This window comes from Rhodamnia argentea, chromosome 11, assembly GCF_020921035.1.
Source record: "Rhodamnia argentea isolate NSW1041297 chromosome 11, ASM2092103v1, whole genome shotgun sequence".
NCBI lineage: Eukaryota > Viridiplantae > Streptophyta > Magnoliopsida > Myrtales > Myrtaceae > Rhodamnia > Rhodamnia argentea.
In genome coordinates this window covers 2867656-3000345 of record NC_063160.1, presented here as the reverse complement: position 1 = coordinate 3000345, position 132690 = coordinate 2867656, and the positions used below count along the sequence as shown (strand labels likewise).

Below are 132690 nucleotides of genomic sequence, written 5' to 3'. Positions count from 1 at the left end.
TTAAGATTCCGTCACATCATTTTTCAGTCTAAAGAACGTTGTTTTTACTTCACTTAAATCACGTGAGCATCATATTAATACAGTTTATTTTTTTATATTTATGTAAATTTGACGGAATTTTGACGAGGGATAAACGAATGGCATGGATACAAATTTGTAATTTTAAAATGAATGCGTTACACAGAGCATAATTCGCTTTCTTTTTCCTTTTTTTTTTGTGGCTTTCGCCTGATTTGATATAAATTTGGAGGCATCGTCTTGAAGAGGGTTTGATTGGGGAGGGGTCGGTAGGGGCAGTCAAGTCAAATCAATGGTCGAGAGTGACGTTGCGAAGAAGCGACACGTAGGTGGTCCCCCGACCGTTGGTTTTCGGGTCAAACATAATTCGGAAAAAACTATGGCTATAACCTCATGTGTTTGAGTTGCTTATTATTAAGTGTTGTTTTGCGGTCGAATGGTCGCCGGTTCGAATCCCATGAGCCCGAAAATGGAGCTCGGAGAGACTCGCGTTGAAAGACCGCACAGGCCGAGGTTGGAACATGCGCAAGCAAAACGTTCTACATTTGGTATAAATTCAGTTGTAAACTTTTCAATTGGACTAATTTGATACTAAACATTCTATATTTGTGTCAATTCGGTTCACTCCACTAATTTTGGTGGCAAATCGGCGACGTGGACAGCAGCCGTCTTACGTGGCACAACCGAAGCTGATGTGGATAAATTTTTTATTTTTTAATAACCTTTAATAAAGAGCAACGCTTGCCCGTCAATATTGTAATAAAAAAGAAAATCGAAAGAAAAAATAATGTATATCATAAAAAATTTAAAAAGCGTAAAAAAATTTGCTCGTCAACGTGATCGTACCATGTAGGATTGCCAAGGTTCATGTCAATGATTTTCGTCCAAAATTAACATAAATGCAAAATATTTTGGACTAAATTGATTCAACTGAAAGGTTTATGGCTAAATTATTAAAAATGCAATATGTTTAAGATTTTTTGGTATTTCTCTCGAAAGATTTGAAATCACTATTAAAAAAAATGAAAATTTCAAATAAGAGTCCAAAGTGCCCTCATTTTCTTAAATATAGGCCCGAAGTGGACTTTTTTTCACATAAGGGCCTGGAGTGTCTTCATTGTCTTAAATAAGAGCTTGAAGTGGATATTATTTCAAATAAGAACTTAAAGTAGCAATATTAGTCTCAAATAAGGGCAAGACCTAAGTAAATAATGGCCGGCCACTAGCGTTGGCCGGATAGGGCTGGGCAAGGGCCACCCTTACTGACCAAAGGCGAGGCCGGTGAGGGTCGCCTCGCCCAGGTCCTCGCCACCGGCTCAACCTGGCCGGGGCGGGCTAGGGGGTCAACAACGACCACAAGCAAAAGGGCAGCCCTCCTGCCTTTTTTTTTTTTTTTTACTTTTACTTTTTTCATTTTTAATTTAAATTAATTAAAAGTTATGTTAAAATTATATTTTGACGAAAATATCCTTGATTAGCCAGTTAGCGAGATGAGGCCATTATTTGAAACAATCATGGTCACATCAAGCTTTTATTTGAAGTTATTATGCCACTTAATGCCCTTCTTTCAAAGGAGATCCACTTCATGCTCTTATTTGAGAAAATAAAGGTGTGTATGACCTTTATTTGAAAATTTCCCTAAAAACATATAGGAAATGTGGGTACATCAATGGTAGTTTCTCGTGCGGCTTTTCTCTATCGGAAAAGAATGATATATGAATTAGATGGTACCTCGGGTATTGATTAGAGCTCGTATGTGGAAAAATAATTTCGTGCAATTGCTTTGATACAAGATTATCGCATTATTGACGACTAAGTCTATATAATGTTATGGATCTACGGAACTAGTAGTAATAGCTAGCTATCACACGAATAGCTATAAATCATAATTATTAAATTACATGTGCTTCTTTCCTCTCCTTCACTATATTCGTGTTATATAACATTAGTTGTAAATCATAATACTTTTACACGTAAATCATAATAGTTAAAATAATGATGTCAAACAGTTATTACTCATTTAATAGTTGGTATTCATATAACTATGTATGATGTGTTATGATCAACTCTCTAATTAATCGTGATTGTGACGTCTCGAAATTTCGACGTACGTGAGATAACTGGATTCAATGATTTTTAATTATGAATTCCAATCTGGCAAATAATATTAATTTTTTTGAGGATTTAATGGACAATAATTGGATTGATTCGAGACGTCAATCAAAGAAAGTCAAGCCCGGGTAGTCAAGCCATCACGTCGTAGCACTGATACCCTTCACGCCCGAGCCTAGCCCTAACCAATCTCTAGTTGTGAAATTATCAATGTGCTCTCAATTGTTTATGCCAAATGACTAACATGTGCTCATTTATCAAATTACCATTTTGCCCATAGATATTATCCATAAGAGACAAAAGTAATTAATTGTGACTTGACCTTGTGAGCCCCCCTCTAGTCACCCCTCTCTCTCTCTCTCTCTCTCTCTCTCTCTCTCTCTCTCTCTCTCTCTTCCCTGTTATCTCTCTCCTCCCTTCTCTCTCTCTTCTTCCCCCTACTCCCCCCTCCTCCAACGGCATCACTCATCGTGCGACCATCATTACCACCAACCACCACCTCCGTCCGCCCCGGCACCCGCCGGTCGCTCGAGCCTCCACCCATCGCCCGTGCTGCCGTCACCCGGTTGAGCCTCGCCCGCAATCCCCGTGGCCTCCACCCTCCCTCTCGGCCCATGTCGCATCACCCTCCTCCATCGTCCTCCGTTCGCTACACCGAGCCACCCTAGTAGTCGCCGACTCACCGCCCTCTGGCTCGTTGCTACTCGGCCCGACCCTCCGGCCCAAGAACTCCAACCAGTCGAGACCCACGAGCAACCCGAGCCACCCACAACCCACCACCACGTGTCGTCCCGCCGTTGAGCTTGCCCTCCGCCGCCACGAGCCGCCGCCACCCTCAGCGGACCCATGGCCCTCCGTCGCATGCCCTCACCCTCGAAGCCCGAGCCCTTGTCGAGCCAAACCTCGTGAGCCCGTGAGCACCCGAGGTTGAAGCCGCTACCGTGAGCTCGTATCGCTACCGAGACCCCGGAGCTGCCCGTAGTTGCGGTGAGCCACCGCGAGCCTCATTCACCACCGTGTCGCCGCCATCGCCGGACCGTTAGTTAGTGAGTTAATCCCTAATATCTTATTAGGACGTTAATTGCGTTTAGAAATAGATTAATTAGTTTTAATTGTGGATTAATTAGTTAACTGTGGTTAGATTAAATTAATTGACCATGGTTAGATTAAGTTAAACTTGATTGAATTAATTAACCATGGTTACTTTTAATTAATCATGGTTACTTTAATTAATCATGATTACTTTATTATTAACCGTAGTTACTTTATTATTAACCATAGTTACTTTATTTTAACTGTAGTTACTTTATTTAACATTGTTTACTTTAATTAATCGTGATCGGATTAATTAAATGAAGCTAAATTAACTAATTATTGTAGTACCAATTGACTGTGGTCGGGTAAATTAACTAAGATGAGTTGACTGATTAAGATCTGGTCAATTAATTGAGATGGATTTAATTAATGATAATTGTGTTAATTAATTACAGTTTTACTAATTAACCCGATCAAAATAATTAATTTTTTTTGGGTGATCGTTTGATGATTGTTTGTTAACTGCTATATATCTTGATTGTGTATATATGTATGGCTAAGAGATTAATCATCCTTATATAGATGCCAAGTTTGGTGGATAATGCGTATTCATGTGACCATATGTGAACCAAGTTTTGTGCATGAAAATGGCCTTGAGTTGAGTTTTGAGCACGACCGTGTGTGCATTGGACTAAACGCAAAAATATAAACTAGCTTGGTTGCCTAGTGTGCTTGTATGGTCACATAATGGTTACCGTCGCCCAAGGGTACTTGAGGACGAAGCCGATACCCGCGAGCACTTAGGGTCAAGTCCGATATGTTCGTGCCAAGGGTATTTGGAACCACACGACTTATCGGATGCCATTTGCAGCAAGTTACGAACCGACGCTTCCTATAAGAATGTCTAGTTGTTAGTCCATGCCTAGAGTACATTGAATCACATGGCTTATTAGTTGTCGTCGCTAAAGGAATGGGACGAAGCTCCGTTCTGCGAGAAGAGCACCAACTGTCTAGTATGCTAGGGGCAAGTGGCCGTTAGTAATCGGAACACGTGTGTTGCATTATGCATGAAAGTTGTGATGAGTGTTCTGGATGTGTGCCTTGGTTATGTGCTATTAATTGCCATGATACATATTGCATAATGTGTGGACCAATGTGGGGTAAGATTGCATGTGATTAATGATTGATTGTTAGGATGTGCACGATCCCGTGATAGATAAAGCGTGACGATAGTCACGCGCTATTGATTTGTTATCGACACTTATCCTGTGTGTTTAAGTCCCCTTGAGTAAATCAACGCCCTACTCAAACTTAGGCATTGACTCATGGAGATTTTATATCTCACCCGTTGTTATTGATTGTTTTCGGGATCGTAGCCATGAAGGTCCATCTGGTCAAGTTCGAGGTTCCACTGGACCGGTCTGTGAATGTCACACACCATCCGATCCTAGGGTCGGACGGAGTTTGGGAGCACCATGTGACGACCTTCCGGGTCAAGGAGGGCTTGGGGCACCTAGTGCCCCATTGCTTCAAGGCCTGGTTCGTTTGTCAAGGGGACCTCCTCTTCGGGCATATTCGGCGGTATGATGGACCCCCTACGGCGAACCCGAAGATCCAAGCTTGGGATCCCATGGATATTGACACTTCGAATAGGGAAGTGAAGACTTTAAGTCGGACCCGGACTATGACCCTAAGCCCTCGCCAGACTATTACCTCTGAGTAGCTATGGTCGAGAAGACCTTTTTTATGGAGACCTATTGATATGGTTGTTGAGGGTGATGTTAGCCCCTTGTTTGGAATATATATATGAAGTTAACTCTTCCCTAACCCGATATCTTTTTGATGGTTTTAGGTAACAACCCTAAAGAGTGGGCTTGTAGATACTGTAACTTCCTTAGAGTTAATGAATATCCGTAAATGAAAATAGTCTTTTGCTGATGTGTGATGTGACTGTCTACTTTTCTATCCCTGCTATTTATATTATTGTGCGGAGAGTGGCACGTTCCGCAAGCACTTAATAAAAAGATAAAAGAACAGGTCGATAACGTGCCTGGGACGTCATCCTTTAATGACTCGAGACGTTTGGTAGAGTTGTTGCATATCCGGGGATCGAGGCGTGACGGTGATAATAAATTAATTACTAATTAATGCAACATTGGAACTGTTATGTAATTGATTCAATTGGGGAATCATGAATAGTCATTTGTTCAGTAGTTACATTGATTTGATTAATCATGTGGTTATTTAAGATTTGGTAATTTTATATTTGATCACAAAGCAAAAACCCATGCATCCATGGGTGGAATGTCTTGATTGCCAACAAATGTGGAATAAGACCAAATATATCTCAAGTGAAATTCAAACTTTTAATATATTTGAATTTGACCTAAATTTTTCATTTTGATTTTCAATTGAGAAATGAATTCTCTACTGATATTTAATAGCAACAATTAAACAGTTTATTTTTTAGGGGGGCTATTATGAATATTTTTTTCTTATTTTGATTGATTAATGATTTTCATTTTGAGCCAAATTTTAATTGACATTTGCAAAATTATAATTTTATATTTTTGTTGTATGGAAAAACTTTCAGATTTCTCAATTTTACATTGAGGTATCTTTTTTGGGGTTTTCATTTTTAATTATTGGGATATGTTCTCTAAAAGTACTAAAACTTGTCACCAAAGTGCAATTAAGTCCTAAAATTTTCAGAAAGTGCGATCAAGGTTTTCCGTTAACTCCGTCCAATTTGGCTAACGGAAAATGCTAACGTAGCATTTTTTATTACTCTCTCTCCTATGTAGCACTGAAATGGCTTAAACAAGAAAGATAAATTCAAAACGACGTTGTTTTGATCAAAATTTGATTTATTAATATAAATATTTAGTTAAATTAAATTAATAAAGTAAGTAAGTAAAAAAGGAAAAAGCAACAAGGGCCCTTGCTGCTGTCCCCCACCATCGCCGGAAGGGCCGATGACCTTGCCTAACGATAGGTGAGGGTTGCTCTTGGTTTGGGAAGGACCGGCCAAGGTCGACCCTAGCCAACCCTTGCCCCCCCCAAAAAAATCGCCGGTGGGTTGCAACAGCAAGGGCCAATGGGGGCCCTCGCTAGTTTTGCTTCTTCCTTTTTTATTTAATTTAATGTAATTTAATTAATATGTATATGAAAAATCAAAGTTTGACCAAAACAATGTTGTTTTGGACTTTTTTTTTTTTGTTTCAGCAATGTTAGCATCACGTAGGTGAAATAAAGTAATAAAAAAATGCCACATTAGCATTTTTCATTAGCCGAATTGAACGAAGTTAACGAAAGAACTCGATTACACTAATTTGATAAGTTTTAGGACTTGATTGCACTTTTTGAAAGTTTTAAGACTCAATTGTACTTTGGTGATAAGTTTTAGGACTTTTAGAGAACATATCCCTTAATTATTTTCCCCCTTCCTCATTCATCTAATCGGTGGAATTCTAGATTTTCTTTTAGACTTACACTCCAAACAATTTGCTAAATGGCTAACTTCAATGCATCTCTCTTAAGCATCTCTTTTACTATATTAGTATAGATGCATAGAAACCATACTATATATAATATTATGTGGTATGTTATGTCATGTCATGAACATATGATGATATAATCAATTACGTAGCATAAAAATATACAGAGAAAATTATCAAAAAAGTCTTAAACCTATTGCAATTGTGCCAATTTAATTTTAGAATTTTTTTTAGCCAATTGAATCCTAAAACTTTTGCAATTGTATCAATTCGATCTGTCCCACTAGTGCTGTTGCGGATAATTTTTAGTAATATTTTAATATTTTTTCGAATTATGTTTTGTCCCTTTCTTTCTCTTTCTTTTTTTTCTCCTTCTTTCTCTAGCCCTTGCCTTTTGCCAGTAGCCCATCTGGGGACCGATTGGAGGAAGAAGAAGGAAAAAAAAATAATAAAAAAACTTGAAAAAAATGTTAAAAGATTATTAAAAAAATGCCAGTGGCCAACGGCGCCACATCGACTATTTTCAAATAATTATTTTTTCCAGTTTCGGTGAGTAAAGGTTAATTATTCGAATTTGAGCCCTTACTGTTTCGTTTTTTTTTAATCAAATGAGCCTCACTATACCGTGAGCTCTCCATGTCCCGACTGATGGGCCATTAGCCTGTTCTAACCAGATCAATAGAAGCTGCAGTCCTTGTGTGAAAATCAGGAAAATTGCAGTGTTTTGAAGCAAAGGAAGCAGTAGTCTGACAACCCTATCAATGGGACCTCAAGAACTTGATTTTCCCAATATTTGCATCATCTGATTTAGACACTACACATTTTCCAAACGAAACCATCATGACAGATCCGTCAAAACGCTCGATGATTTCAGTCTTGGAAACAGTCTCGAATCCTAAAATGCTTGCGAAAAGTAGTCACGGAAACACAGAATTTGCCAGGCCCCGGATCAGCTGAGGATATCATCGACGAGGACAGCAAGAAGCAACATTGTCATATGCCAGTCACTTACACGGCGTATCATCGAGATATACACGTAAATATGGTTTATTCTCTCCGTAGTCTGTCGGGAAAATGATCCTTCTGTCCATTATGTTCACCCAGAAAAGAAAAAAAAGAATACATCAAGTTACAAAGAATACACTGACTTGTCTTTCTTGACTATGTTACACAGAAACAATCACTAGGAAAACTCTCAAAAAGGTCCCCACTTCAGCAGCATATATACAATGACAGTATAATACTCCAGACAAAAAGTCTAATGTAAAAGAATCCCATTCTCGAACACGGGTCCTCTCCGATGTTGCGAGACAAAAACATCACTTGTTTGACCACTGGAACTCGATCTCCAAGTTCCTCGAGGGGCCGCTTTTGCTCTCCGGCAACAGAGGGTATTCCCCAGAAACAGCCCCCAGCATCACAACCCGATCAATCTGAATTGTCACTTTCCCAAAAGAACTCTGCATCAAGACAGAGAACAACGGCCAAGAGTAATTAGCAACTGAATAAGGATTTAGACCTTTTCACATTCCTGTTATTAGAGATAGTAGCCAAAAATAAATTACCTTCCCCATTTTGCTTTTGTTCTTGCAGGATATATTAAGCTTCTGGCCTTTGGGAGGACTTTCAAAGGACCATGAGAAGCTCTCTTCCCACTCCGGATTTGGACCAGTGGAAACAATCTGATTATAAAGAAGAGATTTGCAGGGATATCAAATTAGCACCAGTAAAAAACTGAGGTATCATTATCAGAAACCTGACTGATGAAGGAATTTTAGATGGAAGAATTGGAAGAGAGAACTTGATGTCCTGAAAGGAGGAAAAGGTATAAGATAATATTTAGGAACTTAAGAATTTCACAGTTCCCTGACCAGATGGAAAAGGATCTTACACAATTTTCCAAGTCATTTAGGCAGTAGTTAACCGATTAAATTGCAGGCATTATTTTGTTGTAGAAGACCAAAACTACTTTTCCCGTTCAGCAAGTTTGTACAACATCAAATCAACATCAGAACAACTGTCAAGTGTCAGCTCAATGACAGCATGACAAAAACCTAAGTCCAAACAGTCCGAAGTAGAAACATGGCAGATGTTCATCGAGACTTGTTTTGAAGTACTTTCATGTACTACAATTCCTTGATGCTAAGTGCAAGAGGGCTCATACTGTAAGATGGCTAGGAGTACCATCCTATGCAAAGTGAAGATGGGCTCTGGCTAAACAAATTCTATTTGGTCTTGCAACTTTCACCCAAACCGCTCACAAGGTAGTTGGTAGTTTATAACGAGTTTCAAAAATTTGTTGCTTATACCATGATCAAAGGAGCAACAGATATAGTATATCCAGCTAACCTTAGTTTGCCTGGGTGGTGTGTTGCCAAGTGTGAGCTTGCAGTAAACACTAGGGTTACCAACAGACTGCTTCATATTATTGCCACGCTTGATTATGACTACCAATGTCCCTGGCAAACACTGCAACAGAAATTCAGCCTTTTCCTGGAACCTAGGGGGGCCAGATTGAATCAAGTATTGCAGCAAGGGAATTGCATCTGCCGCAGCCACCGATTGAGCTCTTGAAACCTCAGCTGGGCATGCTGACCAGGCTTGCCGTAGTAGGAAAAGTGCATCTAGAGCAGCTTCTTGAGTTGCCTCAGAACCCGTCTTTAGGGAGGTAACGAGATGAGGAATGCTGAGTGTTGCAGGCTCGGTGGCTCGTAAACGCGGAAAATTGCCAAAAAGTGCATTCAGAGCTTTTAGATACTCCTCATTGACAGTTCCAGTTGCCCACAGATCCTTCTCAATGGCAGCTGCAAGGTGAAAGGACAATCATTAAAGAGGTGAAAAGATGTCAGAATAGAAGCAAGGCCATAAATAGCAGTACAGATGGACAAATAGTCAGGTAAGCAAATTACTAGCACAGTGCGACTGGTTTTCCAACTTGAAGCGCATGGACTTGGTCAGAACAACATGGCAATAGATCAATGTGGCAATAAAATAACTTGAAATGTCAACTATGCTATTCAAGGCATCACTAAGCTGCAATTAGTTGGACTTTTACCGTCAAATGAATGAGAGAGAACCTTCACTCTGAACATGCGATATCCACAAGTTCATGCCCTAGGATGATATTCTATCATTTCTTAAGTGCACAAGGAAACTCGTGATGATAGATTCTCTGCCATGGTTCTCGATCTGACCAAATAAAATAGTGATTTAGAACAATTTAAAGTTATTATGCCCTTGTCCTTCACAATTTTGTACCTACAGCAATATTATTTGCACCGTGGCACATGATCTTTGCTGTCAAAAATTGCCGCATGGATTGAATTACAAAACATGGAAACCATCATCCTAATCTCGCCAAAATATCACAATTATCAGAAAATGACAGGAAGTTGCAATATCTAAGATGCCGAACTGTTCATTCTCTTTATGATTGATGGTTTGATTTTTTTTTTTTTTTTGGGGGGAAGAGGGGTGGGGAGGGGAACAGCAATGAAAATAATAAAGTGCCTTATCACATGCATTGCTTGTGCTTCTCGAATTTCAAAAAACAAACCCTATGATCCTAAATCAGTTACAAAGAAATCTCACCAGTGATAGCTCTGACTGTTTCACTTGAGGCATACTCCTGAATGGTATGGTTGGAGAATAGAAGCTTAATAAACATTGCTGCCTGGACAGATGTCTCTGGATCACTTGAACCAATCAAATCTAATACAACTTGAACACCGCCAGCCTCTGCAACTGCCCTTTTGTTTGATCTACTGTACATTACAAGGTTCTGTAAAGCACATATAGCAACCACTTTCATCTCTTCAGTAGGTTGGTCTTCAAGCACATTCACTAAGGCACGACAAGCTGAAACAGCATCTGCACTTCTAGCAAGACCTTCATTCTGAAATATGTCACCGAGTGCAAGAGTAGCAAGTAGTCTGGCCTGCTGAGCTTGCGTTTGGGGATCAAGAAGGTACTGCGATAAAGGCAAGATTGCAGATTTGGTAGCTTTTGTTTCTCGAATCTTAACATTATTCAACAATACTTCCAGCAGTCTTGCTGCCGTCTCCTCACACTGATGAGATCTAATGAGTTCCAAAAGAGCCTCTACCGCACCACTTTCAGCCATTGCTACGGCACTAGTTGAATCGTCGCTCTCCAAAACCAGGAGAGCATTCAAAGCACCTACTACTGTACTTTCTGAGCCAGAATGGAGTAGCCTTACCAACACTGCAACAGGTACCTCCAGATAAAACTCGGAACTAAATTGGAGTATACTGGCCAAAACAGAAGACGCAGATTCCCATAAAGCATGGGGAAGCAAAGGGTCAGTTTGCAAAATCACTTTGGAAAGCTCTGCAACTCCACCTTCTTTTGCAATTTCATTCGGCCATGCAAGTGCAATTCTTTCTAGGGCCTTTACGGCCCTCTGCTGCAACATATGTATCCCAGAACCGAGTACGCGTACAAGGGGACCAATTACCTGCTGTGCTACTGAGTCCTTCTGGAGGTGTTCTTCTGAAAGCAGATGAGACAGAAGCTCAGCTGCCAATTGCTGGACAGCTGGAGCTGTAGAATCGAGTAAAGGGATGAGAGGCTCGATAGCCTGGTGGGAACTAAGGTTATACTCAGATCGGCATTGGGGATGCTCCAAAATATTGACAAGAACTTGTAATGCACTATGCTGGCCATCTGGCCCGAACTCCGGTCTTGTGAGCAGATGAAAAAGGGGTTCTACCACTTTAGCTGCAGCGGCTCCTTTGGCAATGCCGGCGTTGTTGGTCAAGATCCGAAGCAATTCGGCAAAAGCAGCACAAAGAAAATCTGGTGCTTCATGGAGGATATCAAGTACGCCTTCAATAACTCCCGCTTTCACCATTTCCATCTTACAAGCAGGTCTGTCTTTTCCCAACTTCACGAGAGCCCTTGAAATAGCTTCATGAAGCAAGTAATTCCTTCCATAGAGAAGGCCAACAAGCGGAACAACTGCACCATGTGCAGCAACTAATTCTGCCAGCTGCTCATCCTCAACAAGTTTTTCCAACGCGCGAACAACTGAATGCTGAGCAGGACTAAATTCAGTAACAAGGAGAGAGACCAAAGGCTCAACACAGCGAGCCGCAGCCATAGTCGATCTGATTCTTGTGTTTCCAAATAGAACACAGCACAACTCAGCTGCATCTCCCTTCAGCTCCATTGAACAACTTGAAGAAAGGATCCTGCAAAGGACATCCACCGCATTCATTTCAACATCAGCAACCGCTAGAGCTCTTGATGGGTTCTCGCTCAATAATCTAACCAATGCAGCAATAGCAGCATGCTGTTCCTTCTCTAAACCAGTGCTAAGAACCTCAACCAGAGGTTGAACAGCTTGCCTTGAAGTTTCAGCATTTCTAATATGGTCAGCAGAAAAAAGGCTTTCCAGAGCTTTAGAGGCACTATACCGTGCACCTCTTCCACCTAAACGCAAAACTGCTACTAATTGACTGACAGCACCAAATGCAGATTCATGCTTCCTTATTTCAGGAGTGCTGAACAAGATTCCCAGTAGGTCAGTAGCAGCTTCTTCAGTAGCATCCTGTGGGCCCAGTGAAAGATACTTGGTCAGGGCTTCCAGAGCACCAGCTTCAACCATTAACATCTTGTTCGACGGGCAGTCTTTTGCAAGCTGGGTCAGAAGCCCGAGCGCCAGGAAGGGTGCATCTGGACGATCAGGAATCGGCTTCAGCAAGTCCACAAGGGCAGGGATGGCTTTTCGAGAAGTTGCCCCCACCCTAATGTCCTCAACTCTGAATAACCTCTCAAGAGCAACTTGGTCGGGATAGCGCACTAGAGAAAACTCTTCTGACAATTCCAAGAGATCGAATATATCAACTTCAGCACAACCAAGTAATGAAATAAGCCCACCTGCTGCAACCGTATTTACTGCACCCGAATTTGACACAGAAAGCAGAGTTCCCCTGCTTCCATTGCAGACAAGGCTGCACATTGCTTGGGCAGCAAAATATCTGTTTGCTGGCTCTTCAGTCTTCAGTAAATTTGCAAGAGCTGGTATAGATTTCATAGTTGCATTTGCTCTAATGATATCTCTATCTTGGAACAAAATTGCCAGAAGCAAAGCACATATCCATATGCTACTGTCCTCCTTATCTTCAGTCTGCATGATTATCGCTCATATCAACAAACATATGATTACATTCAGCAAACGAATTTGGGGAAAAAACAAATCATACCTGGGAATAGAGGGAGTAGTAATGTGTGATTTTTTCCGTGAGGACCTCAACGGCTCCAGCCTCCATGATCACAGTCTTAATTTTTTCATCATGACTGGCAAGCACAGATAGTAGCCATATCGCCAAGTTCACACCATGAATCACTGTCACGCTGCCTGTATCGGATTCACCACTCCCTGTTTCTTCTTTATGATGTCTGAAGAGGATCAAGGCCTCCTTATCATCATGTGTCTGGCCCATCAGAGGAGAAGATTCAGCAGAACCGGCAAGGGTGACCAGAGATTGAATCAGATGAGTGCAAGAATTAGACTGGTTTAGATCCTCTATCACTCTCTGGTAATTGACCTTGGCAGCACAAATAAGTAATGCAGTTCCTCCAATTTTAACTCTCCTGCTTTTTGAGTTAATTATCCTTCTTGCTACTGACGATACACATCCACTGGCGCTGGCAACTGTATCACCCAGAACAAGAGACTGATCACGGCAAAGTCGTGCCAGTATCTCAATAGCTTTGTCCTGCAACAAAGGTTCAGCATTGGCAATTGATGCGACTATAGGGGTGATGCTGTTTGGAAATTCAGCTAGAACAGCCCATGTAGGTTTTATGTGCCCGCTGGATCCTGATCTCGATAGAAATGCAAGTGCATCCAGTGCCTCTGAAGTTGCAATTGGATCGTTGTTAGTAGATTCTAGAAAAGAAACCAATGCAAGAACTATGCCAGAGTGATTCACATAATCAGTTAAGGCGGAATCAACTTGACGAGTATGAAGCAGCCTTGCAATTGCAGCAGCAGCATGGGTCTTCCCAGCAAACGTGCCTTCACGCAGGACCCTGGTGGCAGGGGAAATAATTTCTTCAGCAATTGCTATCTCCGATATTTCACTATCTAATATAAGATTGGCCAAGGCACATGTTGCCTGCTCCACAACACCCAGCTCCGTGGAGTTCGCTAGCACAACCAAGGGCGTGAGAGCTTCCTTGGCAATAGCAGCTACATCCTTGTTCACCTTAATCGATAGAAGAATTGCAGCAAGGCAGCGGGAGGACTCCATTAGAATGTTCTGAGATTCAACATTTAGTAGCTTCAAAACAGACAAAAGGGCCTTCTCCGCAATACTGCTTTCACGCAAGTCCTTCCTTTGATAAAAGATTCCAGCTAAGGCTGATGCGGACTTGGCTTGAGTTTCTTCTTTGCTAGAGCTCAATAGTTTAATCATAGTCTCAATAGCATCATTTGCAGCACTACCCTCTCGCAGGGTGTCACCAAGCGGAGCAACGGAAAGCATGCTCCGTAGTGCATCCAAAACGTATATTTTAGATTCAGGCAGGTCGCTGGTGAGTAATGCCGTGAGCTGGCTAATGGTTGCCGTGTCAGATTTGTGGATTAAATGGTTTAAAGTCTTAGCTGCGATTTCCTTTCCATTTGTGCTTCCATTCTTTAATAGCCACAGTAAAGCAGGGACAGCATCTGCACTTTCTACACATTCACGGATATCTTCACTATGATTGCAAAGATTCCTCAGGATCAATGCTGAGTCTTCCTTTGCTTTGACAGATCCTATCTCCAATATTTGAACAAGTGGAGGTATGCCACCAGCTGCAGTGATCGCCCATTTACTTTCATCGTTCTCATTAGACAGAAGAGAAAGTAATGCAACTGCACATTCTTGCTGCTGCTCTGAAGAAAGCCCGAGAAGAGAAATCAACAACTGAACACCTTCACGTCCCTGAAGAGCACGCCACAAACTGCCTTCATTGTTGCAAAGTGTGAGAAGAGCTCGTGTAAGTTCATCCTGCACTTCATTGGCTGCCATAGTGATCAAACCAACAAGCAGACGCTTGGCATCAGAATTTGCCAGCTTAAGCGAGAGAATGGAATTGCCATACAGACTGGCAAGGGCCTCGATTGTGCGTTCCTGCACAAGAAATGGTAGGCGTGGTTTGAACTGCTTAATTAGCGTCTGCTCAATAACCACAGGATCTGATGCTCGTGTTGACTCTGCTTTACTGTCATATATCATGAGAGCTGAAGCTAAAGCTCCTAATGTATCAGCAACCTGGGCGTGGGAAGTGCATGATTCAAGGCTTTGACCAAGGCTCGAGATGACATATGACAAACCACCAGAAATATTAGCGAGAGCACACATTGCATTCTCCTGCAATGCTTGGGCGTACTCACCTTGCATGAACTCCTTAGACGGAGCAATTGTAGCATTTATCAGTGCAGGAATCCCATTAGTACTGGCAATTTTCTGTCTTGCTTCTTTGCATTGAGCAGAAAGAGACTTGAGAGCATTTGCAGCTTCTGCTCTTATTGAAGCTTCATTTCCTGGTCCCAATAACTTGAGAAGCTGTTTAGTGGTGCCTGCAGCCAAGACATTAGAACAAACAGATGCGTCTTCCATCATCATGCAGGCAAGAAGAAAGCACACATTTGCCTGAGTGCTTGAGTGTCCATCTATAAGCAACTTCACTAGGATATCTGCTCCTCCAGCTTGTATTGTAGCAGACCAGAATCCTTCTGCGCTGCTGGACAGGCTCCGTAAAGCTCCTGTCAATAAGCTATCCACTAAGTTTCCAGCTTTCAGTAGTTGCTTCCAAAGCACTGGAACGACCCCTTCAGTCGAGAAGATTTTCGATCCAACGTGATCCTTAGAGCCACCTTGAGAAACGGCATATATGGTCTTTGCAGCAGCAGTTTGACCTTCAGCAGAGCTGGACTTGAGGAGACCAAGCAATGGAGGAATACATCCTCCTAAGAGAACTTTTACCCTTAGGTCATTCTCTTTGCAAAGAGATCCCAGAACATTGGCAGCTTGTATCTTCACTTCCACGGATCCTGAACGGAGAAGCGAAACAAGCACTGGGACAGCCTGAGAATGAGATCCAACAGCACTGAAAGCGTTTTCACGGGTATCGATAAGTTCCAGCAACTGCCTCAAAGAATGTTCTTTCTCTTGAGCAGAAGAAGCACTTTGCCGCAACTGCTCAATGCACTGGGCAACACTTGCCAATGTTCCATCTGGATCCTCCATGCTACTAGTGCGCTCCCTGCAAGATAATACAGAACATGAGATACGTAGCGAGGAGCTACATAACGATCATTAAGTGCAGGCCAAATATATAATAAGCAAATCTAGCAAATTAGCCCTTCAAAGGAACTTACAAACAAGTAGCGACTTGTTTTCCAGGGAAGGAAAGGAAAAGGCAGAACCAAATCAGATAAAATTTACATCATGGGTATGAAATCGCATATTAGACCAAGAATGGGAGACAATACAGGAATATGAACCGCCACTTAGTGGGAATGAAGAAAACCCATGTATCCAACCACCATGAAGCATTAGACAGTAGGAAAGCATTGTGAGCATTTTGCTGAACTTCATCAGTAAAATCTTATATGAGCAGTTTATTTGTCTTAGCTTGCACAGGTTGGAAGAATAAAACCTGAGAGAAAATGCGAACACCTCATGGGAAAAAGGAAAATTCATGAGAGGCATACAAAATGGTACAGATAATTTTAGACATATTGTATTGTCCAATCTATTCATCTTTAAATTTTAAGAGCAACTCATTCAATAGACTCTCCATATCAGGATTGCCATTGGTATACATCATTTGTGTATTGAAGTTTTTATATGGTGAGTCAGTCAACAGCCTAGATGTCCTTCAGAATCCAAAATATTGCAGACAGACTAGGTACAGATGCAGATAAAAATTCTAACGCTTGCTTATCTCTCTTTCCTCAAGGGAACAGCTCTCTCATATGGATCTAAATCATCATCCCACGCTCCCAAGTCTTCAAAAGGCAAAAATTCTTAAGACGCAAAAAGGCATTTGAAGAAGCGCCACATCAGGCCATATTTTTCATGATTAATTCACATACATATTCTCAAAACAATGCTATCATCCAATGGGCTGCAAATGACCATATCAGTAGAAGTTGAATGTGAAATTTGAAGCTTATAACAATTCATCTCTGATCTAATGCATGCTTATATAGCGCTATTTACATGGTTCAAACACAATGTACCCATTATTAAGAGAAATGCTCCTTGATCCTTATAGACCAAATATTCACTTAATATAACCTATCTCACTCCACATTGTTCAGATTGTTTGCTAGTAACATTTAGCATGGAATTGATCTTTGGTGAGTTATCAAGTCTCGTGTTCATGGTCACATGCGAATCTCAGTTCAATAAAATCTTCGAGACCAGAACAACTAAACCAAACAGCAAAATCACCGAGGTATTCTTGGATGTTATGCATCCCTGTCATAAACAGATGCAACTTTCAAAGTTCATGCCAGAATGGCATGTCAAAACCGTGAAGTCTTTTTCTGGAAATTGCTCCCGAAAAAAACAAAAATACATAGTTGAAACAGAAAATACTCAGAGTAAAGATAAGAAATCCATGTTTTATAACACACAGCAATCAGCATCATAATATCGTGACCCAAACAACAAAGAGGCATCTGGGTAATTGTGGTTCCTGCAGGAAGCATCCAATGCAGGAGAGTAGATGAAATAAGTACATAGCTACACTTCGAAAGATTTACCAACCTTAAATTCATCTTCATAACTGAATGTGGAGTTGGGGGCTCTGAGTCTTGAAGTTTGCCATTCCCGTTTCTTTCCTGCATAGATGAAGATGCACATTAGAGGTACCAAAATTTTGGCTTGCATAAACTAACAGAAAAGAAGAGTGATCCAACATGGAGAATGTAAAAATGATTGTAAGCTGCAGAAAAGTGAAGAAGTTCAATATCCAGTTAGTAAAAATTAAGAAGTTCAATATCCAGTCAGTAAAAATTTCTGCCATTGTCTTTCTAGGGAGTAGGGATGCATATTGATCCAAATTGTACCAGGATCTCGAATTCTGCATTCCATAATTACTTCCTTTGGAAGCTAATTATTAAGACCATAGAGCCTCAGCTACTTCATAAACTCAATCAGTTCCTAGTGCTAAATTCATGTTGTTGATAAGCAGGAAAAGAACAAGTTTATTGTGGTTCATCAAAATTATAGTTTGGATACTCAAGAAGCTCAAAATTGCAAACAAAATTCACAATCACAGAGAAACGAAGCTCAGCTGCAAAAAGCACTGGACAGCTGCATTTACCAAAAGTACACAGCAAAAGAACCAGAGATCCAATCAAAACTAAGATAAACAATGAGGCAAGTAAAATAATGCAAATCTAATGCTGAGATACACCCGGACAAAATAAGGGAACTCTCTTTTTTTTTTTTTTTTTACCAGTTCAATGCCTCGCTGTCGGATTTGAGTAGCAGATGAAGTGAGCAAAGGCCCGAGAACTCAGAGTTTTCAGCAATTACCATATCATTAGCAGTGTGTCCGCTGCCATTGCTGGCAGGGAACCTCCAAGCCAGTGTTGCCGCCAGCTTCGCTTAGCTTCGCTTCAAGAACTTAGACTGAAACAAGGATCGACCCAGATCCCGCCCCCACTCCCCAGATCTACCCTCTCAGCCACAGTCAAAGCATCAAGATCTCCTGCAATTCAGCAAAGCGCAGACAAATTCAGCCTCACGCAGCAGCAAAACCAGCTACCTCAACTTCAGTTCAGCAAAAACAACGTCCATCAGAGCTAGAAACCCATAATAAATATATAAAAAAACCCACGATCCGGACTCGGTATCTGCCGAAACTAGACACTCGACTCGAAATGCTCGGAAATCAGTCAACTATCGTAGCTATAGTAAAACCAAGCAACACGACAGAGATCGCGTGAGCTCATCCCAAACACATTCACCACAATCCTCCCTACCCAACCTCAGTTCTCTACAATAACAACAAAACAGAGCTACGGAACCAATTTCCCAGATCGAATCTGAGTACCTCGCGAACCCATCCAGTCAAATGCGCAAACTTGGAAAATCAGCTCCGATTCAACACCCACACCCCCCCCCCCCCCCCCACCCCACACACACACTCTCTCAAGAATGCAAAACAGAGATAAGGAGAGAGAGAGAGACCCCAACAAGGACAAGATTAGCAGAAAACGAGGATGCCCATCAATGCAAATAACGCAACAAATGCAGATGCGAAGCGAGGGATGGAGAGAGGACCTTGTAGAGAGAGAGAGAGAGAGAGAGAGGGTGTTGTCGTAGAAGAGAAGGGAGCCTCAAAGTGAGAAGATAATAATGGGAGGAAGGGAGGAGAGGGACTGCGTGTTTGTCTCCATTTTCGCCAAATTTTATACCTTAAAAAGCTTCGTTTTTTAATCCCATTCTTTCGTTTTTCGTTTCTGCTCTGTGCGCGACTCTGCGTGCGCATATGCGAGTGAGTGAGGAAGAAGCTTGAGGGAGACAGCGATGGTTCAGTGCGCCACCGACAATTAACACCGCTTCACAGAAACTGAGCAGCTGGCTGGAGCTGACGGCTTGAGCTTGGCTCGGCTTGAGAGTTACCTCGCGCTTCCATTCCGCTTGGAGCAAATCATGCTGGCAGCTAGCTTGTTCCGGATGCATTTGGTTCGGTTTTTGAAAAATATTTGAGAAAAATGCAAAGGATTTCGGCTTAACGGGGTCATTCGAAATGAAACTGGCTTGTCGGCAAATTGTAATTTGAAAGTGTATTGGAAAGCAACTTTCATATAAAATGGTATTTAGAAAAATCATATTTTGTCCTGGGTCGCGTGAACTCGGGCGACGGTAGTCGCTCAACCTCGGGCGACATCGGCAATGCAAGATCTGGCTTTACTAGCAGCTCGAGCTCTTCGCCAGCCATGTCTTGGGAGTTGAGGATGTTTTTGAAATTATGAAAATTTAGAGATGACAAAGTTGAAAAGAAAATATATTAGTATTTTGAAAATGATCAAAACTCAAAGCACATCCGCACCTAACTTGAGTTAAAAAGGCTTTTAGAGATCTTTAGACCTCTTCAAAAAAAATTATCAAACGGTATTTACATTTGCCAAAGGGGCTTTTAGAAAAGTAATTCCCAAACGCACCTGAAGTTAGATGCTCCCTAGGAAGTAAAAAATAATTTTCAGAAAAAATGAGATAGGAAAATGATTTTACGATGGATAAAGATTTAATTTTTAGAAAGTGATTTGAGCATACCTAATATCCCAATACAATTTTTGAAATTCAAAAAAAAAAAAAAATCCACTACCGGCATTACCATTTTCATCGAATAAATTTGGGACCCGACAATCGGGTTAGGATCCTATAAGACAGAGTTGGATTCGAGATCTCAATAGTTATAGTTCAAACTCAATTTCGATATCGAAATCCGAACGGGAGATATCTTTAAGCGAAGGCGAAACGAATACACTAAAAGTTAATTTCAAACCTCTTTGCAAAAAAATAAAATAAAATGAAAATAGAAACAAATGAGATAAGAAAGTTGTGATCATTCTAAAAGTTAGCTTTTATATAACGGATAAGAGAAATCCTATCCGACCTTATCCTACCCCTTCCCCTCGGATTTTTTTATCCGGGTTATATCCCCTCTATATCCGACATTGTACTATCCGGGACACCTACCAAACACGGGATATGATAAAACATATCCTATCCCGAGTTTTATACGGACAATCAAAAGCAACCTAAAAGTTAAAATTTCGAAAGTACAAATCATTCAAGGTGGGTTTTAATAGATTCTTATTTCCTTTTTCTACTAAACCGAGGGTATCCAAATTACTGCTTCCTGCTCGTATAACGCAAAGACTCAGGTCAATGGTGAACCAACCACCACGGTCAACAATTTATATTAATCTATTTTATTATTATTTTTTTGTTCGAAATCTATTTTATTTGGAAAATTAGAAAAGAGTTGGGCAAAGCGGCTTCAGTGTCCATCGAAGCCAAGCCACTCGAAAAAAACAAAGAAAGGTTGGCTTAGCTCGCTTGGCTGGCTGGCTGGAAAATAATGCGCATGTGAATATTAGGATAACACCTAATATTTAGGAAATTTTAAAAGTTTTTAGCAATTTAAATTGTAATTATTGGAAAGCCGATTTTTCTTGTTGATCTGAAATAAGCAGCACGTCATATCATGACCTTTGATCCTAATTCAATCGGTGCTTGTAACTATAAGAGTTATAATACACACCGTTTTACCTGGCAAGACCGTTTGTTTAATAAAAAAAATAAGTATTTTCCCCGTGAATATCCTAAATTAGATTAGGGGAAAAAAAAACCAACTATCCCGTGCGCACGGATCCAATATAAATTCTAATTGGCAAGGTCCATCTATTTTTATGATAGAAACCGATTCCGTTGCAAAGCGTCGTCGTCGGCAGCATGCGGCGGAGTAGTGTCATTGTAGGTGGGAGAGACTTGCTAGGAAGCTGCTCTGCTTGCAGAGAACGATGGCGTTGTGCAAAATTTCTCAGACAGTGATGCGGGCAAAAGCCGGTAGCTATATTGGTCATGCAAAATTATTAAATTTTTTTTATGAACACCTATAATATATCCAATTTTTTTGCCAAATTAGATTGTTGGCATTCACATTAATGACATGATTTGATTTTGTGATAGTGTGTGTGCTTTTTTTTGTTTTGGGCTAAACAGAGAATGTCATCGTGTACTGGTGGTGGAACTGTGGGTATTAATGGTTAATTTGCCTGTGTTTTGACTTTGATTAATTTGGAAATCATTGTTAGGTCACTCTACACACTATCCAGCTATGATCATGACTGCTCTCTTCATATTGACAAAGTGAGCAGGTGCTGAGATTACATGTGAGGTATGTATGACTTAAGAGAGGACAAGCATAGCATGGACCCTAGACATTTGCAGATATTCACAGCTTCATGCCGATTCATCATTTTATGTACATCCAACTCATAGGTCGAGCCCACGTGCCGATGAGAAATCCTCATACGAGGGCTATTTACGTGTGTTAAATCGAATCCGAACCGCTCGGAATAGTAGATCTCGCGCGGTGTTCGTCGGATATGATCGTTCCAATTTAGGTTTTCACGTACACGTTAAATTCACCGCGTCATTTCTCGTGTGCTCGTGAGTCGAGATCGAGAAGGTGAAAATTAATTTTTTTTTCCCTCCATTTTTTTTTTATTTTTTTGTGTGTTCATGACTGTTTTTTAAAGTAGGGCTCCTGACAATGATTAATACTCTGCCCAACCATATGCCAAATATCGAGGTATGATTCATGCTCTCCTCCTTTTTTTAATATTCTCTGATCATAGAAAAAGAGTTTTCATGAGAAGTGATTGCCCAACGTTCATGATTAAGACCGTCGAAGAGATTTTTCTTCCTTTCCTTTCCTTAAATTCTGAAAATAATGGAAAGACAAGGCATCGTTTTCTCGCCAGCAACATAACAGGTGTATTGTTGGTTGGAACTTTGGAAGGGGCATAAATTATTTATCATGTGCACACATAGAATAATCGATGGATGGACTACGGAGAATCGATGATGCGAAGGGTTGTTGAAAGAGTTTTCGGTTTGTTCGAAGTGCAATTGAGATTTAAAACTCTTCTCTCATGCGACGAGTATAAAAACTCACAGAGAATGTTCAATCAAAGGCTCTCTGTTGATGGGGAAAAAAAAAATTGACGGTTTCCCGTGTGTTGCAGCTTGGTCGGGACCGACTTTTAGTGTCGATCTAAATTCTTATTCCGAGCATAAGGTCTTTTGGTTTCTCTATCGGGATATGGTGCTATCTTACCGTTCTCGGATCCCCGATACCAGACATGTGCTTGAAGAGAAGGAGGGAGAAGATTTAGCCAAAAGATAGGATCGAACATTTGTCGAAAAGTTTCAAGATATAATTACAGACGCAGAAATAAACAGTTTGAAGATTCGCTAGCACTTCGGCATAAGCTCCGACCTGTGGAGTGATGTTACAAAAGCACAAGTCGAACCAAACCGACAATATTGCATACGATTGAAGAATGTTGATGACATCGCTTTAGCATTATTTATTTTCGTGCTAATCGAAGATAACTTTCCGGCGGAGCGAATGTTACGGCCGAGTTTGCCGCACACCGCGGGCATCGTCGCATGTTTACTTTACTTAGCTAGCTCGTCGTCCGTCGATTGGATTATCTTCTTGTTGTAGTCTAATTGCGAGCAGTCAATGTCTGTTCGCTCTTTTTGCAAGTTTCGGTTTTCACTAATGAAGTCGCCGCCCCTTCCTCATCCATAACACTGATGATACTCACCTTAAACACAAACCATAAAAGATAATTGTACAGTCAGCCATAAATCTATCGTACATGATATCAATTTAGTCGTAAGCTTTTCAATTTTGTCAATTTAATCTTAAATACTTGCACGAAAATTCAATATAGTCTTTCCAATCAATTGTTATCGAAAATATCCAATCATCGCCGACCGACCTACATGGCACGCCGACATTTGTGAGTTGCCCAATTCAACAGCTTCCGATGGCAATTGACCAGAACGATTATATCGACGTTTGACGTAAAGATTTAGAACTATATTTATAAAATTGAAAAGCTTAGGCTTGAATTGACATTCATATAAAAGATTTATGATTGACCAGATAATTTTCCCCAGATCACTATTACCAAGTTTACAATCGTTACTTCCTCAGTTGACCTCAATATCAAAACCCATTTATCGAAATGTAGAAATAACAATTATTTAGAGATTTTTGGCTTTTCCTCTTTTGATTTCATTCCCACATGCATTTGAACTGCAAAGCATGTGCACAGACACAGAGGCGTAGGAATAATTAGGCATTCTGAGACATCGAAAACGATTTGCTACAACCGACAAGCAAGAGACCAACTACCATTCCCTGTCGATTGTTACCTGTTCGTCAATTGTTACCTGTTCGGTTAAGATTCTTAAAAAGGAAACACGCCTTAGACAAAGCAGTACATACACACATTAGAAGCTTGCCAAGACTTGTCGATTTCACTCGTTCGGTACATGCCAATTACGATTGCATCGCTGCATACGTCAATGGCCATTCCGGAACAATGACTAGATGAACAAATTTATCAAGTCAGGGCTCCAAAACAATAAATGCAAAACGGTGGAATGCGTTCAAAGAGGATGGAACAATTTCCAGACCTAAAGCTTACAGTTTCAGTGTGTCTTATTCAGTTTCACATTGGAATACAACAAATTGGCTGCACAACTTCTTCAACCCATAATCAAAGAATCGGATACAGGACTCCGTCTGCCGACCGACAAGGAACGTATCAGTTTCATTCTCATCAACTTCAGGGAATCAAGTGTTCGCCAGGATGAGCATCGTCATCCTCAATGTACCATCAGTCCGACAAGGTAAAAATGATCCTCGGGGAAAAAGTTCTATGTAAATTTATGAGAAGATTCTTATTCAAAAAGACTAAGACAGCCGAAGTAAGACAACCTCAGAACAATTCCTCATTACTGTTGACATATTCTGCCGTTGAGAAGGAATAACAAAAATGGCTCGCCACACGAAACAGATTTCTTCGGGTTCAGTAGCCAAAGTTATGGTGTCATAAAGCCACCCAGTGCTATTTCAGGACATTGCTCAATTTCCCTCAAGTGAGATCAGGTTATTGCAGTTTAAGTGAGGCTAACCGAGGTGGCAAATGACTGAAGCAGAGTCAGGGCTTGCTCAGCAATTGCCCGATTCCTTGCTTGCCTCACCCACACTTGAACTATCTCGGCCGCTTGGCTTCCTTGTAGACCCTCCTCAAGAGCATTTGCTGCTTCGGCAAGTTTCCCTTCTGCCAAGTAGCTCTCAACTCTACTAATGATGGATTCGATCCCATCACCAGAATGGCCACCTTCTTTGATCTATAGCAAAGTGGAAGACATATTAAGCTTTTCAGTGAAATCTAATGTTGCATCCCAGTATTAAATAGAATTAACCTATCTTCCCAGTGGTAGCTAAAGTTTGCACATCCACCACATATTTCTTACTGTTATTGCATAATGTGTCTCTGGAGAAAATCACAGATAAAATAAGAACTAACAGGAGTTAAAAGTTAAAACTAGTTTTGATAGGATGGAGTTGAACTAATTTTGATAGAATGGAGTTTCACAAATAATCTACGCATTTATTAAAAAAGGAGCTAATAAATAGCCTAATTTTGTAATCAATCTCTTACAATAAAAACAAACATCATGCTGATTTGAAAACTAATTAAGGAAAATTGCCAAAATGTAGATTTTTTTTCCTCACCTTCAACCATGAAGCAACACGTGCTAAAGAATGAGCCAAGATGCCACCACCTCCAGGTGGAATAAGGCTAAAGTGTCGCAGCGTCCCTTTTAATGTGTCAAACTATTGGAAGCAGGGAGTTAAAAACAATTAGTAATTACCTTCATCAAACGAAGCAAATTCACCAGCATACTTGTATGCGAACACATTTGTGTCTCCATGTCTTGCATGATTTTATAAATCAATCTCCACACATCACCAGTATCCAAGTTCTCAACGGCTAAACATCATGTTGCTGGGTAAAAACTACAGCAAAAAAATTGAGTATATTTCTTCTCTTATGGTGGAAAAAAAGAAAATGCAAAACTATCCTTTCCACTTGCTGTTTGGATTAGTAACTGAGAAACAAAGCTATCTTAGAGCTTGGCAGCCCCAGCTGTAAGTATCGCAACACAGTTCAATCTGTGATTTGAATAATGATAATCCTTATGTCAAAGTCGAAACTTTAATTTGAGAACTATGTTTTGCTTTATATCTCACTTAAAAATCTTAAGAATAATCTTAGTAAGTAATCGGGGCAATTGAAAGAGACTTCACAGACCCAAAATGGTAAATCTCATACGCCAGAGAAACCACTGGTCACATTCTCTCAATAGAGAAGAGACCACCAAAGCAGAACCCTTATTTTTCTTCCCACTAGAAGCTATTCATTGAGTGGCGCCAGAATCATTATTGACGAAGCAAAGGGGTGGGCATCTCATGGGTAGAGCTGGTTTTATCATACTAGGAGTTGAACAAGGGAGAATAGAGAGGAGGGTGAGATTTTACTGAACAACCTATGATGCACAAGTTCCGTCAGTTCTACCAAGCAAAAGTGCCAAGGAAGAAACTACGTGCTGACTGAACAAAACGGTTTCAGCTGTGAGAAACAGAGTACCATATTTGCTGTTAAAAATTAAGAGAACTGGAAAGTTCAAGCATCTTAACATTGGAACTCTAACTGATCCCACTACCTATCATTATGCTCACTTCAACCAGCCTAACGGTGAATTTATTAAAAAAAAAAACACGTAGGGGATCCAACAAACATGGATGTATTTTTAGATTAAGTGGCCCCTCTAAGCAGAAGTAAGGACAGGTTATTAGCTTTTACACCAATGCAATCTTCTTAAAGAAAATTCACAAGAGGTTAGACAGTATTAAGTTCAGAAGAATTACAGCATTTATAAAATTTCTAAATCTTTATGGTAAGAGAAATATCTCACCTGATGGTTCAATTGCAGCACGGTATCAGTGCCATGGAAAATTGTTTCTTCCGGAAGAGATGATAAGACCAAATCCAAAACTGAATTTTTGTCTATACCTTCAAGATAAGTTTGCAAAGCTTCTATTTCTGCCTTAATAGGCAGCCCTTGGGAAAGAGCATCTTCCAGTGCAAGTGCTCCCTGGATGACAATACAGACATGCAGACATAAATATGTTTGCTAGAAAATTCAAAACCCAATCATTTGAAGCTGATATCCAAATCCAAAAGTACATAAAGGTTGGGAAAGAAAAAAAACTATGTGAGAGACAGACAAAAAGAACCATTACCAAAGCCAGCTTATGAACAGAATGACTCTGCCGAGCCTCTTCTGATCGAGCATAGAATGCCATGCATAAGGCATTTATCTACAAATCAAAATAGATATTCATCAACGTCATTTCATTTACATAAAATCAGTGCCTTTTAAGAATATTGCCTGGAAAGTAAGAATCTTGCATAATTTGTCCTAAGTTGCCCTCGAAATTTCTCTCATTCCCCTAACTTAGCGTAGAGGTTATTTAAGAATATACGAGTGCTTTCCAATGATTGTCCACTCAATTAATTACAATCCTTCTTCCACAGAAAACAACAAATACCTTCCAGTTTTCTGACACTCATCACACCTCACAGGCTAGTAATATCAAGTTGCTTCGGCATGTCCTGATTCCAGAAATTTGCGCAGGGAAAATTACCAGCATTTAGCTTTTCACCTATTGTATCAAGAAATGAGCCTGGCGATATATCTTAGTCCAAGAGCCAGACTCATCAATGCACTGTGCACAAATGATCCCTCATACCTAGCATGCCTTCTTTTATCACCCTGATGTGCACAAAACATCCTTTGACCAGAAGCTTTTCCAATGGAACATCTCTAGGTATTACCTAACATGTCGCTATATAAGAAAGTGTCCTTCAGTGTAATAGTGATGTTCTTTCTAAAGACTATACATCAAAGTTATGCCAAGCAAATGAAATGCAAATAACTTTCTCCAATATATGAAACAAAATACTCATACATGGAGATTCGCTTCTGCCATTTTCTCAATCTGAGCAGCCTTCTCACGTGCAATTACAGAAACCATTTCTGCTTTTGCCAATTCCTCAACTTGTTTCAGTTTCATTTCTGCTTCACTCTCCTGTAATATTTTAAACCAGCAATGTGAGTTCAACATTTGCCAATGCAGAAGTCAAAAAACAAAAAACAGATGAGAAGACTTCTAACAGGAAAAAGGCCAGTACACCTTTAGCTCCAGTTCCAGTTTGTGTTTCTCTTCCAACTTCTGCTGAAGAGCTGCCAAAGCAGCTACTGCTTTTGCCCTCTCTCTTTTCAATTCCTGCACAACCGGAGATTGCCACACCAGCAAAAGTGAGTCCTACGTACTGAAATGATTATACACTGCATGCACCCTCTCAAACTCACTTGCACTTGATCGATTTGATGAACCAAAATAAAACAAAATGAAATTAATTACTCAGTATTGCTGCTAAAAATATAGGAGTTCTACGAATTCCTGCAGAAGCTCAAAGAACTGAATTGAGAAATTTGGGACCACAAAAATTAGTATTATCTCATTTATAATTGAGGTTAATGTACACAAAACAGACAAATACAAAGAGATATGCCATTTTTTTCAATTCCCTAAGTAACTTTCATAATAAAGCAACAAGGGGGTTACCAACTGGTAATAGAAGCATCGCACCCAAGCAGGGCTGAATTTGTCTATGTCAAACTCCAGATAAGAATTAGGACAGAATAGGAGTGTAAAGGGTACTCTATTAACAAGTCTATGAATTAAACACCAGAACCCCAAGCAATTGCCACAAGTTGGCCGCCTGAGCTGCTGCAACTCGGTCTGTATACTCCAGTCTAAGTTGCAGCCACAGTGTTGTCAAGACCAAATTGCAGCCAAGACTTTGCCCTACCAGGTCCATGAGAGAGAGAATGGGGGGTGGTGAAGAGTAGGGAGAGTAACACATTCAGGCACAATCTATGTGCTCAACCAAATCACTGTCATGGTTGCTCAGGATTTAGCCCTGCTCAGATCGGTGACTTTGACAGTGACAATGGATGACAATTGTTGGTAACACCAGAGAAATGGTTAAAAAGCCAGCATTTACATTCAGTTTTTTCAATTTCTTTTGCCAGATAGGCAATGCCATTTCCAGCCCTTCAAGGCCACATTCTATACGTAGTATCTGGGCTTATCTGAGACTACTCAGTCTGAAAGTCATTACCCAAATGCTGAACAGAAAAAGGTTATCCAATCTGGCCTGTGATATACCGCTCACCAAGCATCATACTGATAAGACCCTAGGCCAAGACCTGATGCTACGCCTATATCAACAAGACAGAGTCAAAACACATAAACTTTACCTAGAAATGACAATTACAAGAGAAAAATTGCGTTAAAATCAGATCAGGGCCATAAAGCACCTTCCAGCCGTATATATTATCCCAAGAACCTCCTACCCCAAACTGCATCAGTGGCACCATCCTCCGGAAGGGCCACAATCAAAGTTATACCTGAAGCCGTCTAACCTGATTTGGAATCTTGTCGCAATTAATTGAACAATACTATCTTTGTATACTGCTCCTTTTACATGATAAAAAACATCTATTATCACAAGCACCTCATGCTTTATGTAAGCCAACCTCTTATTCCACAACTTCTCAAAAGTCTAAAGTCTGCATCCTCATGGCCACTACAGAAGTAAAGCACCTACCAAACAGATTTCAGTATAACCCAATACCTCATTAGTAAAAAGCTCCAGTATCCAGCTCACGTGAAGCAAAACCAATACCAGCTAGATTAATTTCCCAGAGCTCACAGTCTTCCACTAGCTCAGAAACTTGAGATTCCATCCTCCCAAAACTTCCCTATCTCAGACAAAAAATATATCACTTCAAAGATTCGAGAAAAAGCTCTCTCTACTTCATATGGCTAGAAAAACTATTTTGGCTGGTTTATACAACGCTCCTTCCAAACCAACTCATTTGTCTGCCATCTAGATATCCAGCAAAAATAAGGCCAATTCCTTTTACTTCTAGAATTTCAAGTAAGTTGTTTTATATCTAGTAAAATAAAATCTTAAATTACTACAGCTTGAACAGCGGCATGCAATCATGTTATTATCTAGTTTTGAAATACACATTCAAAATGGCTGACTCTGGAGAAAAAATCTCAGTGTTTATAATGGAGCCACCTAAATTTGATACATAAGGCCAAACCATTTGATGCCCATGCACCTGATCCTGATCGCTTTTGATGCATATTGACTAACTCTAAGCAATAAGAATACCACCTGACTGCTATCTCATCACCCATCTAACAGTCTTTTACGTGAATCGCTTGTCAAAGTTCCCAACACGTTGAATGAAGACCCACCTGAGGTTACTCCTCCTTTTTCTCCAGTTCATTCTCATTTAGATTACATAACATCTCTGAGCCCATCATCTATCTCAAATTGCAGAAAAAATAACAGAGAATCGGAGACCAATATGCATCCTCTTTCTACAGCAGCAAACCTGTAAACTCCAAATCATTCATGCTTCTATGCATGCTGGGTTCAATGAATTTGCATCTAGAATCTCTTATCAAAACCTTTTCCGCTTAGCTGATAACTACAGGCACCATTTCTGTAGATCCAAGACACATTCACACACTCAACCTCCTACCATTTAGGACAAGAAAATCCAGGAACATAAAGATCTCATCAGATGTAGTGAGCCATCAGTGAGACTGATATTACCTCACGATTCACAGACTTGAGGTTTGAACAGGGAACAAACTACTTCAAACAGTTGTACACTGACAAATCTATGTCTAGATGTTCATTTTAAGTGCACTTCCAGCCCCCCCCCGGCCCAAAAAAAAAAGGAAAATAATGAAGAATAAAACCCGCGTGACTTTGGAGAAAATTATTTGATAATTATTTTTCAAGTATGTAGATTCCTGATATTCCTGAAAACACTGCCTTATGCACTCCAAGATTTGACGAGCCTACAGAATCAACAAACTATATGAAGAGTAAAACACGGCAACAAGAACCACCTTATCTAGTAATGCAGCCTCTTCTGCATGCATAAGGTCTCTAGCAATTGCATCTTTCAATTCCTTTTCGTACTTCTCCTGAAGCACAGAAAAAACTTACTGATTCAATAGATTCATCAGTTCTTAAAAAGTTGAGCAAAATGAAGAATAAATAAGAACAAGAGAGGGTAATACTTATAATTCGTATTACAATTTCTATGCCTGTAAGGGGAAAAAAGGAGCACGACTAGGTGGTGACTAATTCATGTCCCTAATCACAGGGGTTTGTCCTTACCTTCATTTTTCTCTTTTCTTCAGTAAAATGACGAGCATCTAACTCAGCTTGTCTCTTTTCAGCCACGTGAATTGCTTGTAAGAAGTCAAGAATCAGTTTTCCATCTTTGGTCGCTACGCCATTATTGGACTCCTCGATTGCACTAGCAAAAGCCTTGAAGTCAAGGAACAAAGATAAGTCCACAGTCAACTTTCATAGAAAAGATTAGTTCACCATGAACTTCCATAAATATAACCTGGATTAGACAAAAGGACAATGCAAGTCATACAGTACCTCAATGTCAATGTCTCTATCAAGAGAAGCAGGAGATCTCTCTTCAGATTTATCCTTCAGATGATAAGATTCGAGAAGAGAACCTGATGTTTCAATAAATTGACCAGATGCATCCTGGAAAAAAACAAGGTAAAAGAAAGAGGAGTTCAATATTTATCAACTTCTATCCTTAAAGCAATAAAAAAGCAACTTCACAGTAAAATCCTTGGAACTTGGCTTTCTTAAAGTACATAACCAACATCATTAAACTGCAGGGAAGCACTGTCAGACAAGTTAGGCTTTCACAATGTCTTCAAGGCTTAAAACACCAGTTTGCAGCCAACTCCTTTCCACTCTCTCTCCCCCTAGATATACCACATTATACTCTGATGGCAGATGTGAATAACAGAAAAATTCCTATATACAAAGGGAAACATAGTTTAACCAAGGATATAAAGCACCACTTACTAGTAGTCATGTCATCTCAGTCTCTCAGCTTTCCGGGAATTACTATGAAAGCCGTAGAGAAGATAGGGTAGAAAGTACAAGCTAAGATGGCATCTAAATGAGAGAAATAGAATGAGCTATCCCCAATACTTCATGTAGCTACTACTAGAAGGATGAAAAGAACCACCAAAAGATAAAATTAGACAATATTCTATGTATAGCAGACACCATCACCAAACTAAAAACCTAGCAATCCATACAAAAGATAAATGCAACATATGAGGGAGTGCTTAGTGAGCAATGACAAGCACCTCATGTATCTCTTCTGCTACAAGATCCTGATGAGGCATTACTTTTGCCTCGCCGAGATCCCTAGCTGAAGTAACCTGGCTGGATACTTGCCCAACTTTAACTTCCTCATCTGGTAGCTTACTTCGGCTAGTCATCGGGCTTTGTGTATCAGGACTCCCTTCAGATGTTGTTGCAGAATCTGTGCTTTCAACATCGGAAACCACATCAGCTGTGGGCAAGTCTTTATGTTGGTTCAAGGCGTTACTCTCTCCAAGTGTGACTTCAGATTTATCTTGTGAGTCAGACTGAATATCAATCTTACTCTCATTTAAAGCATTGGATTGAGGGGCAACTGTCTGGATTTCATCCTTCTCCCCATCACCTGTTTGAGGACTCAAATCTTTAGGCACTTCACTACCAGTCAAAACTTTTTCCTCTTCGAAATGATGGACAGATTTTGCATCTTGAGAAGTTGTGTCCTGATTTTTCAGATCAAGACCAATCCTAGAGGTCTCGAGAGAATCATGTTTCTCTTTACCAAGCATCTGATCTAAGTAGCCAGATTGATAAGCCGCCATGACAGCAGCACTGACAGCAATACTTCCCAAAATGAACTTAGGTAATGAACTTCCAGGCTCAGGTGGCTTTCCTGGTTTCCCAGTCGATGCATTTTGTGGAGCAGCAGTTGAAAATTCCCTTCTTGAAGAAAGATATAAGGACCTCTGCTGAAATATCACCACCATAAATTAAGCACTGTAAATAGATGGCAATGGCCAACAAATATGATTCCTCACGTACTTGTCCAAAGCTCTCTTATGCCCAAAAAAGAAAAATAAAGATTTCTCACACACCATGAACAGGGAGAACAGGATGAATTGTGCAAAACCTGAGGATTTTAAGAAGTGGAGGTCTGTTCAATAGAGTCCCCATTATTTGCTGAATTAAAGTGAAAATTACTGAATTGTAATAATCTTCCAATATGCCAAATTTTTCACCTCCTAAAATCTAGTGGAAGGGGTCGATAATGTGGAAAGTTAGCTCACTACCATATCAATTATCAATCAATTCAACAATATTCAAAACGAAAACAAGATGACCTGCAACATTGACATCCCCAATCAAACTAAACATAAAAGCCAAAGGAAATGATATAACAAAAGTAGCTTCCAGGACCCCTCAACCCCACCCGAGTGCAAGTCACTGTGAGTGTAAATTCCAACAAAAAACGAGCTTATCTACCCAAAAGTACAAAGAACAGCAGAAATTCACGAAGCTCAATCAACAGCCACTGTAATACCTGACCAACGATTCGCCGCGGGATCCTTCTAACGGATTCGCGAGCAGGCAATTCCAGAATCGACCTGCAAATTCACCGTGAGCTCGAATTCAGCAATGTCGCCGCGAGTTCACCTCACCAGAACCTCAAGTGGCAACCACGTAAAAAAAAAAAAGCACGCGCTAGAAACCTCACAAAACGAACGACACGAGCTAACACATTCGCGCTGGAAGTTCAACATCAGCCCGTAATCTTCTCACACAGCAAAGCACCCAAAAGGAAAGGACAAAAATCCCGGAAAGAGCAAGAGCAACGCCAAGAACTCTCTCTCTCTCTCTCTCTCTCCGTTTCGGATAGTATCGTCAGAAATAGCCTCTTACCGGATCATCTCTTCAATTGGATCGTTTCATTCAGTTCGACAGCAGTGTTGTTCTTCGTCAATGGCGGATCGTTTCTTTTTTTTTTTTTGGTCGAATGGCGGATCGTTTCAGTCGCAGTAGAGAGAGGGGTTGATTCTCCGGGAAGTGGGCATTGTCTCTTCTCCATTGCAAGCCCTTACTGGCAAGCACAGCTGGGAGGGATCGGGCCGGGCCGGTTTCCAGAATGGATCGGTTATAAAAAAGGAAAATGTTCAAATAAGCATAAAATTAATCTTATTTTAAATAGGGTTAATACCATGGAAAACCCCAAACTGGTACATTTGTGACAAATTTATCCCAAATTATTTTTTTGACCACAAAAAACCCTAAACTGGTACACATGTGACAAATTTATCATAAACCGGTACACATGCGACAAATTTACCCTCCGTTAATTTTTATTAAATTTAACTATCAAATTGTTGATTTAGTGACATGTGATAGTTGACGGGTATACCAATATGGGGTTTTAACCTTCTATTTGTTACAGGTTTATCAATTTGAGATAGGCGATCTTCGGATCCGACAGGTACGGTCTCGTGGAAGGCAAAAGCATTAGAGACGAGGTCTTCGAGCCATCGCATTTCTTTGTAAGATCGAAGACTTGCTTTCCGTATCATTGTTACCGGGTTATCCCCATGGTCTCCATGGTCGGGATCTTCGCCGCCGGCTGCTCCTAAGGCTTACCTATTTATGTCAAATCGTGAACCTCCTTCCTTCAATAGTCTCTTCTTGTACGATGACACCATCCATAGCGCACGGATGGGTGGAGCACCAAGGGTTGTTTCCTCCCATACCGTAGCGGACCAAAAGCCAAAACAAAGTGACGATTTAACGGGGGGTGAATTTGTCACATGTGTACCGGTTTAGGGTATTTCGTGGTCAAAATAATTAGTTTAGGGTAAATTTGTCACAAATATACCAGTTTAGGGTTTTTGGTGGTAAAAAAAATAATTTGGGGTAAATTTGTCACATATGTACCGGTTTGGGGTTTTTCGTGGTCAAAAAAATAGTTTGGGGTAAATTTGTCACGGGTGTACCGGTTTAGGGTTTTTCATGGTATTAACCCTTTTAAATAAGTGCTTAGAGTAGGCAAATAAGGGTATTTTTGTCCCTTACATTTTTATTTTTCCTTTTCTTTTTATTTTTTCCCTTCCTTTTCGCCAGTGACTAGTCTTAACTAATGATCGGCCACCGGATAAGCCCGAGTGAGAGCCTAGGCAAGGGACCCCTAGGGGCCTCAATAAAGAAACAAAAAGAAATGAAAAAGGTAAAAAATAAAAAAATAATACCTTTGATCGATCAGTAAGATTAGGCCTTTTTTTTAGAATGACATAACCATTCAAGCCCTTATTTTTTTTAAAAAAAATCCACTTTAAGCCAGTCTTTAAGAAAGTGAGGGCTTTTCAAATCATATTTGAAATAAGATTCACTTTAAATCCTTATTTGAGAAAATGATAGTAGTTTAAGCTCTTTTTTAAAATTTTCCCAAAAACACTAGAATTGGGATCGAATAGACTGTTTTGGGAACCGATCCATTGTTTGTTTTGTTAAAAAAGTAAAAAATATTTAGAACAAAAGGCTCTATTTATTTCACAAAAAATGAATGATTTGTAAAGTATTTTATTACAAATAGTCATTTATGTTGCTTATAAAAATAAATGACGCATAATATTTTCATTGTTCTAAAAAAATATTTAGGGATAAATAATTATCGATAATGAATTTGATTAATTATTTTAAATGATACAAGCGATTATTTTCAGGAAAATATTTTTCAAATCATTCAAAAGAAGCCTTAATGTTGCACTATTTCATTTTAGACTATATATGAGTCCAGTGATTATATTGTTTTTTAAGGAACATGTTTAGTTTTTGGGAATCGCATCGGCCTTGAATTGTTCGGTTCGGTCTGGTTCTCGGATTGAACTGGGCCGGTGCTCACCCGGTCACCGATGTGGATGCTGTCCGGGTCGCCCGGTTTAGGTTACTACCGTCGCAGACCCGAGGACGCAAAGACACGGACACCTTTTAGCGTGGGGCTCCTGGCTTTAGCGGTAGCAGCAGGTGCTCGAAACCAACGCAACAGAAGCGCTCTCTCACATTCTTTCTTTGATCATGGGCAAAAGCAGAAGTGGACGATTCAAGGACCATCACAGTCAAAGAGGGCAATCCAGCAAAACCCATCAGGCTGTGAGGTAATTCACCTGCTTTGGAGCACTCGAGTTCTCTTCCTTTTTCTTCTCTGTCTGTGGCTCTGTGTCTTTGTTTCCCCAAAACTTTTTTGGACTATTTTTCAACTGTTTTAGTGTCTTTTGCAGGGAAGATGAGTCTCTACCGAGCGACCCAGGTTAGCCCCTCCTCTTTCTTAACAGTTTTTGTAGTCGCATACCAACTGTTTGATCATATGCTTTGGCGATCTCAAATAGTTGTTGTTCTGTATAGAGTCTTAACGAGATTCTTTCTTTCACAGTTGATAAGGAGGAGGAGGAGGAGAGTACAGTGCCCAGAATTCAGCTTGCAATGTGGGTATGCCTTTTATATAACCTTCAAAATAGTCAACATAACTGGTTATGGATTTTGGGTAAAATTACTAGCGTCTGTGGAAATTCGTTTATCTCTTAATTGTATTCACTAATAATCTCTTTTGTCTCCAATGGTGGATTCGTTACAATTTCATTGATGAAACATGGCCTGTGTAGCTTATGAATGTGGCTCGAGAATTGGGTGATTGAAAAGCAACTTGGCTTCTGTAAAATTTGCCGTGCCACTTTGTTTTTAATTACCTGCCTTCGGCATAAAAAATCTTTTGTCAGCATTCGCAATATGGTGTTTCTCTTACATGGAAAAAGATAAAATTATCTCTGCTGGATTTCTTGATCCAGACCTTCTGTGCTCAAAGGTACAAATGAGGATTATTTTATTTAGATTAAATTAGTAAGATGTAGAGGAGCATACTTCCCGTTGGTATCGTTGTTACTTGTTACGATTAAGTGCTTCATTGAATTCCACGATCAGTTATTATTACTGAACAATCATGGATTGATTTTCTCTGAAAATGATTGAAATAAACCTCCATAGATATGCATTATCAATGTAATATCTTGCTGCATTGTTTGCATTGTTGGACTCATTTGTCTTATGGTTCTTTTCCCCAGGATTTTGGGCAATGTGATGTGAAAAGGTGCACGGGACGGAAACTTTCAAGATTTGGCTTATTAAAAGAAAGTATCTGCTTCAAAATTGCTGTCCAGTTTATTCTCCTCTATGCATATCATCGCTATGATGCCTTTTACTTTCCATGAAAAAATACTTCAAGCCGCATTTGGAGTGACCATTCTATTGATAATATGTTTTGCTAAAGTGACTTTTGAACATTTAATGCAGGTTATCGAATGTCAGCAAATTAAACAACCCCAAAACCAAATGAGTCCACACTAGTTAGAAGATAATTGTGAATGTTGAATTTTGTGAAAGTGCCTTTTGAACATCTAATACCATGTCAGCAAATAAACCAGCCAAAAACCAAATAAGTTCATAGTATTTGAGAGAAATTAGTCTACATCCACTGAGTACTTATATGTATATAAAAGCTAATATGTTCCATTCCTTTTTCCTTGAACGGCATCAATATCTAGCATATCTGTCCACTGGCATCTTCCTTCTCTGACTATTACGGTGTTCAGTCCATGGATGAGGAGTTTCTGCCCCTTCCTTTCTTCAGAAGATTTGGTAGAGCTTGCAGTTGGTTTCTTTTACTTGCTTTGGATCAGTTAGTTTATTAGAGCTTCTAGTTGGTTTGTTGGAGGTGTGGAGCCTTTTCTGGGATTTGGGAGCACTGGAGCATTACCTGCGCAAGATTGGGATGAAATTTCAGACCATTCTTTATGCCATCTTTCTTAATCAGCTCAACGTAGGACCCAAATTCAAAAAGCCTTCTTTCCAACTAGTCCATGCAGAGAGGATAGCTGTAGTTGCTAGAACCTCGAGACTGCAATCTATCAATGTATTTTAGCTGCTCTTTTGAGGTCCAACATTGCTTGAAGTGTAATATACTTTTGATGCTTTGTAAGTGCTTGAGTAGAATTAGTCTCTTGAGGTACGATTTTGTCTGTCTTGTTTCAACTGAACTAGCCAGGAATTATATAGGACAATGCATAGTGATTTCCAGAGTCACTGATATAAAACTAGGACAAAAAATTAGCTAAAGTTGCCTGACATGAAGGCAATATGCTGAATGGGTGCTTTTTTCTCTGCAAATCGGCATATAATTGTATATGATTTAGTTGGACATATTATGATTGGTAAGATGCTATTTGCACGATATTTTATGATATAAAGATGATTCTGGATACCTTGTGAAGTCCTGTGTGATAAACTGTTTATTAAATGCAGTCATTTGATTGATGAAAAAACCTTGCAGGAGCTGCGCGTGAATAGTGGATTTGGTGGCATTGCTTTGAGGTATGTAAGGATCAATGTAACGGTTCATGTTTGTGAATGTATGGTCTTTTTGTCTTCATGTGCTACCATCGTATGTTCATTTTTATTAGTGCATGAAGGAGCGTTCGATTTCTCGTTTGAATTCTCTGTTGCCATGTGAAAGATAAAAGAACAAGAGAAAAGTGAAGAGTAGAGAGGAGAGAAACTGAAAAATCCTTCATCCACTGTGGCGTTCTAGTATATTTAGAACATATGATGGTAGTACAGAAAGACAGAAATACCTTTTAACCGAATACACTCATTAACAGTTCATATGTGCTTTATCATACCTTTTGCATTGTAGGTGTCACGTATGCTTATGGAGCTGTTGTAGAATATGTTCTAACCTGATGGAGTTAATTCAACTTTTCAATCAAATGTTTAGATAATTTGGTAAGATCAATATCTTGATCTCTTATAGCTATCATGTCTCAAAAATCGAAGCTTCTAGCATGCTTTGTTGGAGTCTTAGAGCCACTATCAAGCAAAAGCACTTCTTGGAATATTTAATTTGGAACCATCCTATGATTACATTCATAAAAACTGAGTCTTATCCTGGAGAGATGCACTGACTCTTATACTATATTTCATACAGTCCTGTTGGGAAACAGTGTGTCTCGAAAGAAGACTACAACTTAATCAAGAAGAAAGGATTGGCTGTCGTTGACTGTTCGTGGGCACGCTTGAGTGATGTACCTTTCATAAAACTGCGGTGTTCTTCTCCACGCCTCTGTATGGTCCTTTGTTTGTCAATTTATTTTCTGATTAGTCACATGTCACACAGTCGATGCAGTCTATACAGACTCGTGGATTTTGTTGCTGAAGTTCATATTCTTTATGAATTTATCTGAATGTTTGGGCGTCTTATATGTTTATTTTCATCTCTTTTGGCAGTGTGTTGACTTCTTTCCCATGAATTTCTTGCTTTTCATAGTAACCTTTACCAATCTGCACCTTCGAAGATTAACAATAGCTGACAAGGAAAGGGATTGTAGAATACTACACATTAATATCTTCTTCAAATTTATGCTTAGTCAAGTGCTGTCTGTTTTGACCCCCAAAAAAAAAAAAAGTGCTCTGTCCAGTAGTTCTTTTCTCATGTAATGTTTTAGGCTTCCAAAGAATCTGAAGTTGATACATGTTGCTACGGCAAATCACATACAATGAGTGTAACAATAAAGGACCTTTTCTCTGAGTAAGTTGTTCTAGTTATGGCTCATCTGTTTTTACCTAAATAGCTTACTGACATTATTTTAGGACTAGGACTCGGTCAGTCCAATAAGAAAGAAAATGCTGTCTCGTAACATTTCTTGTTGTGTTTTGGTGCCTTTCTGGAGTTTTTGTTTTTAAATTAACATAAGTAAAATATAACTCGACTTATATGAAGGCTGGAGCCGCGTGAACTTGCAATTAGGTAAAGTATTCACAGATATTTCTTTCTCAAGGATCTGCGGTCTGTAATTAATGTGCGAAGGTTTTAGAAAGGCAGTGACTGAGGTAATCTTTTTTCTAGCTGTGAATCAAGTTAACTTATTAAATGTTGCGAAACAGCTATAGATGCAACTATCAGCTGTAGTTATAATATCAAAAGTATTGTTCACTCTTTGCCCTGGATAAACTTTAACCTTCTCCTGATCATTTTTTTTTTTTTTTTGGGGTCATACTCTCTTGAGGATTTAACTTATCCTGAAGGTTGATTTTTATTTTATCAAGGTTTGGTTTCCTCATAGTAATTCACATCTCATGCATCCCTCATCAAATTTCATCTGCTATATTATACTCCTTTCTTGAAAGCAACATGTCAATTGTAACTGCAGTGCCATGGCTTGTAGCAGCTAACCCAGTAAATTATGGTCGACCGTGTGAGCTATCATGTGTTGAGGCACTATCTGCCGCTCTCATAATATGGTATTTATTCTGCTCAAAGGAAATGTTTTTCCTCTCCTTTTGCTATATCTTTACAAATTTTTAATGATACAATATACTATAAATGCCATGCATTGGATCCTCATACCATCTCTTAAACACTCTTGTGTACTAAAAGCTGAAATTGGTGTTGATCTTTCTGAAAATAGACTTGAGAGCGATTTTGCAAGAGCACATGATTACCATACGGCAACTGTAGTAGTCTGTGCTTTGTGTTGATATTAATGTCATTGATAACTTTGAAATTGCATGAGTTTGAAGTGGCTGAGCAGGCATAAATTCCTGGTTCTCTCTGATAGAAGAACTATTAGACTCATCAGTTGGTGATTGAGTATTTGAGCTATACTGTATAGCATGCTCAGAGGTTGACGAGAACTTTACCTTCATAAGATCAGAGACTTATGAGTAATACTTGAACCCTTTTTATGATGGTATATGTCTGCACAGATTATATTAATTGAGCAAGACAGTTTCCAAGTTGTTGGGTTTAAAATTTTGTTGCCCACTAGTTTAGTCTTTAAGAAGAGAAATATTCATTCCTTTTTCAAATAGTCTTTTAACTTTGGCCAGTGGCATATCATTTTCGAGTTCTTTAATTTGTGTTTTTTCCTTGTGGGAGGTTGTCGCCCTATATTTGTCTCTGGGAATTTAGGTTTCAGCAGTATTTGACATTTCAGTTTTGTCTCTCGATCTGTAGAAGTGATTAATTTCACAAGGATAGGTGCCTGTTTGATCCTTTGATGTTCATTCGCAGTGGAGAAGAGGAAACTGCAAATTTGTTGCTGGGAAAGTTCAAGTGGGGTCATGCTTTTCTTTCTCTAAATAGGTACTGGACTCTCTCTCTCTCTCTCTCTCATGGGGGTTGCATGGAGGTTTTTTTTCTTTTCTTTTTTTGTTCCTCTATATTCATTTGCTACTCTTGTCTTCTTTTCTTTTTTGTATGCATGTGGGGAGGGTGGAAGGGATGTTTAGAAGAGGTGATGATTTCTGTGGAGGCATTATTCCTCTGTGGCAACCTTATTGTGGATCTATATTCTTGGGTATTCTTCTAGTGCCGGATTGGTCCTGGGTATTCTTCCAGTACTGGATAGGTCCAGCCATTCTAACAAGTTGGGTACAAACCCACATTTGAGTCCAGAAACATTTCCTTCTTTAGGATGCTAGTGAATCAAGTGGACCACTGGACCCTGTTGATGTAGTTGGCAGATGAGCCAGATAAGGCTTTGATAAAATTTAAGAGAGTGTGTGTAGAAAAGCGCTTGAACCCCTGCTTTTTTCAATGGTTCAGGAAGATTGTATGATTTATTGAGGCTTCAGTTCAGAGCATTCTCTTAGCAACGAGGCATGTATACTTATTATTAGAAAGTCCAACACAAAAGCTTAAACTTATAGGTGGAGGGAGAGCACATGAATATACAGAGCATTTAGGACATGTTGTCAAGCGATGTGGGATAATACTTCAACACCCCTCCTCACATGCAAGCCGAATTATGAGCGGCACGTGAAATTTTTGACTACGCACATTCACATGGAATTTTACCACGCACATTCGCGAAAGGGTTAGCACAGGCTTTGATGCCATGTTAGAAAGTCCAACCCTAAAGCTTAAACTTGTAGGTAGAGGGAGACCACATGAATATAAAGAGTATTTAGGACCCGTTGTCAAGCGATATGAGATAATACTTCCACACTTATGCTATATGTGTGTACACTTTACACAAATTTGCAAACAAAAGGAGAAGGGAATTTAACTTATCCCCTTAAGAAGCCAAAGAGTGAGATTTTTTCACTTGGAGCAGATGCCAATTTGGTGAGGAGCCATTAGGTTTAGTATCTTTAGCCCCTAAAAAATCGATGTTATCTGGCCGATGGCTCAATCAGTGGACTCATGAATCCTCACATGGCCTTACTCCAGTCTGATTTTCAAAACACAGATGCTGGGTTATTAGGTTGTGCCGACATTAGTTGGGCTAAACGTATGGGGATTTTTCTAAGAGCATATTAATAGGATATTGTCTCTTCCATCATTTACACAATCACAGTGGAATCATTGAGATTGTTGAGACACTGACAGAGAGCCAGCTTGGCCTGTCACAAATTCCAAGGAAGGAAGGGCTAGTTGTGAAATTATCGAAAAAGAAGGTGTAGAAGCTGGTGAGATTTTGTCACTTGGAGCAGATGTCAGTTTGGTCAGGAGCCATTAGGTTTAGTATCTTTAGCCCCTAAAATATCGATGTTATTGGGCCGATGGCTCAATCAATGAACTCATGAATCCTCACATGGCCTTACTGCAGTCTGATTTTCAAAACACAGATGCTGGGTTATTAGGTTGTGCTGTCATTGGTTGGGCTAAATGTGTGGGGATTTTTCTTTGCGCCTAACAATAGGATTATGTCTCTTCCATCATTTACACAATCACAGTGGAATCATTGAGATTGTTGAGATACTGACAGAAAGCCCGCTTGGCCTGTCACAAATTCCAAGGAAGAAAAGGTTGGTTGTGAAATTATCGAAAAAGAATGTCTAGTGCATTAATAACTTTTTGCAGGGTGATCCCGCTGATATGGTGCAGTAATTGCATGTTACCTTCATAACCAATTTAATAACCTGCTTGGGGGTTTATTTAATTCAGGGAACTTCTCAAAGCATACTCTCAATGTGAAAATGGTGCTGATATTATTTCGGTACAAAATTCATGGCTTTCCCAACAGAATGAAATTCCAAAGGTCACAGCCAGCATAGAAGGTATTTTCCGTTTGTTGATTCAAAGCTCTTCCTTCTATTTGTCACTTAAGAGCCATGTCAGAGGAGAGTCATGCGTGCAACTATAGTCTATTACACTGTTATGGTACAAATTTTATGGCATCACTAACGAGCAATCATGAAGAATATATGAGAAACTTTGAACCATGCACATTCTGTCTGGGCTAGTTCTGCTATGTTTGCTCGCTAGAAAAGAGTTAATTATGTGAAAGGTTACTTTGCATGGACCTGACAACTTCAGCATCTATTAAAGAGTTCTATCTGACCTTGTCAGATGACTTTTAAGATTGTTCACCCTATGCTGCAATCTTGATTTTGTGTTTCAATTATTTGTCATGCATCCTCTGGAGTGCATGTAAGTCAAGTGCATGTAAGTCAAATGCTTGTCAGTATGTGCTGCTTTCTAAAAATTTATTTCACTGTTGATTTCTAGATGAAGACAATTTAAATTCATACAATTTTAGCACTTCATGCACAGCATCGTCAAGCAAACAGCTCAGTCCTCTACATGGCCAGCGGACTGTTAGTGGAGATTAGGGGTGTAATCGAGTCGAGTCGATACAGTTCCTCGAGTATAAAAAATTAAGCTTGAGCTTGACTCGAATAAAAATTCCAAATACTCGAGCTTGACTTGACTTTAACAGAGTTACATAAACACACAAGCTTGAGCTTAATAAGCTTGGTTATTTTCCGTTTATGTAGACGTGGATACATGTAATTTTAAGGACTTCCATCTTCTTTTGAAATTATGAAATATTTCGCGAAAATATAAATCGAGCTTCATATTTGAGAGCTCCGACTCGACTTGACAAGATACCCAGGCATACCTAGCTCAACTCTAAATTAGGTGAGTCAATCTTGAGTAATCTTTGAGTTGAGCCTGAGCTACTGGCGAGTATCTTGACTCAGTTACACCCTTAGTGAGTTTCTATGTAGGACGCAGATGGGTAATTGATATATTTTTTCAGAAGGGAAGAAAAATATTTAGTTGAGTTCCAGTGTTTGTAAAATCTCTTCGACAAAAATTCCTTTCATGAACTCAATGTCTCCTAAAAGAAATTGCATATCTTAAAAAGTTACTTTGATGGAGTGTTGTTTATTCCTCCCACATGTGTTATGTTTGTAATTGAGTTGGAGTGCATTATGCTGTGTACTTCAAGTAGAATAAATGAACACTACAGCTAATTCAACAAATGTTACTGGGTATGTTTTGAATGGGTCATGATATAATAAATCTATGAAGAACGTAAGTGGTGATATAGAATGTTTGCTATTCAATATATGAAAGAGAATCACCTAATAAGTTAGTGCTGAGAAATTTGTTGTCATTGTCACCGAAACAATATGAAACCACATGCGTGGTTTTTGAGTTTGACATGTTGCGTAGTCATTTTCTTCCTTTATATGACTCTTGTGATTTGCATCAGATTAGATAATCATCCGACCCACTTGCATCTCTTAGATTTAGTCGAGAATTTTCAATTCCCTCGCCTGCTTCATGCATATTTTCTGCTTCTGCTATAAGTGGTCCTTGATTGACATAGCATAGCATTATGAGCAGGACCTATTGACAGTGATCTTTCATTGGCGTGCTAAATGATATTGACAGAGTTGAGATGTTTTTTGTATATTTTTTATTTATCTCAACAGATGCATGAGAAGTCCTAAAACTTGTCACAAAAGTTAATTGAGTCCTAAAACTTGCAACAAGTGCTATCAAGTCCTAAAACTTGTCAAATTGGTACAATCGAGCCTTTCCATTGATTCCATCCTACTTGACTAATGGAAAATGCTGTCGTGGCTTTTTTAAATGTTTTCTCTCTCCTATGTGGCGATGACGTGGCTAAAACATGAAATATAAGGCTAAAATGACGTCGTTTTGGTCTAAATATAATTTTTAGTACAAATTTAAAGCTAAACTAAGAGAGAGAGAGAGAGACAGAGAGAAGGGTTAAGAACTAGGCGGCGAAGGCTTGTACAGCCCTTAGCGCGGCCACCCCACCATCGCCGACAAGGACAGGCAAGGGTGGGGGATGGCCAGCGGCCCTTACCGTTGCCCAGGTCAGCCGAGGTCACGATTGTTGGCAACCGGCCAGCCTGGGCGACAGTCGCCAGCCACTAGCTAGGACCCGGTGATCATCCCCACCCTTGCCGGCCCTTGCCGAAGATGGCAGGGCAACGGCAATGACAGCTGTGCAAGCCCTCACTGCCTAGTTCACCACCCTTTCCCTTTTTTTTTTTTTTTTGTCTTTTAATTTATCTAATTTATAAATTTAATTTGAATAAAAATGTTATTTGGATCAAAACGATGTTATTTTAGCCACTAATCGTCACGTAGGAGAGAAAATATCTTAAAAATCCACTTCAGCAACCAATTTGGGCAAAATTGACAGAAGGAATCGATTGCACCAATTTGACAAATTTTAGGACTCTATTGCACTTTTTGCAAGTTCTTAGGTCTTAATTGCACTTTCGTGATAAGTTTTTGGACTTCTAGTGTACTTATCCCTTGCTTATTTATCTCGACAGATGTACATAAGCTGTGTGCACAATGCAAACCTTGGAAACTCTCATGAATGATTTTCCATGCAGAACATTGTGGTTTATGTTGTATATCACTGATATCGTCTACTTTAGCAATACCAGCGATTCTAATGCAGTCATTATAACTTCTTCTTCTTTTTTTTTTTGGGTCAAACAGTCATTAGAACTTATGAGTCCTATCTTTGTGCCTATATTATCTTCTTCTTTTGCTGGCAGCCATTAAAAAAAATTAGGGAATCACTAACTAAAAGTTTTTGCCCTCTTCGCGTTTGAAGTTATTAGAGGTAATCTCCAGGCCAAATGAGATATACCTTTCTTCATGAAGACAGATTCTTGATTTACTTTAATTTGTTGAAGCGCTTCTTGGTATGGATTTAGGCCTTTGGAGTTGATTTGCAGATTTATTATTGGGATATATTTCAGTGTTCTCAAGCTTATTGAAAGGAAAAAAGAAAATTCTCACTTGTTTGGGGCGGCAAATGGCTTTTGTGTTTCCTTTTATAACGCGGGGACATTTTTTGGAATTGTATGATAAGTAGATGTTGCACATTGAAACAAGAGGAAGACGAGAGATTTCTTTTTTAAGTTACATTGTTAGTACATTTCAATTTTGTTCATGGAGTTCGTTGATAGAGGAGAGTCAAGAGGTTGACAATGATCCAGTGCTTCTTTCTTTGCTACTCACGAAGAACTGCCCTAAAAACTTTCAGTCATTCATAGTCTAACCATGTTCACTCTCTGCCTCCACAGGGACGGCCACGGAATCCCGCGACAAGGATGAGGACTCGGGCGATTCTGAAGATGGCCTTCCCCCTCTTGAGAGGAATATGAATCATTTAGGCGTCCAGGACAGTGAAGACGAGAGCGAGTAGCTGTTGTTGACTATGGTCCATTCTTGCTTTTGCTGCAACAGTCTCCTGTCTCTTTTTATCTTTTTGGTTGGCTTCTGAGGTATATGAAGAAGTTTTAATTAGCGGGTTTGGTAGGATCAGCTTTCATGTCATGGTAGGATGTTTTTGTGCTTGAATTGGTTGAGTATTGAGCTTTCTTTATGGTTCTGTATTCGCTGGTATGAAGCTTGCAGATGGGGTGAAAGCAGCAATTTAGTATTCTACTTTCGGACCATGTTGGGCTGCTCCCTGCCACGCGGCAGTTATTTGAGTAGGTTGTTTGAAACTTTTGTGCATCTGCCCGTGAGTGAGTGATAGAGAAAAGAAAAGGCAAGGTAGAATTTTGCTCGGCTGAAGAACTCTTGCAAGTTTTTTCTCCAAAGACATTGCAAAATTTTCCTTTTCCGTCTCTTATGCGCCCACATGAGGCACTTTGCTATTGAGAAGAGAGAGAGGATTGAATGGATTTCGACCTCTCTCACACATACACAGAGAAGCGGTTCATCCTAAAAGGCTTGACCTTGTCATGGGGGCTACGGTCTCGGACTGATTAATTCGGAGGATCGGAAAAGGTACCGCCCAATGAGTGTTGTGGGTAACTACATCGAGTGTTATTATATTGAGTTGATTCGACTTGGCTTGATTATGCTGGCATTGGCACACGTCTCAAGCCATATTGAGCTTGACTTCCTGCATTTAAGCTCGACTCATTCAGCCTTCAATCATTGCGAGTTACTCGACTCTGCTCGATTTGCAGGTGAATGTTTATTTTAAGCTCAAATTCTTCACCGTGAACCCAGATTCTGAAAGTATGTCGGATCAACTATAGCATCATTTCTCAATTTGTTTCGTCGGTGAATAGATGATCAAGATACAACTCGAGAAGAATCTAAGCTGCTAAAACTTTATGACCCGAACAGCTATAAAACCCCAAAAGCCCCATGTCAAAAGCGTGAGTTGTGACTATAAAGTCTTTGCTACATTTTCTGGAAATCGAATGCGATCAGATGTACATTGCTCGAAGAACATCTCTGTTTCCATCGAGCTTTTTGCCTTTTTTGTTTTTTTTGTGAATTTTTGTGTTTTTGTTTCCGTGGAATCTGATAGAGATGCTTGAGTCAACAGGTTCCCGCAGCATTCTTTCTTACTGGAGAAATTTCATGTTTTAACTTAATTAAAAGGTAGACAGGCCCCTCGGATTATATGACTTGATGCCTCAGTCATGCGTTTCTTCTAGTTAAAGTGACATGCATGAAAGGTGTTTGTTAAAATGCCAACAAAGGCTGTTCTTATGTTATTTGACTTTTTTCAGACGACACTTTTTTTTGTAAAAGATTTTAAGTTTGAGATGGGAAACATTAAAATAATTTATTTTAGAAGCTCTACACTATTAAAAATGATTACAGCAGGGGAAATCGTTTTTAGTGGCAACCATCAAATGAAAAAAAAATCATTTTATTTGAAAATAATTTATGGAGTTTTATATGAAATAAACACACCTAATAGGAGTGAGAAATTGAGTCTCTTTAATATGAAAACAAAACCGATTCAACCGTACTTAATCGATTTCAGGAAGGGCCCGGTACGTTCTTGGTATAAAATAGAAAATCGAACTTCTACATTATGATTTTTAACTTTCTTTACCTTAAAATTGGTCGGTTTGGTTCCCAATTTCAAAAATCCAAGATTTACTCTAACAATATAGATTTAGGGTGGGTTTGGTTCGAGATTCTTAGAGAGCTTTCGGCTCCCAAAGCGCATTGGGAGAATATTGAAGCATTTGGTTCAGCTTTAGGCTAGCATTTAACCAAATGCTAATTTTGGAAAAGCCGAAAGCCCAATGCTGGTAGAGATAAGCATTTGGTCAAATGTTAATAGATTTTTTTCCTTTCAAAACTAATCTCATCAATTCTCTATATTTTCGATTTTACCCCCCTCTTTTACATTTTATCTTCTTCAACGTTGAGGAGGTCAAATATGACCGAAGAGGGGTCGACAAAGGGACGATGAGGGGTTGGCAAGAGGCCGGTCGAAAGGAGAGGGCCGGATGCCTAGGTGAGGACTGTCGTCTAGGCAAGCGATGCTTGGGTCGCGCGGCCCTAAACGACTATGCTTAGGGATGTGCGATCGTCGCTCGAGCCGCGCGACGTGACCCAAGCGTCGCCCGAGGTCGCCCGACTTGAGGTGGCCCTCGCTTGGGTTGCGCAACCCTCGGTGAGGGCGGCCTAAGGTTGGGTGACCTTAGACGATGGCTGCCGACACCGTGCATGGCTCGCCGGTTCAACAAGGATAAGTTTTTTAATTAAAAATTTAAAAAATTACATTCAAAGTCCTTTCAAAATTTTTTTTACCAAACACCATTTAACAAAAATCTATTTTCAAATGAGATTTTACCAAACGCAGTTAACATTTTTCTAAACCCGTTTAGGTTAAAGATATTTGTATTTCTTCAAAGCCTATTTCAAATATTGAACCAAATCCACCTTTAGAGTTTTTGATCTTACCTTCAAATCGACCACCCTCATACTTTAGACAAGGCCATATATTTCTATTTACTTTTCTTGTTACCCAAAAAGGCTTCTCACCATTCGAGGCCAGAAAAAATTAGAAATTATGCAATTACCATTAGGCCCAAAAGAAGAGTACAGAAAGAGGGATCAATCACCCAATAAGGACAAGGGTATTCTGGGCACTCCAGGACAAAAAGATACCATGCCCCCTCGTCTCTTCTCGCTGCTCCATAAGGAACCCACAAGCGAAGGCCAAAAAAAAAAAAAAAAACCCTAGAAACGCCTCTTGGTGTTCTTCCCCAAAATGCGTTCGGAGTCGAGATAAAAACCCCCGCCATTTCTCCGCCGTTCACCTCCGATTCCGACGTCGATCCGCGTCGCTCCCCGGCAAATTCGATCCGCGCGGGTTCCTCGCTCTCGTGCTTGCGTTTCTCTCTGCTTTTTCCTGCCTAGCTTTAGAGTGTTGTTTTCTGTGTGTTTACAGGCAACGGAAGAGAGGGAGTTGGGAGCTGGGGTTGAGCTCGGTTCTGGAGACTCGATACTCTCGCCTGGCCTCTGATTGAGTGGTTGCTGTGCTGGATTGCGATTTTCTGTTGGATTTTTTTGATAATAAGCGGGTTTTCTGCTGCTCAATTAGGGTTTCGCGTCTCCGAATCTCTCGACTCCGGGGTATACTTTCTCGTAGGTTGTCGGTCAATGCTTCTCCTTCGCGATTGTTTTTCTCCGCTCTTTTGTCTGAGGAGACGGTTCCTTCATTGTTTACAGCTCATTATTCTTTGACATTTTCGGCTCTCTACTGTTAATGTGCGAATGCCTTCGTTGTGCAGCATCTTTTTTGTAGTTTTACTATTTTTTTCTCTGAAGATGGTATTGGATTATTGTCTGCTTGCTTTGGTGCAAGGATTCTGGAAGCATTTAGATGGGAATTTTGTGATAATTGAGTGCCATCTGAAGAATTTCTCGCAAAAGCTAGCTTGGGGCTTATTTTTCCCCACCTTGTCTGGTTATCAGTGTACACATGGTTGTCATTCATCGTTTTCTGTGGTTCTATGTTTGAGCCTTTTAGATTTTTGGGCTTTTTTTGGTGCTATAGACATTAATTTTGATTAACGTTGCCCAAAAAACGTGATATGAAATACAATGATAAACAAATTTTGTGCATGTTGGGGTCAAATTTTGATGGTTACATAGGCATTATGGAAATTGTTGCATTTCTTTTCTCTCGGGCTTGCATTTCTACTCTTTCAATTTAATTTGGACACGTCGGATGTGCTTTGGAATGCACTACCGGTAAATTCTTTTATAGGAAATTTTTAGTAATGATTTAGTACTCACAAATTTGCAGTTTTGGCTTTGGAAATGAATTAATTTAGCTTAGTTGTTGTACTTGGTTTCTTTGGCAATATTAGTTAGCTTGTGTTGTTTATTTTACTCTCTCTCTCTCTCTCTCTCTCTCTGTGTAGGGGTTAATATGTCTTATTTACTGGATGCCTCAACTATTTAGTTGCATAAAATCTACTGTATTTTGGGCATATGTTTTTAACTTGATTTTGGCATGCATGAAGAATCCGCTTCATTATTGGCGGTGTAGATGCACTGACAATACTCTTATTTCCTATTTAGATTAGCTTAGTGTGAATATTAACTTGTATAATGTAGCGAGAATGACCTTGTACGCGTTCTTTGGAGTTTGGTCTATGGATACCTGTTTATCTATTGCCTTTAGACTTTCCAAATTTGGATTCTCTGGTAGTCTTACTAAGGTTAGTGGCACTGATTCTCATGATTCCAGAGTTCCCATTTATGGTCCTTAAATTTCTTAGCAAGGTCCCTTTTAATCATGGTGAGGAGGTGCCATATTGAGTTGATAGGATTGATTTGAAGAAATGGAATTTTTAATTACTCTATCGGGTAAGCTAGAATGTTGTACTTATTTTTAGGACAGCTTCATCATTGCATGTTTTGTTTTCCTTTTCATGTTGCACTAGAGGATGTTGAGTAAGGACAAATGGTGTTTCATTATGTTACTTCTGGAATCTGATGACATAGTGACTAATTTTGTTTGTTGGTAATTTGATAGGTTGTGAAAGGTCAGTCATATCTAGAAAAAGTTTTGCAATTCTAGAAGATGTCATCATATCCGATTCTCGGCAACCGGCCTATTGACCAGTGGAAGGTTACAGAGTTGAAGGAAGAGCTTAAGAGACGGAAGTTGACTACAAGAGGTCTGAAGGATGATTTGGTGAAGCGCTTGGCTGAAGCAGTTAATATTGAAAGGGAAAATGCTGAAAAAGAGAAGCAAGTGGAAACTGAATTTACGTGTGATCCACAGCTTGAAACTATTGCTGAAGATGGAACAGATCCTGTTGCATTTCAAAGTGCAAAAAGTGCGGATGATGGTGATAAAAATAATGATGAGTTGGTTTTTAACTATGGTGATGATAGAAATCGGAGAGAGGTTGATGCTAAAGTTCAGATTGATATCAATGACAGTTCTCCGGTCCTAGATCAACCTGCTCCAGAAGGGGAAGGTACAGATGTTGGTCAGTTGGGAAAAGGGGAGGAGGAGCTGGTTGTTCCTACTATGGTCGAAGTTCCAATCACTGTGACCCGTATGCCCGATGTGACATCAAGTGACCAAGATCTGCAAAATCTTGAGACAAAGGAGGAGAACAGAATTTCAAAGATGGAGCTGGAGAATGAGCATTTGAAGCCTCTGCAAGAGGATGTCGTCCTTGATTCACCTGCCCCAAATAACCAGGTATCTGAGGTCAGCGCTTCTTTAGGGTTTCAAGTAAGATCTGATTCTATTTCTGCTGATTCTGTGTCAATTAATGAAAAGAATGAATCTAAGGATAATATAATTGCTGATAATGTAAAATTAGAGCTAGATGTTAAGCCGGAGATGGTGGAAGTGGAACCATCATCCAGCAATGTCGTCCCAGTTGGTGGCGAATCACATCTTATGGATGTTGAAGAGCCACCTGAGAACAAGTTAGCTGTTGAGGTTAAAGAAGACAATGATGCTGCAAATGCAGACATGAACAAACTCAATGAGATTTCGGATGTGGGGGACTCGGAAAAGTTAAATTTAGATCGAAGTTCAGGTGATGATTCACTGGATGAAGATGTGTTGGATAGTAAGCACGTTGAGTCGAAGCCTGTCTCTGATGAAGTTGGAGGTGGAAGTGAGAAAAAGGAAGTCACGCCTGTTAAGGAGGAAAGCCCTGTTGATATCATGGGTGATGCTGACCCAAAGGATGTCAGTGTGGAGAGAAATGGTCAGCCTTTGCTTGCAGAGAAAAGAAAGATTCTCGGTATGCCTTCTACGAAGAAAAAATTTTCAACCTGCTTTGATGTAGCAGTTCCTCTTATGCATGTCTGCACATTCCTTGATTAACCATGTCAATTGCCTGACATTCTTGCAGTAATCTGACAGATTTTTGTAGCACAGTATATCTAGCGTCTTCAGATTCTGAATTTGAACAAGGCTTTGGTTTTTAGAGAGATATATCTCTGGGCCGTTTCAGTTTGGGTTGTTCTCTTTTCTGTTATTGAGACTTCGCAGTTTTTTGCTTCTGTGCAACTCAGCTTGCTGATAAGCAACACAATAGATTGATCAGTAGTTGCTTAATTGGATTCTGCTACTTTTTTGCAATAATTTAGTGTCCAAACATTTGCTTATCTAACAACACCGAGTGAGAGATAACCACAAAGATAGAAAAGAAGAGACCAACTTGTAGAGGAAAATATTAGGGACTTGATTACTCATGAAGATAAAAGGGGATGCAAATTGGTAATGTAATTAATAGAGAAAAGGGCTGTTGTTTGTTCTGGAGCAATCAAGAATATTCTGATCAATGTAGGGTTTAGAGCAGATAGTTGATTATGATGGAGATGTTCATTGGAGTTTCTAAGAAGTAAGAAGTTCTCCTACCATATATATCTGTAAGCATTGCTATAATAAGAGCCCTAGACCATTTTGATACTACTTTATGAGAACTGGTTTTCTTAATCATCACATTAAGGTGTAGACTGTGTTGGAAAATACTTAATAAATCCTTGATTCTTGGCGGACACTCTCATGAGTTACTTGTCTATCATTTAGACGTGTGTAAATTTAGTAGCTTGATGAGAACGATCAAATTGACTCTTGTATGACAATGCAGATCTTGTTTGATTTAGTTCTTGACTAGTAAATTTTAAGTTCTCTGTTTCTGCTGTTTATATTTGCTTGGTTAGTCTATGGCTATGAATTGTTCTGTTTATTCTTTTTGAGCGCGCGCATGTATAAACTTCAATGTTTTTGTTAAAGTTATCATCCAAAAGCACAGAAGCTGTTTATCTTCTCAACTCATATAATGTTAAAGCCATAAAATAAAGCAAGCTTATTATGTATATGCTCGAAAAAGATTGAGCTTTTAAGTTCATTTTGATTTGATAACCTGCTGTTTTCAGATCAAGGAGGCAATGGAAGTACTGATCCTGCAAAGAGGCAGCGTAGGTGGAAATCTGAGAGCGTCAAAGATGTTGAACTGCAGCGCTCAAATGTTACACCTGTAACAACACCTAGGGATGGAGCCCAGACCCCTTCTTTTAGGCCTACCTTCTCTAGAACTAACTCTGCAGTTAGTGATGACACGCCTAAGGAACGTACAGGTAAAATTTTCGTTATTTCATTCTATTGAGCATGTTCGACACTATTTAAGTTAGTTTATCATGCTTAAAATTATTTCTTGTTCATTTGTTTTACACTTCTAAGTTTTGGGGACAGTTCCACCACCACAAAAACCTCCAACTACTTCCCTAAGAATCGATCGGTTTTTGCGTCCCTTTACCCTGAAAGCTGTCCAAGAACTTTTAGGAAAAACTGGTTCAGTTACCAGCTTCTGGATGGACCAGATTAAGACCCACTGCTACGTTATGGTAAGATCTCTCCTCTGTTGGGTTAAGGATTTGCGTTTATGCGCTTTTGAGTGTCAGAGTAGAGTGAACCTTATGGATTTCTTGTGTTAATTTTTCTTTTTTCGATCAGTATTCATCTGTTGAAGAAGCCATTGAGACGCGAAATGCTGTGTATAACCTTCAATGGCCCCCAAATGGTGGACGCCAACTTGTGGCCGAGTTTGTTGACCCTCAAGAAGTAAAAGCACGGCTGGAGGCTCCTCCAACTCCAACACCAGCACCTCCACCGGATTCAGCTCCGACCGCACCTCTTAATATCGGTCCGTCTACTGTTGCTCCACCGACGGTGCAGCCCCAGCCTTCTCCCCGCCAACTGCCTCTTAGGCAGCAGCAGTTGCCTCCACCACCACCTCTTCCGCACCCACAAGCAAAGGCTTCACAAGAAAGGGATCGGCTCCCGCTCCCACCCCCACCACCTCCACTTTCCGAGAAAGTCGACCCTACCATCGTCACTCTGGATGTTCTCTTCAAGAAGACCAAAGCCTCTCCCCGGATTTACTACTTGCCATTGTCCGAGGATCAGGTTGCAGCCAAATTAGCGGCACAGAGGAGAACCGGCAGGCAGTAGGGACTGCTGGCTTTGAGTTTTCAGTTAGTAGAAATGTTAAATTGTTGAACGAGCATGGTCTTATTTAGTTAGGTTTGTGCAGATACCTAGGTGTTGGAACTTTCTAGGCCAGGGTTGTGCATGAGGATCTTGAGTATTTTGAAGTGGTCTCTCTGGAACACTTCCTTTTTTTCTCAAGTCTTGTCAGGCTGCTTTGAAATTCCTCTCGAGGGGTTTTCGACGGCTCGATTGGATTGAATGTCATCGAACCTTTTGTTTCAGGTCAAATGAGAAATCCTATGAATCTCTGCTGTTAAGGACTGAAAACTTCCAAAACTATCCCATGTATTATTAAGGTATAAATTTTCTTGGTTATCTTTCCATTTGCAGGATGTCCAGAACTCAGACTCGGAACCAACGACCTCTCTTTGTCGCTCACGTTGGACTTTGTGAAAGTCAAAGGGTTGAGCGTGCGATTCACTCCGGCTATCCACGCAGACAAGTCATGTTTTTCCACACTTTGTCTAATTATTTGATTAGATTTTAAAGATTACGAGAAGGTGATCCAGCCCATGTAAAATTACGAAGTGAGATCATTTTTTTAAGTATGATATTTTTTATTTGAAAAATAAATTTGTCAAGGAAAATATTTTTTACCAATGAAAAAACACCTTTTAAGAGTGGGAAAAATTAATTTTCTCTTTTTAAGTAGAGAAAAATATTTTTTGTCATCTTTCTTCCTTGTAATTTTTTGCATTCTTTTTTTTTTATAATCATTTTTTATTTTTCTTTTCTTTTTTTCTTTCTTCCTTGGCTAGTTGCCGGCCACGGCGACGATTGACCAACCGATCACGAACGTGGGCTAGCGAGCTCGAGGCTCGCCATAGGCCAATGAGCTCGAGCTAGCCCGTGGTTGCCGCCGGCCGGTTGCGAGGAAGAAGAAATAAAAAAAATGATAAAACAATGTATACATAAATAGTGTTGCGCTTTTTATATATATAAAAATTGTCCATATTAGCGCCGATTGTCCTCGGATTGAACCATGTAGGATGGTTGGCGTTCACATTTAGCAATTTTCTTTACCAAACGATGGTACAAAAAATTAAATTAGATTTTCTTTACGAAACGTCGGAAATTTACAGTTCATTTCCAAGTATCAACAAAACACCGAAAAATTATATCATTTTCCTGAAAAAATGACTTATTTCTCATATTTTTCATGAAATAAGCAAAACCTAAGTATTTGTTTTCTTCAAATAATTGTTCCTTTTCCGCGTCCGTTACGAAATATTTGGAATGATCCATCCATTACTCTACACCGCCGATGAATCAAACATGTAAGATTGGTGTGCTCGTCACATCAATCCCATCAAGATAAAAAGATAATAACGGTAAAGAGCCTTGTACTTGAAAAGGTAAACAAAAACAAAAAAATGGCCTTGAAAAAAGGAAAAATTCCTAAAAAAAGACTCTAAGCGTTTTTATTTTCTCAAATAAGGATTTAAAGTGAACATTATTTTAAATAAGGACTTGAAGTGTATTGATTATGTCAAAAAAAAGCCTCAAGTGCACATTATTTCAATTAAGGACATAAAGTGACTATATTAATATAAAAAAAGGGCTTGAATCATTTTAGTTAAGGACATTTTGGTCATTTGCTATTTTTATTTTACTTTTCCATTTTTCTATTTTTTAAGAAATTTTGAACAAAGGTGGGAGGTTTTTGACCTCCCGCCCGTGGCCGCTAGCGCCTCGGTGGGGGTTAACGACCTCATCGACCGCATGCGAGGATCCGTTGGCCCTCGCTTGAGTCGGGAGAGGGCCCCGACCCTCTCCTAGATCCGGGTGTCTTATCAATTAGTGAATTTATTATTTTTTTTCAAGGAAAAATTTCAAAAAAAGTCTCCAAGTGTCCTCGTTTTTTCAAATAAGAGTTTAAAATGGACTTTGTTTCAAATAAGAACCCGAAAATTTCAAAGAAGCGCGTGAAGTAGTTATAGTTATTTCAAATGGCCGAATTCCATAAAAAAACCCCAACTTTGGGTTTTGTCCCAAATCTACCCTCAACTATTTTTTGTCTCGTAAAAAACCTCCAACTTTTATTTTAGTCCCAAATCTACCCTTGTTATTCCTCCTTTAAAAATCACCGTTAAGTGATCCGACGTGGCAATTCCATATCAGCATAAAATTCACATCGGATATTGACTTGGAAAAACGCCACAGAAGCCTCGTTCTTTGCTCGAAATATTGGAGGAGTTAGGGCTTGCTTTTCTTCTTCAATTCGAGAATGTGGTCGCTCCCTCCATCGGCTCGACGCAACGATTCCGGATCCGGAGGCGTAGGTCGCTCCCTCCATCGAGTTCGCTTGACGCGACGAAGCCAGAGCCGGCGGTGGTCGCTGCGTTATCGGGTTCATTCGACGCTACGATTCCAGAGCCAGAGCCGTTGGTCGCTCCCTCGATCGCCTTTGCTCAATGCAACGAAGCTAGAGTCGGAGCCATCGAGCTTCTCCGTTCCCTTCGCCTTGGGAGAGTTAGGGCTTCCTTCTTCTTCTTCTTATTCTTCTTCTTCTTCTTCTTCTTCTTCAATTCGCGTTCAATCTGGTTTGGTATATCTCAAAACGTATCCGAGAGTTCCTTACAAGAAATTGAATCATTCCTTGTACATTGTCTCTCCGAATGTGCTAAGATGTTTTCTTCTTAGTTTAGGTTAATTTCCATGATGATTCAACATGATTTTGTCGATTACGTTCGTTGGGTTTAGCGCAAGATTAGTATCAAATCCGAGCTTGTTAACTTGTCTTTTCTCCTTTTGTCAAGCGTATACAACCTATTTAATGATATGTCCCCGAGATACGATCATGAATTAATTCCTAGAATTGCTCAATCTAAATATGTTTTGCTAATAGTCCACATGCTATTAATCGACTTGGTCATTATTAGACAGGATTCTTGATGTAATTTCATAGTCATGGAGTATAATCATTGTTTCTGTTTCTCTGTTTGCCATCATGTTTTGTGCTTCAAGTGTTTCTATGGTTCATTTATTTAGACAACATTCCTAGAAAATTGAGAGACTTTGTCGGTGCCATTTATTGCTAATTTTTTTCTAGTAAAAGTAATAGAGGCTGCTAATAATTCGTCCGAAGAGGAAATTTAGTGTTTATAACAAATGCAATTGAAGATTATAGGTGTAAAAGCATGCGGGACTCATGTAGCCATTTTCTGCAGATGATGATGGGTGGCATTGTCTTCGGGCATTTGAATAGGAAAATCCGGTTAAAGAAGAAACTTTTTCCTGGACAAATGTGGTGGAGCCCTACTTGAGCTCACTTGCTTATTTGGTTAATGTGCCACAGGAAAAATTACACTCCTTCCGATTAAACTTATATTTGTCTTTCCCGTATGATTTTTTCGGGGTCCTCTCTAATTTTACCGATCTTGATGAAGCTCATGAAATCACTTTTCTTTTATGTGGTTTACTGAAGGATGGGAATAAGAAGCTCATGAATTTTCAAATGAGCGTTAGCACATGTAGAGAACACATCGAAGGCCTTGAAAGAGAAGGAAAAGGAGCAAAGGAGTTAAGAGTGAGAGCCGACCCGTGAAATCCTTTTCTTCCGTTCGACTGAAATGGAGTTGCGTTATAGCCGACTAGCGAAGTCCTTTTCTTCTGTTCGACTAAAATGGAGTTGTATTCTAGATGATGCAAAGCATCTTGTATCTGTTTTTTTACATCTCTCATTCTTCTTTGTTTGTAATGCTGGCAAAAGACCTATTTGAGTTGTAATCCTCGTTGACATTGAAATACAAATACAATAGTTACGATATCATTTTTTCTTTTGAAACTTAAATTAGCAGTGATTTTCACAAAGGTTCTCTAAAATTCTGCATCATACATGAGATAAATGCAAAAAAAAAAAAAATAACAGAATATATATCACAATAAATTGCCCATCTAGAAATCATTAATTTTCCATTCAAAAGCAATAATACAAGGCCTAGAAAGTTGCTATCACCATCGGTAAGATCATTACAAAATGCCGATCCTTAACTCCAAGGTTAAAAACTGAACTCAAAATTACCAAATCCCCGGACTAGATAGATACACAACCAAATCCATTTACAAAAAACACAAAAACTAGCACTTTTCAATCCGCAACAAAAATTCTCGTCTAACAAAGAGTGCTGAACATCCACTAGCATTTCTTGGTCCACTATTTCACAATCCACCACCGATTTCGGATTGTTGAATGGAGCTTGAGATGCCAATTGAAGATTGGCTCTGTGAAGCTTGAACATTTCTTGCTCCTACTTGTCCATTGGAGAAGGATGGACCGCCGATGTCAATAACTCTATCACTACCAGGCATCTGCAGTAGGAAAAGAAAATCTGACATATGAACTTTTTTTTTTTTTTTTAATATACATATAATACATTAGACAAAGATATTACCCTTAAATATGAATTTCCAGTTTCAGACATGAAAAGTCCATATCCTTGTCGAGCTTGAAGATACAAAATGAGCACAAAACATTAATCCCAAGGAACACAAGTTTTATGAACATACAATGAGGCTAAAAAAACACAAACCCGTGCTCTCTCCTTTCTGATGATAGCAGAGTCCCTATTATATGGTCTACTAGCCTGTGTACCGTCCCGCGCACTAGTAGCCTTCTTTGGTCTTCCCCTTTTTGCCTGCATGTGAAAGAAAAAAAAACCAACATTTATGATCATGATATCCCGCAAAAAAGTTATTATAAAAAGTTACAAATTGTCAAATGAGACTTACTTTGGGTGGCCTAGATGCTGTAGGATTCTTGCATGTTTTTTTGTTATGCCCATAGTTAAGGCAATTTGAACATCGCATTTGGACACCAACTTTCATCAATTTCTTACCATCACTACTTCGCTCATCCTTGTCTTTGATTCTGTTTTTTTTCTCTCTCCCTCTTTTCCTTCTATAAGGTGGTGGTTTGATTGGCTCACCACCAACTTTGGGCCACATTTGTTGTCCATTCATGGCTGGGAGGAAAAATTGATAACATCTCTCATAAGCATCTTTCTTGAAACAATCATCAACATAATCATTGATATCGAACTTCATGAAACTAATGCAACATATTGCATGTTTACATGGTATTCCGGATAAATCCCACTCCCTACAAGCACTGGTCTTCCCAACCAAGTCTACCACAAATCTCTTGTCAAAAACTTGAACCTCAAAGTTATTCCCCATTGCCGCTCTAGCAGTACAACACTTGCTCTCCAGCTTAGTCTTCTCCAACTTCATTCTAATCCTTGGGCAAATTGGGTCTATTTGATCCATCATTAATTGACTTCTCTCTGCCATCCTATCCATCAACATAGTTCTTATTTCTTCAAGCATCTCAAGTATGGGTTTTGTTCTTGGTATGCAAAGGTATCCATTGAAGGTTTCACTTAAGTTATTATCAACCGCATCACACTTTGTACCTGTCTTGATGAAAGCCTTATAGAAATGCTTAGGGCCTTGCCTCATAAAGTCTTCATAACCTTTAGAGCACTCCTCCTTCAAATTCGCCATTTCTAGGTCAAATTCAGCTTGAAATGTACACCTCACAGCTCTCCAAAAGAGATTCTTAAGAGCATCTCCTTTGTGCAATTTTTTCCAATTAGCATATATGTGTCTTGCACAATTTCGATGCTCTGCTTGTGGAGATAAGCATGAAACTGCGTTCATTAGTCCCTGCAACCAAAAAATCAGACAATAAAAAACAAACAAATCACATCAACAACTACAAAATTGTAGCGTAACAGCTAATAAAGACAAAAGCTAATATATCACCTTTTGTTGATCACCGATAAAAGTCCAACCTTCACCCGTGCCCACGCTCAAGTCAATGAATAAGAGGGTGAGAAACCAAGTCCAAGATGCCTCATACTCAACTTCCACAACTGCCCAAGCTATCGGAAACATTTGATTATTTCCATCTCGTCCTACGGCGCATAACAACATACCCTTCAATCCAGTTTTAAGAAAGCACCCATGTAAGCCAATGACACGCCTACATCCCGCTAAAAAACCCTTTTTCAACTCATTAAAACCCATATAAAATCTTTCAAATACTTTGGTTGTTGAGTTGACTTCTATGACAAATGTTCCCTCCTTGCTAACTCTCTTGAGCTCCGCCAAATAAGATCTCAACATATCATATTGCTCCTCTATCGGGCCTCTTATATCACTAAGAACTTTCCATATAGCTCTATAACATTTTTTCTTGTTAAGTGTCAAGGCAAACCTTTCTCTTGCATCCGGTTACATTTCTGCAACCGAGTTAGTAAGTCCGGCTCTAATCTTGGGCATGTACTCTTGAGCAAGCCATGTAACGATGGCTTGCCTATTTGTTAGACTTCTATTGCAATAATGGGGAAATCCAACTCTCTTTATGACGAAAGTTTTCTCATTTTGAATCCAACCGCCATACAACCTCCAATCACATCCTCTTACACACCTTGCTTCCATTCTTTTATATTCACTCTTTTTCCAGTAAATGTCAAATCCATTAATCACGGCATATCTTTTCACAGCATTCTTGAACTGTTCATGAGATTCAAATCTCATGCCTACGCTAAACATTTCCTCATTGTGGTCACACGTAGGATCATACTTATTGACTATTAGGCTTGATATGACATTGGTTTCTTCGAAATCATCAATATCAGGTCCACTTAGAGATTGACTATCATAATTTGCATCTTCATTAGCTGCCTCATCTTCGTATAAAACAACATTGGTGGAACCCACAACTAAATCTAGAACGTCATCTGCCTCCTCTTCAATTCCCGCTTCTTCAAATTCTGTCACAATCTCCCTTGTTGCCGACTCTTCATCATCTAATATATTTGGTTCTTTATCACTCCAGTCTAATGAGCCACAATCGATGTTATTTTCATTCCGTTAAAAAATATACAAAGTTATAAACTGATAACTAAAAACAATTTCGAACATAAAGAGTCAACAATTGAATGTACTCACCATTACTTCTGATTTAACCTAGTAACACACCAATTTTCGATGAACGAAAATTGCTAGCAAATTGATGGTCAACCTGCAAGTTCAATGTTGCACACATTACATTGATTGAAGTGAACTATAAACAACACAATTCACATCTTGGGAACATTGACTACCACAACAATCTACTAGCCTTCTTCTAAGATTGATATTGAAGGTGCCGACTAACAGAGAGCGGTGAAACAACAACAAGCCCCAAACATGAAGCTTCTAACTCAGAATCATAGATGTAACAAGAATAGCAAAAATTGAAAAATACAAGATAAGTGTACTCGCACTCCAACAAAAATGATGGAAGCCGAATGTAGGGGAAAAAGAACAAACAAAAAAATAGATACACGGTTGTTATTGGGATTTTTCACAATTTTCTCCACTCAAGACAATCGTAATCGACAAAAATCAACTCGAATTTCAAAACATTCGGAGAGACAATGTACAAGGAATGATTCAATTTCTTGCGGGGGACTCTCGGATAAGTTATAAAATCTACCAAACCAAATTGCGTGCGAATTGAAGAAGAAGAAGAAGTAACCCCTAACTCTCCCAAGGCGAGGGGAACAGAGAAGCTCGGTGGCTCTAACTGCGGCTTCGTTGCATCGAGCAAACCCGATCGAGGGAGCGACCACCGGCTCTGGCTATGGAATCGTAGCGTCGGAAGAACCCGATAGCGGAGTGATCGCCGCCGGATCTGGATTCGTCGCGTCAAGCGAACTTGATGGAGGGAGCTGCCTCTGGATTTGGATTCGTTGCGTCGAGTGAACTTGATGGAGGGAGTTGCCTCTGGATTTGGAATCGTTGCGTCGAGCTGATGGAGGGAGCGACCACGTTCTCGAATTGAAGAAGAAACGAAAACCCTAACTCCTCTAATATTCCAAGCAAAGAACAACGCTTCTGTGGTGTTCTTCCACGTCAATATCCGACGTGAATTTTATGCTGATGTGGAATTGCCATGTCGGATCACTTAACGGCGATTTTTAACGGAGGAATAACTGGGGTAGATTTGGGACTAAAATAAAAATTGGAGGTTTTTTACGAGACAAAAAATAGTTGAGGGCAGATTTGGGACAAAACCCAAAGTTGGGGTTTTTTATGGAATTCGGCCCAAATCAAATAAGGGCCTAGCCTTGCCAACCGGCCAAATAAATATTAAAAAAAAAGAAAATCATCGGAAAACAGTATTAATCGAGAAAAAACCAGACACCGTCTTCTGCCATCTTCGAATTTGAAATTTTGAATTAGGGCTCGCCGAGTTTCAGTTCCTTCCACTCAGTCTCTCTCTGCCATCTCTCTCTCTCTCCCTCTCCTCAAAGGCTTGCTCCGGCGTCGGCGCTTCCGGTAAGCGATCGCTGAACACCCCCTCTGTGTGTGTGTGGGGTTAAAGAATGTTGTATGGCTTGAAGATTTGTATCCTCGCGCCTCGATTGAACATTGTTGAGGAGTCATGGAGCAAGTACCTGAGCGAGACGCTGCGTCTCGTCTCAATGGGGCTGCTTGCTTGAGAATGCATATTCGTTTTCTGCGAAACGCGCGCTTTGCATTTGTGGATTGACGCAGTCATTCTCGCCGATGGTTGTGTCCTGCATTCTGATACTCCGAATTCGCTGCGTCATGCACCTCTCTTGGCTTTTGTACGCTTTTGAAGAGGTTTCGGTGCGCTTTTGATTGTGGAAATGGAATGTTTTCATGGGGTGTGATCTGTTTCCCGAGTTGTCCTCTTGAGGTTCGCGTTTCCGTGCTCTTTTGCGTCTCGGCTATAGTTTCCTACGCAGTTAGGTTGATTGGGCCTGACCAGATCTATGTAGTCAGGGGATTTTGGCCGTGACGGGTCTCTCTTGTCTAGTCTGGCTAGTAATAATCCTTTACTTGCGAACAAACTACTTCTGCAGGGTTGGCAAATAATTCACATTCCTTATGTTTTGTCTTTTTTGTTGCTGGCCAATCACTTGATGTCAAATTCTATGTTTTGTTGATCTGCGGCGGACCAAACTTATCCCGCCTCTGGATTCTACAGATTGTGAATGGCGAGTATTGACCAATTTAGTTTTAACTTACGCGGTAGGATCATCATCTGTCTAGGGTTGAATTAGACAGCACAGTTTCTATTTTGTTCTGAGAAAGTCTTCAAGGGTGTTGGTATGAATCTAATTGGAAGTGCTGCGAGCTTACCCTTGTATGTCGACCATCTACTTCAATGCTAGTGAGTGCTGGTGTTATTTGTAGGTTCATGCTGTGTTTATACTAGAGATTCCTGTCAAAATAGATGTTTTCTCGGCCTGCTATTGTTAGATTTTATTTGCTTATGAAATTGATGAGCCGTATAAGTAGGAGCTTATGAAACTACTGCCTGTTAGTCTACTTAGTAAGGAGTATTACTTCCCTTCAAATCCTTGCCTAGACCTTGTTGACAAACTGAGCCTACTATCTGTTAAATATTTTGTAAAGATACTGGCTCAATCTCATCTATGGTGTACAGGCAATATAATTTGTGCAATGCAATTTGGAAGTCTCTTTGCACGATTGACAAAAACTTGGATTTTGCTGTTTGATCTTATATCCCACTTTGTAGAGACCCTTCACTGGTTGTAATCTCATCTATTTGTACAGCTGATACAAGTTGTGCAATGCAATTTGGAAGTCTCTTTGCACGTTTGACAGAAAATTCGATTTTCCTTTTTGATCTTACAATCCACGTTGTAGAGACCCTTCATCGGTTGTACTTTAATTCTGACTTGTTTCCCCCTATATTGCCATTAATAGTAGTATGTTTTTGCACATTTAGGGCGAATGGCATTAATATCACATTTTCTTCCAACATCTTCTTTTGCGATCATCATTATCGTTTCACTGCTGCAGCAATTTAGCATTGAAGGATGGCAACCAGATCCGCAAACATGAAAGGTTTCTTCAAGCAGAAGAAGAACACAAAATCCACTTCCAGTAACAAGGGCTCTTCCAAAAGATCACCAACTGCATCGACAAGTTCTGATGTGACTCAACCGCCTGCCCTCATATCCCATGGCTCCCTTGACCTGAAAGGTCTCTCTCTCTCTCTCTCTCTCTCTAGAATGCTAGTATTCTCATAATGTCATGTGGTCATGCGGACTTGTGCCTGGTTCACTGAATGGTACTCTACTGGGTTTTCTGAGGAAAATCCAGATGGATGCATGACGTTATACAAAAGGTAACTTGCTTGGTAGAGAGTTTCATAAAACAGTGTGAAGGTGGCTTATGAGAAAACAACTAACTCTACTGGGTTTTCTGAGGAAAATCCAGATAGATGCATGACATTATACAGACCTTCTTTCTTCCTTAAGACCTTGCCACTGCAAGCATCAACTGTCACAGACTCTAAAGCTGGATCAGAAGCAAGCGGTCCTGGATAAAATACAGTATATATAGCAGGACTTTTCCTGCTTATACCAAAGTAGCTAGATAAACTTCCCCCAACTCGCTTGTTGTAGAAGGAATGGAGCTAGATACGCTTACCTTTTATTTATGACCGAATTTATTATCTTCATGCATAAAGATACTGGATTACCTTGTAGAAAAGATTTCAAAATCATCACAAATAGGACTCGCTTGGTAGAAAGTCTCATAAAACGGTGTGAAGGAGGCTTATGAGAAAACAACTTAATGTTTGACAATTTCTTTTTCTGCCCAAGAAAGTTTAGCACTCTTTCTGTTGCACTAAAGTGGGTGCTCTATGATTTTGCAGGTGATCATGACCATGCAGAAGAAGTGCTGAGGCAGTTTGACATGAACATGGCTTATGGACCATGTCTTGGAATGACTCGACTGTCTCGATGGGAGCGTGCTCAGAAACTTGGTTTGAACCCTCCGAATGAAGTTGAAATCCTCTTGAAAGGTGGAAGAGTAAGTTCTGAGTGCCTGTGGGATGGACGCGTCTAGATTTTAACTTTCGCTCTCTGGGATTGACTGCTTCCTGTTTGTAATATATTGTGGACTTTCAAACAGTATCTTCACTTGGCATCCTTAGTCGTTGGCGCACCTAGCTGTGCACTTCTGTCTCGGGAATTAAAATGGCCAGTTGATAAATATGTCTGAAAGATCTGTTTCCCGGACTAGTTATTAATGCCAGTAACTGAATTCTGATGTTTAGAGACATGGATCCATGGGTTGGCATTAGCAATAGGTGTAATCATTTTGGGGTGAACATGAGTACAGTTTTTTTTTGTATCTGTCAGTTTCTTATTACCACTAACATCGATTTCAATCTATAAATCCATTTGTGTTGCTCCTTCCCCCGTTTCACCTGGTGAAATCATGGTTAATGACCTCCTTTGTTCAATCACTCATAAAATATCCACTTAACATTACACTCCCATAGATCTTACTTTACTTTTGTGTATTGACAATTCTATTCCCTTTCCTACAAAAATTTTATAATTTTTTATTGACGTTCTATATATGCCTTTGTATACATGGCAATCTATCTTATTTAGTGGAAAACTGCTTGTAATACAGAATTTATAGATATACATAATTATAATAGACAGTAATCAGGAAAAAAGATTTTCTTGTCCAAATAATTATTTTGGTTCATACAGAAAAATTCATTTCACGACTTGTAAAAAAATATGAATTGAGATTTTGCTATAACTTGTTAATGATGAACATACTCTTTATTGTGTGTAGGTTTATTCAAAATTGTTGCGCAAAATTTTTTTGAACCTTTTTTCAATGAATGTGGTACTCTTTTTCAGCCTCGATATCACCCTTCTTTAAATGGTTATTAGCTTACAATTTGCTGTTTCAGTTGGTAGACAATTTTGTATGTTGTTTTAAGTACTTTTAGTATTGCTTTAACAGCAGTACAAGAATCTCAATGATTTGCATATGGTGATAAATTGCAAGAACGCTAATTTTTGTTTAGAAGTACTTATGCAGGTTAGAGAAGTAGACTTGCTTTCTCTTCGATGTTCTAGCATTGCCAATTGGGTTAAGGGATTCACACGTGACATGATTTTTTCCAATATATATATATATAGGCAAAAATTCATCCGAGTATATCTTCTTTTCTTAGTCATTTTCGTGGCAGTGAACCGAAAGAAAGCAGTTTTTTTTATTTGGGTTTAAAAAAAAAAAGAGAGCAGTTTATATTCTGTTTTTTTGTGAGATAATATGAGTAGTTTTGGATAGACGACTAGGGTCAAATGCCGTTTTCCCGTGAATGATGATGGTAAATTATTGGCCAACAAACAAAATCAAGAAACTAAGAGGATTGAAAAGTTAATTTTAAGGGAGATCACGAAAATCATCTTTACTTCCCAAAACGGGAAAATTATAAAAAAAAAAGTCTTAAATTTATTGTACCTTTGTCAATTTAGTCCTAAATCTTTTAATTTTGCCAATTCAATCCTAACTTTTTTCCATTTGTGCTAATTTAATCCTAAATTTTTTTTATGCTAATTCAGTTTTAAATTTTTTACATTTGTGCCAATTCGATGCTAAACTTTTTGTAATTTTGTCAATTTAGTCCATCCGTCTATCTTTGGTCGGCCGGTGCTAACGTGGCACGATCGGCGCGCAACTTTTAATGAATTTTTAATATTTTTTAATTATGTATTTATTTTTTTAATTTTTTTTCCATTTTCTTTCTTACGGTTCATCTTCTTCCTCCATAGTAGCTGGCCTGTCTTCTTTCTCCTTCCTCATTAGCAACCGGCTGGAGGTGAGGTCCTCGTTGGCCACTGGTGCCAACGCTAGGCGAGCTCGGCCGTCACGCCCCAATCCCCGGGCCCACAACAAACCTACCAAATCGCCTCGGGTAAAAAAAGGACGACGTCCTAGGCACGTCATCGACCCATTATTATTATCTTTTATTAACGCATGCGGAACGTGTAATTCCCCAAATAATAAATTAAAAGCGGGGATAGAACAAGAGGAAGTCAAATCAATCAACATTAACCAAAAATCACTTTTATTTAACTATCTTGTTAATCCTGGGAAGTACGTACATACAAATCCTATCTCGGGGCCACTTTCTACAATTCTCAAAATATTAATTCGGGATTGGGGGTTAACACTACTTCAACTACTCAAAAGGGAAGTCAACGTCCACATCCTCCATAGAGCATGCTCTTCATGGCTAAAGCCTGAAAAATGATTAATAACAATGGGTGAGATATAAAATCTCCGTGAGTCAACGCCTAAGTCCGAGTAAGACACCGACTCGCTCAAGGCATCCTAAATAGGTAGGATAATATCGATAACGGATCAATAGCGTGCAACTTATGCCACGCTATAACTACCACATAGCCAAGTACAATATCACGGTGAATCCATAATCACATGCAAACTTACCCCGCCTTGGTCCACACGACGAACAATTCATATGTATACATGCAATCGTTTGCATACGGTCAAGGCAATTAATTAGAACACCCATCACAACTCGCATACGCAATGCACCACACGTGTTTCAATTATTAGAAGTCATTAGGCCTGGCACACTAGTCGGTTTGTGCTCTACTGGCATAACCGGACATCGTCCCATTTCTTCGGCAACGGCGACCGTTAAGCCGTGTGATTCCGATCGTCACGGCACGGCTAATAGGCATTCTCGTAAGGAGCGTCGATCCGTCAGAAGCTGCGACCGGCATCCGATTAGTCCGGCGTCACGAACTGTCGTGCATCTAATAAGTTGTGTGATTCCGATCGTCACGACACGAGCTTATTAGGTTAACCCTCATGTGACCACACAAGCACGCCAATAATCAAGTCAATTTATATCTTCGCATTTAATTCAATGCACTCACAAACAGTCGTGCTCAAAACTTGGCTCGATGCCATTTTTATGCTCAAAATTCAATCCACACGTGGTCATATAGATATACAGATCATCCACAAGATTTTGCATCTATAAACAAAGTGATCAATGACATTAATCCGGACAAGCAATAGCCAATATACGATCGACCAATAATAATACAATAATCGCCCAATAATAATAATAATCGTACAGTAATAATTAATTAACAGCAATTAATTAACCAGACTATATTTAATTAGCTTGACTTGATTAATTAATCCATATTCCAGTTAATAAATCAAAATATACAGTGAGCTCGATTTCAGATAATAATTCTATCACAGACAATTAAATTATTTAGCCCTAGCTAAACAATCTAATTAACAGTTAATAATATTAAATCTATCCTTAAACGTAGTTAATGCCCTATTCAGAGTTTAGGGGTTAACTCACAACTATTCCACGGCACGAGGCGAGTACTACAACGATTCTTGAAAATCCTCGGGCACGAACTCGGGCATGGCCGGATCACCGGCTCAGAAACTCGGTCACGTGGGCTCAATTTCTCGGTCACTTGGCCCGCAGTCTCGGAACACGGGCTCGGCCACTCTGCCCAATTTCTCGGCCACGCCCAGGCTCACAGGCACACTTTTCCGGCTCACGGCCCAGGCTCACAGGCACACGGGCCAGGTTTACAGGCACACTCCCTAGGGTCAGAACAGGGCACGGCCGAGAGAGGTGAGCTCGGTGGTCGCTCGGGCGGCGCGGGTTCTCGACAAACAAGGGCAACAACGGCTTGGCGACGACCGGTGGCTGTGAGTGTCGGGTGGGGGTACGAAACGGCTGGAGGCGACGGCCCGAGAGGGTGAGGTCGTGAGTCGGGGCTGGCGGTTCGAGCTCGCGTCGGTGCAAGCGATGGTTGTAGTTCGGCGACCAGCAGGTGGCTGGCTCGTGGCTCGCGACTGGGCTCGGGCGGGCGCGGCGGCGCGAGCCGCGTTGGCCCTTGGCCCAGGGGTGTCCCGACGGTCGCGGGGTTAGATCTCGACTGTTAAGTCTTCGTGGGTCGCGGCGGGTCTGAGTTCGGCAAGCGCGACAAGTGACGGAGGATGTGACGATGATGGTCAAGTGGGGATGAGGAGGCTGGGAGCAGAAGGAGTCGCGGCCACAATCAAGAGAAAGAAGAAGAACATGCAGCAGAAAGAAGAGAGAGAAGGGGAGGCGTCGCGGTCAACAAGTCAAAATGAGAGAGAGATATAAACGTGGGACCAAAACTTGGGGGACAAGGGGGCTGTTGGGCTGACACTAGAAGAAAGAAGAAGAAAAGTAAAGAAGAAGCAGCATAAAGGAGAGAGGGTGAGAGGGAGAAACGTGCAGAGGGGAAAACTTGGGGGCAAAAGATGATGATGTCAGCAAGGATGTCATCAGCATGGGGATGATGAGGTTGAGCGGCCGAAATGATGGGTGAAGGAAAATTCGACTGATTTAAAGAATGGGGCCCACAAATTCAAAATCAAATAAAATCCAGAGGCATTTCAATAAATTAGTAAAATGGATACCGATAGTTATTTGGCTCAATCGATTGAGGGCAAAATTGAGATTTTCGCATTTAAGGTTCAGACAAAATTAAATTTTTCGCCCGACTATTCTTGGTAAAATGAGTCAAAGTTTGACAATTCAAACTTGACTTTTTCTGACAATATTTCGGAACAACCAATCGTCGACTTCTAAAACCTCAAGATCAAATTTCACTTTCCACACTGGAATTTATAATTTTTCCTATGGACATCGAAATTCCAGAACGTCACGTTAGCCTCGCCCAGATTTGGCGAGGCCGAGCCACTTTCGCCATAACAGTTCAAAATAAACAACGATCTCTCTGTGTGTCTTCAATGGGAAGTTGTAGCGGACCGAAAGATGCAGACGAGAGAAAATGGGATCCCCTCTCTCTCTCTCTCTCTCTCTCTCTCTCACTTTATTATTCTCTTCTTCTTCTTCTTCTTCTTGTTCTTCTTCTTCTTCGAAGGGTGACAGTCGTTTCTTCTTCTGTGAAAAATAAATTCAAAGAAATTTAAGGATCTTCTAACTTATCACATTTCATCCATGTGAAGACAACCCCTTCTGACCCAAAAAAAACAGAAGAAGACAACCCCTTTTGTGTCCCACCAAGTTGCCCAGGATTTCGAGCATCAATGGCTGCGTTGCTCGTCCAGACGCTCCTTCCTCCCTGCCATTTGTCATCTTGACATTTAAAGATCAATCTATTAAGCATAAGAGAAATGGCCCTGCCCAAAAGCCGGGAGGACCCAAATCTCACCTCCTGCCATTGATTCCGTTGCCGTCATTGGGCGAAGTTGAGCTCGCCTAGTGACGGTGACGGCGACGCCATGGCTAGAGAGGCCAAGCTCGTCCAGCGACAACGGCGCTGTCCTTGCCCGACCGCAGTTTGTGGCCTGTGAGGACCTGCCTCTAGCCGGTCGCTAACAAGAAAGGAAGAAGAAGACGAGGTTACGAGGAAGAAAATGAACAGTAAAAAGGGAAAAAAAATAAAAATCAATAAAAATATTAAAATATTATTAAAAATTGCCCGTCAGCGGTGGCCGATCAAAGATGATCGGATGGACTGTATTGACAAAAATGCAAAAGGTTTAGGACTGAACCGACACAAATACAAAATGTTTAAGACTAAATTGACAAAATTAAAAAGGTTTGGGATTGAATTAGCAAAAATACAATAGATTTACGACTTTTTTTGATAATTTTCCCTCCCAAATTGAATGGTAGTACCATTGTCACATTCCAAAACTCTCAATTGCCATTCTCACCTTTTACAATAGATTTCAAGTTATTACCAAATTGTCATTTTGTTTTCCAACCTGCCCACCACCCTGCCGCACCACCTCAAGGTCAGATCGAGGTCGGACGACCTCCATTTGGCGACCATGGCCGAGCTCTGCTACAAAGGTTGCAGAGCTCGCAAGCATGTCATAGAGGATCATGACCGCTCATGGCCCTTACCAGCTCAATGTTTGACCTCTTACGGTCTAAAGCGGCCGCGAGTGGCGGGCTCAGGCCGAGCTCGCATGGCCTTGCTGTCGTGAAACATGAACAATCTCGTTCCACGTTGGATGTGGGGAGAGGGTTGCGGGTCCGGGTCGGTTTGTGGCCCACGTGATGGGGTGGCTCTCATCATTGTTGTGTTGTGTTCTTGCGTGTGGGGAGAGAGAGAGAAGATAGTAGGAGATGTGCATGAGGGCAACGAGTCTTTTTGGGAGATGCACAATACTACTATTCAAAATTAGTCACGTCGGCGATTTCCGATAAAGTTGGTCAAAATGAGTGAATTGACAAAAATATAAAAAATTTAGGACTGAATTAGTACAAAAAAAAAGTTTAGGACTGAATTGGTATAATTGCAATGCGTTTAGGACTTTTTGGGTAATTTTTCTCATGATACATGTGAAGTAGATAAAGTGCAGAATTCAATCAATACTCATGAAGAGGCAAAGAGTGGATTTTCCCATCCGGACTGACTCTTCCTAAATAATGATTGACCTACGAAAGATAACTGGATTCGCCTATAAAGGGATAAGGAGTTTTGAGTGCTTTAGGTTTGGGCCGATGCGGATTGGAGTGAAAGTTGATCTTTCAAATTATAGAAGGAAGTCACTTAAGGTATTATCCGCTTTTATTCATATCTCTAATTCGATTTTGGACTTCTTAATTTGTGACTCTATTGTGCTGCGAAACAAATCGAACTTTCCAATTATCTCATATAAATTGAGGGAAAGAAAAAAAAATATCTTTGCTTCTATTGATGTATATAATTTAAATCAATGAGACATGATAGGGATTTAGCTACTTACATGCAAAAGCAATGAATTTAACAAAATTTCAATGGAGAGAGAGAGAGATTGCTTATCTTCACCATCTTCTCCTAGATTATTCATTTCTGACTCATCTTTAACTTAACAAAAAATGTCATTTGGTACTTAAGTCGATCCACAGACATTCAGCAGCCACACATAAAAAAAAAAAAAATTGTACTACAGATTAAAGGAAACGTCCGTCAGCATAGTCTCTTTGGCTCTGTCTGAAGCCAAGGCTCTCTTCACCGGACATGTGTCATTATTTGAGTGGAACAATCATGCCACATAAGCTGATGACATGGTGATTGCTAACCACTGAATAATTTCTCCTCTTCTTCCAACTCGGCCAAGGTCTCCACTGAATTATAAGAGATAATCTGTGCTGAAATTTCAACACCTCTCCATGGATTTCAGCAAACGGTTGTAAGACAAGAAGAAGATGAAGATGGTCATCTATGGCGGGCTCTCTGAAATCACTGCTGAAATCTCAACACCGAAAGAATTAAAAACCAGATAAATTGACGATCCCCGATTCCTTAATCACTAAACGAAACTCGTGCAATATCGGAAACGAAATGTGGAAACGCGGATAGTAAACGAACATACCTCCGGCCATTGATGAAGACGATAATCACGAATATGTGTGTTGAAGGATTAGTAAAAACGGGATGCTACTAAGCCAATTACCCTCTCCGAAGCGATGGTGTGTGCTCTCTGTCAATGTACATCCTGAAGTACGTGAGAAGCTGACCACGTGAAAGATGCCGTAACTGCCTTGTTTTTAAAAAATTGTCCATAGGGAGCTTGACTTAGATAATCCATTTAAACTGATGTCTACCCCTTATAGATAACTATCTCTCGTTAAGGCGGTTATTGGGCGAAATGGTTATCATATAAAATTAATGTGTGTAATATAGTATTGACAAAATTTAAATATTGATATATCATTAACGTGGGATTACAAATAAATAAATATAACAAACATCCTCTACGTGAAATAAATCAACGAAGTCGGCCAAACGAACACTCCCCGGAACTAAAAGATGAAATTTCAACACCTTCTCCTACCCCCATGAAGTCAACAAACGACAGCGGACAAGAAAATGAGAAATTTGTGTGTCTGAAGCAAAAGCCGGGATTTACGGGAGTCATGTGTCCGCAGCACATGCTTTTCTTCGTCCAACCTTGCCAAGGTCTTCACCAAAATTCAAAAATGGCGGCTGCACTGAATTATAAGAGATGATCTGTGCTGAAATTTCAACACCTCTCCATGGATTTCAGCAAACGGTTGTAAGACAAGAAGAAGATGAAGAAGGTCATCTATGGCGGGCTCTCTGAAACCACTGCTGAAATCTCAACACCGAAAGAATTAAAAATCAGATAAACTGACGATCCCGATTCCTTAATCACTAAATGAAACTTGTGCAATATCGGAAACGAAATGCGGAAATGGGGATAGTAAATGAACATACCTCCCGCCATTGATGAAGACGACAATCACGAATATGTGTGTTGAAGGATTAGTAAAAACGGGGATGCTACTAAGCCAAGTATCCTCTCCGAAGCGATAGTGTGTATTCTCTGTCAACGTACTCTCTAAAGTATGAGAAACTGATCACGTGAAAGACGTCGTAATTGTCTTGTTTTTAAAAAACTGTCCCTATGGGGCTTGATTTAAATGACTCATTTAAACCGACGTCTGCCCCTCTCCCATCGGGACGGTTATTGGGCGAGATGATTATTACGTAAAATTAATATGCATAATATAGCGTTGATAAAATTTAAATGTCAATATATCCCACACAAATAAATAAATATAACAAACATCCTCTACATGAAATAAATCAACGAAGTCGGCCGAACAAATACTCCCCGGAACTAAAAGATGAAATTCCAACACCTTCTCCTACGCCCCGCGCACCCCACCCCCAATCCCACAACTACCACCCCACCCCCGCACCCCCCACTCCCCCCGCCCCCGCAAAACCCCAACCCTCTCCCCCCCCCCACATGAAGTCAACAAACGACAGCGGACAAGAAGAAAATGAGAAAGAAAGCCGGGATCTGTGCGTCTGAAGCAAAAGCCGGGATTTACGGGATTTAGGTGTCCGAAGCGAACGCTTTTCTTCGTCCAACCTTCGCCAAGGTCTTCACCAAAATTCAAAAATGGTGGCTGCACATGGGTTTGAAGCAAAGTAGTCGTATCTTGAACGGTGCTGGCAGCAAGACGCTTTTCTTCGTCCAACCTTCGCCAAGGTCTTCACCAAAATTGAAAAATGGTGGCTGCACATGGGTTTGAAGCAAAATAGTCGTCTAGCACTGTTCAATATACGATTGTTTTTCTATAAATAGAACACTTAAAAACACATGACGACATGCCACAGAGTCAAGTGGGAGCTTCAGCATTGGAGAGAGAGAGATTTAGCTTCGTCAGAGAGCGCGCGACAGAGAGAGAGAGAGAGAGAGAGAGAGAGGGATCCGGATCCCCTGCCAACATTGCAGGGAATCCAGACGCGAGAGAGAGAGAGAGAGAGAGAGAGAGAGAGAGAGAGAGAGTTAAGGGTGTGTCCCTGCAAGAGCTGTCTGTCTTATCCTTGTTCGCATTTTGGTATGAGTGTGCCTTGAGTTGCCCTATGACGATGACGTTTGCGTATTTTTATCATGGCGCTTCCGCACCCAACACCTTGCGAGACTAAGTTCCATTACTTCATTGTCCTTCTTCAGGTCGATGTTTACGTCGATATTTCTAGGCCCGTACCAAATGACCCCGAAATCGTGGCTGTTGAGGTGCCGTGAGTGTGTCTCGCTGTTGTTTGCGGTCATAGTATTTGCATCTTGAAGTGCGATTATCCATAGTGGAGTTTTAGCTTTTAGTCTATGGACCGCCGTTGCTAGAGGTGCCGTTGGTGTTATTCGCTACGTGGTAGAGGTCGTAGTTCGCGAATTCGTGTGCCCGGTGAGGCGGCGGGGTGGTAATTCAGAACGTGGTGGAGATTCTCCTGGAAAGCGCGATGGGGTACTCTGTGTGTGTAGAACAGTAGAAGCCTTAATGACACATTAATATTGAGTGATCTTGAGCCTCTCTCATTTCAAAAACTAGTTTAATGAGTGAAACTTTTTCTTGCACGATCACCAATTCCTTCCAAATAACCCCAATCTCATATCAATTATGGAATGGTCTAATGGTCGATTTATAAATGCAAGAAAAGCATCGTAGACCAAAATAAATAACTGTTCATCTTCTTTTGTGTGTTAAGGAGCACAATTACTTGGTCCGACTTGGGCGGCGGAGTGCGATATAGTTGGCGGGTTTTGATTGCTAGGCTCTCAGCCAATTGAAACGTGTGGTGTCGCCCTTAATTGGGCCAGCAAGTGGGATCCACGGGTGGGATCCTGTTTAGGGTTAAAGGTAGACACGGCCGGTTCCGGTTCGGGAACCGGCGGTTCCGGTTCCACGAAAAGGTGGAACCGGAACCGACCGTTGGAAATTCCGGTTACGGTTCGGGGCCGGTTCCGGTTCGGAACCGGCGGTTCATTCCAGTTCCTTTTTTAATATTAATTTTTAAAATAATAAATAATAAAATAAACATAATAAATTATAAATTATAAAATATAATTAAATTGTACATTGTAATAAAATATGGGGGAAAAAAAAGAGAGAGGAGGAATGAGCTTGAACTTAATGAATTATCATTAAGCGCCTACATATCTTCTTGGGGATAGAAGAATCAAAGCTCATGTAGTTCTTTTACCTTTGAGAACCCCAACTTACCTCATCGTCAATCGTCGCTACTCGTTGTGGTACCCGTGGCGGTGGTATCTTCAATATCATCGCTAAAAAATTCGTGTTCACGATCTAGCTCTTGGTGTCGATATTTCGCCCTCGTCCAATCGTCGACACAAGCTTGAGCTTCCACAGAGTCCGGGCTTAATCTTGAACGGCGAGAGTCCAAAATTAATCATCCAACACTAAATGTTTGTTCAACTGCAATTGTTGAAGGATTGGTTGCTAATATCTGACGAGCGATGAGGGCGAAAACTGGATAATCGATTTGGTGACTCTTCCACCACTTCAGGATTTCGAAATCTGTACTATGTTCCGCATTACGAAACTCAAATTGAGTAGTTAAATATTTTTCTAATTCAGAAATACTATCTGTTGCCCATTTTTATTTTTATTTTTTTGCCTACTATTAAGCATATTATACCCTCTACTAAGTGAACTACCACCTTCACTACGTGAGGCAATAGATTGTAAAGATCCAGAATCATTTAAACCATATCTATTACAAAATTCTCCATATAATACTATTATAGATTCTTTAACATCTCCTAGTATATTTGAAATATCTATTGAATCTTCCAAATGTAAACAATCATGATAATACACATTCAAATAATCTAGTAAACCGTGTAATTTAATACGTGGATCAAAAACAATACCAACTAAATAGACAAGAGGAATTTGCAAAAAATAATGCAACCATTTTTCTCGCATTACTAAAATAGTTCGACCTAATTTGGTATCATTTTCATATTCACTAAAAACACTACCAATATTAACACACTCTATTAAAAATAAATGCGTAGTAGGATAATAAATACCAGATAAAGTCTTAGTAGTATCATTAAAAATTTTCAAAAAATCTAAATTTTATTTGCAAACGTCCCAATGTTGAGGAAGTAAAGTAATTTCGGGAATATTTTGTGAAATAAACATACATAATAAATCTTTATAATCAAAAGTTTGTCGAAGCAACTCGTACGTAGAATTCCAACGAGTTGGAATATCTTTTGGAAATCTTCTTGCCCTTCTCCCATTTTGTTTACAAAATTTTTCCCATGATTTCATAGAATGGGGACGACTCCATAAAAATTTAATTGCACCCTTTATTGGGGCGAGAGAAGTGTCAAGAGTTCATAAACCATCTTGTACACATAAATTTAAAACATGACAAGCATATCTAATATGAAAAAATTGTATGCCAAAAGTGGGTTTGCAAATATTTTCTAATTCGGGAATAGAAGTGGTATTTGCGGCGGCATTATCAAAACCAATTGAAAATACTTTATTTATTAAATTATATTCTTCTAAAACTTGCCTAATTATTCTATAAATATTATGAGCTGAATGTCTTTCATCAAAAACTCGGAATGCAATAAGTCTTTTTTGAATCATCCAATCGTCACCTATCCAATGACACGTGACACCCATATAAGAATGAATTTGCCAAGGATCACTCCAAATATCACTACCTATATGCACACGTCCATTGAATTCCGTAAAAAATTTTGCTAAAGATTTTTTTCCTTTTTTATAAAGATGAAAAACTTCGCGTTTAAGAGTATTTTTTGGAATAGTTGGCGCTTGCGAAACCAACGCAGTATTTATCAAATATTTCATATTAAAATTTTCACCAGTATTAAACGGAGCATGATTAAGGGCAACATATTCAGCTAATGTTTGTTTATAAAGTGCATCGATGTAACGAAATATAGGATGAGGATTAGAAGTGGCGTACCCGGAAATTTGTTGTTGTGTATTGTCGATCCCCGCGTGCGTTGGATGTTTTTTCGTCAAATGCCGACGGAATGTTCCGTAGCAGTCTCCTTTCGTAAATTTATATGTTTGCGAACAATATTTACATTTTATATTATACTTACCTTCGCCTTCATCACATACCTTGTCGAAGTGTAGCCACAAGTCGGATGTATTATCTCGGCCCTTCCGTTCCGGCTCATTTGCCGTTGACGTTTCTTCGACACCGGTAGGAGGATGAAGACTTTCTTGTGTTGGGATGTGCTCGACGTTCGGAATTAGGACACAATTGATATTATCGTCGTCGTCTTCCCAACATGCATACTCACGAGGATCATATTCAGGAATGGGATACTCGTAATCTCCCATAGTCATCTTATCCTTGTCAACATTTCTGCTTCCACTTGCCATTTTTGAGAGAATTGATCGGAAATCAGATTGAGAGAATTGAGTCGGGATTGAGAGAATTGAGAGAATTTGAGAGAATTTGAGAGATTGTTCAGAGAATTTGTGACAAAAATGAAAGGGGGAGCATATGTATTTATAGGCAATAATTATTTTTAATTATTTTTTTTTCCCAACGGCTCTTTGGGCCGTTGGTTTGGGGGGAGGGGGGGCGGGCTCGGGGCCGGGCGAGAGAACCGTTGGGCTCTATGCCCCACGGCCCTTTTTTTTTTTTTTTCACGATTTGGAACCGTGGGCCGGGTCAATAGGCCAGTTCCGGGCCGGTTCCGGGCCCACGGGCCCAAATGGCATTGTCTAGTTAAAGGCAACAAACGCACCATCTATGTCCCAACATATGGCTATCTCATCGATCGTGAATTGTCGAAAATCCGACGTTATTTTTTTTTTATTAATATTTGAGCTGACGTAGCTCGTCGGAATTAACACCGAAGTGAGCATTTTTCAAAAAATTTAGCACTTAAAGTGATCGTTTTGAAAATTTTAGCACTGAAATGATCGTTTTGAAGTTTTAACACTAAAGTGAGCGTCGTACTCAAATTTTGACACTTATAGTATACTTAACATATCTTCTTTATGAGATCACTTGGACGCTCCGAGAATGTCATTTGACCGCTTTTGCAGTTATCCAAAATGAGAGTCAAAGTCGGTAATAGTCTAGATGGGCGGACCAAGGCACTCCCATGAATCCCAACAAGACCATTCATTTTGTTTTGTGCACAATGAGCAATCGGACCATCAATTTGTTGTAGAAGACGACCATCTCTTCTGCATATGGCGTGACATTTGTAAAGGAACAAAATCTACTAATATTAAAGAAAAAGAAATTCTTGAGGTCATTGGCTGCCGATATGGATCATCTTCAGAGAAAGCTGAATCCGTGCATCTTCTTCTCTTTGCAGCAGCAGCAGCAGCAGCACCTGGTCTCTCTTTGCCCACAAATCATCACAGTTGCGGATGGGGAAATTAGCAAAAATTTTAAAAAAAGTCAACACTTCTACTTTGTAAATCAACTTCTGTCCTCAAGTTTCTCCTGCTTTGTAGAAGTTGATTTTTCTATTTCCGAAAAGAATTATTATTTTTGTTACTTTTTCGAATGGCTCCATAATTACTTTTGGATTAAAAAAATACTCCGGAAATAGAAAAAATAGAGTTGCGTAATCAAATGAATTTCTGCTCGAGAAATATTGACATGTGCACCCTAAACAACATCTCGATAATACCTGGAAAAAAAGAAAAAGAAAAAAAAATGATGGAATAAAAAGAGGTGGAAAAAGGAAATAAAAAAGAATTTCCTTGGAGGGAAAATGTGAGGTGCCGAACAAGATAGGGCCAGTCCCGCACGAATAAGATAGTTCTTGCAAATCCAAAACCCACAAGAGAATTTAATCCAATCAAGTACTTGTGCCCGCCGAGCACGAGCCAACGAACCCTACTTTCGGGAAAATCACACTAGAAATGCCATAATTTTTTTACGGCGTTCATTAAGATGTCATCACTTTTTTTTTTAGTAAACTTTTTAGTCATTTATTTTTGCGTAAAAATCAGGGATTAAGTCTAGTCTCTACCAAAAATAACTATACCCTTTTTCATATCAATTTTAGCATTCATACATACATTTTGCATATTTACCGTATCGGCGGTTGATGGACTCAATTGAACGGTTTAGAATTTGATTAACTAAACTTTTTCTGTGTACACGATTTTTCTGGAAGCAGCGATGTTCCTACCAAGCCCTTGACCATTTCTATTTCCGTTCACGTTTCAATCATAGGCACCGGTGATGATTGCATCTCGATTGGCGGCCAAGACCTCGGATATCAATATCACCCACATAGGCTGTGGACGTGGTCATGGCCTAAGTATTGGAAGCTGGGGAAGGAGTGGAAATAAAGCTAAAGTGTGCAGAACATCAAAGTGAGGAAAATGAGCTTTCGTGGGTCAACTAGTGGAGCTATTATTAACATTTCCAATAAGGAAATTCACTTTTGAAACCATTAGTCTATTGATCAAAATCGGAGGCAATTGGCACAGGCCCGTGATATTTGCGCATGATCGTTTATCACTTGGGGGAAGAAATATAAAGAAAGGAAGCAAAATAGGAAAATCAAGCGCATGAAGAGATTTGTTGGACCATTTTATTTGCACAATAAAGCCGCTAACCTGACAATCGGACTCATTATTTCTAATCCCACGATGTTTCAATTAATGAATGTTTTGTTGGAAAAATAATGGAATGTAGTAACAATGTGGTCGGACTTTGAGGCGTGTAATCACTCTCTTTTAGGATCAATTTGCCCCACGAAGTTGCTATAGGTTTCCGGCAAATTCCCTTCAGGATACAACAAAGTCGCGATGAGATTACTGGATAGCAATTCCAGTAATTCTCCAAAACTCTCTACGAAACAATGAAGATTGGCTGTCTCTCTTTTGAAGGAAAACGAAAGAAATAAAAGTTGTCTCAGAAATTGAACAAAATTGTCCTATATATAATACTAATGGAACACACCTCTTGGTGTCCAAACTGCCCATGTACGAACGCACCTTTTCATGTCCGAAACATCGCACCAATTCATGTCCGAAACATTACCATTTGGACATGACTGTTTGTGAGTGATAACAATCATTCGAACACAACCGTTCGTAAGAGACAACCGCCATTTCGACGCAAATGTTCATGTCCGAGCAGTCATGATTAATAATAAATAATATAAAAATAAAATAAATTGATTTCGAAAAAGAAAATAATAATTAAGGTTTATTTCCGTCCGCGGCGCGCAAGCGTGCAAAGTGCTAAGTGCGTCTAATAATCGCGTCAAAATCGCGCAATCACACGCGCACCCGCACGCGGGTATAGTGGGGTCTAGCCCACTTGCCCATTTCTTTATTCTGAAAGACTATTGTGGCCTTCTAACTAATAAAGAGACTTGCACCCTTCTTTTTATCCTATGTGGGATTGAAAAGGCAGCTTTTTGTTTTAACAAACAAACTTCAACATGTTTTATATAAAAATACGAGGTGATGATGCGTGGATCTATCGGACCGTCAGGGAAGCATTCTTCTCTGCACAATTGCGTGTAAAAGGAAAGAAAATATGTGGAGTCTTCGAGAGGGAGTCAGAGAGCTAGCCGGATATAAGATAATGCTCCATTCGGGTTTGGGACGGCTATTTTGACATTCTCAGAGCGCCATAGAGAATACACGAAAGAGAGAAGGGGGCGCACCATTCAGATTACTCAAAGAAGGCTCTACACAAGAAGCCCAAAGGAGAGGCAAAAAGGGATTTGACTTCGTCCGTCCCTGGCCCCTCCCCACTTTCTCCGTCAGTTCGAGTTCGAATTTTAGGAAACGCAATCTTGCTAACTAGGTGTGTTTCCTAATCTAGATACTTCGAATATTGCATGACCTATCTTGCTTAGTTCGTAGATTCGATTGCATATTCCGATGACTTGATTTAGAACATGTAATAGTCATGTTGCATATTTGAAAACAATTTTCTTATGGGGAAATGCATCTTGTGTTATATTTACTTGCCAGTTTGAGAGTATTGCATATATTGAGGATTTGGTTGCATGATTTTGGATAATTTGAATTGGAAGATTGCACATAAATTTTGAAAATCGAAAATCCGGAGTATATCTTGTAATATATTTTGTGTTCAAATCGGAGATATTGCATGATAAAGCGAACATTTTGGGAATTTTGTGGAATCTTGTGATAATTTGAAAATCTTTCTGAATATACTCAAGATACCAAAATTTTTTCAAAATCAAATCGATTTGGACAATTTCCTAATCCGCAACAGCATATATGGAAATAAGAAGTCTATCGATCGGGCTTTAGATGGAATTATTTTCATAGCGGATATTTCGAATATTTAGGATCGATCTATCAAGCTTTCAAATTAGTGGCAATTATCTTTTCATTAAAAGATATGCAACTTTAATTTAAATCCACCCATAAAAATCGAAAATCACAAAAAAAATCATAAAATTCGAAAATAATAAAAAAATATCATTCATGGTTTGTCTCTTAACTTCACGTCACAAAATCCAAGAAAACAAAAAAAAAAAAATCTAGCACGATATGGTTTCTTCAAAACCACGTCTCATCATTTTTAGAAACATGTGATTTTCTAGAAATCCTATTGAATTCAATGAGTAAAATCTGTTTGAATCCATCTTTAACTTTTAAAAAAAATATAGACATAGGGTTAAAAGATTTTTTTAAAATTTTTGGGGATTGATGCAAACTAAATCCAAGACCTTTAAGATAATATTGAACCAATTCACCCTCATTTTCCATTAAATTTTAATTTCGAAAATTCCCAAAAATACAAAAAAAAAATTCATAAAAAGAAAAATAAAAAAATTGTACCTTTGAACTTCAAGTCAAAATTCATCAAAATTGTCAAATTGAACATTTTTCATGAAATTGGTACCAAAAGGGCATTAATTGAAAAATTAATGTAACTAAGTTCCGAACTTAAAATCTCCGGTTCGTAGAAGTAATTCAATCCTCTCACTAATTTACTTAGGTTTCTAATCAACCTACCAAAAAATGAATATTGGTGTCTAAAAAAATATTATGCTATCTTTTGCAAGATAATCATTTGAATCATAAATCACGATTTAGTAGAAATTGGAAGAGTGCGAGCTAAGTTAATTAATCTAAGATTGGAAAACTCGATTTTTAGGTCGCGACATTAATGTGCGCATGTGGTGGTGCTGGCTAGTTCCTGTGCTGAAGTGACCTCGGTCATCACCGACATGGAGATGAAGAAAGTGGCAGTGAAAGGAGACGTGACGCCCTTAGGTGTTTTGGTCGGCGGGTGGGTGGCGGCGGCAACCGGCTAACGGAGGGGGCGGCTAGCGGGTAGCGGTGACGGGCGGCAGCAGATCGGTGGTTTACAAGTGAATAAAATGGTCTTGCGAAGTTATAGGTCACGGGTCAAAAATGGATTGAATTAAAACTCATATTTGAATAGGTTTTATAGGCCTCAACCCATATTTGACCCAAATGAATAAAAATGGATCAAAAAGTGGGCCAAAGACCAATATTGACACCTCTAGTCCATGCCCGATTTTTAGCACTTGGTGAACAATTATGAAAAAATTTGGCACTTAAGTAACCGATTGAAAGTTATGGCACTTAAGTAGTCGAAAAAAAATTATGACACTCAAGTTAGCGCCGTACAAAAATTATAGCACTTATGGTGTCCTTAACCCCTACTTTCGCTCGCAGAATGGTCAAAAACTGTCAAAACGGCACAAAGTCATCTAGCTATTATGCTCTGCTTTAGTACACTTCATCGACACGTATGCTCTCCGAGACTAGAGGCGCGCATCATAATCGTTCTATTTTTGGATTCAATTTGTAGATAGAAATAGAAAAATCTATTTCTATTCTATTTCTGGAATCAATTTTTGGTTAGAAATAGAATTTTTATTTCTAGTTTCTAGATGAGTTTTTGACCAAAAAAACACGTTTCATAAAGATATAAAATTTCTATTCCTAAAAAAGAAATTCGTTTGATAACGGTTAAAAATTTTTACTTCTGGAATATTATTAACATAAACTCTTCTATGAAAAATTTCTTCTTCATTTTTAATTTTTTCAAATTTATTTAAATTTTTTTATTATTAAAATATATATTATTTAATATTTAAAAAATAAATTCCTTTGCTTGGCCGCTTGTTTGGCCCTTTATTCTGTTTGTTGTATTTTGTTTCGCCGCTTCACCATTGCACCCTTTAGGACATATTAGCGTGTCCTATTTGGTTCATGATTTTTGTGTCCGGCAATCACTTGTTCTTGGCTCTTTGGAAAGTTATATACATACTTACTTTACAAAAAAAAATATTTTAAAAATAAAAAATTATTATTTATTTTTTACTCTGGTGGCGGCGGCGGTTGCAGAAGCCGACGGTGGTGGATGGCAACGACCAATGGTGGTTGGCAACTAAGTGAGAGGTTTGTAGTGGCTGGCGGTGGATGGCGACGGCCGACGATGGAGGCCGGTGGCAAGCGGTGGGTGGCGGCAGCAGTTGATTGGCGACGGGGGGCGACCATGGCAGGTGGGAAGTGGCGGTGGTCGGCAATGGGTGGCGGTGAGCAATGATTAGCAAGGCCGAGATTGGCGTCCCGTGGTGGTTACCACGGTGGCTGGCGGCATGGCGGCAACGGTTAACAATGGTTGCTGCGGCGGCCGGTGGTGGTTGTTGCAGCAGATTAGCGGCAAGGGTCGGCCATGGGCGGGGGCGGCCAGCGGAGGTCAATGGTGGGTGGCGGTTGGCGGCGATGGGCGGCAATTGACAAAGGAGGGTCAATCGAGAGAGTGCGACTATAACTTGAGAAAAAACAAGGGGTAGGTTATTTCTCATTTTTGTTTCTCAAACAAAGAAGCTGCAATTTTTAGCTTCTCATTTATCTTTCAAATCTATTTACGGAACAAAAAATTATTTTAGAAACGGAAATACAGAAGTGCATTACCAAACGAATTTCTGTTTCAAACTTATTCCGAAAACAATGTGTCGCTACCTAAAATTAGGCTAACGGATTATCGGGTTATTTAAATCAACTAACCTAATTCGGACTTTTCCAACTTTTACCGAATCGCAACTTAGGTTTATTCATGAAAAAAATATTTAATCGGAGCCACCACTAATTAATCATTTATGGAAGGTTGATTAGAAACCTTAATAAGATATAGAGAGAAATATCTTATTTTTGCGAACCAGAGAAAAATGAGTTCGGGGACTAGTTACATTAATTTGAAAAATTAATGCCCTTTCGATACCAAATTTCATGAAAAATCCATTTTCGATTGATTGATTGTGATTTTTTTTTTTTTTGGAAAAATATGACATGAGAGACCATATATTATGCGCCAAAGAATGGTTTGATTTTTTTTGTATTTTCGGCAATAATGAAAATAAAAGAAAAAAGCAATAAAAAATTTGAATAAAAATAAACAATAATGCCCATAATACGCCTTAAATTTCAAATTTTCCGAAAAATCATCTCATTCCTAAAGATCCGGATTAGAGCGAGATTTTATCCGCTGCATCATTGAGGATTCGAGCCAATATAAGGATAATTGTATGGAAAAACAACATCCTTTTGCCAAAGGGCGTAATACGAAATTCTATACAAAGTCATCATCCCCATAAGATCATGAACAAGGCGTGTGATTTAATGTTTCAAGGGGGACAAGGCACGTAGGGGAGCATATATTATGGGCATATTTGTTTAAACTTGTGCAAACTTTATAACAATCAAAACAAGCAAGCATGATGAAAATAAAATAAAACGGGCCAATTAATTTAGAATTTCGAAAATGATAAGAGGGATGGCCGAAATTGTGAAGAGTGGGGTTCACCTTTCCTCATCCATAATCCAAATTTTAATCTGAGAAATTATCTTTAAGGTTCGGAAAAATTATTTAAGATAATTCTTGGAAATTTAGATATTATCCAAATTAATTTAAATCTTATCTTTAATCAAATATATTCAGAAAAATTCATAAGAGATAAGATACAATAAGAACCAGCTAAACCATCCAACCAACTCATATGTTGGAGATAAGCATTCAAGATTGAAAGAATTATCCATTGAGTTTTGATAATATCCAATTAAGCTCAAATCATCGTCGATAACATAGACATAACACTTACCAACCAAAGATAAGGCAACTTCAACCAACCATGGCAAAATCAAAGCAATGATCATCCACCCATAGAGCAATTCGGAAATGAGCTATAGTGCCGAAAATTCTAGACTTTTGCTAAAAAAATTCTGCTTTTTACTCAATTCAATTCGATTTAAGAAAATTAGTGAATAATTTTTACTTGAGAAAAGACATGGTTCCAATTGAGTTTAATCCATTCTCAAAAGTATATAAGAATTCAACCAATTCAACAAATGAATTAAGTTTGCTAAAAAAATCAGTTTTTATGCAACACCTTCGGTTTTGGCACGAATTTGACGGAAAAGATTTAATTTTTCAACTTTAATTGTGAAACCATATGTGCTCAAAGAGATCTGAGAACAAACATGCGAATTTCCAAGCAAATATGCATTGGTTAACAACCAAAGGATAAGAAAAATCACCTTTCTTCCAGCACATTCCAGCACCTACGCAAGCTGTGAGTTTCGCCCGAAACAGTCCCCCTTTTGAGAGCATTGGAACTCTAAAACCTCGAGGAACTCTTAACACCAATTAACAAGCACGTTAGAGGTCAAATAAAGGCGAAAATAAGACCGAACAGCCACCAAACCAGGCTGGTCGGAAGCTTAAGCGGTGCTGGACAGCGGGCTGTGCTTGGCTGAATTGGCGGCTGATCGACGGGGGCCACTTGGGATCTTCGTGAAGCGTAGGTCACTTAGGCACCAACCTCGAGGAACTCTAGTTTGACATATGTTGCTCTTGGCTCCTTATCTTTTGCCTTTTCCTTTATCTGGAAGTGTTCAAGTGAACGTGATACGTGGCACGTGTGCAATGAGATCAGACAAGATAAACAAAAGGAGATGATGATGGGGTGTTAAAAAATGGAAATTTTATGAAGGATCGAGAACCCTTCTCTGTTCATCTCTTCCCTTCAATTCTCACGTGCATTTATCGGTTTTTTGCCCCTAAAATTCTGACTTGCACGTGCTCATCTAGTCAGCATCGGAAGTAGCTGTTCGTTGTCGACGTTCAGCACGGCTGCTTCGTGGGTCGTGACTGTTAGCTTTCCAACGTTGCAGAACTTTGACTCCACCTAAGAATAATCCCAGCTCGTTTTGTCCTACCCTCTTTTCCTCCCTTCAACGAAGATCCTTCTCTCTCTCTTTTCTCTATCTCCCTTGAAGTCCGAATGAAGATCACAGAGAGGCACCCTAATTCTTTTATTTTTGCGGACCTCCCCCTCCAGAAATTCCCCAATGACCGTATGTGTATAATGAATGTCGCCTCTTCTGTTATGTGGGCCTAGAGGTGTTTATACAGTGAAAAATTAGAGTAAACTCTGATAATGCGGGCTTAAGCTTTTGCCTTATTTCGGTTAATAAACTTTAATAAAAAGGCCGTTTCCGTAATTAAAATTTAGTGGGCTGAATCAAGCTCAAATTAGGTCCCAAGACCTTGAGATTTCCGGCACTTGCTCCCTTATGATAGTCGAATTGTGCGCGTGAGCTCTGGTCCTCCGTGTGTCAATTTTGGTCCAAATCCTATTGTTGGTGCAAAATAGCATGCTTAAATTAAATATGTTATGCATGAAAATTTAATTTTTGTGAGAACTAAGACTAATTCTCATTTTATGCAAAAATGTATTATTTAAGGAAATCAAAATTTATTTGTCAACACAGTTTTGGAACAGAAAATAGAGAAATAAAATGGTTATCATTCGCACCATTCTCCCGAAGTTACAAGGTTATTTTCCCGAAGTTACGAGGTCATTTTACCGAGTTCTTTTGACATGGTTCTCTCAAGCGACAAGGTAAATGGCAGCAGACAGATGGAAGGAGGAAAATTCAAAGCCGCGTTTCTTTTCTCTTTGTCAGCGGCCCTTTTTTGTCGTCTTCTTGCTTTCGGCCCGCGGGGGAAGAAGGGGGCCCGGGGGGGTGGGGTCGGGAGGCTAGGGGTCATTCACAACCTCAAATCATTGTGTCCCAATCCCGATCGGGAGGCTAGGGGTCATTCACAACCTCAAATCATTGTGTCCCAATCCCAAGTGGAATGCGAAAAGCTGAATCAAGTGGAATGCGAAAAGCTGAATCATTGTGTCCCAATCCCACTTGCAGTCGGTCTTGTCAGAGCCAAAACATCAAACTACTACCCATCATAAATCCAATGCAATTCTACGAAATAAATAAATAAATAAATCCGATGCAAGACAGGCAAGCAATCTGAAGAGGAAGAAGTGGGTATGGAAATATCCTCTCGAAAACTTCGAACCCAACCATATTTGTAATTAAAAGAAGAAGAAGAAGAAGAAGCGGGTATGGAAACGGGGGATCGTTTTGGAGAGAGGAAGAAGGAAGCGGGGGAGTGTTTATTGGACAGAAAACGCGAGCGGTGGAAGATTTTTCTGAAAAACTCGAGGGCACATTGGACACGTGACATTCAGCAATTGAATTTGGGTGAAAATGAGGCGGCACCCCACTTGGATACACAACAAAATAAAGCTCTTTATGACCGAAAAAAATAAAAATTCAATTTGATAATTGGCGTAGAAATTTCGACCAAAAAAAAAAAGTTGACATGGAAACAAATAAAATGAATAAAAAATCTCTTTGTCACCGCTCTGCCGTGAGCGACTGGAGGCCGGATCGCGCTCGACAAATTCACGTCATTCCTTGCGGTCACCGCCGTCGTCGTCGTCTTACCATGGGGAATCTGATCGATGAGCCTTAACGAGAAACCGCAGAAGAAACGGGCGAATGTCTAGGATGAAGGACGAAGATTGATGCAGATAGAGAGACTGTGCGCGCGAGTGCGAGTCGCTGTGATTTGATCATTCCACGTTCGGCCGAGACACTGACATGGCTGACATTTTGTCATTTATTTTCTTGTTATTTTATTATTTTTATTTCTGTATTATTATAATTGTCTTTTTCGCTTTGCATTTGTTCAGTGGACATTGGCTGGTAGGGGTGTGCAACCAGACCGGATTTACCTGGAACCCGGATCGACCCACCCGAAAAATAGGGTCGGGAATCGGTTCTTGCTCAAACCGGTCCGGATTTCGATTCCAATTTTTGAGAACCGGTTGAAACCGGTCCGGTTCCTGGTTCTAGGTGAAGACCCACCCGGACCGGTTTTAGAACCGGTTTTTAAAAAAGAAACCCGAATGTAGTGTCCAAATAACTATGATTTTGGTTTTATGCTTGTGGTGTTTGAGTTTTTCCGGTGCTGGTTCATGCGCGCTTAATGTGGTGTCTTTTAGCATGTTATTTGGATCCTACAATTTCAATTCTTTTTTAATGGGTACAACGAAAATTGAAGTGTGATATAAAGACTTGCACTATGTTAATTCAACGTTATGAAGGATCATTGTTGCTTTTGATATATCATACTATTATTGATTATTATTTTTTGGATTATTGCTTTTGGTGTATTATAATTTTTGTTGCTCATTTCATTAATGCTCATATTATTTTGATTGAAAAAAAGAAGAAAACGGGTTCTCGGGTAAACCCCGAAACCGGATCGAAAAACATGATCGGTTCCAAAACAGGTTCTAAGACAAACATGGTCGGTTCTCGATTCCAAAAATTAAGAATCGATTATAACAAGATCGATTTCAGGGTTTAGGTTTGGATTCGGCCCATTCGGCCATGCTCACCCCCATTGGCTGGGGAACCTATTGAACGATGAGAAGCGACAAAGGAAGAGAATAAAATAACAACTGGGGCACGTCGGGGCCATGAACCGGTCGTTTCCTGCATGAGACCGGGACCCCCCGAGTGGGATCCAACAGCAATAAAGTCGCCAGGTGATACAGTAGAATAAGACAGTTTAGGAGGATCGGTTGGGGATCAGAAAGAATCGCCAGTCGATGTCAGGTCACAACTAGACCATCATTAAATTGATGCAGCTAAAAAGAAAGATTCTTTTTGACCTTGAAACCTTGTTTTACTTAGATTATTCAGGATAAGGGATAAGTTATATTTTAATAAAATCGTTGCTTCCATGTGATATGAGAAAAATTGTCCAAAAAAATATAAGCCTATTGTACTTTTGCTAATTCAATACTAAATCTTTAATTTTGTTAATTTAATTCTAAATTTTTTCATTATTTGCTAATTCAAATCTATTGATCAGAAATCGCTCATGTGGACATATGTCGTCTTACGACACTCTTACAAGAACCCCATGTCATCCATCTCTCCCCCTATAAGAGTAAGAGAGATCACACACACATATCACAGCCCAACGAATTCTCCAGCAAGGATGGGTCATGAAATGCCTGATAGATCAGACCACAGACCAAGCATAGTGGCCCACAGACGACTCGATCTGGCCATGCATGATCCAAGACGGCCGGGCAGGTGAACAGGAGCGACCCTTGGTGTTTTGGACCGTCCTGATTCGTCTTAGGGGCAGGCCAAGCAATGATGAGATCCTAAACTAGTGAGGCTCCCTAGGAGAGGACAAGCATGGCCAGCTCAACCATGCAAGACTAGTGTCGAAATATGCCTTCGAATTTGAGCTCGTAAACGAAATCGACTCAAGATAAATAGCCACAGGAATTTAGATTTCCTGTTCTGATGAGTTTCAATCGGACAGAGTTTCAAATAAAACAGAAAAAGAAAATTTAGATTCCCTGTTTTGGCAGTGTCTGATCTGGTTACTTGTGTTTTAGAGCCCTTTTGTCTGACCACTTCCCGTGATCTGCGGCCTGCGTTGTCCTGTAAACGGTGCGCCCTTGCCCTCCTCATCCGGCGGCAGAACTTGAATCGACCCGTGCAGTCCGGCCTCGCTTTGCAATTTGGAAACAGCGTAGTAAGAATACGTGCCGAGCTGCATAAAGTAAAAGGATAACGTGAGCGTTCATGCATGTATTGTGTTCATCTGTAAGGTCGATTCGTATTTTGTGCTGTGATTTCGCTGGTGATGAGGACGACAGAAGGGTTGACCACGGAGAGAGCAGGGGGCGACGAGCTGGTCGGAGAGGGATGATGGACGCTGAAATGGAGATTGGAGACCTGGAGTACCCAGCTGCCAGCTCATCCCTCTCCGCCACCCACACCACCACCCTCTCGCACCCCAGCGCCGTCGTCGGGCTTAAGGATAACCACCCACACCCGCACCAGCACCCCCGTCGGGTTTAAGGACACCCACCCAACCTGCATCGCCACCCTCTCGCACCCCAGCGCCGTCGGGGTCGGTCTAAGGACACCCACAGCAACAGCCCCATCGGGCTTAAGGACAACCACCTGCACCCGCACCCACAGCCCCGTCGGGTTTAAAGACAACCGCCCACACCCGCACCACTACCCGCTCGCACCCCAGCACCGTCGGGGTCGGTCTAAGGTCACCCACAGCAACAGCCCGTCGGGGTTTAAGGACAACCACCAGCACCCCCTTCGGGTTTAAGGACATCCACCCAACGTGCACCACCACCCTCTCACACCCCAGCGCCGTCGGGGTCGGCCTAAGGACATCCACAGCAACAGCCCCGTCGGGTTTAAGGATAACCACCCGGGCCCGCACCAACAGCCCCGTCGGGTTCAAAGACAACCGCCCACACCCGCACCAGCACCCCCGTCGGGTTTAAGGACACCCACACCTGCACCGTCACCCTCTCCTCTGGGGATTGGTGGTACTCAACGGGAACAGTAACGGACTCCGGCCTCGGCGACGAGGCGGTCAAGGCAGCGCCGAGGAAGAGGTGGACGAGGGAGAAGAAGGCGGAATCGATGCAAAATCGTGGAGCTAGATGAGAATCGGCAACGCCTGAAATCAGTCAATAATATTTGGACTGTCCACGAGACTCACCTGATCAACGGCAAATCGGAACTCAAAAGTCTTCCCGGGAGGAATGGGGCCTGTCAAAGCCCCTGCAATCTGCAAAACCCAAACATCGTCTCATCAACTGACCGACCTTCGTAACATGACATACCTCTTTGAGGTCTTTGCTACAGTACCTGTTGCACTCCATCCCACTCGATCGCGAGGTTCTCCTTCCCCAGCCCGTTGGTGACTTCGACGATGAGGACGTCCCCTTGGTGCGCCGATATGGTTGGTCCGGGGGTTTCTCCGTTTATGGTGATGGACAGCTTCGGGTAGGCCTTCGGCAGTGTGTGCTCGTACTGCACTTCCCACTTGTAAAGAAGTGCCGTGCCCTGTGCCGAGCCCATGGCTGCGAGAAAACAAAGCAGCGGCGCCCACATCGTGTGAAGATTGATTTTGCGTGGTGAAACAGATGATGATCGATGAGCCATAATGAGAAACCGCAGAAACGGGCGAATGCCTCGGGCGACGGACGAAGAACAAGGTGGCGGAGATGAGAGAGAGAGAGACTGTCGCGCAATACAAAAGAACGATTTCTTTACTGTCTTTTATTAGATCTAACCATGTTGCTGCTGCAATTATGTCCCCCTTCTTCTTAACTCGAAAGTCCTTTTAATGGGTTTACATTCGTGGAATAAATTTAAATACACGTACATTGGGGTTTTGTTTTTTTTTTTTTTTTTGGTTGTGGTTGAGGGGTGGGGGTGTTGGGAATCCAAAGTTTTTTTTTTTTTTTAAACTCTTACATAACAAAAAGATAAATATTGTTAAAAGTTTTCTGGTGTGAAAACAAAGTGAAGTTTATATTTGGGGCAACCCTATTTCCCTGACAAAATATTGAATACATTAAATTTGTCAACAAAATAAAGTTAATACCATGAAAAACCTCAAATCGGTGATATATCAATGAGAAATTTATTCAAAATTATTTTTTAATCAAGAAAAATTTAAAATTAATACACTTGTAATAAATTTATCTCAAACTATTTTTTTGACTACGTAAAACCCAAAACAGATACATCTGTGATAAATTTTTCCCAAACTATTTTTTTTACCTACAAAAATCCTAAACCGATATACTTATGACAAATTTAGTCAAAACTAGTACACTTATAATAAATTTACCCTATATTACTTTTGGTTAAATTAAGTTAATACCACGAAAAATTTCAAATTGATACATCCGTGACATACGAATGGTAAAAACCCCAAATGAGTATATTCATCAATTGCCATGCATAATCTAATTTGACACTTTGACAGAAAAATTTAACAAAAGCTAGTAGAGGACAAATTTGTCATAGGTATACTAGTTTAGGGTAAATTTGTTACAGGTATATCACTTTAGGATTTTTTATGGTAAAAAAAATAGTTTGAGCTAAACAATTATTGTGTTAGCCTCGGAACTTCACGGTAAACAATTTTTTTTTTTGTAAAAGTCATTTTACAAAAAAAAATCTTGTCCCCATCTCAAACCAACCCCCCCCCGGTTCTTTTCCCTTCCTCTCTCGAAGCAATTATTGTGTTAGCCTCGGAACTTCACCGTAAACAATTTTTTTTTTTGTAAAAGTCATTTTACAAAAAAACAAATGTTGTCCCCATCTCAAAAGCTCCCCCGCCCCTCCACCCACCCCCCCTCTCTTTGTTCTTTTCCCTTCCTCTGTCGAAGCAATTATTGTGTTAGCCTCGGAACTTCACCGTAAACAAAATATTTTTTTTTGTAAAAGTCATTTTCGAGGAAAATATTTAATTTTAGAAGGTTTTTTTTGTTGACCGAAATTTTTTTTCCTTTGACAGCTCATTTTTCGCCCCCCAAACACCGGAAATTAGGAAAAAAAATTTCGGAAATTTTTTTTTTCGTGAAACAAACGGAACCTACAATTCCAAGTAAATTCTATCTTGGCCGGACTCGTGTTTTTTAATACAAAATCCGCTTGCTCTTTTTTCGCTTTGAATAAACAAATTGTCCCTAATAGGTCTCACTTACCATGCGGTCGTAGCTTTGACAAAATATTCAGTTATGATCCTAGCCACCAATAAGAACTAAGGTCACGTGGGCTTGCGGGACGGTTCCCCTGTAATCTTGGCATTGAAGGAACTCTACACTTTGACACAGAGAAGTGAGAAGGGAGGTGAGGAGGGTTTGTCGAGGAACAACGACCGAAGTAAAAAATCGGACGGAAGCTGTTAAAATTCGTCTTTGAGTCTAAAGTGAAGGTCTGAATTGCGGAAATAAATAAATAAAGCAGAGAAATCTAAGATCAAGTTTCGAAAATCAGTTTTCCTATTTGGCATTGGAGTCCAAAGTAGATATTAAGTTGCCGATTCGACATAGTCCAAGATAAGTCCAGAATTTGGAGATTGCGGATATCGATTCTGGTGTGCAAGTCGGTGGAAAAAGATAAGAAACGTTGAAAGTCCAACGTAGATTTGAATTGGACAACTCATTCAGTCAACTTGGATTTTTTTCGTTGACCAATATGGGCTGTTCTTCTTCCTAGTGCATATGTGTGTGTGTTCAAGAGTCACTCCATGGGTTACGTGAAGTCAGACCATTGAAGCCCCGTTTTCAAGCTGAGTGCTTGGCATTAGGTTTTCATTTTGTTCGTGATATTATATCAAGTAATCAAATGTCGAAGCCGATTAAATTCTTGTGGTAAGAATTTATGTTTAATACCTTTACGAGATTGAGAAATTATTTCGTGAGGAATTATGAGGCTAAACACTATGTGCGTTATAAAATGTAATTGGGGCTGGGAATGGTTTGTAATCTCGGAATTATATCGCTTGCTCTATAGTAAAATTCGTTGCTCCTTTTGCCGTTAACGTAGGTCTCTATGACTGAACCACATATGTCTCGTATTCAATTTATTTTCTTATTCTGTCTATTTTATTATTCGATCGCTTGTTCCGTGTAATAGAAGCATTAGTCATGTGAAGTGAAAATTTATAGGGAGATGGTGGAGCCTTAGCCCAATCGACCCAATGTGAGATGCCCTAGACTTGATTTTATAACTTAAGAATAAGGAGTACATGAGCCTATTTACAGGCTTTACAAGAGGCAAAATGACAACTCAAGTATCAATATTTGTGTAAGGCGCTCATTTTAATACCAATATTTTTTTTTTTGAAACACTTAAGTGGTAATATTTTTTAAAAATGATTATTTAAGTGATAACTCCGACTAGGTAGCTGGAATTTCTTACCGTTGGCACTAAAATGATCGTTTTTTCTTCGATTTGGCACAAAAATGATCATTTTGTGGATCACTTAAGCGCCAATTTTTTTACAAATGATTATTTAAGTGCCAACTCCTGTGAGGTCGTCGGAATTTCTTGGCGTTGGCACTAAAGTGATCTTTTTTTCTCCGATTTGACGCTTAAGTAATAAAAAAAATTGATATTAAAGTGAACACCGTATACAAATATTAGCACTTGAAGTGTTTTTATGCCCTTTACAAGATGACTATATCTAGTAACATAATGTTATAAAATCAATTACAATCAATTAGAATAGTATCCATAATATTATAAATTCTTAAAATATCACAAGTAATCGAAATATATCTAATAAAAGGTTCTAAACTTCATTCTCAAAGCTCGATTGGAATCCTGCAAATTCAAATTCACACATGCCCTTTGTAAAACACAAATCAAAACTATCAAAGACCAGGGAAATCTAAGAAAATCAAGAATCATAAGTTCAACAAAATCCTTAGGGCATCGCCACTATCAACAAGAAACCAAAACCCATAAGAAGCAAACAACACAGATCGGGTTTTCAAAAGTCACCGAACATTCACGGACATTCCAGAAGCAGCATTGGCGCTGACTCACCCGTCAAATGTGTGCTAGTCCGCCACTTTGGCCGACCTCGACAACCCCGGCCGGAGCGATTCTTATGGATTGTCCGAGTCGCTGCCGCGATCATTCGTGTGAGGGATGGACTCCACGAGGCGTTCTTGCGGGTGGAGATCTGGCCGTCATAGGTGGACGCGTTTGATTTCCTGGATACTTGGACAAAGAAGAAGAAGATGAACAGGGAAGAAGAGAAAAAAAGGAAAAAAAATCTCTTGACGAAAATGCCCTCCAAAATACGGATGTGTCTGCCAGCCAACAAAAATTCGACCGGCTGACGAGCTCAAACCCTTATTTAAGACTAAGTAGCCAATCGAACCTTTATCTGAAACAAAGTTCACTTTGAGCAATCTTTTAAGAAAATGAGTTCATTTCGGACGTTTATTTGAAATTTTTCCTTAACCATATATCGGACTAAAGAAAACATAATTTTATTTGCACATTGTTCACTTTATTTGCTCTAGTTCTCCTCATGATCATGAATTTTTCAAATTCGATTTCCAAATTTTTATGAGAATTTATTAAAAAAACTGAAAATTTTTGTTGTTGGTGTACACATTATACTCAATTCATATTCCAATTTTATTATATGTAATCAAGCTGAAGATAATATTCCTTATAATTATATTTTTACGCTGCTTTTTCTTCTGAATTGTATAATAACGATGGATATTTAGAATGTTTTGATGTAGTTAACTTTGTCATATTCTTAGTTTTCAAAAACATATTTTAACTCCCCCCTCCCCGTCTCTCTCTTTCCACCCTCCCCAAACTCCACCCGCCAGTAACATTTTCTGAGGGACAGAGGGTAACCTTTCTCTCTTCGCCGTCTCTCTGTTCTTTAAATATTTTGATCTTCTATTTTCTGTCTTACTTTCCTCCTATTTGGGAACTTTTCTCTTACGATTCAATGTAATCTGAAAGTTTTTTCCTCTCATTTTTTGGGAGATTTCTATCCCGATCTAATTTAGATTTGGGATTTTTTTCCGTATATGTTTACGGGATTTCGCTCTCCTCGAGTTTCGTTGGTGAACGAGGCCAATATCGAAAAAGATCAGAGGAGTTTCGTAAAAGTTAGAATCTCCAAAGTGTCAAATCTATGCTCATTCAACCTTTTTTCTTTACTCGGTGATGGTATTGGAGATGCCAAAGCTAGGCGCCACCGCCGAAAGGTAAAGCCGTAACAACAGATAGAGTTCGCAGTGTATACTTATTATTGAAGACGGATTCGGTGATCGACTACCGGTTATAATGTGAAGTGATTATAGATATGCTCTTTGAGCATATATCGCATAATTATGTTCTAATGATTTCTCTTATTATTTAAAGCTTGTTTTGTTTCGAAGTTGCCTAGAATGTATTTTGGTTTGCGGTTGGACTGCGATATTTCTCTCTCGTATCCCGAGGAAGTGAATGAAATAAAATGTTATTTCTAAAAAAAAGAAACAACTTGGTAAGAATAAAGTGCACACATTTCTGTCTAATAGAAAATTAAAAATTCACTGAATTTCTTAGTGTAAATCCATTTGTTTTGTCCTATAATTTGGTCAAACCCAAGCCGACATAACCATTTTAGGAGAAATTGGGAAATTACATGCACTATTTAAAATATGACCCGTGTTCTATAACAAATTGGCTGGAAAATAAAATATGAAAATAGAAAGACCTTTTTTTTTCTCTCTCCACTGATGGTTGACTGGCTGAAAAAGGTACTGCACTAAATGCTAACATTGAAACTCTCGCTCCAGCTTAACACACACACTCATGACTCATCTTTTCAAGTTTTCAAGAATCAATCTGAAAGTGACTCCGGAAGCCAACTTCATTTATGTCCAAACCTCATTTACATGAAAGGGTATTATGTGTCTAATTCACTTTATATATAACCCTCAAAGAAAAAAAAAAAGAGAGAGGAAAATTTGAGCATTGGTCTTCAGTCTGGCGTAATTCCCATCATCTTTACTTATCCCTTCCTTTATTTTGAGCCAAAGGATAAGACACACGAGGTGAATTGAATCACCCCACTTCTTCACGTGGCCAAAAATGGGTTTAGCTTTAGCCGCGACACCTGCATCGAACGACCGACCATGCAAAAATGAAGAGAAAGAAAGCAATCAAAGCAAAGGGAAAAGATGCCACTGAATATCCAACTAAGAAGAAGAAGGAGGAGCAGACAAAGGGCTTTTTTATAAAAAAAAAAAGGATAGATTTTTTTTTTACCAAAATAGGTTTAAAAAAATTACCATTCTAGGTGCCGCTCGGCGGTCAGGCTGACGAGCAAGGGCCGCTCAGCACTTGATCTGCTGAGCGGGCCCAAACCGGGCCTTTTCTTTATTTTATTTTTTTTAACTTTCGTTAGTTGTTTTATGTTTTTTTAACATTTATTTTATTTATTTTATTTATTTTAAAGGTTAATTTATAACATAATTATCAATAATTAATTAAAATATATAATTAATAAATAATTTTGTATTTATGTAATCAATTAAGAATATTCATAAAATAAAAGTGGTAAGATATATGAAGAATATGGGATTTTCATATATTATGAAATTTTTTTACTGTTTTTTTTAACATTTATTTTATTTATAATTATTTTCTTTTGAAGGTTACTTTTATAACATAACTATCAATAATTGAGGTCGAGTACAAGGAGGGAAACGTCAACAAAAGGCTGGGGTTTTTCATGAGTGGCTAAAAAAAGGGAAGACAGAAGAGGTGGGAGGAGGTTCTAGAAAAAGAGGCTACGCAAATTTAAAGCTCGACCCGGTAATGATTTTTCAATGGTTCAAGGTTCAAATGACTAGATCAATCCAAATCAAGGCCACCACTGGATTCGGTATGATGAAAACTATAGGGTAACAGGTCTGGATTTTCATGTGTATCGTTTGAAAAAATTAAATTTCGTTTAGAATGAAACCGGGGACTAAATTGTAAGATTTTTTGTGCATTTAAGTTCTTTTGATCAAAATTGAACAAATTATTGGGAAAATGGGCCCAAATGAAATTTAAGGCTCTAGATACCAATGTCATAGCCTATGTAAAGTGAAAATTAGAAATTAAAAGACTCGAAAAGGAATTTTTATGCTCGATTCAGGTTTATGTTTGTGAAGGAACATAGTGACCCAAGTCGAATTTTTGAATTTTAAGGTGACCAACATGAAGCAGAAATTAAACAAAAAAATTGCATATTTTTTCATATTTTTCTGACCATGAATGGTATTTTTCTGATTTTTTGGATATTTTATAATTAAATAAATTTGAAAAAATATTAAAAATTAAGAAAAATATATTTTGTTCAAAATTGGTTCCCAAGGCTAGTCCAAGGCTTCCAAAGTTGATTTTTTAAATTTTAAAATTTTTAACTATTTTTAAATAATTTTTCAAAAAAAAAAACTAAAAATCAGGTGTCAATAATGACATGTCCAAATCAAAGGCCTGTGACTTGATTGATTCATGAAATTTGAAGGATATTCTATGTGTCTCTAGGTAATTAGGTCTTTACGCTCGTGACTTTGGGTTATTAAAAAAACAGTCACATAAGATGCAAAAAAATAAAAATAAATAAATCACCCCGACCTATATACGTTTGACAAAAGGCCTCCTTTCAGACATACCTTGGTTACCTCGATTTAAGAATATTTATTTTTATCACTTGAACAGCCTCCATTCCTCTTCTGTAATTCAGCAAATAGGAAATTATGTCAATAGTTAAATGCGTTATAAAAGGTAACGAAGAAGAACCTCAAATTGGGGCTAAAGTAGCTAAGCTTCAGCCCATGGACCGAGGCCAGTAACAGAGGAAAGGAAATCAAGAGACGGCCCACATTAAATTTCTGCCCGAAATGACATGGATGATGTCATGTGTTTTTGCAAATATAATTATTAACACCTAAATTTTGACTAACCTTTTTTCAGTCATCTTTGCATAAAAATTAGAGCTAACTTTTAGTTTAAAAAATATAATTCAATCATTTTTCATACTTGTTTTTAGGATTCATGCATTGTATTATCATTTGGAAAAACGGCTGGAAATTAGAGCGACATTGACAGGCAGCGGACTAGAGCTCACATCGACAAGTACATGGGAGGCTATGAGCTGAAAATTAGAAGGCCTTCAGTGGTTTAATTAGGCCTTGGTTCGGTGGATTTAGAGATCAAGTTACTAAAAGGCCTTGGATTTAAATTACATATCTAGTTTGCAGACAAGCTCATGGAAAAATAAAGGAGAGTTAAGCCCATCCTTTCATTTGTACGTGGGTCGATAGCATCAGAATTGAGGGATAAGAATTTAATAGTTGAAAGTTTTAATTGCAAGGGATAAGCTCATTGATGTTTAAAAAAGAAAAAAACCCTAGTTTGCCTTATAAATAGAGCACTAAGTCACAGTTCTAGGGGGGACAATTTCTGCTCAGAAAATAACGTAAAAGTGGAGAGATTTAGAGAAGGTTTTTTCACGGTTTTGAAGCTTTCCCTCAAGGTGTCGCCCGCATCCTTGTTGTTGACGAGGATTCTGCTCATCCCCAAAGGTCTTCATCTGATTCACGGTGCACCACCAGCCAAGCGTATCTGCTGTCCAGTCCTAAAGCCTTGCTGATTTTGGGTCCAATTCAGCTCCTGCTCAAGCCGAATTACTGCAACAATTCACCTCTTGATTTCTTGTTTGTTCGGTGCCCAGAAGGGTTCGATTTTCTCATTATTATTCAGCGCAGGTTCTAAAGCTGTTTGGGCACAAATACACTCCGTTTTGGTCTGATTTGTGCTGCTGTTCGCCACTCAATACCTCATGGTTTGACCAAAAAGTTCATGTTGCTGTCAAGGCGCGTCTCTGAGCTTCTGCTCGGCGTTTCTACTCGCTGTTCGAGGGTTATTTTGCTGCTATTTGGAGTCCGAAATTTTGCTGCTATTCGGTGCTAGAAAGCCCTGCTGTTTGGGACTTTTTGGTTGCTGTTTGGGGTCCGAAACAGTGCTGTAAAATGGATTCCTTTTTATTAATAAAAATTAAAGTTTTAAACTCATGGAATTAATCTCTTTTGCTTTTGGTTAACCTGAGAAAAAAAATGAATGGGACACCACAAGAATTGAACGATGAGCCGTATGAGGTAGGAAACTCTCAAGTACGGTTCTAAGGGAAGGAATTGACCCACCTATTCCGACCGGGGAGAACAGGCCATTCGACAGGGAGATTCTGAAATTGCGGAGGCTTGGTTCGATCAAGCCGCGGAGTATTGGAAACAAGCTATAGCTCTCACTCCTGGTAATTATATTGAAGCGCAGAATTGGTTGAAGATCACGAGGCGTTGCCATAATTTTCAAAACGTTCACTTAAGTACCATAACTTTCAAAAATCGTTCACTTAAGTACCATAACTTTCAAAAATCGTTTACTTGAGTGTCATGTTGACGTGGCGACCGGAAAAGCCGACATGACAATCGGAAAGCCGACGTAGCACTCGTGGAAAAGTTACCGTAGCACAACGGAAAGGCGACGTGACACGCCGAAAAGTTGCTGTAGCACGACGGAAAGCCGACATAACACGCCGAAAAGTTGCTGTAGCACGTCGGGAAGCCGACGTGGCACGCCGGAAAAGTTACTGTAGCACTCAAGCGAACGATTTTGCTCCGACGTAACACTCAAGTGAACGATTTTTAAAAGTTATGGCACTTAAGTGAACGTTTTGAAAGTTATGGCACTCAAGTGAACGGCGTACACAAGTTATGACACTTCTAGTGTACTTTTCCCGACATTATCTCTACTTATTCGGTGCAGGTTTTTGCTCACTGTTCAAGGCACGCACAAACCTCCCACCGAACCGATCACTCCGAGTTTTGCATTGCAATTTTTTGAAGCAAATTCAAATTGGAAAACAACCTTATGATATTAGGTATATTTCCTAATTTGAATATTTTAAATATTCTTTTGCCTATTTTGCATGGATTGAATATTAGATTACATATCTTGAAAATTCCGTGGCTTGATTTAGAATATCGCAATATTTAATTACCTGAATTGATGGATTGCGTATCTAAATTGAATGTCTCGGGATTTTTGTTGTTTGATTTGGATAATGAAATATGTGATTTGCCATGTTTGAAAGATTTGATTGGAATAAAATCTGAAAATTTCAATTTTGTTCCAAAATTTCCTAAAGATAATCAAAATATAAAAAATCTTTCAAAATGTGATCGATTAGAAAAATCTTCTAATCCGCAACTGCACATATGAAAATAAATCTATTTATCAGGCTTTAGATGGAATTATTTTCATAGCGGGTATTTCGAATTTTAGTGTCGATCTATCGGGCTTTAGATCGAAACTTGATTTGAAAGAAAATGCGGTAATTATCTTTTTCATTAAAATATTTGTAACTTTAATTTAAATTCACCCATAAAAATTGAAAATAAAAAAAAATCAGAAATTTCAGAAAAATAAAATTCATGTCTCATATCTTTAATTTATCTCACTAAGTCTCATAAAATAAAAATTAGGAAGATATAATTTCTTAAAAATCACGTCTTATCATTTTTTAGAAAGATAGGATTTATGGATGACATTATGCAAATAAAATCTTTTCGAATCCATTTCAACTCTTAAAAGAGGTAGGCTTAAGGTTAAGAGATTTTTTTCTTAAAAATTTGGGGAATTAATGAAAGTTAAATCCCAAAATTATAAGTTAATCTTGAACTAAGTCACCCTCATTTTTCAGTAATTTTTACTTTCGAAGATTACTCAAAAATAAAAAAAAATCAAAAAAAGAAAATTAAAAAAAGTGCACCTTTGAACTCTAAGTCAGAAATCATCAAAATTGCCAAATTGAATTTCTTTTCATGAAATTGGTATCGAAAGGGCATTAATTTAAAAAATTAATGTAACCTAGTCTCAAACTTAAAATATATGTTTCATAGAAATAAAATAGTTTTCTCCCACTATACTTACCACAAATGATTATTGGCGGTTCCGAAAATTAAAATCTTTTTCTCAATAATCACTTGAACCATAAGTCACGATTTGGTAGAACTTGGAAGGGTTCGAGCTAGGTTAGTTGATTTAATTAATTAATCTAGTAATCCATTAAACTAAAATTGGAAAGTTCGATTTTTAGATCACGACAATAATCAATTATCTAAAAGTTCATATTTATTCATGTCATTTAGATAGGTGCATATATAAAGACTTAATCAATGTATAGGAGGATCCAAAAGGAAAAACTATAGTTTACGCATTTGAGTGGCATCGCAAACTCCTAAGGTAGTTTGTCACATGATAAGGTCTATCGAATGTATGTTCTCGTTGAGCTAGGTCCATAAACTTTTTCGGAGTTCCAAATCTACTGAATGGGCTTCAACTAGCGGATACTTTTGGAGCTGTGGCTTTTAAGAGGAATCCGTAGAGTAGGAATTAATTCGAGGCGTATTATGGTTTTTCACTGAGAGAGAATGGATTGAAGTGATTGCAACATAATTGATCTGAAACAAAGCACTACATGTAGATACGTCACCGGTCCGACAATCTCAAATGCTTGAGGGCTTGAGGTATTACACATAAGGTCCTTGACATATGTACAGTTCCTACACAACACTTTAGACTAGTCAAAACCATGCTTATCATGTACTGGCATTTTCGCGATACTAAATTCCTAAACCTTAGAATACGTTCGGCTTAAGTACACTACAAGTGTCAAAACTTGTGTACGACAATCACTTTACTGTTAAAACTTTCAAAACGATCACTTAAGTGCCAACTTTTTTGAAAAATGATCACTTCAATGCCAAAACTTTTAAAACAATCGCTTAAGTGCCAACTTTTAAATAAAAAAAACGATTACTTAAGTGGCAAATTTTTTTCAAAAACACTCACTTCAATGCTAACTTCGACAAGTCACGTCGGTTCAAATGTAAACAAAAAAAATAGACCACATCGGATTTTCAGCGAGCTATGTCAGCTCAAATGAGAGTTGGCACCGAAATGAGCATTTTTTTTTATATAAAAAAAGGGCACTTAAGGGCCCACATGAAAACACTTCCGAAATTGCATTTCTTTGCTAGAAGCCCATCTGAAAGAGAAATGCGCTTGATAAAAACCTGATCGAAGTAGAAATCTGTTTGGTAAACAATTTGACTTCCGGCAGGATTTTTCACTTATGGTAAAATTTTTCACTTTTGATAGGATTTTTGGCCAATTTTGAGAAATAAAAAATTTTAACTTCTCAGCTCCCGAATCACTTCTTGGACCACATTCGCCTTCGCCGGCCGCCGACCATAGCCGCTACGGTCGCGGACCACGACGACGCCCGCGCCCCCCCCCCCCCTGGCGCCGACCACCGCGGTCGCCGGCCGCCGACCATCGCTGCCGACCACCGCCATCACCATTGCCGACCGCCGCCGCCGCTAACTGCCACCACCGACCACTACCGCCGCCGTCGACCATCGTCGCCGAAGATTTTGTTAATAATGTTTCAAAAGTAGAAATTTTCAACAGTTGCCAAATGAATTTTTCTGATCAGAAGTAAAAAAATCGAATTCTACTTTTGAAGAGAAGTAGAGAAATCGACTTCTACTTTTGAGGAGAAGTAGAGAAATCAACTTCTGATTAGAAGTTGATTTCTCGTAGAGAAGTGTTACCATTTGCGCCCTAAGTGATCATTTTTTAAAAAAAGTTGGTACTTAAGTGAATGTTTTAAAAGTTTTGGTAATAAAGTGAACGTTGTATATATGTTTTAACACTTGTAGTGTACTTTAGCCGAATACCTTCACGTGACACGATGAATGGTATTAGTAACCTAATTAACCATTGGGTTTTCAAGAGCATACCTTTGTCAACTGCTGCATCTTAACAACGACCCTTGCTACTTCACGGAATGGCACAAGAGTGTTCCTCTCAAAGGCGGCTCGCCGAAGGAATTGTCCGGAAGAAGTGTTATACATTCGCTCCTCTTTGTAAATTTAAAATAAGGATAAGTACATTTGAAGTCCTAAAATTTATTATGAAAGTGTAATTGAGTCCTAAAACTTACAAAAAAGTGCAATCAACTCCTAAAACATGTAAAATTGATGCCTCTGAGTCCTTTTATTAACTTTGTCTAACTTAGCTAATGAAAAATATCAATGTGGCTTTTTTTAATTGTCGTGATCCTTCGATACGGTCGAGAAAATGATAGGTTTATAGGTATTGCCTAAAAGCAGGTCAACGATCGTCAATTAGACGCGCACTTTCTCAAGCCCATATCTTGTGTGACGTGGAAAACTACAATTGAAATACAATCTATCCACGAAGTCTAAATTAGCTTAGAGCCAGCACTAGCCTAATAAAGGCCGCTTAGAAACCAAGTGAGGTATGGGAGGATACTTCACTTCCCACCAACCAGAGATCTAGGGTGTAGACTTGATTATACTAATTATTTAATTGTGCCCTTTTGGTACCCTAACTCGATTGGTTTGTTTCCTACCAAATTCAGGTAATCTTTGACCATTTAATTATCATATGCCACTAAACGGTGCCATTACATGAGTGCGCAATGAAAAGAACTAGACAACCGCAACCAGCGTGATAGAAATAAAGCATATGGAAATAAATTCAATGAAGTGTCGAGCAAGAAATATACACGGCCTTTTTATTAAGCCTACCCTATGAGCTAAATTCAAATTGAGTCCAATTTCTTGTCTAAAAGATTAATCTATCTAACTTGAACTTGTATTTAAGGCAACTCCTAAAATATCTAATTATATAAGTGCTAATTAAAGAAGAAATAAGCTAAGTCTGATGCTAAAATTTAATAACCTAGTCAAAGCCTTTTTTGTAACTATTTAATAATTATTTCTTTGATTTCGAGCATTTTTAATAGTTTATACATGTATATTTATTTATTCCGAAAATGGATATTCGGGCTGAGCCTTGTCCTAAAATATGGGTCAAACTCTAACCATCGTGCACCTGGGCCGGGAAAGCCATATGGGCTGTACATATAGATTCTTAATTAAAATCGAATTATGCTCAACTCATCGAATTAAGCCCGAACCTCTCAGAAGCTTATCAAACCCAAGTGTATTAGACCCAGATTCAGCCCAAACCCATCTAAAGGGTGTGTTCGTTTCACGGAAAGTTAAAGATTTAGAAAATATTTTTCAAAAAATAAACACTTATATCACTCATAAAAATGAATGAATGCAAAATATTTTCATCACTATGAAAATAGTTAAGCATAAAGTGTTATCGATAATGAAAATATTTTCCGTTGACTAATTTTTCTAAAAGATACAATCATTTATATTTAGGAAAATATTTTCCAAATCTTTGATTTTTCATGAAACAAACACAACCTAAGTCAAAACCCAAACTCCTAAAGATGAAAACAAGCTTAAACCCATTAAGTCAACTTAAGCCTAACATCGTCTAAAAAAAAAATAGAAAACTTAAGCCTAACATAAAAAAAAAAAAAAAACTTAAGCCTAGCATACCCTTCAACACTAGTTAGCCCCGTCCGTCTCATCACATTATCGTCGTCTTCTCCTAGCTGGCCATGAACAAGCGACCTCGACCAACCTACATCTCCAGTCACTCTTAGCTTTTGTCGTATCGCAGCCAACATCAATAGCCACCACCGGTCACAAAAATGCAAATTTTGAACTCTAGAGTGAGTGCCGTCTCCCATTCCTATGATGCAACAGTACTTTGTACAGCATTCTAAGGATATGCTATGCGTTTAATTATTCTTATATCTTGGATTTTAACATCCTAGTAATGTATGGTAGGATACCTTTAATAGGAATGCATCTATATGCGTGGATTTAGTCAACTCTATGAAAATCTTTAAAGGCTAGATTTTTTAAAGCGCACATGAATCCTAAGAGGTTCATGACTAAAAGAATGAAGGCAACCGAAAATCAATCTTGATTTAGAGATACTCTGTGTGAGGTCGGTTATCCGGGCTTACACCAACAACCGGTAATTCAAGGCTAAGTCCGCCGACTAGTTAAATATGTCCAATAGGCTTTCACAAAAGAAGGTTCAAAGAGAAAGCAACCTATCTTGATGTGGTGTATTTCCACAGGCATACTTGGAATTCCTCGAGTCAATGTTCCGTTGAGCTATTATGTGGGGGATTATTGTAATTGTAAGTATTAATAGCTCAACTTATGTCAGCGTAATCGACATGATTTAATGTCAATGTAACCGACATGGTTTAATGGCAATGTAACCGACATGAATTAATGTCAGCGTAACCGGCATGCTTTAATGACACCATAACCGGCATGGATTTATATCTGCAGCTATTTTCTCGTTCTATAAATAGACATGTTAAGCACATTCCTCTAGCTCTCTCACGGTGGTCCTCTAAGTGCTAATTTCGAAAAGTATTCAATAGAGACATATTCGTATATTGCTGATACAAATAGGTTCAAGGTATTATATCTTGGGAGGTATAGTTCGTGAAGCCGCTTAGCGCCATCAGCAGGAACTAATCCCCTTAAAGAGATTTAGTTAGCCATACATCACCTCTTGTCAAATTCTTTTTCGAGTTTAAATTATTTAGTAAGTTTATATATTTTGTAATCTTTATATTGGCTTGATCGGTATTAAATATTGTTGTCGCATTCTCTATGTTAGTATGTTATGATTACAGCAAACAGTGTTAGATATTTTTCCCGATACGTTGACGTGTGCGTAATTGTTTTCCATCAGCAACCGCCAATGTTGGACCTCTCTTGATATCCGACCTCCGATCATGCCCGCATAACCTAGCTGCCACGCCTCGTTGGTCGATTAGCCAGAGTGTTGAGAATATTTTTTTTTCTCTAAAGAGATATTTTACTCTCTATCCATTGCGACCTAAAATTAGGCTAACGGATTATCGGGTCAATTAAATCAACCAACCTAATTCAGACCCTCCCAAGTCCTACAGAATCACAACTTAGGTTTATTCATGAAAAAATATTCAATTGGAGCCGCCACTAATTATTTATGGAAGGTTGATTAGAAACCTTAATAAAATAGAGGGAGAACTATTTTATTTACGTGCACCGTAGAAAAATGGGTTCGGAGACTTGGTTACATTAATTAAAAAATTAACGTCCTCTCGGTACCGATTTCATGAAAAAGTCTTTTCGATTGATCGATGTGAATTTGATGATTAATTGAAAAAATGTGACATGAAGACCATATATTAAGCGCCTAGAGGATGATTTTTTTTGTTGGTATTTTCGGTAATAAAAGAAAACATTCAAAAGCAATCAAAAATCTGAACAAAAATAAACAAAAAATGTCCATAATATACCTTTGATTTTCGATTTTTTCAAAAATGCTCGGCCACTTCCATCATCACATGCCTTACCCAAAAATTTGATAAAGTTTAGATAGGTTGAGCTCTTCAAATTTCGAAAAAATTGATTAAATTAGGACTCTTACTTTGGGTAGAGTTTTAGTAGATGCGGAAACTCAAAATCCAATAGACAAAAAGCAATCCTACTTGCATTAGGAATACTAATCCTATGGTCACAATTATTCCCTATCTCGACTGGGATTGGTGCGCCAAAGTCTATATAAGGTGCTCATCACACAAGGCATTGGGGAGGAGGTATGGGAATTCGGCAATCCAAAGAGCAAGAGAGGTCAGCGGCTGAGTTCCTTGTGCAAGTCCACAGAAGTACTTAATATTCGTCCATGGTGTGAAGGAAACTGGAAAAAGGGTGAATCCCTCTCCTTTTTTATTGTTTTCTCTTCTCCAGTGCTTTGCTAATCTCACCTACATCTTAAAAGGTTTGTTGGTCAGCACTTTAGGTTTAAAGGTGGCTGGTTTCTCCTCTGTTCGAGCGCAATTCTCCATCGCATTCGAGTCCAAGTCTAGCGGCTGCTTTGTGATACAATTTGCTGCTGTCCAGCAACGTTTTGAGGTTGATCGATCACCTTTTGTGGTTGTTTGAAGCTCTAACCTTTCTATCACTTGCGTTAGATCTTTCGGAATATTTTGGCGGCGAAACGGGCCTAAAGGCAGACTGTTTTGGGCTTGATTCGTAGCTTGGATAGGTGCCGGAAATTTGACATTGAAAAAGTAATTATTCTAAACTTATGGTTGCTAATCTATGCTTATTTGCTTGGAAATTTGCATTGATGTTCTTACAATGTCTTGAACATATTTGATTAGCAATCGAAAGTAAAGAAAGGTTGAACTTTTTTTAATCAAATTCATGGTAGCACCGAAAATTGAATTGATGATGCAAAAATATTTTTGCTACTTCACAATTATCTTTTGGCCGAATCATGCACATTGGTGGATGAGTATTATCTTGATCTTTATCTTGGTTGGTGGAATTGAATTTATCCTTGACTACTTTGGCCTCATCTAATGCCGTGAATAACAACCATGGAAATTGGACTAGATAAAAAATCAAGTAAGAATTTTTGTGGGTGACGTAGGGTTTTGGCACACATTTATTCATGGGTGGGTTTGATGTGCGAATGAGATTCATTACAATGGTTATCTCTTGATATGTTGGGTTCATCCGATTGGTTGTTTGATATTATCTTGTGTTGCGGATAAAGATTGGATCAAGTTGAATTTCATCTAATTGCTTAGATTTTCTGGATCTAATAATATTTGTCTTGTCATAGATAATCCTTTGCTTCGGATGTTCATCTCTAATATAGGAGTTGGTTGTGACGATTATTTGATCTTATCCCTTATAATTTCGTTTGAACTTGTTTGATTAGAATAAGATTTGACTTGAATCGGATGATTATTCAGAGTTATCTTGAACAAAATTTTCAAATCCCAAGGATAATTTTCATAAATTAAAATTGGATCGAATTTTTTGATGAGGAAAGGTGAATCCCCAATCTCATATTTTTGGCCACCCCTCTCATATTTTCGAAATTCCAAAACAAATTGACTCATTTTTATTTTATTTTTGTCGTGCTTGGTTGTTTTGATTTGTTATAAAATCTGCACAATTTTAAACAAACATGCCCATAATATATGCTCCCCTTTGTGCCTAGACCAGTCGGAAAAATAAATCGCACGCTTTAGCCACGATCTCGTGGAATGGGATGGTGATTTAATATAGAAATTCGTATTCTGCCCTTCGGTAAAAGGAATGTTGTTTTTCTATACACATATCCGCATACCGATTCGAATCCTCAAGGATGTAGTGGATAAAATTTTGCTCTAGCCCAAATCTTTGGGAGTGAAAAGATTTTTGGAAAAATCGGAAATCAAAGGTATATTATGGGCATTTTTGTTTAAAATTGTGCAGATTTTATAACAAATCAAAATAAACAAGCACGACAAAAATAAAATAAAAATGAGTCAATTTGTTTTGGAATTTCAAAAATATGAGAAGGGTGGCCAAAAATATGAGATTGGGGATCCACCTTTCCTCATCCAAAAATTCAATCCAATTTTAATTTATGAAAATTGTCCTTGGTATTTGAAAATTTTGTTCTAGATAACTCTGAATAATCATCCGATCCAAGTCAAATCTTATTCTAATCAAACAAGTTCAAACGAAAATTATAAGGGATAAGATCAAATAATCGTCACAACCAACTCCTATATTAGAGATGAACATCCGAAGCAAAGGATTATCCATGACAAGACAAATATTATTAAATCCAGAAAATCTAAGCAATTAGATGAAATTCAACTTGATCCAATCTTTATCCGCAACACAAGATAATATCAAACAACCAATCGGATGAACCCAACATATCAAGAGATAACCATTGTAATGAATCTCATTCGCACATCAAACCCAGCCATGAATAAATGTGTGCTGAAACCCTATGTTGCCCATAAAAATTCTTACTTGATTTTTTATCTAGTCCAATTTCCATGGTTGTTATTCACGGCATTAGATGAGGCCAAAGTAGTCAAGGATAAATTCAATTCCACTAACCAAGATAAAGATCAAGAAAATACTCATCCATCAATATGCATGATTCGGCAAAAGATGATTGTGAAGTAGCAAAAAGATTTTTGCATCATCAATTCAATTTTCGGGGCTACCATGAATTTGATTAAAAAAAGTTCAACCTTTCTTTACTTTCGATTGCTAATCAAGTATGTTCAAGACATTGTAAGAACATCAATGCAAATTTCCAAGCAAATATGCGTAGATTAGCAACCATAAGTTTAGAATAATTACCTTTTCAACGTCAAATTTCCGGCACCTATCCAAGCTACGAATCAAGCCCAAAACAGTCTGCCTTTAGGCCTGTTTTGGCCGCCAAAATATTCCGTAAGATCTAACGCAAGTGATAGAAAGGTTAGAGCTTCAAACAACCACAAAGGGTGATCGATCAACCTCAAAACGTTGCTAGACAACAGCAAATTGTATCACAAAATAGCCGCTAGACTTAGACCCAAATGCGATGGAGAATTGCACTCGAACGGAGGAGAAACTAGCCACCTTTAAACCTCAAGTGCTGACCAACAGACCTTTTAAGATGCAGGTGAGATTAGCAAAGACCTGGAGAAGAGAAAACAATAAAAAAAGGGAGAGGGATTCACCCTTTTTCCAGTTTCCTTCACACCATGGACAAATATTAAGTACTTCTGTGGACTTGCACGAGGAACTCAGCCGCTGACCTCTCTTGCTCTTTGGATTGCCGAATTCCCATACCTCCTCCCTAATGCCTTGTGTGACGAGCTCCTTATATAGACTTTGGCACACCAATCCCAATCGAGATAGGGAATAATTATGACCATAGGATTAGTATTCCTAATGCAAGTAGGATTGCTTTTGTCCATTGGATTTTGAGTTTCCGCATCTACTAAAACTCTACGCAAAGTAAGAGTCCTAATTTAATCAATTTTTTAGAAATTTGAAGAGCTCAACCTATCTAAACTTCATCAGATTTTTGGGTAAGGCATGTGATGATGGAAGTGGCCGAGCATATCCTCATTCGTGGGCTTAAGATGTGGTCTTAAGCTTGATTGGCCTTCAATTGGTTAAATGATCATCTAAAGGCCTTATAAAATAAACCAAATTGAACTTGAATTAAGGTCCAAACCTGCATGTAACTTTCGGCAGCCATGTATCTACGTCCCATTCAAATTTTCCATCATAGGTTTGTTTTTACTTCGGGCTCAAATAATACTCCTTCTAAATAATAGATATTAAATTGAAAACCTCAATAATCAAATCAAGCTTAAATGAATTGAATCGAGCCCAAGAACAAGTCCAACTAATTTAAGCAAATTCGGCACCCTCTCTAACTCTAGTCGAAACTTTCAAACCGAGTCTTTGATCCCATCGCTTATCAAAAGTAAGCTCAATTGACTCATCACTATCTTAGATGCAAATGACACGTATGACTAACGAAAAATATGCAATGCATGAGAAATTATTTTTGTGAGAACTGCAACTAATTCTCATTTTATGCTTAAATGAACGATCTTCCTAAAAATTAAAATTTATGTGTCAACACTATCTCTTTACACCCTCATAGTTTGTAGTCCCAAGACGTCTTTGAATTCCTTTTGAGTGCCAGCGGCAGTCCACCTCTGCTCGTGCGCTGTCGGCCTCCATCCATGCCACGTTGGTGTCCCAATCACTTCTCGTGACTTCCTGGCGTTCATTGGCAAGTTCATCACCTTTTGGCAAACATCCTGTCGCGACCAGTCAAAGTAAGATTTATATAGATTATGTGATGGGTTTTGATTTTACAATATGGTCGAGTGGATCTTGGTCACTCAATATTCCCTCATGGCCTTCTCTATGAAGATGCTGTATGCAGGCTAGGTGCATTTCAAATGGTTGTTTCTGTATAAGTTCCGTAATTTTGATGAGTTGAGTTCACCTTTGCCCATAGAGTGTCTCCTTCTCGGTTTAATACTGGACCTTATTTGTACTCTTTACCACTCTGATGGCCTTGGAAACATATTGACCGACATCATTCATCTTACCAAATTTATGGCTGTGTTTAGTCTTTATTTTTATAGTTTAGTCATTTTTCAGGAGATAGAAAAGCCAAGAAATTCTTCATTTATCAATTGATTCTTTGGATATTTTCTGTAAGCTCTTTATGTCATGGAGGAAGGAGAGAATATGACCATCCTTGGTGAATTTGCAGGTTTCAAGTGTAGATTGCTAGATGTCTTCGTCTCTGGACTCACAGGCAAGAAGAGGAGATCCACTATAAGGGATCACTTTAAAAGGATTCCATGTGCAGACAAGAGCCGATAAAAGGCTGAATGGTTATATTGTGGGACCCCTATTGGTTGTTCTAGTATTCAAAGGACTAGTTCAATGTATCATCATTTAGAAAGATGTAAGGAATTTTTACGCGCGAACATCGAGAAAAGGCAAAAAAATGCCTCGGCTCAACCTGTTTGGGTTGGTGATTCATCCGGTCCATGAAAATTTGATCAAGATGCTAGTAGAAAAAAAACTAGCAACCATGTTTATTCTTGGTGAATTGCCTTTTAATTGCGTAGAACATGAGGATTTTCGACGATTTGTGAATAGCATCCAACCAAGTTCTTAATCCCCTCGTACAACACGTTGATGCATGATTGTTATAACTTATACGTGAAGGCAAAAAGTAAGTTGATGAAATAATTTGCCGACGCATGTCCGAGAGTTTATCCGATGATCGACACATGGACCTTTTGTCTCTTATTGATGCTGATTGGAAGTAGCAAAAAAAAAATATTAATTTTTTGTCAAATCCTGAGTCATTCAGGCGAGATAATAGGAAAGGTGATTGAAGAATGCTTGATTTGTCGAGGGATTCAAAGCTTTTTTTTCTCTCACCATGGATAATGCAAGCTCAAATAATTTAGGAATTCAATACTTGAAAAGGAGACTTAACACTTGGAACTCTCTTCGTAACGCACGCGACTTGCCAGGGTGTCCGCACTAATTACGAGCTCTATTTTAATTTTATATTATAGATAATAGAGGGTGCATGTGGAAGCTTAATAGAAAACAAGCAGACGACTATGCACAACATACAAGTGCATGAAAAACAAGTGGCAAGCATAACGCCTAAAGGGTATGACCTTGTATGACATGCACGTAGACAACACACGCAAATCACACAGGCGAAAACATATGATATTATAATAAATACCTGTTAATTTCATCTTTCTTTATTAAAACGAACATATAAATACACTGGGAGGAATACAAAAAGGAATAACTACTCCAGAGTGCTATCCGTCGTCGCCATCACCTTGCTCCAATTCCATCATCCATGTCCACCACTTCTCAAATGGAAGCTTATTTGAAAAAGGATTAATTCAATTGGAAGTGAGCCGGAGCTCAACAAGTAAAATATCTAGCCAAATAACTAGGCCATTCATTCATTCACTCACTCAAACAGATATTGGGCAACCGGATAACAGAATATCAAGGAACGCTACCACGATACACATACATAGAGCGGTCACCAGGCAATCATTAATTTATCCGACCAGTGAACAACCAAAACACAAAACTTCATGAATCCTTCCAACCCAATCCTCACGACCAAACCCCCATTTAACCTTGATCCCACTCCGCAGCCATCCGGCGACTTGTCGGACAAATCCTCTCTAATTCCAACCTACCCAAAGTCAAACAGTAGCCTTAGAGTCCGCGAACATTCCTTGCAAGTACGAAAACTCACATATCTTTCCCCTACTCCATATGGCCAAACGCACAATGTATAGTTCTATTTCAATTCGTCACAAACAAATGACAATCTGGATGATCGGCTCACATATTCCACTAATCCAAAACCTAGAAATGTCAATGCAAGCAAAAGATCAGAAATTCATCATTGCCTTCCTCACCATGCAAGCCCGACTACTCACCGGCATACCCATTTTGGAACATTGAGGATCGTGCTAAAACAAATGACAAATGAACAATCTAGTGGTAAGGATAGATATCTAATTTCCTGGAGTCCAAGTACGAAGGAAATGAGAGTCGAATGGCATCGATATGAGCTCGGGTCGGCATCCTTCCCTTTGTTGGCTGTGTGTAACTCTCTAGGATAGGGGTGATGAGTGAGCGGCTTGGGGGATTGAAGTCGACGGGGTCTTGACAGCTAAAGGGTGGTGCGGTGTTGGGCGGTGGCATCGGACTAAGATGAAGGCGTGGGTGAGAGAGAGGGAGGAGGAGAAGTCGGGCGGAGAAAGCGAGGGGAAGAGAGAGAGCTTGGTGGGGAAGGGCTGTCCACTAGAGAAGGGAAAAAAAATGAAGGGGAAGAGAGAGAGAGAGAGAGGGGGAGGGCCTTATATAGTGGGCTAGTTTAGTTGGGCCTTCGTGCTCTATACTGCAAACCAATTTTGTGTCGGACCGATATCGAACACTAATGCTTAATCAAATAAATGCTTAATCAAATAAATCACAAACGGTCCTCATCAAATAACCACGCCCAACTACAACGTCAAACTTTAGAAGCTAATCGCTCATCAAATAAAATCCCCCAACATCACATTCGTTACTAATCCAACCCAATAAATACTAATCCGCTCATTAATTCAACTGGTGGAAATTTAGGCCGTCACACTGGTATTGAGAGTTTACTCCACATGAGGTATTGTTGTACTCATATAGAGTTTGATTGTGAGACAAGGGTTAAAAGACATAGATGATTCCGTTGTTAGAATATGTTCGGCAGTACGTTATGTGGGTCTTCTCCTGCAAGGTTGAGTCGGTTTAAGACTTGTATTGAACTAGAGAATGTTGAGTTCAATAGCCTTGTATGTTTGAATGTGGAGACTTGTTAGAACTCGACATATATGATGTTGGAAGCAGCTTTGAAGTTTCAAAAATGCTTTTTCCTTATTGGAAATTCAAGATAGCAAATCAGTTGAAGAGTTGTCCAAGGGGAAAAGGTTGCCTACTAGTGATGATTGGAAGTATACCCGTCATGTTCTTCCTTTCTTGAAGTTGTTATTTGATAAGACTTTAAAATTTTCGGGCTTTTCTTGTGTCACTAGTAATGATTTCGCAAAGGATGTTTATGGGCTTTTTGGGATGATTGCTGAATATCATAAGAATGAGGACATAAGTTTACAGGAAATGGCCAAAAGAATGAACATCAAATACAATGAGTATTTTGGCAATGTGAACAACATCAATCTTTGTTCATTATTTACATATTTGACCCTCGACATAAGTTGGAATATGTGAAATGGTTGATTAGTGATGCTTATGAAAGCAAGTAGACAGAAATTTTACATGATAAAATAACATCATCTCCGACATCATTGTATGAATAATACCACACTGGTAGATGCCCCCAAAGCAACTTGAAATTGAAGGATACAAGGACAGTAAGTGTGTCAAAGTCTCCTATGGTTGAGGCGGACTTTATGAATACAAAGTTTCTTAACCCAATGGGACAACATATTTTGGAAGAACAATCTAAAGTGGATAAGTATTTGGAGGAAGGATGTGAATGTTATAACTCCGACCTTGATATCTTGACTTGGTGGAAAGTAAATTCTTCTATATATTCTATCCTCTCTTCCATTGTTCGAGATATTTTGGCAGTACCCATCTCGACTGTGGCATTAGAGGCCACATTCAGCACAAGAGGAGGTCACGTACTTGATATGTTTCATAGCTCTTTGACCCTAAGCATGGTGGAAGCTCTTGTACGTGCTCAAGATTGGCTACAATTCGTGCCACTTACATTTTCGATTGAGGAAGCTTAGAAGAACTTGAAAACTTGAGTCAGGTGAGAAAACATAATTGTGACATATTTATACTTTTCTATACTAGAATGTATACTTAAGTTCTCATTTTCATTGTGAGTTTAATTTAGAGTTGTCAACTATAACCATGGAGCCGAACTTAGTATTTGGTTTCTCTTGATGGTTGACAAAGTTGGAAATTGGATGGACAACCTCATGAACATGATAGGCCTTTTCCCATGATGTAAAGCATATAAACTACAAATTGTTCAATATTTTATAGTTGGGAAGTTTATCTAACTATCTCACATTTGCAAGTCATGATCTTTTCACAATTTGTACATTCCATTGAGACTCAAAATTTGACTTTGTTCAGTGTGGAGACACTCAACTTGAATCAGACTAAACATTATTTCACCTGAAATTGGTGCGGGAAAATCTCAACATTGAGAATGAAGCAGGAGGGTTTGGATTCAGGCCATTGGCATATGCTACAGTTAATTGGGTTAATTTCCATAGAAGCTGACTATCTTGTTGGGTTCTGGGAGGAGCCTCTGTGTTGCTAATTATGCTCGTATGCTTCAGCTCAGACTTTTTATCGTTCGGAGGAAGTTTAGCACTTTCGTTTCTCGTCAGGAGTTTTGATCATGCACAAATTTTAGCACTTCCTTTTCTTTTTGTTATTGCAGATTGCTTTTCTTGTATGTAGCTTTCGTTTTCCCTTTATTGGGACAATAGAACTTCAAATTGGAAGAATATTGTTTTTTTCAATATTTGGGTCTCTCTTCAAGCCATGGGTGCGATACGGATTCATGCTCTGATGTATCAAATGATCCTGGTGCATCTGACTCATCTGATGGAGACGACGTCACGGATGAGATAAGTTATGACGACTCTCGTGGATGTGCTCCAGGATCCAAGCGTTCTTTCCTCGGACGAATATCTAATGAAGGGTCTAGGACTGTTGATTGATTTAATGGAGAACAACGAATAGCCCAATTTTGTTCGCTTTCCCACCTCGTGCTCCACATTTTCTCCCACTTTTCCTCTTTCTTTTCGTTTAATGGAGAATGGCGACTAGCCCAGCTTTTATGAGCCAAAAATTCCAGTCCATATTGACCAAGAAGTCCTTTCGCTTGCTGCACAATTGTGAATTGCCAACCCATTCGAAGAATAGTCCATATGGAATATAGATTGTGGGGACCAAGTCCATCTGAATGCTAAAAAATATTGCGAAACACACATAATTAATGATCGAGATAAAGTCAATCTACCTAAACGGTACTACATGCAATATTTATGCATGTTACCATATATCATTGTCTTTCTTCACAATTCGTTATCGTGTGCATCTACTTCATTTGCAGCAAGGGAAAATATAAGCTAACAGTCATACGGCAGCCAACGGTTACGCTAATTGCTTAAACAATCCCAATCAACCCCTCTTGACGGGGGGAAGAACATATAATGACTATTTATACGTGAACGAATGGTTATCTTGATTCATTAGAAGTTGGATAGGTAAGGAAATTTCTTGTTTAGTTATTTCTGATGGGTCAGATGTAGGTCTCCGATAAAGATTAAAGAAGATAAGGCAAGAAATTCAAAGAACAAGAAACGAACAATTTCTTTTTTTTTTCCTTTTTTTTTATTTGCTATCCATAAACTTGTGATTGGCATTTGACCGTTCGCTGGCATTTGACCGTTCGATATCATTTGATAGTGAATAGTCGGGCTAGCAAGAGCCTTGCAGCAATGGCCTGTGATCAGATTCACCAACATATGCACATTAGAGAACCATAAGAAGTCGTTATTCTCGTACGATGGAACAACGAACATTATACTATTTAAAACATATGTAATGTTTTATTATGGGAAAATTTATTAAAATAGTCCTACATCTATTACAATTGCGCCAATTCAATCTACTTGGTCAGCTTTGGCCAACCGGCTATAACGTGGCAATTTTAATGATATTTTTAAATATTTTTCAGAAATATTATTTATTTATTTCTTTTCTTTTCTTTCTCTTTCTTTTTTTTTTTCCTTCTCCTCCACCCTCGCCTTGCCGACGTCGGGCAAGGCCAAGCTCACCCTACACACAGCCATGGCAAGGTCCATCCTCTTCAAGCCACGGTGAGGCTCGGCCTCACCGGATCCGGGCGAGGCTAGACCTTCTTGTCCATGGGGCGAGCTCAGCCTTGCCTAGCCACGATGAGGCTGAGGCCGACCTCACCCTTGTCGGTCCTCACCTCTAGCCGGTCATCGAGTCGGCGACCAGCTGGAGGAAGAAGAAGAAGAAGAAAGAAAAAAAAAAGAAAAGAAAAGAAAAGAAGGGAAAAAAATTAATAAATAAATAAAAATTTGAGATATATTAAAATACTATTCAAAATTGTAATGCCATTTTCGACAGCGTTATGTCGGCGCTGGCAGGCATCCACGTCAATGCTGGTTGATCAAAGTTGGTCAGATAGACTGAATTAACACATATGCAAAATGTATAGGACTGATTCAGCACAAAAAAAAAGAGATTTATGATTGAATTGATACAATTGCAATAGGCTTATGACTTTTTTGGTAAATTTTCTATTTATAATGGTGAAACATGTGTGTGTTTATTATGTTGGATGTTGAATGATATACCGAGCAATATAGGCAAATGCAAATCTTTAAAAGGATGAAAGAAGAAACTTTTTCTGAAAGGAAATAGACCCCATATCATTTCCTCGTTGATCTGAAAATGAGGAATTTGGCCAAAAAGAGGTGGACTATATACATAGGCGTCGAACGACTACGGAAGCTTTAATCCTAAGCTCATAAAGCATTCATGACTCATCACAAATGGTCACTACTTGAAATGGATCTATCAGGTTTATCAAAATGAGCCTCACGATAAGATCTTCGTTCATGAAATGAATGCATGGAATATCTGCGATAGATCTTTAGATAAATACTCACTTTTATATACACAGCTTTGATCATGAGAGCAAAAAGGAAAATAACAAAAAAGGGAACACATCAAAATCTGAAAGTGTTGCCCGTATCATGATGACTCACGCATTTTGGGGGTTGCATATTACCGAGGAAAAATTACCAAAAAAGTCTTAAATCTATTGTAATTATGTCAATTCAGTCCTAAATTTTTTTTTCCAATTCAGTCCTAAATTTTTTTCAATTGTGCCATTTAAGTCCATCTGGTGAATTTTGGCTGGCCGGCGCCGACGTGGACGTCGGCCGGCCGGCGACCGAATATTTTAATATTCTTTTGAATTTTCATAATTTTTCTTTTTTTTTTTTTTTTTTCTTTTTTTTCTCTTCCCCCCTCCGCCTCTCCCTACCTCTAGCCGATCGCCTCTTGGCAACCGGCCAGAGAAGCGGCTGGAGAGGCCGAGCATCGCCCGGCCTGGCGAGGGTCGACCTCGCCATCGCCAGGTGAGGCAACGACAGCGAGGTCAAGCCACGCCACGGCCGAGTGAGGGCCGACCTTGCAAGCCCAAATCTGGGCCGGCGAGGTCGAGCCTTGTCTAGCGACAGTGATGAGGTGAGCATCTAGATCAATCTCGATGTCCTAAGCACGAGCACGAGGACTCAGCCTCTCATCCCCTTCGAAGATCTCCTTCATCTCCACGCTCCACCGAATATCCTAAGAATATTTGTTTGTATTTGTAGGTCATGCTCTCCTCAATCGATTGCTAGTGATCCTCAAAAGTCAGTGACTTTTTCTTCCAAGGAGTTTCCTGCAAGACCTCGCTGGACACCAATCCAATCGCGAGCCTCGCCGTCGCTGGGCAAGATCGAGCCCCGCCATGGCCACGTGAGGCTCGATCTCACCAGCCTAGATATGGGATTGCGAGGTCGAGCCTCGCCTAGACGTGGCGGGGCTCAACCTCACCGTCGCTATCTTGCTCGGCGACGTCGACCTCCGCGAGAGCCAAGTGAGGCTTGACCTCTCCAACCGCATCTCTGGCCGGTCACCGGGTCGGCGACCAGCTGGAGATACGGAGGGGTGAGGGAAGAGAAAAAATGGAAAATAAAAAAGAAAAGAAAATTGTTAAAAAATTCAAAAAAATATTAAACTCTTAGGTTTTCGGCCAGCCGACCAAAATTCGCCGGATAGACTTAAATGGCATAATTGCAAAAGATTTAAGACTGAAATGACAAAAAAAAATGATTTAGGACTGAATTGGCACAATTACAATAAGTTTAGGATTTTTTCGGTAATTTTCCCTACTACCAAAGTGGATGGCTTCTTTGCATGCCAGAAAGTCAATTTTTGAACATATGATGTCTTGATCATTTGCCGGTTCTTGCAAGGCGTGACTTAGAAATTTTGAGTCACGTGTAGGTGGTCAGCGATCCGACAAAAGGACTTTGAAAATATGTCGAGCCTTCCTTTCTTTCATGTGAATGAAGAGAATAATATTTTTCCCTACGGGAAATGTATTTACGGGCATTATAAAGGGAAGCTCCCGGTACATGTTTAAACACAATGGCATCCTACTTCTACACTAGTTTCGTGCCTACACTTTTGTGTGCAGTCTTTGTCATTCAAGCTTTGGAATTCAGTCATTCCAAAGCCTCAACCAATGTAAGCTGCATTGGCGCTGAGAGGGAAGCTCTTCTGAAGTTCAAGCAGAATCTCGCTGATCCTTCGAGACGTCTGGCATCGTGGACCGGCGAGGGTTGTTGCGAATGGCAAGGAATCAAATGCAGCAAGATGACTGGTCACGTCTCGAAACTCGATCTTCATAATCCCTGTGGTAGCTCAGAGAATTGCAGCCTGGGAGGTAAGATACATCCTGCTCTAAACGAGCTCAAGTATTTGAAGTATCTAGACCTCAGTTCCAATAATTTTGCAGTCCAAAAAACCCAAGAGTCCTTCACTTCTCTTCAGAAGTTGGAGTATCTCGACCTCTCATCTGCAGGCAATGGACATATTTTCAACCAACTTAGTAACCTTTCCAGCTTATGGTACTTGGATCTTTCTGGGTGGAACTGGGGGGAAAACTCTTTAGGAATGGAGAACCTCCAATGGCTATCAACACTTTCCAACTTGAAGTACTTGGACCTGTCTTATGTCCCCCTTCTCAACCCCAAAGGATGGTTAATTCCTATAAACATGCTTTCCTCATTGGAAATTTTAAAATTGAAGGGATGTGATTTGGAAGATGCTTCTACGTCTCTGCCTGTCAATTTCACTTCTCTTGGATTCCTTGATTTGAGCCAAAACTCCATGAGTTCATCTATTCCTCCTTGGGTTCAAAACTTCAGCAAACTCGAACATCTTGATCTGAATAGTAATGATCTCCAAGGCATATTCCCCACTGCCATCCTTGAAAATAGTCGGAGGTTTCGACACCTTGATGTCTCTTCAAATAGGATGGAAGGTGAACTTCTGAAAAACATGAGCATTTTCTGCAATTTACAAGAACTAAGTTTGTCTTCTAACAAATTCAGTGGGCGAATTTCCGACACCAAAGATGGTGCTTCGATTTGTGAACAAAGTAACCTGAAGGTTATGAGTGTTCCCAACAACAATTTCAGTGGTCACCTACCCAGTCAATTTGGGAATTTGAGAGATCTCGAATTTCTTGATCTTTCAAATAACTCGATTTCTAGTCCTATCCCCGCTACAGTGGGTCAACTAGCATCTCTGAAATATTTAGACCTCTCTTTTAACAAATTGAGTGGGAACATCCCAGAAAGTATTGGGCAACTATCCAAACTAGAGGTGATGAACATTGGTAATAATCAATTGGATGGAACTGTCAGCGAACATCACTTTGCAAATCTCACCAGCTTGACCACATTGAAATTTTTTTCGAGCGAGCTTGTTATAAATGTCAGTGCATCTTGGGTTCCTCCTTTCCAAATTCAAGAGATTCTCCTGTCAAGTTGCAAAGTGGGACCAAAATTCCCAAACTGGCTTCGATCGCAGAGAAACATCCAGGTGTTAGCCTTGTCAAATGCTAGCATCTCAGATGAGGTTCCCCATTGGCTACCTGACGTTCTATCTAAAATTGAACTGTTGGATCTCTCGAACAATAAGCTCCGAGGCAACGTCTCCCGAATTATCGGAACAAATATGTCCCTATTAACGGAACTATCCCTCTCCGGAAATAACCTCAGTGGTGGAATTCCAAATTCATTATGCATGTCGAATGGATTGTCTTTTCTTGATCTCTCGAAGAACCAACTTTCCGGGAAACTTCCGCGATGTTGGAGGAAGTCGCAGGCTTTTTTGGAATGGATTTTATTGGCAGACAACAAGTTAAATGATCAGATTCCAGATTCTCTATGTTACCTGGAGCAACTAAAAGTTCTGGGACTACATGGAAATGGCCTGCACGGATTGCTTCCAAAATGTTTACTAAAGCTAGATTTGGCGATCCTCGATCTCAGTGACAATCAGTTCTCTGGTGGAATTCCTCCACTTGTTAATCCTAGATCATTTGAGATGATCGATCTTGGGAGAAATAACTTCACCGGTGACATTCCTTTGCAGCTATGCCATCTTGCTAGTCTCCGGTATCTAAGCCTAACGCATAACAACCTTTCCGGAGGCATTCCTCGTTGTTTCAGCAACTTCTCACGAATGTGGCCCAATTCCACTTTGTATTTCAGATCCATTGATGGGTTTTCCATGATGGTTACTATAAAAGGAAGAAGCATGGAATTCACCAGCTCACTCCCTTATTTATTTTCCATTGACCTCTCAAGCAACGCATTAGATGGACAAATACCGGAAGGGCTGACAGCGCTTGCTCGACTTCAGAATCTAAACCTCTCTCGCAATAAGCTGATGGGAAAAATCCCTTCGGATATTGGCAACTTGATGAATTTAGAATCACTGGATTTATCCAATAATGGGCTATCGGGTGAAATTCCTCCTAGCATATCCAATTTACACTTTCTAAGTGATTTGGATCTTTCCTTCAACAATTTATCCGGCCGGGTTCCACAGGGCAATCAACTATCAACCCTGGGTGATCAATCTATTTATCGCGGCAACGATGGACTCTGCGGACCTCCTCTTCTGAAAGATTGTCCAGATGAGCATAATGATACGGGCAAACACGACGATCACCATTCAAGCGAAAATGAGTATAATGAAGGTGACTCCATTATGGTTTGGTTTTACTCCGGATTGGGATCGGGTTTCACGGTGGCCATCATAGGATTCTGCGGCATATTACATTTCAAACGCTCTTGGAGGATTTCCTATTTTCGGGCAATGGATAGGATAATCGAGAAGTTGTTGATTGCGAGGATGTTTACCATGCTTTGGTTCAAGAGAGCTTTTCGATTTCAACAGCGCAAATATGCAGTTATTTAGTAAGTAAAATCTCTCTCTCTCTCTCTCTCTCTCTCTCTCTCTCTCTCTCTCTCTCTCTCTCTCTCTCTCTCTCCCTCCATACATTCTTTTCCTCGTACTCATTTATTTTTTTCATAGATATCGCTAATTAATTCTAGCATTTGTTCCTCACATTTGTGAGTCCCAGGTTTGCATGAAGGTATAGATTGGCCTATCCAATTCTGGAGACGTGCGCCGCTCTCTTTCTTCATGATGGAAGATTTGCTATTGAAGCTTCAAGTAATAAATAAGTTGTGTTCATTGTTCTCCAACATTTCTCACTTTCTTTCCATTAAGATAAAAAGAAATAATTCTCTTGCTTTTCTCCTATAAATTCAGACCTGTACCGACCAAATATTTGACAGTTGATATCTCAGTTCTCCCTTATTTTTCAATTTAACGTTTGGTAATACTCGTGCAAAAATGGCTTCGGGTCCTTGTGGCTCAGGTCGGGCATAGTAGGTCCAGAGACCGCTAGGTCCATGATGCGGTCTAGACTTTGAACCCAAATTTATTGCAGGTTCTGGTCGAAAGATGGCATTCACACTAAAACAAAAGTCTTGGCTAAAACCTCAATTTCTTGGTCTTTTCGAAGCATTTAACTATTTTGCGAGAGCTTATTTACCAGTTCGTGAAGTAATTTTCGGGTTAAATTTTTTTGTTAGGAAAAATATATTGTTGTATTAAATATTAATAGACATGTTTAAAGTGCTATGGGTATCAATAGACATGTTCTGATACTCAAGCTTGGAATTTGATTAAAATTTCAATTCCAACCAATACACCAGTTCCCTCTTAGATTGTCATGAGAAGGATCTCATCCACGACACATAATAAAAATCCTAAATTTCCCCTACGCCTCTCTATCTCTCACCTCCGGTATGTCTCTTGCACATGAGAGGGGCCTATCGAAGTAACCCACACCATCCGTCTATCTAGTTTACACGCTCTTTATATTCACGTGAACGCCCCACCGTTCGTATGTTTAAGTTAATTTTTAGGTTGGGCTTTCCAACGCCGATCAAATAAGTGAAAATTTCTCCACGTAGCAAAGTTTTCCAAACTTAAATTAAAAAAAGAGAGAGAGAGAGAGACCGAGTAAAAAAATAAAAAGAAACCGAGATTCATGGATATGTTTGAAGGTCTCATTCAGAAAAGAAGAATCCATTGATCCTAACCCTAATTTTTTTGACCTGAGACCACCAGAGTCTCGTTCTAAGCTTTCGACAATTATGGACGACCGATGTTACATTAGACCTGCATGGCATGGGAACGGGCATGCAAAGCGCGGGCCCCACCTAATTCCCAAATTCATCGTACAGTCCCTCCACTTGCAGGGGTCCACCACAAGAGAAACCGAAAAGCGCGATGCACATTGAACCCCCACGCCACGTGGGTCGTATCCGCCGTCCATCCACCAAGGGCTCCGATGCTTCTTGTAGTAGTATCATTCACCACACCACCTACGTCACGTTTAGATCCATAATTTCTATACAATTTTTTTTCCAAGAAAAGGCCAAATCCAGGTTAGTTGATGGGGGCAGAACTGACTTTTCTCCTTTCAAGTTGACCATAAGACGGAAAAGGACAGACAAGGAGAGGTCATTCTTCAAAACAGAGAATATTCTTGGCGTCTTCAAAGCTGCGGAAGTTTCATTCCTCTTGTACCTCTGTTCCTGTCGGTTCGGGTTTCGTTCCAGCGCCTCAGTCGTGTGTCGGTGAAGTTGCCGTTGGCGAGGCGGGCTTGGTTGTATCTTCTGGTTGGAGACGGCCTCGCCTGGCCGGCTGGTTCGGTGTGGCTTGTGGTCTGTGTTAGACGTGGACGACTATCGGGGGTTGTAGCGGCCGATTAGAAGAAAGGAAGAGAGGTTGCCGGGCTTGGGCTGTTTTGTTTCAAGAAAATGGGGGGTTGGGCGCTAGGAGAGCTGGACCCAATTCAGTCTAGATGGGGAAGTGAACCTGAACCTATTTTGTACAAACCAGGCCCGGCTCTGGTCCTCTATCCCGGGTCAGATTAGGTCCAAAGACCTGATCTAGGCCGGGGTCCGAGAACCCGATCCGGACCCGGTTCCCTTTTGTTTAATAAGTAATATTTAAAAAATAATTAAAAATTCAGAAAATTCTAGAAAATCAGAAAAGTGTTTTTTTTTTGCCTTTTTTTTAAAATTTAATTTGAATATTTAGGATTTGATTGACGTTGATTGAAGAATGATGTCCAATCCGGTTTGATAATTGTGTAGCCGATCCTTTGTATGGGAATTGATTGTCTTTAAATATGGCCATTATGGATTGGGTTTGCATGTGTACAATCCAGTTTTATATTTGGCATATTTTACCTGGTTGAGTGTTTATTACAACACTATCTTTTGATAAATTGCATGTTAATCGCTTTCCTAGATGATAGGTTGAGGATAAATAGGTAATTGTATGAAATTACAGAAAAATATTATGCATGATCATCTAGTACTGGTTGGATACCTAGTGGTAACCTGGTTAGGTACCGAAATGGTGTTAATTATCTAGTTCACTTAAACAAATCCCCGAACCTAGAAATTGTGGTTGCGAATTGAAATGATACTTCCATATTTCAGTTGATTTCTAGCCGATCCCAATAGGCTAATGGCGACTCCTAGTAACCTTTTAGGTTGCTAATCAGAAAAACAAAATCCAACGCCATGCAAGGTAGGACTTGTAAGAGTCCGCGCCATTGGTCCATGACAATACCTCTAAACCCGCCGGATTCTTGAGAAAGGTTGTGGGAGGTCGATGAGAAAAAAACAATCCTATCGTATGAATTGGAGGAATTCAGTCCAAGAAAGGAAGACAAAACATGAAGAGAATCATGGAGTTGAGCTACTTGGATGAATGTGGGAATTGGACGAAAAAGTGCAAGTGGAACTCACGGACAAGAGCACCCAACCAAGGAAAGACGGAAAAATGATAAAAAAAGTCCTAAATGTATTATAGTTGTTTCAATTTAGTTCTAATTTTTTTTAATTAAGTCCTAAATATTTTGTATTTACGTTAATTTAGTACATTTAACCGGTCGACACCGACTTGGCCAATTTCTATAATAATTTAACATTTTTTAATAATTTTTTCTTTTTGTTTGTGTTAGGGCTGGCATAAGGCCACGACCACTAGACGAGGGTCACAACTGCCGGGGCTAACAATGTAACCTAAAGGAGGGTGTATAGATTGTTTCGAAATTTTTTTAGTTTTATGTGGAAAACCAAAGGTGATACGAAAAAGATCGAGTGAGCAAATGTGTGACATCCCGATTTCTTGCCTAATTAATTAAAGGGGATGACGATATTAGTGCTAAATTACTTGAATTAGAATTGACTAATGTCATGTAATCTTAAGGGTCGATAATGCGAGCTTAATTTCTCGGGTGAGAAATAATAAGTAACCATCGTATGAATGGGACATCCTAAACTGTTAATTAGCCAATCAAGCACGACTATAGTATAAATTGGATGTTGGTTGCCACTAAATTAATTATACCAAGAAAGTAATTAAAGGACTACGGTGTAAATTTAACTTCTAAATGAAATTGTCAAGAGCATAATATATGATATTAGAATTAATCGGGTATTCTAATAATTAGAGCATGTCATGTGATTTATTTATATGTTAATGAAGTTAATATTATATGCTAGCCAAAAATGCTAAGTAATTATAGAGAAAACTATAGTTTAACTTAAGGTTTAATTTGAGAATTTTTGGGGTTCATCTGCTCGGCCAAAAGGCCTTGCTTGCACATGGTTCCGATCTGTGCTTAATCAAAGACTATTCCGACATTATGTTTTTACTATTTTTATACCATCTTTTGTGAGCTTCAAATGATTGAAGTCAAAACATGAAAATCTATCCTAACGTCCTAAATTACAACATATTTAAATTGAAAATTTTTAGAGCACCTATCATTAGCCCTTTTAACTTTACACTTTCAAAGGTCTGCATGTGTTAATCCGAGTCCGATTTGACCCTTGGTATTAATTATTTTTGTATCTCTTTTTGTGTACTCCTACTATCTTAGCACAAAATATGAAAGTTGGTGCTAAACATCTAGAATTATAACATATATTAATTTGAGAATTTTTGAAACATTTTAATTTGGGGTGACGGCCATTCCGTTATCTAACTTTATTCTGTTTTCGATACTGGGATTTGGTATTAATCCCATGAATTACTATGTTGTACAAAAAAAGATCTAAACTTCACTCTAGTCACAAAAGTTGTATGGAAAGATCTTACCTACATCATACTAAAATTTGATAATTGTTGGAGTCGATTTACTTGGGTAAAAGTGAAAATTTTGATCAGCGTGTAAACTGTTTATGAGTAAGTAAGTCACAAAATTTAAACAAAATTTACTCATATGTGGGTCTAATACTCAAGAGCTTTAAGTTAAAATTGATCGCCACTGAGGGGGCTATCATTTTGCGAAAGCTTGAAATTTTATGAATTTAATTAGTGATTCAACTATAGTTAACAATTGAGTCTAAATCTGCCTCGATTTTCATAGTTGAGATAAGTTAATTCCTTGTATGAGAAAATGCTCCTATAATTGCCGAGTAGTGATAATTTCATTGAATTGCATGTAGTTTGATCATGTGGCATGTGTGCATTGATCATGGAGTTAAGAAGATGTAAAGAAATTTCCATTGGATAGAGTTCCGATGGAGCCCCTAGGTATTTGGGAAGCCCCTACATGTATAAGGGTAACCCCTATTGTGTGATCAAGGAAATATCAGGAATTGAGACTCCCAAGCATAGAAAGCTTGGTAATGCCATTACACGGATGTCGGAGAAGAGTTCATGGGTCTTGGCAAGAGAAACTGTGAATTGTGTACTGAAATAAAAACTTAAAGAGGATATATATGCATATACGTGAGTGCATAGCATGCTCATCCGATGTGAATTTCATTCCCGATGCGATAGCTTGTTTGGTTGAAGTGACCCTTCCGATTGACAATTAAAAGAACATAAATTCACATGTCAAGTTAATAAATAAATAAAAAAGAATGTTATTCGAGGTGACCCATTGGGAAGTATATATTGAATAAATTGGCATAAAAAAAACATTTGAATCATATTCTCTAATATCTATATGTTTTATTTACTAGGATATGGCTCACCCTTGTTGTCATTTTCAAACCCTTAGTGATATACCAGCTATCCTCGCTACTCCAATAGCTCAATATGGCACCCTTGTGGACCGATTCCTTTTGATGTTCATGTTTTCGTATATTTTCTGATTTCTATTTCATCGATACAAGAAAACCGAGAGATCAAAATAGTATCGAAAAATTTCCACCAATACCCTTTTGTTGTGTTGATTTTAGGTAGGGGTGTCAATGGTTTAGTTCAGTTTGATTTTCTTGGAAAATCAAACTAAACTAAACCATTAGTGAGTAAGTTTGAATAGAACTAAATCTTGCCCTAAACTGAATATAAACCTAATAAAAAAATCCAATTGAGTTAGATTTTCGATTTTTCTTTATCGATTTTTTTTTTTTGGTTCGAAGCCAACGAAGGCTCCGGTTGAGGGCCGGTGACCTTGCCGGCCCCTGGACAAGGGCTGGCGACCCCCTTCGGCCCTTGGACGAGGGCCATGAAGCCCTTGCCAGCCGTGGACGAGGGGTCGCGACCGCTCGCTAAGGCCGGCGAGTGCATCATAGCCCTTGTCCTCCCTTGTTATGGCTGGCAAGGGTCCGGGCGAGGGCTACCATGCCCTCACCTCACCAAATCTAGCATCATCGAGAGCCGATGATGCCAGGTTTGGCCGGTGAGGGGCCGTGACCTCTCTCCCATCTCTCACGGTCGGTGAGGGCTTCGTAATCCTAGCCCAAGGGCCGGCAACCCCCACAGGCCCTTTGCCCATATAAAGAGAATAACAAATAATAAATAAAATAGTTATTTTGGAAATCTTGAGTGCGATTTGGTTGACTGAATCGAATCGAAATAACTAAATTGGAAAAAAAAAAGATTTGTTATTTTTCAATTACCCGAACCAAAAACTAAACCAAACCAATGCACGAAATTTTCAGTTCAGTTTTGACACCCCTAATTTTAGGCATTCCTTTCTCATCATGCATATTAAGATAGTTTTATTGTGTAAAAAAAAAAGGATGAAACGATAAAAACTTATTTTGGTGTTTCTTGCATTGTATGGATGAGATAAGTTTAGTTGTTATCATTAATTTCATCTTGTCATACTTAAGATTTATTTCTCACCACTTAGATTAAGGAAATTATGTTTATCAATTTAATGCACATTCATTTCTACGCAAAGCTTATAGGCTTCTTGTACCCGGATTTTATAGTAAGGATCATGTAATGTTGCTCGGTAAGACTTTGAGTGTTTATTTTGTCGAGTTTTACTTGCTTTACTATTATTTCGTTTGACCTTTATTTGAAAAAATCGTAAAATGTTTTATAATACAGGAAAATGTACCGATAATGAGTATTAGACAAATCTAGCATAACTAAGCCTCTATTGGAGTGTGGTTCGTACTTCCCGATCACATGAAAGCATGTGGTTCCCGCGGGAATTTCACGGGGCAGCATCCATTGGACATCAGAAGGTTTTTACAATTTAAGGTCATTATTTTTTCATTGGCGCTTTGGGTTTGGGCCCATGAATAGTAACTACTATACATACTCTTTTTTGCTGTAATTGAGTGACGTAATGAGAGGCGTGAGGTGTTAATTATAGTAAAATCCTCTACTGGATGTAGTCCTAGTATAAGGGTGAGTTAGGATAAAATCTCATGTCTTGATTTCTCTTTCTCGCTTTACGTTTTTCATCTCGATTCGATTTATTGAGGTTATCCCACATTGCTTGTGGAAAATGCTGGTGATCGGTTTCTAAGTGTGAGGGAAAGTTTCATTCTTTAAGCTAACTTTTCTGATGAGAGAGGCCTAAGACCACCCAACAGCATCCGCGCTTGTGACACTTTGGGTTGCAGAAGTAAGACAAGCTTTCGTGTAAGTGAAAATGGCCCATTGACATAATCGACATAATTGACGAGAAATCGAAATTGAGAACAATAAGACCTGGGAGTGCCCATGCTAAGCAATCGCTATCTCGCAAGAGGATTATTTGCTTCCACCTAGCAATATATTAAACTCGTTCCGAGTTCACATCAAGAGAGTTGCAACAACAATAAATCATAAATTTTACGGACGACAAAATTTGTTATTCTATTTTCTTCCATTCTATGGTACCATGCCATCGGCTAGGTCACATCACCTTCATCACCTATGTTGTTTGAGCACAATGCCTGATAAGTAAACCCAAATGTTTGTATCGTTGTGCCATATATCGCATGCAAATGCCAGAAGCATAGCTAAGTAAATCTAAGGTGAGATATAAATACAAACACAATAGTCCTGCACATGGCATGACAATAATCTCATGAAAATTATCCGAAAGTCCCCCGAATTTTAGGGAAATAAAGTTTTGCTCCTAAACTTTCAACTATTACCTATTACACCCTCCTCCTCCCAAATAATGTTCATTTTGTTGAAGCCGATAGCCCTCCGTTACATTTTTCGTTAGCATGTGCAAAGCAACACTATATTCAATGGGTAAAAATATACTTTCTTCCCATTTGTTGAAGGAAATCTCTGTTTTGCTATTGATTTCTGTAAAAAAAAAATGAAAAAAAAGGAGAAAAAATTGTGAAAAAATAACCACTATAATAAAATGAAATTCAGGGAAGTATTATATAACAATTCAAAGTTCGCGGCTAAATGTATAGTACCCTCATTCATGAGGTTTGTGTTGGAGAGCCGGTACTCTCTAAACATAGTTTCATCAATTGAGTCTACACCAATGACCAAGTCACGGCCTCTTCACCAACATTCTTATCGAGCCCTAAAGCACTCCACGCGGCATCCGAGCCGTCGACGATGTTGTTTGGGCATGGTGGCCGGTAAGCATGGCTCGCATCGCACCCATACACCGAGTCGCACTCATCGACCACTCCGGCCGTCACGCTCTTTGCGGTCTTTATAGACGTTATCTGGATCATCTTCCCGCACCGTGATTCGTTATAGAACCACCCCCTCGACAGAGCGACGATTAGCTCCGAATCAATTTGTTTTGTTTCTATTTGGAGGATGGCTTTGGCAGCAAACAAAAAAAAAAAGATCAGGAAAATTGAGTCCATATGATCAATTTTGATAGGATATCACTAATGAGAAGATCGACTGTCTTACATGATACAATCGTTATTAGTCTTTTCTTTTCTTTTCTTCTCGTTACCTCCTTGTGTGGGCACAATCTCTTTCCTTATTCCCTACTACGATTGACAGACTCGCTCTCTCTAATTTGTTTTCTATGGTGGGCCTCGCCATGATTGTTGCTCTAATCTCTACCGGCTTTCATTTATAGAGAGTCTAGCAACATGTAATTATTTCAGGAAAAAAAAAACCAATAATTCCATAACTTTAACTTCCGTACAGCGTGTAGTGTAATAACTTTTCCACCAATCATATTAGTGCCATTACTTTTTTAAAAGCTGGTAATTATTCCAAAAAAAAAAAAAATTAATATACTATCACCTCTCGGTCTATCATTATATTTAAAAAGTGCCTACTGATACATTTTCTAGCTGTTGGCATTGGCAGTCGAGATTGCGAGCCTACGTTGCCAAAGTCATCAGACACGCTCAAGGCTAAGCTCGGCGGCGAGGCTCAACCTCACCAGATTTCGGCCGGCACGGTGACTAGCTTGGCCTCGCCAGGCCTCCCTCAGGCCGCTTATCGAAGTCCGGTGACCTTCGACTACCGGTGAGGGAAAAGAAAATAAATAAATAAATAAAAATATTTTAAAAAAATTGAAAGAAAAATTTTTTACCAAATGACGGAAAATATTTTTCAGCTCATTTTCAGGTTTCAATAGAACACTGAAAAAGATAGTCATTTTTTTTAAATTGACTTCGCAAAAAATATTTTAAAAAAATACGAATTGTTTTACCCTAAATAATTTTTTTTAGCATGAAAAACCTCAAAATGGTATACGTGTGACAAATTCACCCTCTATTAAATTGGATTAATACCATGAAAAATCTAAAATTGATACATCTATTGCAAGTAGAGGGTAAAAGCCCTAAAGTGGTATACCCGTCAACTGTCACATGTCATCCAATTCAATGATTTGACTGTTTGATTTAACAAAAACTAACGGATGGTTAACTTGTCACAGGTACACCAGTTTTGGGTAAATTCATCACAAGTGTGTTAGTTTATGATTTTTTATGGTAAAAAAATAGTTTCGGGTAAATTTATTATAGGTGTGCCAATTTGGGATTTCTTGTGGTATTAACCCTATTCTATCAATGTTTTTTGGGCATACTGATTAAATAGATCCTTAGAATTAACTCTTTGTCGTATGGTGTATAATGGTAATTTAACGGACGGGCGGCCCGCACGGCCTACCCAAGCCTGCCTAGGCCTAAAAGGTAAATGGCAGGTTTAGGTGATGTTCTTACACAAGAAAGTGCGACCCGCTCATATTCAAGACAACCTGGCCTCAAAATCATTGTAATATTCAAGAAAGTTCGATAATATTTTGGTTTGCAAATGAAAATGTGGGGTTAGGGTTTTCGATTGGACCTAATTTAAACCCAGTTTCATCAATATGGGGCAAGGAAAGTGCAAAACAACGTCGTTCTATATATTTTTGGTA

At 39.3% G+C, this 132690-nt stretch overlaps 7 protein-coding genes across 15 annotated transcripts; 3 read left to right on the top strand and 4 right to left on the bottom strand.

Moving 5' to 3' along the window:
• Nucleotides 1–1697: 1697 nt before the first annotated feature.
• LOC115744053 (protein CELLULOSE SYNTHASE INTERACTIVE 1) lies at nt 1698–19127 on the bottom strand. Of its 5 annotated transcripts, XM_048272234.1 has the most exons (9): nt 18980–19127; nt 18230–18404; nt 17456–17529; nt 12890–15941; nt 10254–12813; nt 9012–9466; nt 8228–8344; nt 7965–8122; nt 1698–1733 (listed from the first exon to the last, which is right to left on the bottom strand). In XM_048272234.1, exons 2-8 carry the CDS (start codon nt 18230–18232, stop codon nt 7982–7984), a joined length of 6402 nt encoding a protein of 2133 aa, XP_048128191.1. In that variant the 5' UTR covers nt 18233–18404; nt 18980–19127; the 3' UTR covers nt 1698–1733; nt 7965–7981. The 5 variants fall into 5 exon arrangements, with proteins under 5 accessions (XP_048128191.1, XP_030535002.1, XP_030535003.1 ...); XM_030679142.2 differs by lacking the exon at nt 1698–1733 and having other exon boundaries at nt 7694–8122; XM_030679143.2 differs by lacking the exons at nt 1698–1733; nt 18980–19127 and adding an exon at nt 18750–18905 and having other exon boundaries at nt 7694–8122.
• A 4767-nt stretch (nt 19128–23894) lies between these two features.
• LOC115744055 (MICOS complex subunit MIC60) lies at nt 23895–33446 on the bottom strand. Of its 3 annotated transcripts, none has more exons than XM_030679144.2 (13): nt 33392–33446; nt 33292–33355; nt 32933–32996; nt 31656–32360; nt 30919–31032; nt 30646–30798; nt 30372–30449; nt 27561–27653; nt 27336–27455; nt 26607–26684; nt 26279–26458; nt 25035–25136; nt 23895–24646 (listed from the first exon to the last, which is right to left on the bottom strand). In XM_030679144.2, exons 2-13 carry the CDS (start codon nt 33297–33299, stop codon nt 24413–24415), a joined length of 1929 nt encoding a protein of 642 aa, XP_030535004.1. In that variant the 5' UTR covers nt 33300–33355; nt 33392–33446; the 3' UTR covers nt 23895–24412. The 3 variants fall into 3 exon arrangements, with proteins under 3 accessions (XP_030535004.1, XP_048128195.1, XP_048128196.1); XM_048272238.1 differs by having other exon boundaries at nt 33292–33366; nt 33401–33445; XM_048272239.1 differs by having other exon boundaries at nt 31656–32357; nt 33292–33366; nt 33401–33445.
• Nucleotides 33447–35336: 1890 nt separating this feature from the next.
• On the top strand, nt 35337–46110 carry LOC115744027 (18S rRNA aminocarboxypropyltransferase). Of its 2 annotated transcripts, XM_030679100.2 has the most exons (10): nt 35339–35528; nt 35652–35680; nt 35804–35859; nt 36489–36554; nt 37754–37794; nt 38408–38544; nt 39630–39720; nt 40493–40564; nt 42371–42483; nt 45796–46110. In XM_030679100.2, exons 1-10 carry the CDS (start codon nt 35449–35451, stop codon nt 45915–45917), a joined length of 807 nt encoding a protein of 268 aa, XP_030534960.1. In that variant the 5' UTR covers nt 35339–35448; the 3' UTR covers nt 45918–46110. The 2 variants fall into 2 exon arrangements, with proteins under 2 accessions (XP_048128662.1, XP_030534960.1); XM_048272705.1 differs by lacking the exon at nt 40493–40564 and having other exon boundaries at nt 35337–35528.
• Nucleotides 46111–48695: 2585 nt separating this feature from the next.
• LOC115744026 (apoptotic chromatin condensation inducer in the nucleus) lies at nt 48696–54318 on the top strand. The gene is made up of 5 exons (XM_030679099.2): nt 48696–49126; nt 50526–51762; nt 52904–53104; nt 53220–53371; nt 53481–54318. The coding sequence occupies exons 2-5, from the start codon at nt 50574–50576 to the stop codon at nt 53976–53978; spliced, it is 2040 nt and encodes a 679-aa protein (XP_030534959.1). The 5' UTR covers nt 48696–49126; nt 50526–50573; the 3' UTR covers nt 53979–54318.
• Nucleotides 54319–58151: 3833 nt separating this feature from the next.
• LOC125312816 lies at nt 58152–60725 on the bottom strand. Of its 2 annotated transcripts, none has more exons than XM_048272426.1 (5): nt 60607–60725; nt 58749–59684; nt 58553–58654; nt 58412–58468; nt 58152–58328 (listed from the first exon to the last, which is right to left on the bottom strand). In XM_048272426.1, the coding sequence occupies exons 2-5, from the start codon at nt 59676–59678 to the stop codon at nt 58179–58181; spliced, it is 1239 nt and encodes a 412-aa protein (XP_048128383.1). In that variant the 5' UTR covers nt 59679–59684; nt 60607–60725; the 3' UTR covers nt 58152–58178. The 2 variants fall into 2 exon arrangements, with proteins under 2 accessions (XP_048128383.1, XP_048128382.1); XM_048272425.1 differs by lacking the exon at nt 60607–60725 and adding an exon at nt 59784–59978.
• Nucleotides 60726–62204: 1479 nt separating this feature from the next.
• On the top strand, nt 62205–65136 carry LOC115744028. The gene is made up of 3 exons (XM_030679102.2): nt 62205–62348; nt 63867–64049; nt 64729–65136. Exons 2-3 carry the CDS (start codon nt 63884–63886, stop codon nt 64920–64922), a joined length of 360 nt encoding a protein of 119 aa, XP_030534962.1. The 5' UTR covers nt 62205–62348; nt 63867–63883; the 3' UTR covers nt 64923–65136.
• Nucleotides 65137–89983: 24847 nt separating this feature from the next.
• LOC125312857 (L-ascorbate oxidase-like) lies at nt 89984–91517 on the bottom strand. Its single transcript, XM_048272511.1, has 3 exons — nt 91285–91517; nt 91136–91204; nt 89984–90157 (listed from the first exon to the last, which is right to left on the bottom strand). The coding sequence occupies exons 1-3, from the start codon at nt 91495–91497 to the stop codon at nt 89996–89998; spliced, it is 444 nt and encodes a 147-aa protein (XP_048128468.1). The 5' UTR covers nt 91498–91517; the 3' UTR covers nt 89984–89995.
• Between the last annotated feature and the right edge of the window lie 41173 nt (nt 91518–132690).

Bases quoted from the DNA above. Each gene is read 5' to 3' on its own strand.
- LOC115744028 (XM_030679102.2), top strand. From the start codon at position 63,884: ATGGCAACCAGATCCGCAAACATGAAAGGTTTCTTCAAGCAGAAGAAG. The intron at 64,050-64,728 runs GTCTCTCTCTCT...ATGATTTTGCAG, and splicing joins TGGCTCCCTTGACCTGAAAG to GTGATCATGACCATGCAGAA.
- LOC115744026 (XM_030679099.2), top strand. From the start codon at position 50,574: ATGTCATCATATCCGATTCTCGGCAACCGGCCTATTGACCAGTGGAAG. The intron at 51,763-52,903 runs GTATGCCTTCTA...TGCTGTTTTCAG, and splicing joins AGAGAAAAGAAAGATTCTCG to ATCAAGGAGGCAATGGAAGT. The intron at 53,372-53,480 runs GTAAGATCTCTC...TTTTTCGATCAG, and splicing joins AGACCCACTGCTACGTTATG to TATTCATCTGTTGAAGAAGC.
- LOC115744027 (XM_030679100.2), top strand. From the start codon at position 35,449: ATGGGCAAAAGCAGAAGTGGACGATTCAAGGACCATCACAGTCAAAGA. The intron at 35,529-35,651 runs GTAATTCACCTG...TGTCTTTTGCAG, and splicing joins AAAACCCATCAGGCTGTGAG to GGAAGATGAGTCTCTACCGA. The intron at 35,860-36,488 runs GTATGCCTTTTA...TCTTTTCCCCAG, and splicing joins GAATTCAGCTTGCAATGTGG to GATTTTGGGCAATGTGATGT.
- LOC115744055 (XM_030679144.2), bottom strand. The intron at 31,033-31,655 runs GTGCTTGTCATT...GTTTTTTTCCAG, and splicing joins TAGCAGAAGAGATACATGAG to GATGCATCTGGTCAATTTAT. The intron at 24,647-25,034 runs GTGAGGAAAAAA...ACTTTGCTATAG, and splicing joins GTGTTGCTTCATGGTTGAAG to ATCAAAGAAGGTGGCCATTC.
- LOC125312816 (XM_048272425.1), bottom strand. From the start codon at position 59,954: ATGTTGTTATGCGCCGTAGGACGAGATGGAAATAATCAAATGTTTCCG. The intron at 59,685-59,783 runs GTGATATATTAG...TTTTGGTTGCAG, and splicing joins TTATCGGTGATCAACAAAAG to GGACTAATGAACGCAGTTTC. The intron at 58,329-58,411 runs GTAATATCTTTG...TTCCTACTGCAG, and splicing joins CTGGAAATTCATATTTAAGG to ATGCCTGGTAGTGATAGAGT.
- LOC125312857 (XM_048272511.1), bottom strand. From the start codon at position 91,497: ATGGGCTCGGCACAGGGCACGGCACTTCTTTACAAGTGGGAAGTGCAG. The intron at 91,205-91,284 runs GTACTGTAGCAA...TGGGTTTTGCAG, and splicing joins AGTGGGATGGAGTGCAACAG to ATTGCAGGGGCTTTGACAGG. The intron at 90,158-91,135 runs GTGAGTCTCGTG...TACTTTATGCAG, and splicing joins TCCGATTTGCCGTTGATCAG to CTCGGCACGTATTCTTACTA.
- LOC115744053 (XM_048272234.1), bottom strand. The intron at 15,942-17,455 runs GTTGGTAAATCT...ATTATCTTGCAG, and splicing joins GTTATGAAGATGAATTTAAG to GGAGCGCACTAGTAGCATGG. The intron at 8,345-9,011 runs GTTAGCTGGATA...CTTTATAATCAG, and splicing joins CACCACCCAGGCAAACTAAG to ATTGTTTCCACTGGTCCAAA.